The sequence below is a fragment of the Rhinopithecus roxellana genome, chromosome 1 (assembly GCF_007565055.1).
Source record: "Rhinopithecus roxellana isolate Shanxi Qingling chromosome 1, ASM756505v1, whole genome shotgun sequence".
NCBI classification, from domain to species: domain Eukaryota; kingdom Metazoa; phylum Chordata; class Mammalia; order Primates; family Cercopithecidae; genus Rhinopithecus; species Rhinopithecus roxellana.
The window spans coordinates 130,822,370-130,959,487 of record NC_044549.1 but is presented as its reverse complement, the minus strand read 5'-3'; the positions used below and the strand labels follow the sequence as shown (position 1 = coordinate 130,959,487).

At 50.1% G+C, this 137,118-nt stretch overlaps 8 protein-coding genes across 17 annotated transcripts in view; 6 read left to right on the top strand and 2 right to left on the bottom strand.

Moving 5' to 3' along the window:
- AP2M1 (adaptor related protein complex 2 subunit mu 1) overlaps positions 1-3,957 on the top strand; it is a 9,747-nt gene extending 5,790 nt beyond the window's left edge. Inside the window, exons 5-12 of one of the 2 annotated variants that reach the window (XM_010366193.2) lie at positions 206-211; positions 410-545; positions 646-787; positions 1,261-1,380; positions 1,476-1,611; positions 1,715-1,812; positions 2,289-2,400; positions 3,343-3,957. In XM_010366193.2, the coding sequence (XP_010364495.1) occupies positions 206-211; positions 410-545; positions 646-787; positions 1,261-1,380; positions 1,476-1,611; positions 1,715-1,812; positions 2,289-2,400; positions 3,343-3,477 (885 nt within the window). In that variant the 3' untranslated portion in view covers positions 3,478-3,957. The remainder of the gene's footprint in view (positions 1-205; positions 212-409; positions 546-645; positions 788-1,260; positions 1,381-1,475; positions 1,612-1,714; positions 1,813-2,288; positions 2,401-3,342) is intronic. The other variant, XM_010366194.2, reaches the window with a different exon arrangement.
- A 1,929-nt stretch (positions 3,958-5,886) lies between these two features.
- ABCF3 (ATP binding cassette subfamily F member 3) lies at positions 5,887-14,555 on the top strand. 4 transcript variants are annotated; one of them, XM_010366192.2, is made up of 21 exons: positions 5,887-6,140; positions 6,367-6,514; positions 6,654-6,733; positions 7,251-7,297; positions 7,520-7,617; positions 7,717-7,839; positions 7,996-8,262; positions 8,588-8,668; positions 8,756-8,815; positions 8,915-8,971; positions 9,082-9,104; positions 9,215-9,270; positions 9,384-9,584; positions 9,681-9,757; positions 11,154-11,198; positions 11,278-11,410; positions 12,730-12,818; positions 12,929-13,020; positions 13,203-13,335; positions 13,467-13,554; positions 13,643-14,111. In XM_010366192.2, the coding sequence occupies exons 1-21, from the start codon at positions 6,068-6,070 to the stop codon at positions 13,799-13,801; spliced, it is 2,130 nt and encodes a 709-aa protein (XP_010364494.1). In that variant the 5' UTR covers positions 5,887-6,067; the 3' UTR covers positions 13,802-14,111. The 4 variants fall into 4 exon arrangements, with proteins under 4 accessions (XP_010364494.1, XP_030787192.1, XP_030787184.1 ...); XM_030931332.1 differs by having other exon boundaries at positions 5,934-6,140; positions 7,218-7,297; positions 13,643-14,109; XM_030931324.1 differs by having other exon boundaries at positions 6,048-6,140; positions 6,367-6,733; positions 13,643-14,116.
- A 34,962-nt stretch (positions 14,556-49,517) lies between these two features.
- Positions 49,518-61,176, top strand: VWA5B2 (von Willebrand factor A domain containing 5B2). Of its 2 annotated transcripts, none has more exons than XM_030931310.1 (19): positions 49,518-49,850; positions 49,930-50,100; positions 52,357-52,575; positions 52,723-52,914; positions 53,446-53,577; positions 53,811-53,935; positions 54,328-54,483; positions 55,009-55,119; positions 55,201-55,409; positions 55,496-55,607; positions 56,085-56,270; positions 57,172-57,343; positions 57,432-57,745; positions 58,268-58,457; positions 58,560-58,907; positions 59,657-59,794; positions 59,890-59,973; positions 60,040-60,251; positions 60,337-61,176. In XM_030931310.1, exons 1-19 carry the CDS (start codon positions 49,712-49,714, stop codon positions 60,883-60,885), a joined length of 3,759 nt encoding a protein of 1,252 aa, XP_030787170.1. In that variant the 5' UTR covers positions 49,518-49,711; the 3' UTR covers positions 60,886-61,176. The 2 variants fall into 2 exon arrangements, with proteins under 2 accessions (XP_030787170.1, XP_010364490.2); XM_010366188.2 differs by having other exon boundaries at positions 52,357-52,576; positions 52,757-52,914.
- Positions 61,176-67,793, bottom strand: ALG3 (ALG3 alpha-1,3- mannosyltransferase). Of its 3 annotated transcripts, none has more exons than XM_010366190.2 (9): positions 67,548-67,793; positions 64,839-64,938; positions 64,594-64,741; positions 64,324-64,484; positions 63,733-63,853; positions 62,625-62,830; positions 62,388-62,464; positions 61,649-61,793; positions 61,176-61,518 (listed from the first exon to the last, which is right to left on the bottom strand). In XM_010366190.2, exons 1-9 carry the CDS (start codon positions 67,741-67,743, stop codon positions 61,356-61,358), a joined length of 1,317 nt encoding a protein of 438 aa, XP_010364492.1. In that variant the 5' UTR covers positions 67,744-67,793; the 3' UTR covers positions 61,176-61,355. The 3 variants fall into 3 exon arrangements, with proteins under 3 accessions (XP_010364492.1, XP_010364493.1, XP_030787178.1); XM_010366191.2 differs by having other exon boundaries at positions 67,585-67,774; XM_030931318.1 differs by lacking the exons at positions 63,733-63,853; positions 64,324-64,484 and having other exon boundaries at positions 61,649-61,791.
- Positions 67,794-68,407: 614 nt separating this feature from the next.
- On the top strand, positions 68,408-77,555 carry EEF1AKMT4 (EEF1A lysine methyltransferase 4). Its single transcript, XM_010366185.1, has 3 exons — positions 68,408-68,695; positions 76,280-76,563; positions 77,090-77,555. The coding sequence occupies exons 1-3, from the start codon at positions 68,500-68,502 to the stop codon at positions 77,375-77,377; spliced, it is 768 nt and encodes a 255-aa protein (XP_010364487.1). The 5' UTR covers positions 68,408-68,499; the 3' UTR covers positions 77,378-77,555.
- Positions 77,556-78,005: 450 nt separating this feature from the next.
- CAMK2N2 (calcium/calmodulin dependent protein kinase II inhibitor 2) lies at positions 78,006-80,342 on the bottom strand. The gene is made up of 2 exons (XM_010366186.2): positions 79,912-80,342; positions 78,006-79,016 (listed from the first exon to the last, which is right to left on the bottom strand). The coding sequence occupies exons 1-2, from the start codon at positions 80,078-80,080 to the stop codon at positions 78,946-78,948; spliced, it is 240 nt and encodes a 79-aa protein (XP_010364488.1). The 5' UTR covers positions 80,081-80,342; the 3' UTR covers positions 78,006-78,945.
- Positions 80,343-95,458: 15,116 nt separating this feature from the next.
- On the top strand, positions 95,459-112,463 carry ECE2 (endothelin converting enzyme 2). 3 transcript variants are annotated; one of them, XM_010366182.2, is made up of 19 exons: positions 95,463-95,624; positions 95,914-96,138; positions 96,325-96,460; positions 96,685-96,900; positions 97,359-97,483; positions 97,601-97,747; positions 97,926-97,991; positions 103,500-103,688; positions 104,666-104,808; positions 105,181-105,295; positions 107,474-107,584; positions 109,374-109,472; positions 109,578-109,655; positions 110,202-110,305; positions 110,509-110,619; positions 110,745-110,812; positions 110,990-111,180; positions 111,294-111,389; positions 112,041-112,463. In XM_010366182.2, the coding sequence occupies exons 1-19, from the start codon at positions 95,586-95,588 to the stop codon at positions 112,215-112,217; spliced, it is 2,436 nt and encodes an 811-aa protein (XP_010364484.1). In that variant the 5' UTR covers positions 95,463-95,585; the 3' UTR covers positions 112,218-112,463. The 3 variants fall into 3 exon arrangements, with proteins under 3 accessions (XP_010364485.1, XP_010364484.1, XP_010364486.1); XM_010366184.2 differs by having other exon boundaries at positions 95,551-95,624; positions 95,914-96,000; XM_010366183.2 differs by lacking the exon at positions 95,914-96,138 and having other exon boundaries at positions 95,459-95,624.
- A 10,792-nt stretch (positions 112,464-123,255) lies between these two features.
- PSMD2 (proteasome 26S subunit, non-ATPase 2) lies at positions 123,256-133,211 on the top strand. Its single transcript, XM_010366180.1, has 21 exons — positions 123,256-123,554; positions 124,002-124,058; positions 124,436-124,600; positions 125,715-125,836; positions 126,025-126,249; positions 126,543-126,701; positions 126,852-126,996; positions 127,179-127,239; positions 127,486-127,632; positions 127,809-127,915; positions 128,113-128,240; positions 128,470-128,557; positions 129,961-130,123; positions 130,247-130,348; positions 130,543-130,688; positions 130,943-131,026; positions 131,556-131,724; positions 131,813-131,907; positions 132,091-132,217; positions 132,614-132,732; positions 132,869-133,211. Exons 1-21 carry the CDS (start codon positions 123,420-123,422, stop codon positions 133,049-133,051), a joined length of 2,727 nt encoding a protein of 908 aa, XP_010364482.1. The 5' UTR covers positions 123,256-123,419; the 3' UTR covers positions 133,052-133,211.
- Positions 133,212-137,118: the final 3,907 nt, after the last annotated feature.

Below are 137,118 nucleotides of genomic sequence, written 5' to 3'. Positions count from 1 at the left end.
GCATCTCTGTTACCAGGAATACAGCTCAATCAGTTTCCTTTTGCACTGAGGGCTGGGGGAGGAGGCCTGGTCTTGAGGCCTGGTGTTCCTCAGGAAGAGAGAGCTTGGGCCCTCTCCTATAGGATCCAAACCTCATAGCTTTCTCCTCCTTTTCTGCCTCCCTTGCTGCTTCATGTGGGCACCTCGTTGGCCCTGCGGCCTCCAGCATCAGGTAAGCCCTTCCCTTAGCTTCTGCCCTTGCTGCTTTGCTTTGTTTCTCCAGGCCCTGCCCTTTGGGGCTTATAGGGGAAAATGGATTACAGGTGGGGACTAGAAGGGATGGGGAACGAGGGTGGAGTGGGGATAGAGACAGGATGATTAAAGGGAGAGGGGAGTGAGGCCCTTGCTGTTTGTTTCTGCTCCCATGTAGACAAAAGAAGAGCAGTCACAGATCACCAGCCAGGTGACTGGGCAGATTGGCTGGCGGCGAGAGGGTATCAAGTATCGCCGGAATGAGCTCTTCCTGGATGTGCTGGAGAGTGTGAACCTGCTCATGTCCCCACAAGGTAAGGTCCCTCTCACGACAAAGCTGGAGGGGGCCCAGGGCAGGATCCTGGGCCTGCCTGCCTGACTCTGTTGCTCCCCATTTATCTGTTCCATCACCAGGGCAGGTGCTGAGTGCCCATGTGTCGGGCCGGGTGGTGATGAAGAGCTACCTGAGTGGCATGCCTGAATGCAAGTTTGGGATGAATGACAAGATTGTTATTGAAAAGCAGGGCAAAGGCACAGCTGATGAAACAAGCAAGAGGTGCCTGAGGCAGGAGAGCTGGTGGGAAAGGGTGTCCCTTGGAGGGCTCAGTGGGGTCTAGTGAACCACAAGTTTCTTCTGGATTTCATTCCCACTGTAATTGCAAACTCTGTTCCTGACGGTAAGCCTGGCTGTTCGCTCTTGACATTAGTGCTAAGAGAGATGAGGGGATTGTCCTCAGAGCAAGCCCCTTTGTGTGGTCCCTAGGACCAAGGCCTCTTCTGTACATACTGACAGCCTCCTCTGCCCAGTGTGCCTGAAACACCCAGGTCCCGAGCAGCAGGGCCCCCAAGAGATGAGTTTACAAGGTTTTCCTCTCATCCCAAGCTCTGGGGCAGACCTCCGAGTCAGAAAGCTGCATTCTAGCAGCTTTTCATAGTCTCTGGTGCCAGCCTGGGGTGGAGTGGTCTCCTAGCATGACACCTGTCATTCTCCTGTACCAATGAGACCTCCTCTTGTGCCCCTGCTTGCAGTGGGAAGCAATCAATTGCCATTGATGACTGCACCTTCCACCAGTGTGTACGACTCAGCAAGTTTGACTCTGAACGCAGCATCAGCTTTATCCCGCCAGATGGAGAGTTTGAGCTTATGAGGTACATTGGGGTGTGAGGAGGCAGCCAGTGCTGCTGGCAGATTGGGGAGAGGAAGTGGGTCAGCTCTTTGGTAACCTTGCTTCCCATCCCATAAGGTATCGCACAACCAAGGACATCATCCTTCCCTTCCGGGTGATCCCGCTAGTGCGAGAAGTGGGACGCACCAAACTGGAGGTCAAGGTGGTCATCAAGTCCAACTTTAAACCCTCACTGCTGGCTCAGAAGATTGAGGTGAGGACAAGGGGCTCGGGGAGGAGGAAGAACTTGTCCCTAGGAATAAAGGCAGCTGATGTCACAGCTTGACAGAGCTCCCTGACAGGTGTGTCACTTCTAGGTGAGGATCCCAACCCCACTGAACACAAGTGGGGTGCAGGTGATCTGCATGAAGGGGAAGGCCAAGTACAAGGCCAGCGAGAATGCCATCGTGTGGAAGTGAGTCTTTCCTTCATTAGGCCACAGCAGGTTCAAGATCCCAGTGTACCCTCGTTTTCACCTTTGATCCTCCTGAATGAGGGGTGGGGGAGTGTGCCTGTTTGCTTTTCTAGGAGCCTCTGCTTGTACTGTCAGCCTTTATACCTCCATGTGAGTATGTACACGCCTGCATTTGGGTTCATGCACGTGCTTATTTTTTAAGATGCTTTGGCATTTCCCTGCTTGCCTCTGTAACGTATCTGTGAAGCAGACAAAGCAAAGATAGCATGCCCAAGTGTCTAGGCAGAAACTGCATCCTGTTGTCCTAAAGAAGTAGACCCAAGCTTCCATAGCAAGTGGTTAGCAGGGTCCTGATCACTTCTCCTTGTTCTGGCACCTCCTGCAAGCTCCTGGGCGTGCTCCTTTCTTAAAATGGGCAACTGCCCTTGAAACTCCTCCAAGCTACAATGGGCTGCCCGTTGTCCCTGTGTTCCTAGGATCAAGCGCATGGCAGGCATGAAGGAATCGCAGATCAGCGCAGAGATTGAGCTTCTGCCTACCAACGACAAGAAGAAATGGGCTCGACCCCCCATTTCCATGAACTTTGAGGTATGGCAGAGGAGGGGCCTAGAGTCATGCCAGGGTATGCTGGAAAAGCTCTTAGAGATCATTCCGATAAACCACTGCACCTTAGAGGTGAGGAAACAGGCCTTTAGAAAGAAGAACTGGCTTTAATTCATAGATCCATTCCTCCCCTTTCAAGCCTCTTAGTAGAAGTTACTATTCATAGTGAGGCAAATCTTTTACTTCTCTTAGCTTGTCCTAACACAGTTCTTTTTTTTTTTTTTTTTTTTTTTTTTTTTGAGACAGAGTATCACTCTGTCACCCAGGCTGGAGTGCGGTGGCCGGATCTCAGCTCACTGCAAGCTCCGCCTCCCAGGTTCACACCATTCTCCTGCCTCAGCCTCCCGAGTAGCTGGGACTACAGGCGCCTGCCACCTCGCCCGGCTAGTTTTTTTATATTTTTTAGTAGAGACGGGGTTTCACCGTGTTAGCCAGGATGGTCTTGATCTCCTGACCTCGTGATCCGCCCGTCTCGGCCTCCCAAAGTGCTGGGATTACAGGCTTGAGCCACCGCGCCCGGCCGTCCTAACACAAGTTCTTTCGAAAAACTTAGATTGTTTAAATGCCAGGTAAGACACAAAGTTTACTTACAGACAGGATAATGGGCTGACTTTGCTTTGCGCATGTTAGACATAATTTTCTCCACCTTATTTTTAAGTCCATAATATTGAGCAGGATAAGTATTATTCTAAAGCAGTTCGTTGGTTGCTGTCTCCTGCTGATGAAAGGAACTGATTCCGGGCGTCACCGGCAGGGCTTTCTTCTTCAGTCACCTCTTGGAGGGTCCCTCACCACCCCAGCTTCTTTAAGGACCCCAGCCATTCAAACACCTGTAGTAGAGATGAAGTAGGGCAGGGCAACGGGAATTCCCAGAGGAGAGCAGCTGTAAGAGGAAGGCCACATTTCTAATGAGCTGTCCTTGCCCAGGTGCCATTTGCGCCCTCTGGCCTCAAGGTGCGCTACTTGAAGGTATTTGAACCGAAGCTGAACTACAGCGACCATGATGTCATCAAATGGGTGCGCTACATTGGCCGCAGCGGCATATATGAAACTCGCTGCTAGCTGCCACTAGGCAGCTAGCCCACCTCCCCACCCACCCTCTTCCACAGGTCCAGGTGCCGCTCCCTCTCCCACCACACATCAGTGTCTCCTCCCTCCTGCTTTGCTGCCTTCCCTTTGCACCAGCCCCTGAGTCTAGGTCTGGGCCAAGCACATTGCAAGTGGGACTGGTGGAGTAGCCCCTGGGCTCCCTGGACAGGGAAGTTCTGAGGCTCCTGCTCTCCCCTCCACCTGTCTGTCCTGGCCTAGTGCCAGGCTCTGAGTTCTGTGACCAAAGCCAGGTGGGTTCCCTTTCCTTCCCACGCCTGTGGCCGCACCTCTGGAGTGGGAGGGTTGGTTGCACCCCTCACCTCAGAGCTCCCCCAAAGGCCAGTAACGGATCCCCAGCCCTCAGTCCCTACTCTGCTTTGGGATAGTGTGAGCTTCATTTTGTACACGTGTGACTTCGTCCAGTTATAAACCCAATAAACTCTGTAGAGTGGAGTTGCTGGCTAAGTGTTGATGTGGGAGCTACGTGGGGAGGGAACTGAACTGGTGTTGCTCTCTCCGCAGTTTTCTGTTCTGAATACTCTAAAGGCTCTTTCCTTGTCTTGTCCCAGTTAGGTGTCTCCTGGGCCATCCGAGCCCTTATCCTTGTGGGTTTTGGGCCCAGGTTTCCTGGCTCCTCTAAGTAAGCCTCAAGGGCAAGCAGACCCAGCGGGCCCCAGTACCCTGGGGGTAGATCTTTCCCTAGCTCCTTTTTATTCCCCCTGGTCCTCGGACTCCTAGGCTCAAGAGATCCTACCTGCCTCAGCCTCTGGAGTAGCTGGGATTACAAGCACACGCCACCACAGCACCCAGCTCTTTCTCCAATTCTTAGGCAGACATTTTCTAATTAGATTAAGTATAGATTAAGTGAAGTTTACATTTGGTCTTATAGCCATCCTAAGAAATTGACCTTTTAATTCCATCATTTACCCAGGCTTCCCAAATCTTGCTGAGTGGGTGGTAGGAGGAAAGATTTGCAAGCAGAATAATACAATGGACTGGGTGCGGTGGCTCACACTGTAACCCCAGCGCTTTGGGAGGCCGAGGTGGGTGGATCACCTGAAGTCAGGAATTCGAGACCAGCCTGACCAACATGGAGAAACCCCGTCTCGACTAAAATTACAAAAGTAGCTGGGCATGGTGGTGCATGTCTGTAATCCCAGCTGTTCGGGAGGCTGAGGCAGGAGAATGGCTTGTACCCAGGAGGTGGAGGTTGCAGTGAGCCAAGATCACGCCATTGCACTCCAGCCTGGGCAACAAGAGTGAAACTCCGTCTCAAATGAAAAAACAAAAAAAAGAATATGATGCATCTCCATGTCTCATCACCCAACTTCAACTATGATCAGTGTGTGACCTGTTCCTTAATATCACATCCAATCTGTGTTCACTAACCAGGTGTCTTACCAAATTTTTCCAGACAAGGTCCATTGTGGTTGGTTAATGCTTCTCAAATTTTAAAAATTGATGTTTCCCTTCAGGTCTTGCAATTTTGTCGAAGAAACCAGAGTTCTGTAGTTTCCCCCATCAGAATTTGCCTGTTGTCCCCAAGAAGTCACTTAACATATTCCTCTTTACCTATATTTCCTGTAAAATGGTTCAGTATCCGGATTGATTCCTCATGATGGCAGTGTTTAATCCAAAGAGGTGAATGGGTAATGTAATTTTCGGTGCCACTTTTAGAAAACCATCGGAGGAATATTTACGTTTTAAATGTAAAGCAGTAGCGTCATTTTGGAGGAAATTCCTAACTTCCTGAGGGAATCAGTGAAAGGAAATAGCCTTTTACTAGCATTTACTGAGTGCGGAGAAGTCTGCTTTGGGTGTACGTAAGGAATAATTTATACAGGCCACATTGTCCTGGTTTTCTTGCCCTTTGGCGGTGGATTTGGTCGTGCCCTGGGGTGGTGGAAGAACTGAATTGGCTTCATTCACAAAGGTCGGCTGAATTAAGTGTGAAGAGGCAGGTCGCGGCGGGGAGGCGGGTGGCGCTGGCAACCAGGCTGAGGAGCCCGTAGGGTGTGGGGACCCACGAAGCAAAGCACTGAGCAGGGGGCTTCTGAGAGGGACCGGGGTGAGTCAGCAAAGCTCTGGGCGGGCTCCAAAATGGACCTGGCTGGGTGCGCAGCAGCAGCAGCAGCAGACGCGCCTCGGGGGAGCGCATAAAACCTGGCAAAGCCAAAATACTTTATCAGCCGCTTGCCTCTTGGGAGGCTCCCATCCGCCAGACCACCGGTGCCTCGCGGCCCTGATAAACCTTGAGCTCCCACCCCACCCCTCGCTCCGAAAACTCCACCTCCCAGAAGGCAGCAAGAACCGCACATGTGGCTAATCTTTCAGCGGAAAAGGCGTCGCGCACGCGCAGAGAGAGCGGCTCCGGCGCAGACTCGGCGCCTCTCCTCAAGGCCCCGTTCGCCCCGCCCACCGGGCTCCGCGCACGCCGCTCCTTTTCTTGCGTCACCGCTACGCATGCGCCTTGCAAGGAAGGGCGAGCTTTCGGGGGCAAGGCAGGGGGCGGGCCTAGGCCGGGGTCTCACAGCGACTGCGCGGACGGGCTCCTGACTGGAACATGGCGACTTGCGCCGAAATCCTGCGGAGCGAGTTCCCCGAAATTGACGGACAAGTCTTCGACTACGTGACGGGTAAGCAGAACTGAATCGGCCGGCTGAGGAGACCGAAGTGGATGTTGGGGGAAAGTCTAAGCGAGCGTCGTGCCTGGGACTGTTGCCAGGCCTCTCCTCTGCATGACCTCTTGTCCCGGGGGCCGGTTGGGTCTGGAGCCTGGAGTGGGGCCTCTGTCTGGGGACTGAAGCTGCTTGTGTGTCCACCCTACCCGATACCTTCCTCGTTCTACCACGCCCTGCTCAGGCGTCTTGCACAGCGGCAGCGCGGACTTCGAGTCTGTGGATGACCTGGTGGAAGCTGTGGGGGAACTATTGCAAGAGGTGTCCGGGGACAGCAAGGATGACGCGGGCATCAGGGCCGTGTGCCAGCGCATGTACAACACTCTGCGCCTGTATGTGCCAGGGAGTACGGGTTGATGGGGGCGAAAGGGCGGCGAACGGTCCGGAGACAAGAGGTGGGGGAAGAAGATCTGATGGCCATAGAGCTTTTCCCTCAACTCCTAACTGCGCTTTCTATCCCTACCCACATAGGGCTGAGCCACAGAGCCAGGGAAATAGCCAGGTGCTACTGGACTCTCCCATCCAGTTGTCAAAGATAACAGAGAACTACGGTGAGAGTGAGGGGAGGTTGAACTAACTGCCCTCCTGTCCTTTTCTCCGCCCCCAACCATCTGCTCCCTGCAGCTTAGGGCTCCTACGTCTTTTCCACAGGACAGGGTTGTAGGAGCTAGTTGATGTCTTCCCAGAAGGCAAAAGACCCCATGATGGGGATGGGGAGGAGGTTGGAGGGTTCTCCCAGCTCTTGGGTGTGGTAGGAAGCATAAGAGCCTGGAGCTGGGCAGACTTGCTTTCACCCCCAATTTTGCAACTTACTAACCAGCTGCATGATCTTGTAAGAGTTACCTTCCCCAGCCTCGTCTATGCCTCTTTATCCTTTTATGTGAGTTTTTTGTTTGTTTTGTTTGTTTTTGTTTTGTTTTAGTGCAGGGAAGATAATAGCCATCTATCTGCAGGATTATAAGGCTTTATAGAAAACGTCTGTGTCTGTGCCTGGTTCATATTAGTCACTCAAAGTGTTAGTTTCCCTTCCCTCAGGGAGAAGGTGACTGCTTTTCTTATCGCTTACAGACTGTGGAACCAAACTTCCAGGACTGCTAAAGAGGGAACAGTCCTCGGTGAGGAGGAGGAAGCAAGGGAGGGGACTGTGTCTGTGATGGGGTTGGGAGTTGACTGTCTAATTGGAGTATCTTTTTGGGGGATTTCTGACTATGTCTTTCCCTGAGCCTTTGAGTCTGTTCATCATGGGTAAGTTAAGAGGGTTTACTCAAGATGTTCTCTCTTGGGGTTCCTTTCTGAGCCTACACCCTAGAGTGAAGTCAATGTGTTTGGACCCTTAGACAGTGAATGCAAAGAAGTTGGAGAAGGCCGAGGCTCGACTTAAGGCAAAGCAGGAGAAGCGCTCAGAGAAGGACACGCTCAAGACCAGCAACCCTCTGTGAGTGGGGGAAGCATGGCTCAGAAGAGAGCGGAGCAGTTTTTGCCTGGACAGAAGGTGGTGGGGAGCACTAAGAGCTGTCCATTTCTCCCTTTAAAGAGTCTTAGAAGAGGCATCAGCCAGCCAGGCAGGCAGCAGAAAAGAGAGTCGGCTGGAATCATCTGGCAAGAACAAATCCTATGATGTGCGAATTGAGAACTTTGATGTGTCTTTTGGCGATAGGTGAGGGGATAGTGGTGACGGGGTTGGCTTTCTTTTTCTAATCAGAGGAGAATTTGGAGAGATGAAACGGGGCTACAAACAATGTGAGGTTTGTCATTAAACTTGCTGTGCACCTATTTCTAGAGCATCTTTGGTCTCCTTTCTCCACTCCTGCAGAGTATTGCTGGCTGGAGCAGATGTGAACCTGGCATGGGGCCGCCGTTATGGGCTGGTGGGGCGGAATGGGTTGGGGAAGACAACGTTACTGAAGATGCTAGCCACCCGGAGTCTGCGGGTTCCAGCCCACATTTCCCTGCTGCACGTTGAGCAAGAGGTTGCTGGAGATGACACTCCTGCCCTGCAGAGTGTGCTGGAGAGTGACAGTGTGCGAGAGGATTTGCTACGGCGGGAGCGGGAGCTCAGTGCCCAGATTGCTGCTGGCAGGTGAGGGCTTCCGGCTAGGGAGCAACCAGCAGCTGCTGTCCCTCACAGAGTGCCTGCCATCCTGGAACAATCCATAATTTGCATGTCCATCCTAGTAATCAGCAGAGCTTAGAACTTGGCACTCTGGGACTGAGAAGCCCTTGTTCTTTCCACAGTGCCCATTTCCATAGTGCCCAAGGTAATGAGCACTGTGCAAATCCTTCCTGTATTCTCTTCCTCTTCCAGCCACAAGGTAGCCAATGGCCTTCTTTCCAATGGTATAGGGTGCAGGACATCCTCCTGGACTGCCCCCACTTAGGCCAATTGCTGTTTCTCCTCCCTCCAGGGCAGAGGGCTCTGAAGCTGCAGAGCTGGCAGAAATCTATGCCAAACTGGAGGAGATTGAGGCTGACAAGGCACCTGCTAGGTATTTAAAGCTCCCCCTCCTTCCTTCAGATTTCCTTTCCCTTCTGTGGACTGTTCCAACTGAGTTTTTCAATTTCTTCTCTACTAGGGCGTCAGTCATTCTCGCTGGGCTTGGCTTTACCCCTAAAATGCAGCAGCAGCCCACCCGGTGAGTGACCCTTGCCATTCTTGGCTTTGAACCCTGTTGTCTCAGCCGCTTCCTGCCCTGATGAACACCCACCCCTAATGTGGCTCCATCATTCTTTAGGGAGTTCTCAGGTGGCTGGAGGATGAGGCTGGCCCTGGCCCGGGCCCTATTTGCTAGGTGAGTCTTCTGGGCCAGTGTATGGATCCCTGTGGAAGATTGGTCTTAGCTCTTGAGAAGTGGCATGAGTTGCTGACCGAAAACCTCATGCGGTGTATTCTTTTTCATAGGCCAGATCTTCTGCTGTTAGATGGTGAGTTTGAAATGGGGTACCCTGACTTTAGGATGGACGGGGGTGGTAGCATCCACATTCCTAGTTCTCCAGCCCTTCAATCCCAAGTGTGTGCTCCCCTCCTTCTCCAGAACCTACAAACATGCTGGATGTCAGGGCCATACTGTGGCTGGAGAATTACCTGCAGGTGAGTGCCTGTGGTTGCTGGAGTGGGTTGGGAAAGGTCGGCCTCCAAGATACCTGGGGGCCTGAGAACTGACTGCCCTCCCAAACTGGGCCTGCTGTCCTGTGACCCCTCAGACATGGCCCTCCACAATCCTAGTCGTCTCCCACGACCGCAACTTCTTGAATGCCATCGCCACGGACATCATCCACCTGCACAGCCAGCGGCTAGATGGTTACCGGGGAGACTTTGAGACCTTCATCAAGAGTAAGCAGGAGCGGCTGCTCAACCAGCAGCGTGAATACGAGGCACAGCAGCAGTATCGCCAGCACATCCAGGTGTGGGGCCTGGCAGGGCTAGGGGTCCCATCCCAGGGGTTCCAGAGTGGGGGATGTTGGGGAGTTTGACCAGTGCCTGCACTCTTCCACCTGCAGGTTTTCATTGACCGGTTTCGCTACAATGCCAACAGGGCCTCTCAAGTGCAGAGTAAACTCAAGATGCTGGAGAAGCTGTGAGTACAGCATCCTTGGCCGGGCCCTGACTCCTGTTCTCTTGGTCTCCTTCCTTATTTGCAGGCCACCCTTGCCCTACCATTCCAGGTCTCCCCTTCGCTAGAAGCCACCTGTGACTTCCTCCTCTGCTGGGAGGCAGAGTATTCCACATTGTTCTTGGAAGGCTAATCTTGACTAGCACGTGGCAACCACTAATTTACTTCCTGTTTCTGCTTCTATGTATCTGCTTATTCTGGGCGTTTCATATAAATGGAATCGTACAGTATGTGACCTTTGTGCCTGGCGTCTTTCACCTGGCATCATGTGTGAGGCTCATCCATGTTGTAGTGTGCATCAGAGCTTCATTTCTTTTTTTTTTTTTTTTTTTTTTTTTTTTTCTTTTTTTGAGGCGGAGTCTCGCTCTGTCGCCCAGACTGGAGTGCAGTGGCCGGATCTCAGCTCACTGCAAGCTCCGCCTCCCGGGTTTACGCCATTCTCCTGCCTCAGCCTCCCGAGTAGCTGGGACTACAGGCGCCCGCCACCTCGCCCGGCTAGTTTTTGTATTTTTTAGTAGAGACGGGGTTTCACCGTGTTAGTCAGGATGGTCTCGATCTCCTGACCTCGTGATCCGCCCGTCTCGGCCTCCCAAAGTGCTGGGATTACAGGCTTGAGCCACCGCGCCCGGCCAGAGCTTCATTTCTTTTCGTGGCTGGATAATCTATTGTGTGAATATACAACATTTTGTTTATTGAGTCATTAGGGGACATTTGGGTTGTTTCCATTTTGGTAATTATGAGTAATGTTGCTGTGGACACTGGTGTACAAATTTTTGTGTGGTCATATGTTTTCAGCTTGCTTGGGTGCATATCTAGGCTCAGAATTGCTGGGTTACATGGCAATTCCACATTAATGTTTTGAGGAACTGTCAAACTGTTTTCTACAGCAGCAACATCATTTTGCATTCCTACCAGCAAGGAATGAGAGTTCCGATTTCTTCACGTCTTTGGCAACACTGTTATTGACTGTTTGTTTTTTTAGTTTTAGCCATCCTAGTGGCTGTGAAGTGATAGCTCATTGTGGTTTTGATTTGCATTTCCTTAATAACCAATGACAATGTGCACTGGGAGTTTAACCTTGAAGTGCCCTTTCTATAAGTGCTGGCAGGAAGCTTAAAATCATAAGGCTTAGATGTTTGCAACATGGAAACATCACAATATAGTAACTGGGGGTAAAAAGTCACAAAAAGCCTAATTCTATTTTTTAGCATGCAGTAAATGAGAACAGTGTACTCTAAAGTAATGATACCTGAGTGGTAGGAGTATAAGCCCTTTCTAAGTTTTCTCTGAACATATATTACTTGTATAGGAAGTTGTTTTTTTAAGTCATAAATCTAGTCTACCTGATCTCTTCCCCCAGGCCTGAGCTGAAGCCTGTGGACAAGGAATCAGAGGTCGTAATGAAGTAAGTGCTGGGCCAGTGGGGCTGGTGGGGAATTGCTTGCTTCCAACTGCCCCCACATCCTCACCCCTACCTCCTGCAGATTCCCTGATGGGTTTGAGAAGTTCTCGCCACCAATTCTGCAGCTAGATGAGGTGGATTTCTACTATGATCCGAAGCACGTCATCTTCAGTCGCCTATCCGTGTCTGCTGATCTCGAGTCTCGCATCTGTGTGGTATGGCTGCTGTTTCTCTGTGCTGTGAGCTGGGAGTCTCCTGTCACAGTGTGTGGTGTGGATTGGCCCAGATCCTCAAGCTGTAAAGGGATGAGGTCCATGGAACAGGAGAGAGGACCTGGGCTAAGGACTTGGCAGGACTTATACTAGCCCTGTCCTCTGGCTGCACAGCGCTGCTCTTCAGGGAGGAAGAGCCTGGTATATAGTGTTTTAAAAATACTTAAAGTAGTGCTTTACCTTATTGATCTTAGTTCTGAGTTTTCTAAATCTTGAGACATTGAGGAGACAGCATGGGCTTCAGGGTCAGACTTCGGATCTTGACTATACCATTTCCTAGCTTGGTTACCAAGCAGCTTCCTAATCCTTAAGATGGTGCTGGCATCTGCCTGGGATGGTATTGGGAGAAGTAAGTCCCCCCCAGCACTTAGCAAATACTCAAGTATTGATCCCCTTAGTACATGTATTTTTCTTTTCTTTTCTTTTTTTTTTTTTTGAGACAGAGTCCCGCCCTGTTGCCCAGGCTGGATTTCTATGGCACGATCTTGGCTCACTGCAACTTCCGCCTCCTGGGTTCAAACAATTCTCCCTCAGCCTCATGAGTAGCTGAGATTACAGGCACCCGCCACCATGCCCAACTTATTTTTTGTATTTTTAGCAGAGACAGCGTTTGACCATGTTGGCGAGGCTGGTCTCAAACTCCTGACCTCAAATGATTTGCTTGCCTAGGCCTCCCAAAGTGCTGGGATTACAGGCATGAGCCACTGCGCCCGGCTAGAGTCCTTAAAAGTATTTTTTTGGTTGTTGAAGGAGTCATTGGGACTGGGGACTGCTTGAGACCCCTTCTAATTTCCTTCCCTTCTGTGTTACACACAGCAGTGCTCTTTTTATTGATACATAATTATACATGTTTACGGGGTACAGAGTGATATTTCCATACATGTGTAATGTTTGAATCAGGATAATTAGCATATTCACCATAAACATTTATCACTTTATGTTGGGAACATTCAAAATCATCTAGCTTTTTAAAAATGTACAATCAGTCATTGTGAACTGTAGCATCCCTGCAGTGCTGTAGAACCCTTTAACTTATTCCTCCATTCCTCCTATCTAGCTACAATTTTGTTTTGGTTAACCAACCTCTCCCGATCCCTTCTCTCAACTCCCCTCCTCCCCGCTTACCCTTCCCAGCCTCTAGTAACCAGAACTCTACTCTCTACTTCTATATGCTAAACATTTTTTAGTGCCCATATATGAGTGAGAACTTACAGTATTTATTTTTCTGGCACACACTGTATGACGTTTTCACGTTTCTTAAGGTTGGAGAGAATGGGGCCGGGAAGTCTACCATGCTGAAGCTGCTTATGGGGGACCTGGCACCTGTTCGGGGCATCAGACATGCTCACAGGTCAGGCCCCCCCCCCGCCTCAATGAGCACACTTGCAGGCACCCATGCTTCCTGCGCTCCTTCATGGCTGTTGCCTTTGTCTGCTTTACCACCTCGGTTTCTGCCTTCAGGAATCTGAAGATTGGGTATTTCAGCCAGCACCACGTGGAGCAGTTGGACCTAAACGTCAGTGCTGTGGAACTGCTGGCACGCAAGTTTCCTGGTGAGTTGGGGATTTGAGTGGGGGAAAGAGGGATGAGACTGACCCCGGCAGCTAGACTTGCCTTGGGGTGAGTGCAGAGCAGCCCTCCCAAGCCTAGATGGAAGGACATGGGGACTTGGAGGTGTGGCTGGAGGGAGGGAGTTGGGCCAAGAAGCCACCTGATCTGGGGAGTCCTTTTCCAGGGCGACCTGAGGAGGAGTACCGTCACCAGCTGGGTCGGTATGGCATCTCCGGAGAACTGGCTATGCGCCCTGTTGCCAGCTTGTCTGGGGGCCAGAAGAGCCGAGTGGCCTTTGCTCAGATGACTATGCCCTGGTGAGGCCTCATTTTCTAGAGCTCTTCCCCTCCCATTTCCCCTTCTTGCCCAGTAGAAAACTGTATCAGAAGGCTTTATTTTCTCTCACCGCACCCCTTCACTGCCTACCTTCCTGGGTTCTGCCTTCCAGCCCCAACTTCTACATTCTGGATGAACCCACAAACCACCTGGACATGGAGACCATCGAGGCTCTGGGCCGTGCCCTCAACAGTTTCAGGGTGAGTGTGCCTTCACCCTGCCCACTCCTCCCCAGGCCTCGGTGCCTCTCGTGTCCCCCTCAGCACCTCCTGCTCTCCTGTCTTTCAGGGTGGCGTGATTCTGGTGTCCCACAATGAACGCTTTATCAGGCTGGTGTGCCGGGAGTTATGGGTGTGTGAAGGAGGCGGCGTCACCCGCGTGGAAGGAGGATTTGACCAGTACCGCGCCCTCCTCCAGGAACAGTTCCGCCGTGAAGGCTTCCTTTAGGGCTACCAGGCTGAGGACTCGCCCAGGACATGAACTGGTCTCTCAGACCCCTGGGCCACCACATAGGCCACCAACTCCAGGCCGTGGACTTCCCCCAACTTGGGGACAGCCTTATTCCCAAATGTCTCTCTCCTTTTGACTGGAGCATCTTCTGCACAACCTTGGGAGCCCATCCAAGGGTTGGTGAGGACTGGTCTCCCGGGGGCCGGGGGTCTGGGGGTACCCTCTGGGGTTATAGGTTTCCCCACTGCCCCAGCTCTGACTGGACCCCAAGTGGCTGCTATGTAAATTAAATGTCTCCCTGCGTCTCCTTTGCCTCATGTCTGCTGCTCCCTGGGCAGTGGTTGTCTCCTGTTGAGGGCTGTGGACTCTCGGATTGGCCTTTTCCTATGGCACTTGTTTCACTCACGTGGAGGAAGCAATGGCAGCACCAGCCTTGCCTCTAGAAGAGACATTGTCAAGCTGCTGGGGCATGGAGGTCATCAGCCTGCCTGGCCTTGGGGTGGGCTGAGCCAGTGGAATGAAGGGCAGTGTATTGGCATCACTGCGGTGCTGTTAGCCCTAGCCTGGGCTCAGCCTCAGCTGAAGGGGTCTTGGGTTCTGCCACCACAGCCCCCGCTGATGAGCAGTTGAACTGATTCTGTAACCTGGTCTCACACGTGGCTGGCTACTTTCTCCAGTGGTATCTGGCTCCGGCTTGCCCTGCTTCTCTGCTCTCTAGACTCAGCGCTGAAGAGAAACTGTCTTTGTCCTCACTTTGCTTAGGTGATTGCATGTTCTTTGTATTTCCTCTAACCATATAGGAGGGGCCTGGGAAATAGGGAATTTAGGACAGGGTCTAACAGGAAGACATAGAACGCTTTGTTTTCAAATTAAGCAATCTTTAAGAGGGGAGAGATGTTGAACAGAATATCATTTATAAATATTATTTCTTGAGGAGTTAGCCGTTGTATGTAATTATTATGCAGAGGACGTTAAAATGGAGACATTTGAGCTGAGCACAGTGGTGCACACCTGTAGTCCCAGCTATTGCTGAGGCTGAGGTGGGAGGATTGCTTGAACCCAGGAGTTTGAGGCCAGCCTGGGAAACTTAGTGAGACCACTTCTCTCAAAAGAAAAAAATTAAACGGACATACTGCTTTGCTCTCAGTGACAACAAAGGAACCAGTCAGCAGAAAGCACTTGCTGCCTTCACGCAGACTGTAGTCAAAAAGCTCAACCAGGCCAGGAGCAGTGGCTCACGCCTGTAATCCCAGCACTTCGGGAGGCCGAGGTGGGTGGGTCACCTGAGGTCAGGAGTTCAAGACCAGCTAGGCCAACATGGGGAGGCCCCATCTCTACTAAAAATACAAAAATTAGCCGGGTGTGATGGCACATACCTGACGTCCCAGCTACTTAGGAAGCTGAGGCAGGGGAATAGCTTAAATTTGGGAGACAGAGGTTGCAGTGAGCTGAGATTGTGCCATCGCACTCCAGCCTGGGTGACAGAGCGAGACTCCGTCTCAAGAAAAAAAAAAAGCTTGACCAGAGAATCTTAACTCTGAGCTGCTGAGGGTAGCATGGTGTGGGTCGCTGGGGAGAGAGCCCTGTTTCAGGGGTTAAAGCAAGATAAAGACGGCAAGGCTCTGTGGACTGGTAAAGCTGGCAGAAGGACCACTGATGTGCCTGCCTCCTTGGCATCCTTCCTCCCATGTCTGTGGCCATGGGCACCCTTAGCTCAGCACTGCAGAGAGCTTGCTCACAACCCTCATAATTCTCTTCCAACTTCAGACCCACAGGTGAGTGTATCAGGGAGCCATCCATTATAGGATCATGCCTGCCTGCTCACCAGGCTTTCAGCCTCTGAGCCCTTCACCAATGGTGAACCCCAAAGGAGTTCTCTCAACTTTTTATAGAGTCCTTGGAAATGACACCAAATCTGCTTTTGTGCTTCAAGAGCACTGGAGTTGGAGTCTAGTATCAGATCTCAGCTCTATTGCTGGTAACAGAAATAACCACAGCTGGTAGCAGAAGGTAACCACAACAAATTCCTCAACTTTTCTGAACACCTACCTGGTTTCTTTATAGGACTATTGTGAGGATTTGCTAACAACAATATATAAGCACTCAAAAAAGTGACTCTTGTGTGACCATCTGATTTGAAGGACTATCATATGGGAAAAGAAGTGATATTTCACTGAGTGACTCCAGAGACAGATCAGTTTGGGCTCAAAGGATGGAAAACTTGACTAACTCAGGCTGTCTTCTGAGAATTCCCAGTCAGTGGGACTGTTCAGCCCTGCTTTAGAGAAGGGCCCTCCCTGGGGCAGGAGGCAGCACTAGGTGGGCCTCCAGGATGGCTTCCAATTTTATGATTCCATGAAAGTTGTGTGAGCAGCCTGCATGTATGACAACGTGAGCTGGTGCTGCAGGACTTCAGAGAGGCTGGACCAAGGAACTGGAGCAGCTGAGAAAGGCCTAGCTTTTGGAGGTGAGAGGGGAATCAGCAGAAGATAGTTGTTTTGAAGGATGGAAAATGCGGTGTCAGCCAGCTCCATTTCGGAAAGCACAGGACAGAGAAGGGAGAGAGGAACCTGGCGTGGAAGAGTGGGAGCTCACTCCTGCTCACTCTGAACTGCACACCATGGCAGCCTCCTCTTCACTCGCAAACCCCACTTAGTTGGGGGGCTGTCTTTCCACAGCTGCTGACTCTGGAGCTGCTCTGCTGACATTAGGCCTCAGTGCACAGAATCATCACTGAAATCCTGGGCTCCCTGTTTCTCCTGGCCAGACCACACTCACCAACACCTTCACAGGCAACCTGTCTGATCCCCAGTAGGGCCTGGACTCCCTCAATTCCAGCCCCTCCAACTGGGCTGCTTGCACTTTGTGCTCACCCCAGTGAGCTGCGTGAGATTGCAGTTCCCACTTGGCCATGACATTCTCAAAGGCCAGACCATGGCTTACTCGTCTCTGCATCTGCTGTGCCTGTCACAGGTTGGGTGCCCTGGGAAGCAGCTTGGGGAGGCCAACATACAGGGCATTTATTGGGGTTGCTCCTGGAATCAACACCCAGGAAAGCAGGCCCAGGAGAAAGACTGGAGCAGAGAGAAGTTGAGCAGCAATGCAAGCCGTGTGCGCCTCAGCCGGCTCAGCCCTGCAGAGTTAGGACGTCCTAAGTCAGGGCAGGTGGTCAGGCTTCCATTCTGATCAGGTGCTCGGCCTTTGGGTGCCAGCTGCCCCCAGGAGCATGGCCTGGGGAGAGGACTTTTTTTGTTTGTTTTTTGAGACGGAGTCTCACTCTGTCACCCAGGCTGGAGTGCAGTGGCACAATCTCAGCTCACTGCAACCTCTGCTGGGTTCAAGCGATTCTCCTGCCTCAGCCTCCTGAGTAGCTGGGATTACAAGTGCCTGCCACCATGCCCGGCTAATTTTTGTATTTTCAGTAGAGGCAGGGTTTCACCATGTTGGCCAGGCTGGTCTCCAACTCCTGACCTCAGGTGATCTGCCTGCCTCAGCCTCCCAAAGTGCTGGGATTACAGGCATCAGCCACTGCGCCCAGCCTTAAAAGAGCCTTTTTTTGAGACAGGATCTCACTCTGTGGCCCTGGTTGGAGTGTGGTGGCAAAATTATAGCTCACTCCAGCCTCAGACTCTCCAGTAGCTGGGACCACAGGCATGCAGCATTGCGCCCTGCTAATTTTTAAATTTTTTTTGTAGGAACAGGGTCTCTATGTTGCCTAGGCTGGTCTTGAAATCCTAGCCTCCAGTGATCCACTTACCTTGGCCTCCCGTGGTGATGGAGTTACCAGTGTGAGCCACCATGCTCAGCCAGGGCCTTTTTTTTTTTTTTTTTTTTTAAACTTCCCCTTGTTTCAAGACAATGCTAAGGAACTTTAAAATCGTAACAGTTCATATTTACTGGGCTCTTACTGTGTAATGGCAGGGTTGTAATTGTGTTACGTATATTAGTCAATCCTCACAACAGCCCTATATGACTGGCATAATTATTATACCCTTGTTTTGTACCTGAGGAAATACAGGGAATTGACATACTGGATGGCAGGACTGGGACTCCAGGCCAGTCTGACTCTGGAGCACAGCTGGTTGTGTGTATGTATGTGTGTGTGTGTGTGAGAGAGAGAGAGTGACAGAGTCTCACTGTCACCCAGGCTGGAGTGCAGTAGCTCAATCTTGGCTTACTGCAACCTCCACCTCCCAGGTTCAAGGGATTCTCCTGCCTCAGCCTCCTGAGTAGCTGGGACTACAGGCATGCACCACCACGCCCAGCTAATTTTTGTATTTTTAGTAGAGATGGGGATTCACCATATTGGCCAGGCTGGTCTCGAGCTCCTGACCTCAGGTGATCCACCCGCATTGGCCTCCCAGAGTGCTGGGATTACAGGCGTGAGCCACCGCACCCGGCTGAGGAGCACAGGTCTTAACTGCCACACTATGCTGCCACCAGTACCTTAATGTGCAGAAGAGTGATGGCTTGTTAATTCCATCACTTAAAACTTGTTCTTAGTGGCAGGGACAGGGAGCTTGAACATACTTCTCTCAGGAGAGCAAGCCAGTAAGTAGGAGTTCCTGGGACAGTGGCTGACACATGCTAGGTGCTCAGTGAGTAGTTAGTTGTTAGTGAAATAAATGGGGCTGGGCACGGTGGCTCACACCTGTAATTCCAGCACTTTGGAAGGCCAACGTGGGCGGATCAGTTGAGCCCAGGAGTTCAAGACCAGCCTGGGCAACATGGCAAAACCTCGTCTCTAAAAAAGATAGAAAAATTAGCCAGGTATGAGGGTGTGTGCCTGTAGTCCCAGCTACTTGTGGGGCTGAGGTGGGAGGATCACTTTAGCCCAGGAGGTTGAGGCTGCAGTGAGCTGTGATCATGCCACTGTACTACAGTCTGGGGGACAGACCAAGACCCTGTCTCGATAAATAAATAATTAACACACAATTCGTGGAAGAGTCATGCACTGGGATTAGCCCAGCTCTACAGCTGATGATCTTAGGCAAGTGCACCTCTCCTGGAGTAAAGCATTCTAATGGGCATAACAGTTTGTCTTGCCTGCTTCTTTCGGTAAGTGGAAGGATTGAATGAGACAAGGTCCTGTGTAGACAGAATAAAAGTTTTTGTAGAGTCTTATGGATCTAAGAGGTGTTATTTCATAAGAAAAGAGTTGGCTCTGGGGTCAGCAGCCTGGAGCCTCCTTGAGACACATGCTTACACACATGCACATAAATATTCCAGGCCATCCTCAGGCCTGAATCACCCCAAGACAGCCCCCATAGCCTCCATGTCTGCTGAACCAGGCATCAGAAAGCATGCACGTAGCTGGGTGTGGTGGCACACAACTGTAGTCCTAGCTATTCAAGAGGCAGGGGCAGGAGGACCACTTGAACCCAAGGCTGCGGTGAGCTATGGTGTCAGCACCTCTTCCAACCTGGGCAACAGAACAAGTCTCCGTCTCTAAAAAATAAGGCCAGGCACAGTGGCTCACGCCTGTAATCTCAGCACTTTGGGAGGCTGAAGCAGGCAGATCACTTGAGGTTAGGAGTTCGAGACCAGCCTGGCCAACATGGTGAAACTACCATCTATCTATTAACTATTAACTATTAAAAATTAACTATTAACTGTCTATTAAAAATATAAAAAATTAGCTGGGTGTGGTGGCGGGCACCTGTAATCCCAGCTACTCAGGAGGCTGAGGCAGAAGAATTGCTTGAAACAGGAAGGCTGAGGTTGCAGTGAGGCAAGATTGTGCCACTGCACTCCAGCCTGGGTGACAGAGCGAGACTCCGTCTCAAAAAATAAAAATAAGTAAGCATACACTCTGACTGCTCAGATGTGAGGGGGGGAAAAAGCATGCACATAGGAGTGCTGTATGAGGCTCTGCCTGGCACCCACTTATTCCCATGGCATGAGGCAGAAATCACCATGCAATTGAAGCCCATTCTAATAATATGTATAGATCATGTCCTGTCAGTAATTCTAGGTTTCTTTTTTCTTTATGTTAAATAAATAGGTAGTTTGGGAATGATTTCTGTTTTACTGTATGTAGAGAAACCTGTGAAACTCTAAATTAGAATAAATATTCGTCAGCCCATACTACAGCATTTTTAACACTGGGAAATGCTTTCTCAAACCTTTTTTTTTTTGAGACAAGGTCTCATTCTGTTGCCCAGGCTGGCTGGAGTATGGTGACTCGATCTCAACTCACTGCAACCTCCATCTCCTGGGTTCAAGTGATTCTCATGCCTCAGCCTCCCAAGTAGCTGGGATTATAGGTGTGCACCACCACACCCAGCTAACTTTTTTAAATTTTTAGTGGAGATGGGGTTTCGCTATGTTGGCTAGGCTGGTCTCAAACTCCTTTGCTCAAGTGATCCACCTGCCTCAGCTTCCCAAAGTGGTGGGATTACAGGCGTGAGCCACCGTGCCTGGCCTCCGAACCTTTTCTTTTGGTCCTCTCAAAAGCCAGATGTGGCGGCAGGCACCTGTAATCTCAGCTACTTGGGAGGCTGAGGCACGAGAATCGCTTGAACCTGGGAGGCAGAGGTTTCAGTGAGCCGAGATCGCACCACTGCACTCCAGCCTGGGTGACAGAGCAAGACTCCATCTCAAAAAACAACACGAGGAGTTTGGGACAGAAAGATGTTTTCCTTGGTTTAAATACCTCTGTAGGTGCAGAGATGGGGCAGGAACCCCGGTATCTGGGTCCCAGCCTTTTTACATCCAGATCAACTGGTCTCAAATTTGTTTTGAGCCCCCTGTGGGGTTATTCATGCAATGGGTGACATTCTCATGTCCCTCATGCCTTTGAGCACACCAGGGACATGCCCTTCTATCCTTTTAAGGAAGTATTTTGAACCCAAAATGAGAGGGAGTGATAGTGAATCTGATTTAATTTGTTTTTAATTTGTCAATTAGGGAGCCCACTCTGGAGTCAGAAAGAACTGCATTTGAGTCTGGATTCTACTATGTAATAGTTGTGTGACCTTGGCAAATTAAGCCTCTCTGCATTTCAGTTTCCTGATCTATAAAGTGGGAATAATAATAGTCCCTGCATTGAAGAATTATGGTGAATATTAAATAAGACAATACAAGCAGGCCAGGCATAGTGGCTCACACCTGTAATCCCAGCACTTTGGGAGGCTGAGGCAGGCAGATTGCTTGAGCCCAGGAGTTCAGGACAAGCCTGGGCAACATAGTGAGACCCTGTTGTCTCTATTTGAAAGAAAGAAAAATAATTTTTTTAAAAAAGATAATGCAGGCAAAATTCTCATTATGGTTTCCAGCAGTTCAGTAAGTATTAGCCATTACGATGACTGTTAGTATTTGTTGAGCCCCTCACTACTCTGTTGATTTTTAGTGAGATATTGATTGTAATGCTCTGTGGCTGAGAACCACTGTAGGGTCAGACCTCCACATACATGATTTTCACATCCATGGATTCAACCAACCATGGATAGAAAAAATTCCAGAAAAAGGCTGAGCGTGGTGGCTTACACCTGTAATCCCAGCACTTTGGGAGGCCAAGGCAGGCAGATCACAAGGTCAGGAGTTCAAGACCAGACTGGCCAACATGGGGAAATCCTGTCTCTACTAAAAATACAAAAATTAGGCCGGGCGCGGTGGCTCAAGCCTGTAATCCCAGCACTTTGGGAGGCTGAGACGGGTGGTTCACGAGGTCAGGAGATCGAGACCATCCTGGCTAACCCATGAAACCCCGTCTCTACTAAAAAATACAAAAAAAACTAGCCAGGCGAGGTGGTGGGCGCCTGTAGTCCCAGCTACTCAGGAGGCTAAGGCAGGAGAATGGCGTAAACCGGAGAGGCGGAGCTTGCAGTGAGCTGAGATCTGGCCACTGCACTCCAGCCTGGGTGACAGAGCAAGACTCCATCTCAAAAAAAAAAAAAAAAATACAAAAATTAACTGGGCATGGTGGCGTGCACCTGTAATCCCAGCAACTCGGGAGGCTGAGGCAGGAGAATGGCTTGAACCCAGGAGGCGGAGGTTGCAGTGAGCCATGATCACTGTCTTCCACAATGGTTGAACTAGTTTACAGTGTAAAAGTGTTCCTATTTCTCCACATCCTCTCCAGCACCTGTTGTTTCCTACTTTTTAATGATTGCCATTCTAACTGGTGTGAGATGGTATCTCATTGTGGTTTTGATTTGCATTTCTCTGATGGCCAGTGATGATGAGCATTTTTTCATGTGTCTGTTGGCTGCATAAATGTCTTCTTTTGAGAAGTGTCTGTTCATATCCTTTGCCCACTTTTTGATGGGGTTGTTTGATTTTTTCTTGTAAATTTGTTTGAGTTCTTTGTAGATTCTGGATATTAGCCCTTTGTCAGATGAGTAGATTGCAAAAATTTTCTCCCATTCTGTAGGTTGCCTGTTCACTCTGATGGTAGTTTCTTTTGCTGTACAGAAGCTCTTTAGTTTAATTAGATCCCATTTGTCTATTTTGGCTTTTGTTGCCATTGCTTTTGTTGTTTTAGTCATGAAGTCCTTGCCCATGCCTCTGTCCTGAATGGTATTGCCTACATTTTCTTCTAGGGTTTTTATGGCTTTAGGTCTGATATTTAAGTCATTAATCCATCTTGAATTAATTTTGTATAAGGTGTAAGGAAGGGATCCAGTTTCAGCTTTCTACATATGGCTAGCCAGTTTTCCCAGCACCATTTATTAAATAGGGAATCCTTTCCCCATTTCTTGTTTTTGTCAGGTTTGTCAAAGATCAGATGGTTGTAGATGTGCAGTATTATTTCTGAGGGCTCTGTTCTGTTCCATTGGTCTGTATCTCTGTTTTGGTACGTATCATGCTATTTTGGTTCTGTAGCCTTGTTGTATAGTTTGAAGTCAGGTAGTGTGGCGCATTCACAAATTTTGATACCTGCAAGAGGTCCTGAAACCAATCCCCCATGGTTACCGAGGCATGGCCATAGTTAGTCATAGTGCCTCAGTCAAAATGAACAGATATCCTCACCTCCAACTTTGTTTCCTTGGGCCCAGAAAAAAACCCTTCTTGGTTGCCCCCACTGCACACACATGCACACACACACATACACATACTTCTGGTTCTTTCTACCTTGTTCCAGGTTGGTGACTCTCCATCAGTGTAGGGTCCAGGTGTTTCTTGACTATTAGGGACCTTGAGTGTGGTCATTCTTTTATTTTTATTTTTATTTTTTTGAGACAGTCTCACTCTGTTGCCCAGGCTGGAGTGCAGTGGCGGGATCTCAGCTCACTGCAACCTCCAACTCCCAGGTTCAAGCAATTCTCTTGCCTCAGCCTCCCAAATAGCTGGGATTATAGGTGTGCACCACCGTGACCAGCTAATTTTTGTACTTTTAGTAAAGACAGCTTTCACCATGTTGGCCAGGATGATCTCAAACTCCTGACCTCGGGTGATCCACCCATCTTGGCCTCCCAAAGTGTTGGGATTACAGGCGTGAACCACCACACCTGGCCCAAGTGTGGTCATTCTGAACCTCCTTCCCACCAAAGATCCAGTACTCTTCCTCAACCATGAACTCTGCAGTGAGAATACAAGTATGGCATACCCAGAACGTGGGAGTAGAGTTATATTAGAGTAAAACTAGTGAGAACCTACAGATAGTGGTTGAGATGTAGAAGTCATTCAAGATATTGTAAATAGTGCTTTGGTGGTGTCAGGTTGGGGGCACATTTAAGAAATATCAGGTTGGCCGGGCACAGTGGCTCACGCCTGTAATCCCAGCACTTTGGGAGGCCGAGGCAGGCGGATCACGAGGTCAGGAAATCAAGACCATCCTGGCTAACACGGTGAAACCCCATCTCTACTAAAAATACAAAAAAATTAGCTGGGCGTGGTGGCGGGAGCCTGTAGTCCCAGCTACTCGGGAGGCTGAGGCAGGAGAATGGCGTGAACCCGGGAGGTGGAGGCTGCAGTGAGCCAAGATTGCAACACTGCACCCCAGCCTGGGCGACAGAGCGAGACTCCATCTCAAAAAAAAAAGAACCATCAGGTTGACTAGTGCACAATAAGCCAAAGAAGAACACAGTGATTGGAAGAACACGTGAGGTGTGATGGGATCCTGCAATGAGGAAGGGTGTGACAGAGCGAGCTTTGGTCACGGGATCCCCAGCCCTGCCTTGGAGGAGGCAGACCCTATCTAGTGACTTGTCCCGTGAGCAAGACTGGGCAAGGCCCTGGGTGCCTCAGTCTATCAGAGCTTGACACTATCAGCCCCTGAGTTCCTTCTCCTTCCCTAACTGCATTCCACTCTCGCGTGGCTCCTTTGGCTTATGACTCGGCTTCTGGTATAACTTCCCACCCACAGAGGATGTGCTGACTTAGGAAGATGGACTTTCAGGCCATCTGTCAGCTGCGTTTCTAATGATGAATTAATAAACTGGCATGTAGCTTACATATCAGTCTCTTTCTGAGTTTCACCAGTATAAGATAGAACCCCTTAGCTTGATCCAATAATAACACAAGCACTCTGTACAAAGCATTGTTCTAAACATTTAACATGAATTAACTCATTTAATCCTTACAACAAGCCAATGAGGTACGATTTATACCCCGCCCTTTTTTTTGAGACAAAGTCTCACTTTCTCCACCAGGCTGGAGTGCAGTGGCGCAATCTTGGCTCACTGAATAGCCTTAACCTATGATTCAAGCAATCCTCCCACCTCAGCCTGCCGAGTAGCTGGGACTGCAGGCACACACCACCGTGCCTGGCTAACTTTTGTATTTTTTGAAGAGACGGGGTTTTGCCATGTTACCCAGGCTGGTTTCAAACACCTGATCTCTAGCGATCCTCCTGCCTTGGCCTCCCAAAGTGCTGGGATTACAGGCATGAGCCACCACACCTGGACTTATCCCCATTTTATAAAAGAGAAAATGGAGACCCAGAGAAGTTACATAAATGAATGTTTGCTCAGTTCTGCCCAGCTAGTAAGACTCTGAGTTGGAGCTTGAACTAAGGTCACCTTGGGCCCAAAGCTCAAGCATGTCCACTTAGCACAGCGAGACACCCCAACCACATGGACACTGGGGACATGAGGTAGAGGGACCTGGTGCTCTGTGCTGTGACCTCTGAAGGTCACGTCTGAGCAGCCTTCCTGGGGCATACTATGTTTCAAAAGATTTTATCTATGAAACAAACCTAATTTGTTAAATAACAATTATTTTCCATAAAAATTTCATCAACATAATACTAATCACGGTTTCTGATCAGCCTTAAATAATCACAGTTGTCAACTCAAGTTATCTAATACCAACTTCAAGAAAATAAATGTGGACTGGGTGCGGTGGCTCATGCCTACAGTTCCATCACTTTGGGAGGCCAAGGTGGGTGGATCACCTGAGGTCAGGAGTTTAAGACCAGCCTGGGCAACATGGTGAAGCCCTATCTCTACTAAAAATACAAAAATTAGCTGGGCATGGTGGTACACGCCTGTAACCCCAGCTGCTTGGGAGGCTGAGGCAGGAGGATCACTTGAACCTGGGAGCCGGAGGTTGCAGTGAGCCAAAATTGTGCCACTGCACTCCTGCCTGGGCGATAGAATGAGACTCTGTTAAAAAAATAAAAAAGGGGAGGGGGGCTGGGGGGAAGAAAAGAAAAGAGGCCGGGTGTGGTGGCTCACACCTGTAGTCCCAGCACCTTGGGAGACTGGGGTGGGAGAATCGCTTAAGCCCAGGAGTTCAAGGCCACCCTAGGCAACACAGTGACACTCTCATTCAAAACATTCTCATTCACACCTTTTTTTTTTTTTTTTTTTTTTTTTTTTTTTTGAGACGAAGTCTCACTCTGTCACCCAGGCTGGAGTGCAATAGCATGATCTCGGCTCCTCATTCACACTTTTTAAAAACTTTCTTGAGGCCAGATGAGGTGGCTGACAGCTGTAATCCCAGCATTTTGGGAGGTCAAGGTGGATGGATCATTTGAGGTCAGAAATTCGAGACCAGCCTGGCCAATATGGTGAAATCACATCTCTAGTAAAAATACAAAAATTAGCTGGGCGTGGTGGCACATGCCTGTAATCCCAGCTGCTGGGAAGGCTGAGGCATGAGAATTGCTTGAACTTGGGAGACGGAGGTTGCAGTGAGCCAAGATCCTGCCACTACACTCCAGCCTGGGCGACAGAGTGAGACTCTGTCTCAAAAAAGAAAACAAAAACTTTCTTGAACTTTTGCTCATTATATACAGTAGCTTTATTTTTCTACAGTGTCTTAGAAATCTTGTTTAGGGAAATTACCATGCTAGGAATTGTGAAATCATCTCTCTTTCTCCCCTCCTCGCTACCAGTCCATCTTTATCTCTATCTCTCTCTCTCTCTTTCTCTCTCTCTCTCACAGTGTTGTTTTCCCTGAAGCTTGTTAAGCACTGGAGATCCTATGTTTCTCGGACAGTGAACATACAGACAAATTTTGTGCAGCAAAATACATTCAACCCCATAGAAAAGGCAAAATTAGGATTGGCATGGTAGCTCACACCTGTAATCCCAGCACTTTGGGAGGCCAAGGTGGGAGGATTGCTTGAGGCCAGGAATTTGAGATCAGCCTGGGCAACACAGAAAGACCCCATCTCTAAAAAAATTAAAACTTGCCAAAAAAGAAACCCCTTCCTCCTGAGTAGTCTCTCCCCCTCCTCCTCTGACTTCCCATGGCACTTTGGTTCCACCACCCTCGGTGAACTGGTCACCTGTGGCCTTAAAGGAGCATCCTCTGCATACAAGTTGTAAGACAAAAGGCCCTGTCTGATTCATCTTTGAATCCCTTGTGGGGCCAGCATGGAGCCAGGAACACAATGGCAATACTCAAAAGTATGTGGAAAGGAATATTCTTAGGTCTCCATAGCTGCATTTCTCTGGCCTTATGGGTCTATATACCGGCAAGTCCATAGAAGTACTTGTACAATTAATGGTGCTGTGTGTGGTTCTTTGCGTTGGAACAGCTGGTGCAGCTCCTTTGGAAGAAAGACTATGGCAAGTACTTGTTTTGCATCCTCTCTCCCTCCTTCTCTCTCTCTCTCTCCCTCTCAAGTCTCTCAGATTGCTGTCACCCAGGTTGCCACTGAATATATTAGTTGTGTATTTCTGCTACTGGCTAATTTCCGGTAAGGTTTTCTCCTGATTTTGTTTTTGTTTTGTTTTTTATAAAAGCCATTAGCACACTGGTTGGATTTTTGAAAATTAAAAAAGGTCCACTTTTTCTTCTTCATTTTTCCCCTCCATTCCTGAGTAATTCAGTCCTGACTCCATTAGGTGGAGAAGAATGGGGTTAGGTGTCTGCACGAGGATTGGGGGCTCCCTTGGTATTTCAGAGCAGGATGTCCAGCCCTGAGGAGGGCATTTCTGTAGGAAGGTTACCCAGTGTGAGTGTCAGAGCCTGAGCAAGGTGAAGACATCCATGTATGGCCTGGTACCAGGGCATCAGAGACTCAGCAGCATGAACCTGCAGCAATGGGGTGGGGGTGATGCCCGGTGTGGAGAGTCACAGCCCAGGAAGGGCTCAAGGAGGGCATTGCTGAGAAAGGAAGGGCCAGGGCAGGGTGTTTGGCAAGGCTGGGATGCAGAGGGCATTCATCATTTATTGTAGGTGGCAGGGAAAGCAACCCAAGACTGAACAAAGTGAGGAGGGCACTGAGTGTGGAAGCGTGAGCAGTGACAGGAGACTGATCTAGAAGTAAACGAATGAAGGAACATGAGAGCCAAGATTCTCATGGGTGGAGAAAAAATTACAAATATAGAACGAAGAAAACTAGAATGAATTCTGTGGTGCTGGATCAAAAATGGAGACACTGGTGTGAACTGATGATTTTCAACACAAAGAGGTACATATAGAAATAAATACAGATTTAGGTGTATGTGTAAGCTCTGTCCCAGCTCTGTCCATTGAGAGGGTCTTGGAGAAGTAACACCTACGCCCCTCTCAATGAGCACACCCAGCATCCAGATCTTGGGTTCTTTTTTTTTTTTGAGACAAAGTCTCACTCAGTCACCCAGGCTGGAGTGCAGTGGCACTGTGTCAGCTCACTGCAACATCTGTCTCCTGGGTTCAAGCAATTCACCTGCTTCAGCCTTCCGAGTAGCTGAGATTACAGGCGCCCACCACCATGCCCAGCTAATTTTTTGTATTTTTAGTAGAGATGGGGTTTCACCATTTGTCTGGGCTGGTCTTGAACTCCTGACCTTGTGATCTGCCCGCCTCAGCCTCCCAAAGTGCTGGGATTACAGGCATGAGCCACAGCGCCCAGCCCCAGATCTTGGCTTCTAAATACCATTCTCTACCATAAGGTATCAAGGCTCCCTGGTGGAAAGCCTGAGAGATACATTACAGGATGAGCCTAGGACTCTTATTACAGGCGAGAGATATAATGCCCAGCCAGGACTTTTTATTTTTATTTTATTTATTTATTTATTTATTTATTTGGATACAGAGTCTTGCCTGTCACCCAGGCTGAGGTGCGATGGGAGATCTCGGCTCACTGCAACCTCCACCTCCCAGGTTCAAGCACCACCACACTCAGCTAATTTTTTCATTTTTAGTAGAGACAGGGTTTCACCATGTTGGCCTGGTCTTGAACTCCTGACCTCAGGTGATCCGCCAGCCTTGGCCCTCTCAAAGTGTTGGGATTACAGGAGTAAGCCACCACTCCCAGCCAATTTTTTTTGTTGTTGTTGTTGAGACCGAGTCTCGTTCTGTCACCAGGCTAAAGTGGAGTGGTGGGATCTCAGCTCACTGCAAACTCCAACTCCCAGGTTTAAGCTATTCACCTGCCTCAGCCTCCCTAGTAGCTCGACTACAGGCACACGCCACCATGCCCAGCTAATTTTTGTATTTTTAGTAGGGACGGGGTTTCACCATGTTGGCCAGGATGATCTCGATCTCTTGACCTCGTGATCTGCCCGCCTCAGCCTCCCAAAGTGCTAGAATTACAGGCATGAGCCACTGCACCCAGCCAATTTTTTTTTCAATTTAACTTAATTTATTGAGATACTAAACAAAACTGGAGTGAGGTTTGAGGATTAGATGGTAGAGATATATCTAGGTTAATGTCTTGATTTTGATGGTTGTGCTGTGGCTATGTAGGAGAATGTTTGCAGGAAATATACTGAAGCATTCAAGAGTGATAGAGCATGCGATTGGCTACTTACTTGTAAATGGTTCGTGGGGTAAAAAAGTTATTTGTTCTGTATTTCCATTTTTCTGTATGCTCAATATTGATTATAGCTCATTGCAATCTTGAACTTCTGGACTCAAGCAATCCTCCCATCTCAGCCTCTCAAAGTGCTGGGATTATAGGCATGAGCCACTGTATCCAGCCCAATTTTCTTTATAGAAAAATATAAACGGCTGGGCGCAGTGGCTCATGCTGTAATCCCAGCACTTCAGGAGGCCGAGGCAGGCGGATCATCTGAGATCAGGAGTTTGAGACCAGCCTGGCCAACATGGTGAAACTCCGTCTCTACTAAAAATACAAAAATTAGCTGGGCGTGGTGGCACACGCCTATAATCCTAGCTACTCGGGAGGCAGAAGCAGGAGAATCACTTGAATCGGGAAGGCGGAGGTTGCAGTGAGCCGAGATCCGGCCGCTGCACTGGGGCCTAGAGGGTAGAATAAGCCTGGAGCCTGGGGGATAGAATGAGACTCTTATTTAAAACAAACAAACAAAAAAACAATGTTTTATTGGTTCAGGATCCAATTCAGGATCCTATATTGCATTTAGTTGTTACATCTATTTAGACGTCATTTTATTTGGAACAATTCTTTAGTTTTTCTTTATCTTTCATGACCTGGACATTTTGGAAGAGTACAGGGCATTTATTAATTTGGGCTAGTCTGGTGTTTTCTCATGATTAGATTGGGGCTATGAATTTTTGTCAGGAACACCACGGAAATGACGCTGTTCCTTCTCAGTGCATCTTATCAGGAGGCATGTGATGCCAATTTGTCCCATTACTGCTGATGTTAACTTCGATTACTTGGTTAAGGTGGTGTCTGCCAGGTTTTTACCCTGTAAATTACTATTTTTCCCTTTGTAATTAACACGTTTCCTGTAGAGAAGAAATACATAATTTTTATCTAATACAAATTATCGATGTTTTGCAAGAATAATTTGTTCCTTTGAAGCTTTGAGTCCTTCCCCACCCCAGGTGACAGAGATTTTCTACACCATTGTTTTATATTAATAGTATCATTTCATTTTTATTGAGGTCTTTAATCCATCCAGAATTCACCCTGTAGGCACTGCTGTATAGGAACATGGTTTTCATTTTTCTCCATATAATGAGCCAGTTTTTCCAGCATTACCTATGAAACAATCTGTCCTCTCTTCAGTGATGGTGATGCCACATTTGCGCACATGATGTTCTCATTTGTACTACATTGTGCGTCAGGTTCTCCTTTGGTTTCTTTGTTCTTACACCCATACCATACTGTTTTGATTACTGTAGATTAGAACTTTTTTTTTTTTTTGAGATGGAGTCTCACTCTGTTGCCCAGCCTGGAGTGCAGTGGCACAATCTCGGCTCACTACAAGCTCCGCCTCCCGGGTTCATGCCATTCTTCTGCCTCAGCCTCCCCAGTAGCTGGGACTACAGGCTCCCGCCACCATGCCGGTTATTTTTTGTATTTTTAGTAGAGACGGGGTTTCACCATGTTAGCCAGGATGGTCTCGATCTCCTGACCTCGTGATCTGCCCGCCTTGGCCTCCCAAAGTGTTGGGATTACAGGCGTGAGCCACCACGTCCGCCCCCCTCTTTTTTTTTTAAGACAGAGTTTCACTCGTCTCCCAGGCTGGAGTGCAGTGACACAATCTCAGCTCACAGCAACCTCTGCCTCCCAGGTTCAAGCAATTCTCCTGTCTCAGACTCCTGAGTAGCTGGGATACAGGCGAGCGTCACCACACTTGGCTAAATTATTTTGTATTTTTAGTAGAGCTAGGGTTTCACTATGTTGGCTAGGCTGGTCTGGAACTCCTGACCTCAAGCAATTCGCCCACCTCGGCCTCCCAAAGTGCTGGGATTACAGGGGTGAGCCACCGCGCCTGGTCTGTAGTCTTTAGTCTTGTAGTATGTCTTGATATCTGGTAGAACAAGCCTCATTCTTTTTTTCTTTTTTTTTTTTTTTTCCTTTTTTTTTTTGAGACGGAGTCTCGCTCTGTCGCCCAGGCTGGAGTGCAGTGGCCGGATCTCAGCTCATTGCAAGCTCCGCCTCCTGGGTTTATGCCATTCTCCTGCCTCAGCCTCCCGAGTAGCTGGGACTACAGGCGCCCGCCACCTCGCCCAGCTAGTTTTTTTCTATTTTTTAGTAGAGACGGGGTTTCACCATGTTAGCCAGGATGGTCTCGATCTCCTGACCTCGTGATCCGCCCGTCTCGGCCTCCCAAAGTGCCGGGATTACAGGATTGAGCCACCGCGCCCGGCCACCTCATTCTTTTTTTTTTTTGGAGATGGAGTCTTACTCTGTTGCCCAGGCTGCAGTGCAGAGGCACAATCTCAGCTCACTGCAACCTCTGCCTCCCAGATTCAAGTGATCCCCCTGCCTCAGCCTCCTGAATAGCTGAGACTACAGGCACGTGCTGCCTGTGCCACCGCGCTCGGCTAACTTTTTGTATTTTTAGTAGAGATGGGGTTTCACCATGTTGACTAGGCTGATCTTGAACTCCTGACCTCAGGTGATCCACCCATCTTGGCCTCCCAAAGTGCTGGGATTACAGGTGTGAGCCATCGCACCCTGCCCAAGCCCCACTCTTTATTCTTCTTTTTATATATTGACTTTGCTAATTTTGAAAATGTACTTCCGCATATAAATACTAGAGCAAGTTTAAGTTTTTCAGAAAATTCCCATGGATTTTAGTTGGAATTGCATTGAATATACACATTAACTGGAGAGAACACTAACAAAATTTGTTATTATGCCATTCTGTCCAAGATAATGAAATATCTCTCTATTTTATTTGGATCATCTTCTGTGCTCTTTGAGTTTTTTTCCCCCAAAACACTTCTATTGGACTTTGAGTTTTAATGTTTTCTTCAGAGTTTGTTGTGTTTTGTTTTGTTTGAGATGGAGTCTCGCTCTGTTGCCCAGGCTGGAGTGCAGTGGTGTGTTCTCGGCTCACTGCAGCCTCTGCCTCCCGGGTTCAAGCAATTCTCCTGTCTCAACCTCACAAGTAGCTGGGATTACAGGCACCACCATTGCATCTGGCTGATTTTTGTAGCTTTTAGTAGAGACAGGGTTTCACCATGTTGGTCAGGCTGGTTTCGAACTCCTAACCTCAGGTGATCCACCGCCTTGGCCTCCCGAAGTGCTGGGATTACAGACATGAGCCACCACACCTGACTATAGAGGTCTTATATATTGTTAATTAAGTTCCTATATACTTTATAGTTTTTGTCATTATTGTGAATGGCTTCTTTGATTGTCATTTTCTAGTTGGTTACACCTGGTATAGAGACATGCTATTGAGGCTGGGCGCAATGGCTCACGCCTGTAATCCCAGCACTTTGGGATTACCTGACCTCATGATCTGCCCCGCCTTGGCCTCCCGAAGTGCTGGGATTACAGGCATGAGCCGCTGCGCCAGGCCTATGCTCTCATTCTAACAGCAAAAACCTGCCTCCCTCCCGGCTGGGCATGGTGGCTCACACCTGTAATCTCAGCACTTTAAGAGGCCAAGGTGAGCAGATCACTTGAGGTCAGGAGTTCGAGGCCAGCTTAGCCAACATGGTGAAACCCCATTTCTACTAAAAATACAAAAAGTAAGCTGGGCGTGGTGGCAGGTGCCTATAATTCCAGCTACTCAGGAGGCTGAGGCAGGAGAATCACTTGAACCTGGGAGGTGGAGGTTGCAATGAGCTGAGACCACACCACTGTACTCCAGCCTGGGCGACACAGCGAGATTCTGTCTCAAAAAAACAAAACAAAACAAAGAACTACCTCCCACCATGCACCATTGGAACTTAATTGTTCAAATCTGGGATACACATTGAGTGATCTCAACATTGTTAAGCTACCCCAAGGAAACACCGTTATCAACAAGAGTACAGTACCTTCAGTCTTACAGACTCTACACATTTCCAAAGTAACTTAGGTCAGCACCATTCTCCCCACGACTCCTCTTCAGTGAAGTTATTTCATATGTTTGTAATACAGGTAGATTCTTTTATTCCATTCTTCACTCCATCCTGGGATCGCTCAATCTCCTAAATGATTTTTTAAAATTTGCATGGTCATGTTTTACTATTTAAGCTGTAAGGATCTATGGGTTTTGACAAACGCATAGTATCATGTATCTACAATTACAGTATCATACAGAAAAGCTTCAATGCCCTCCCCCATATCTCCTGTGTTTCCTCATTTAACCGTCACTGCACCCTCCCTCCCAAACCCTGGCAACCCCTAATTTGTTTATTATTTCTATAGTTTTGCCTATTCCAGAGTGTCATATAAGTGAAATTATACACTCGGTAGACTTTTCAGACTGACTTCTTTCGCTTAGCACTGTGCATTGAAAATTCATCTATGTATTTGTGTGGTTTGATAGCTCATTGCTTTTTATTGCTGAATAGTATTTCATTGTAGGGATGTATCACAGTTTACCCATTCACCTACTGAAGGATATTTTGGTTGCTACTTTTCAACAATTTTGAATAAACATGCCATAAACATTTATGTGCTAGATTGCTAGTTTTTGTGTGAACACAAGTTTTCTTATCAGCTGGGTAAATACCTAAGAGTGTGATTGCTGGATTGTGGGGTAAAACTATGTTCAGTAAAACTATGTTCGGCTTTGTAAGAAACTGCCAAACTATCTTCCAAAGTGGCTGTATCGGGCCAGGTGCAGTGGCTGACACCTATAATCCCAGCACTTTGGGAGGCCAAGGCAGGCAGATCGCCTGAGGCCAGGAGTTCAAGACCAGCCTGACCAACATGGCAAAACGCTGTCTCTACTAAAAATACAAAAATTAGCCAGGCGTGGTGGTGGGCGCCTGTAATCCCAACTACTTGGGAGGCTGAGGCAGGAGAATTGCTTGAACCTGGGAGACGGAGGTTGCAGGGAGCCAAGATAGCGCCATTGCACTCCAACCTGGGCGACAGAGCAAGACTATCTCAAAAACAACAACAACAACAAAAGCCAAAGTGGTTGTATCATTTTACATTCCTGCCAGCAATGAATGAGCATTCCTGTGTCTTCACCTCCTTGTCAGCAACTGGTATTGTTCGTTTTCTGGATTTTAGCCATTCTAAAATGTGTGCAGTGGTTATTTATGGTATTTTTAAAGTGTTCTTTTTGTTATTTATTTTTAGTTGTAATGCATAATGGATAGGGAACATAGTCTATGTGATATTGATGTGAATCTAATGGTGGAATCAATTTTGGTCTTTCTTTGTGACCCAATGCATGGCTTATTTTTGTAAATCTTCTGAGTGTACATGAAAAGAGGATTCCCTGTTTGTGCAATCTGGCAGAACACAGGAGTTCAGAGCATAAGCTTTGGAGTCAGCCTGCATAGTTTCCCGTCCTGCTCTAAGGTTAGTAACAATATGAGCTCAGGCAAGCTTTATTCCCTATGCCTCAGATTCTTTAATAAATGGAAATAATAACAATAGTATCTACCTTTTAGAGTTATTGTAAGGATTAAAACAGCTACTATTTGTAAAGTACCTAGAACTGTGCCTAGCACTGTAGTAAGCATGATATAAATGTTTGTAAAATAAAGTGATGTATCTAAACTTATTGTATATTTAAAGTCTTTTACTATTTTCTTTCTTTTTATTTTGTTTATTTTTATTTATTTATTTTTTGAGACAGAGTCTCACTCTGTCACCCAGGCTGGAGTGCAGTGGCACGATCTCAGCTCACTGCATCTTCCGCCTCCCAGGTTCAAGCGATTCTTTTGCCTCAGCCTCCCAAGTAGCTGGGATTGCCACCACGCCCGGCCCATTTTTGTATTTTTAGTAGAGGTGGGGTTTCACCATGTTGGCCAGTTGGTCTCGAACTCCTGACCTCAAGTGATCTGCCTGCCTTGGCCTCCCAAAGTGCTGGGATTACAGGTGTGAGCCACCGTGCCCAGACTCTATTTTTTTAGAGATAGGGTCTCAGTCTGTCACCCAGGCTTGAGTTTAGTGGCACCATCATAGCTCACTGCAGCCTCGAACCCCTGGGCCCAAGTCATCCTCCCGCCTCAGCCTCCTGAGTAGCTTAGACTACAGGCATGCACCACCACATCCAGCAACTTTTTATTTATTCATTTTATTTCTTACTGACAAGGGTCTTGCTATGTTGCCTAAGCTAGTCTCAACTGCCTGGCCTCAAGTGATCCTCCTGTCTCAGCCTCCCAAAGTGCATGAATTACAGGTGTGAGCCACTTCACCTGGCCTGTTTTTCATTTTTACTTTTTTTTTTTTTTTGAGACGGAGTTTCGATCTTGTCACTCAGGCTGGAGTGCAAGGGCACAATCTCGGTTCACTGTAACCTCAGCCTCCCAGGTTCAAGCAATTCCCTTGCCTCAGCCTTCCCAGCAGCTGGGATTACAGGCGTGCGCCACCATGCCCATCTAATTTTTTGTATTTTTAGTAGAGACGGGGTTTCACCATGTTGGCCAGGCTGGTCTTGAACTCCTAACCTCAAGTGACCTGCCCACCTTGGCCTCCCAAAGTGCTGGGACTACAGGCATGGGCAACTACGCCCGGACTTAATTGTAGTTTTCATACATAAGAGGTCCACAATCATTTACTGAAAATCCATGGGGCCGGGCCCAGTGGTTCATGCCTGTAATCCCAGCACCTTGGGAGGCCAAGGCGGGTGGATCACCTGAGATCAGGAGCTCGAGACCAGCCTGGCCAACATGGTGCAACCCCATCTTTACGGGAAAAAAAAAAAATACAAAACTTAGTTGGGTGTGGTGGCATGCGCCTGTAATCCCAGCTACTCGGAGGCTGAGGCAGGAGAATTGCTTGAGCTCCGGAGGTGAAGGTTGCAGTGAGCTGATATCGCGCTATTGCACTCCAGCCTAAGCGACAGAGCGAGACTCCATAAAAAAAAAAAAAAAAAAAAAAAAAAAAAGAAAGGAAAAGAAAAGAAAAATCCATGAGGAATCCATGAGGACACATATTTTTCAGAATTCAGAATATTTCAAATTTTAGAAAGTTCATACAATAATACTTTAACACAGGAGTCCCCAACCCCTGGGCTGCACATCAGTACCAGTCAGTCGCCTACTAGGAACCCACCGAACAGCAGGAGGTAAGCCACGGGCCAGGGAGCATTATCACCTGAGCTCAGATCAGCCCCGCATTAGATTCTCATAGGAGCGCAAACCCTGTTGTGAATTGTGTATGCGAGGGATCTCAGTTGCCTGCGCCTTATGAGAATCTAACTAATGCCTGATAATCTGAGGTGGAGCAGTTTCAACCGGAAACAGTTCCCTGAATCTGTGGAAAAACTGTCTTCCACAAAACTGGTCCCTGGCACCAAATAGGTTGGGGACCACTGTCTAATGCAATACTGCCTGTTAGGTAACATTCCCAGTGGGGTCTGGAACAGTACTCTGTAATCAGACACATTCATACTTCTAAAGCAAAACATATGAATATTCACTCAGAATGGGATAACTACTATTATTATATAAACAGCCCCTTGTTGGTTCAGATTTTGCTACCCAATGAGTATTGTCCTCAAAATTATTATTGCTACTACTATTATTATTATTATTATTTTGAGATGGAGTCTCACTTTGTTGCCCAGGCTGGAGTGCAATGGTGTGATCTCGGTTCACTGCAACCTCTGCCTGCCAGGTTCGAGCAATTCTCCCGCCTCAGCCTCCCGAGTAGCTGGGATTACAGGCATGCACCACCACGCCCAGCTAATTTTGTATTTTTAGTAGAGATGGGGTTTCTCCATGTTGAGGCTAGTCTTGAACTCCTGACCTCAGGTGATCGGCCTGCCTCGGCCTCCCAAAGTGCTGGGATTACAGGTGTAAGCCACCGCGCCCAGCCATTTTTGCATTTTTAGTAGAGACAGGGTTTCACCATGTTGGCCAGGCTGGTCTCAAATTCCTGTCCTTAAGTGATCCGCCTGCCTCAGCCTCCCAAAATTCTGGGATTACAGGCATGAACCACCATGCCCGATTAATAATACTTCACTTTAGAATGTACATGTTGTTTGGTTTGTTGTCCTTCATCTGGACTCCCTAGGTGTCTGATGATTTTGGCCTGGGAGCTTATATTCCGCTGTGGGGTCTCAGCCATTCCATGTGGTAGAGGATGTTGGGAAAGCTCTGAGGCTGTGTCACCCAGTCTATGGTAGTCCTGTGAGTTCCAGGAAAGAACCCTAAGGCAGAGAGCAGCACATCACACGACTAATCACTCCCATTTGCTGCCACCCGCCAAGACATTGAAGCCCTTTAAACTCATAGGGAGAAGCAGGTGGGGAGGAGGTAATTTCCCAGCCCTGGGGTTTTGGAAAGAGGAAATGGCAGAGTGGTGCCAAGGTGATTCAGTCCCCTTCTGTTCTCATCAGATCCTCTCCTGGCAAGACTTCTGCACTCTCCTGATATTAGAGGTAGTGGTAATTATTTGTTTTTATAAAATAGGTCATAAAAGTGATAAAAGTAATCTAGAAGACATTTGCAATGATTTGTTTTTATAAAAATGGAATCATATGGCTGGGTGCTGTGGCTCACGCCTGTAATCCCAGCACTTGGGGAGGCCGAGGTGGGCGGATCATGAGGTCAGGAGATTGAGACCATCCTGGCTAATATGGTGAAACCCTGTCTCTACTAAAAATACAAAAAATTAGCCAGGCGTGGTGGCAGGTGCCTGTAGTCCCAGTTCCTTGGGAGGCTGAGGCAGGAGAATGGCATGAACCCAGGAGGCAGAGCTTGCAGTGAGCCAAGATCGTGCCACTGCACTCCAGCCTGGGAGACAGAGCAAGACTCCGTCTCAAAAAAAAAAAAATGGAATCATACTATAACATCATTCTGCACCCAGCTTTTTTTTTGTCTTATCAATATACATAAATAGAACTCATTATTTTTTTTTTTCTTTTTTTTTTGAGATGGAGTCTTGCACTGTTGCCCGGGCTGGGTGCGATGGTGCTATCTCGGCTCACTGCAACCTCCGCCTCCCGGGTTCAAGCGATTCTCCTGCCTCAGCCTCCTGAGTAGCTGGGATTACAGGTGCCCACCACTACACCCGGCTTTTTTTTTTTTTTTTTTTTTTAGTGAGATGGGGTTTAACTATGTTTGCCAGGCTGGTCTCGAACTTCTGACCTGGTGATCCACCCGCCTCAGTCTCCCAAAGTGCTGGGATTACAGGCATGGGCAATCACGCCCGGCCAGAACCCATTCTTTTTTTTTTTTTTTTTTTTTTTTTTGAGACAGAGTCTCGCTCTGTCACCCAGGCTGGAGCCTCCCGGGTTCACACCATTCTCCTGCCTCAGCCTCCCGGGTAGCTGGGACTACAGGCGCCGCCACCTCGCCCGGCTAGTTTTTTGTAGTTTTTAGTAGAGACGGGGTTTCACCGTGTTAACCAGGATGGTCTCAATCTCCTGACCTCGTGATCCGCCCGTCTCGGCCTCCCAAAGTGCTGGGATTACAGGCTTGAGCCACCGCACCCGGCATGAACCCATTCTTTTTAACAGCAGCACGAAACTGCACAGTATTTTCTGGTATGGATGCACCATCATTTATTCAATGGTTCTCTCTTTGGTGAACATTCAAGTTGTTGCCCTCTTTTTTAGCCCCTTCAGACAGGTTTGTATCTGGGACTATATTCCCTTACACATTAGTGTGCTCATTTCTGTAAGACAGCTTCCCCAGTGCATTATGGAAGTATACGTAAGAGATACCATTAACACTAATTACTTCTAGGAAGGGGACAGAGAAGGGAAAGGGGGGTACTTTTTACTTTCCACTGAATACCCATTAAGACTTTATATCTGGAATGTGAACTAATTTTATAATATTAAAAATAATTAAAGCACAACAATGTGAATGTACTTGGTGCCACAGAAGTGTGTACTTAAAAATGGTTAGAAGAGTAAATTTTATGTTATGTATATTTTACCATTTAAAAATATAAATATGGCCAGGTGCAGTGGCTTATGCCTGTAGTCCCTACACTTTGGGAGGCTGAGGTGGGTGGACCACTTGAGTCCAGGAGTTCAAGACCAGCCTAGGCAACATGGCAAAACCAAAAAAAAAAAAAAAAAAGAAAAGAAAAGAAATACAAGAAAGTTAGCTGGGCATGGTGGCGCACACCTGTAGTCTCAGTTACTCAGGAGACTGAGGCAGGAGGATGTCTTAAGCCCTCGAGGTTGAGGCTACAGCAAGCAGAGATCATGCCACTGCACTCTAGCCTGGGCAGCAGAGCAAGACTCTGTCTCAAAAAAAAAAAAACCACATATATATATATATATGGTGCGATCTCGGCTCACCTCAACCTCTGCCTCCTGGGTTCAAGGGATTCTCCTGCCTCAGCCTCCCAAGTAGCTGGGATTACAGGCATGCGCCACCACACCCGGCTAATTTTTTTGTATTTTTATTAGACAGGGTTTCTCCATGTTGGTCAGGCTGGTCTGGAACTCCCGACCTCAGGTGATCCACCCGTCTCAGCCTCCCAAAGTGCCGGGATGACAGGCAAGAGCCACCGCGCCCTTGTCTTTTCAACAAGTGGTGCTGGAGCTACTGGATATCCATAGATAAAACTAATAAACAAAAAACTTGACCTAAACCTCATACTTTATACAAAAGTGATTTCGAATGGGTCAAAGATTTAAATGTAAAACTATAAAACTTTTATAAGCTAACTGGAAGAAAATATCTGGGATATAGGGCTTAGTGAAAAGCTATTAGACATGATACCAAAAGTATGATCTATAAAAGAAAAAAACAATAAACCGAGATTTTGGCTGGGTGCGGTGGCTCACACCTGCAATCGCAGCATTTTGGAAGGCTGAGGCAGGCGGATCACCTGAGGTTGGGAGTTCAAGACCAGCCTGGCCAACATAGTGAAACCCTGTCTCTATCAAAAATACAAAATTAGCCAAGTGTGGTGATCCTGTAATCCCAGCTCCTCGGGAGGCTGAGGCAGGAGAATCACTTGAACCCAGGAGGCAGAGGTTGCAGTGAGCTGAGATCTCGCCATTGCACTCCAGCCTGGGCAAAAAGAATGAAACTCCATCTCAAATAAATAAATAAATAAATAAACTGAGGTTTGGATTTGTGTTGGTGAGGCTGTGAGGAAATAGAAACCCTTACACATTGCTGATGGAAATGTAAAATTGTCCAACTGGTGTGGAAAACTTCAACAAGTTAAACACAAAATTATTCTCTGAGCTAGCAATTCTGTTCCTGGGTGTGCACCCGAAAGAACTGAAAACAGTTGTTCAAACAAAAACTTACACACCAGTGTTCATAGCAGCATTATTCACAATAGCCAAAAGGTGGAAACAACCCAAATTTCTATTTACAGATAAATAAAATGTGGAATAGCCATACAATGGAATATTATTTGGCCATAAAAAGGAATGAACTGGCAGGGCACAGTGGCTCACATCTGTCATTCCAGCAATTTGGGAGGCCAAAGTGGGCGGATCACCTGAGGTTGGGAGTTTGAGACCAGCCTGACCAACATGGAGAAACCCATCTCTACTAAAAATACAAAAAAATTAGCCAGGTGTGGTGGCGCATGCCTGTAATCCCAGCTACTCGGGAGGCTGAGGTAGGCGAATCGCTTGAACCTGGGAGGCAGAGGTTGCGGTGAGCCGAGATCGTGCCACTGCACTCCAGTCTGGGCAACAAGAACGAAACTCTGTCTCAAAAAGAAAAAAGGAATAAACTGATTCATACTACAATGTGGATGAATGTTGAAAACATTATACTAAATGAAAGAAACCAGAAACAAAAAGTCATATATTATAGGATTCCATTTATATGAAATATACAGACTAGGCAAAGCTACAGCGACAGCCATATTAGTGGTTTTTAGGAACTGGGAAGAGGGGAAACAGGGAGTGACTGCTTAATGGATACAAGGCTTCCTTTCAGGGTGATGAAAATGTTCTGGAGCTAGACAGTGGTGAATAATTGCACAATATTGTGAATGGGGCCAGGCGTGGTGGCTCACGCCTGTAATCCCAGCACTTCGGGAGGCCAAAGCAGGCAGGTCACCTGAGCTCAGGAGTTCGAGACCAGCCTGGCTAACATGGTGAAACTCCATTTCTAATAAAAATATAAAATTACCCACGTGTGGTGGCGGGTGCCTGTAATCCCAGCTACTTGGGAGGCTGAGGCAGAAGAATTGCTTGAACCCAGGAGCCTGAGGTTGCAGTGAACCCAGATGGCTCCATTGCACTCCAGCCTGGGTGACAGAGTGAGACTCCATTTAAAAAAAAAAAAATTAATCAATCAGTCACTATTGCGAATGTGCTAAATATCACTAATGGCAAATTTTACGTTATGCATATTTTACCACAATAAAAAATAGTGCATTTTACTACATGTAAATTATACCTCAATAAAACTGATGTAAAATATTATTTAGGTAATTAATGGATGCTAAAACTGGTGGGTGAAATTTTGATGAAGATTAGGATAGTTACATACAATCAAATTGTCTCCCTACAAATGTACTTATTTAATTATAAAAAAAAGTAGTAGCATTATAGTGGAGAAATCTGGCAAGCAACAACCATGATGGTTAATTTTATGTGTCAACTTGGAGTGTTTTTGAATGAGATTAACACTGAAATTGGTGAATTTTGAGTAAAGCACATCGTCCTCCAGAATGTGGGTGGGTATATAAGTCACAATTCTCCAGAGAGACAGAACCAATAGGAGATAGATGATGGATGGATGGATGGATGGATGGACAGATAAATAGATAAATGGATGAGAGAGGATTTATTAGACAACTTAGCTCACATGACTATGGAAGCTGAGAAATCCCACAGCCAGCCCTCTGCAAGCTGGAGACCCGGCGATGTGGCAGTCCAAGTCCAAGTCCAAGTCTGAAGGCCTAGAGCCAGGGAAGCCAATGCTGTAAGTCTCAGTTTGAGGCCATCGACAACCTGAGAACCTGGGAGGCCTCTGGTGTAAGTCCCAAGGCCAGAGAGCCTAGAGTTCTGATGTCTAAGGGCAGGAAAAGGAGTGTCCCAGCTCCAGGAGAGGGAGACAGAGAAAATTCTTTTCTCTCCTTTTTTCTTCTATCTGGGCCACCAGCAGATTGGATGGTACCCTGCCACATTGAGGGCAGATCTTCCCTACTCAGTCTACTTACTCACATGCCAATCTCTTCTAGAAACACCCTCACAGATGCACCCAGAAGGAACGCTTTACCACTTCTCTAGTCTTCTTTTTTCAGACTATAGTCAGCCTTCTTTATTTTTTTTTTTTTGAGATGGAGTCTCATTCTGTCACCCAGGCTGGAGTGCAGTGGCATGATCTCGGCTCATGGCAACCTCCACCTCCTGGACTCAAGCAATTCTCTCACTTCAGCTGGGATTACAGGCGTGACCACCACACCCGTTAATTTTTGTATTTTTAGTAGAGACGGGGTTTCGCCATGTTTGCCAGGCTGGTCTCAAACTCCTGACCTCAGGTGATCTGCCCACCTCAGCCTCTCAAAGTGTTGGGATTACGGGCGTGAGCCACTGTGCCCAGCCCCAGCTTCTGAATAGGTCTTCCTTAATTTAGTCAAGCTAAGACCCAGAGTTAACCCTCACAATGTTCCTCATCCTATCACTTGAGGGCCTGAACAGAACAAAAAGATAGACCTCCATGAGAAAGAGGAAATTCTCCAGCAGGCTGCCTCCAAATTTCATCTGCACCATCCAGTCTCCTGGGCCTTCAGCCTGCACTGGACTTGCCTATACAAGCACACGAGCTAATTCCTTATTTTATATATATATGTGTGTTCTCTCTCTCTCTCTCTTTCTCTCTCTCTCTCTCTCTCTGTTGGTTCTGTTTTCTCTGGAGAACCCTAACACACCACCTTATTGAAAGGATCAAAGTTAAAATTGCCAGTAACAGTAACTGACATGTACATCCTCCCAATGAGATATAGTGAGAAGGATACAACGTCACTTATGTGGTGTTCCTACTGAAAGTGCATATCCTGAATCTAATTAAGAGGAAACAACAGACAAACTCAAACTGAGGGACATTCTACAAAACAACTGGCAAGTAAAATGTGTCAGTATCACAAAAGACAAAAAGGAGAAATAAATAGACTCTTAAAGGCTAGGAGTGGTGGCTCACACCTATAATCCCAACACTTTGGGAGGCTGAGGTTGGCAGACTACTTGAGGTCAGGAGTTTGAGACCAGCCTGACCAACTTGGTGAAACCCCGTCTCTACTAAAAATACAAAAATTAAGCAGGCATGGTGGTAGGCGTCTGTAATCCCAGCTACTCAGGAGGCTGAGGCAGGAGGATCGCTTGAACCTGGGAGGCAGAGGTTGCAGTGAGCTGAGATTATGCCACTGTACTCCAGCCTGGGCAACAAAGCTAGACTTTGTCTAAAAAAAAAAAAAAAAAAAAAAAAAAAAGCCAGTTGTGGTGGCTCACACCTGTAATCCCAGCACTTTGGGAGTCTAAGGTGGGTGGATCACCTGAGGTCAGGAGTTTGAGACCAGCCTGACAGCCAACATGACAAAACCCTGTCTCTGCTAAAAATACAAAAATTAGCTGGACATGGTGAGGTGCCTGTAATCCCAGCTACTTGGGAGGCTGAGGCAGGAGAATCACTTGAACCCAGGAGGCAGAGTGTGCAATAAGCCAAGATTGTGCCACTGCAATCCAGCCTGGGCAACAAGAGCAAAATTCCGTCTCAAAAAACAAACAAATAAAAGACTCTAAAGCAAACTATCAACTAAATGCAACCTGTGATCCTGGATTGAATGGGAAAGGGGAGTATCTATAAAGAATATTTTGCAACAATTAGTAAAATGGGAATATTGACTGTAGTTTAGATAACAGTATTGTTTCAAAGTTAAATCTGTTATGTAAGAGTATGTCCCTGTTCTTAAGAAACACAAACTGGGCCAGGCACTGTGGCTCACAAACTGGGCTAGGCATGGTGGCTCACACCTATGAAAAGGTGGCTACTGCCTGGACCTTTGTAATCTCAGAACTTTGGGAGACTGAGGCAGGTGGATCACCTGAGATCAGGAGTTTGAGACCAGTCTGGGTGACATGGTGAAACCCTGTCTCTACTAAAAATACAAAAATTAGCCAGGCCTGGTAGTGGGCGCCTGTATTCTCAGCTAGTCAGGAGGCTGAGGCAGGAGAATCACTTGAACCAGGAGGCGAGATCACAGGGAGCTGAGATTGCCCACGCTCCAATGTACTCCAGCCCGGGCGATGGAGTGAGATTCCATCTCAAAAAAAAGTAGGCCAGGCGCAGTGGCTCATGCCTGTAATCCCAGCACTTTGGGAGGCCGAGGTGGGTGGATCACGAGGTCAGGAGATTGAGACCATCCTGGCTAACAGGGTGAAACTTCATCTCTACTAAAAATACAAAAAAAAATAGCCAGGTGTGGTGGTGGGCACCTGTAGCCCTAGCTACTTGGGAGGCTGAGGTAGGAGAATGGCGTGAACCCAGGAGGCGGAGCTTATGGTGAGCCAACATTGCACCACTGCACTCCAGCCTGGGCAACAGAGCGAGACTCCATTTCAAATAAATAAATAAATAAAAGTAAAAATAAATAAAAATAAGAATAAAAAATTAGCCAGGCATGCTGGCGTGCAAGTGTAGTCCCAGCTGCTCCGGAAGTTGAGGCATGAGACTCACTTGAACCCGAGAGGTGGAGGTTGCAGTGAGCTGAGATTGAGCCACTGCACTCCAGCGTGGGCGAAACAGTGAGACTGTGTCTCAAAAAAAAAACTACACACGCACACACACAAACTGGCTGGGCATGGTGGCTCACAGCTGTAACCCCAGCACTTTGGGAAGCCAAGGGGAAAGGACCCTTCAAGCCCAAGAGTTCAAGACTGCAGTGAGCTATGATTGTGCCACTCCACTCCAGCCTGGGTGACAGAGTGAGACCCTGTCTCTGGAAAAAAACAAAAAAGAAAGAAAGAAAATAAAAGACAACCGAAGTGTTTAGGGGTAAACAGGTATGATGTGTAAAACTTACTTTGAAATCATTTAGAAAAAAAATGCTTTCTTTGCAACTTTTGTAGAAGTTTTGAAGTTATTTTCAAATACAAAGTTTAAAAATTGTTGAATTGTTTGATGTCTTTCGTGAAGGGAGGGACCTGCTACTGTCTTGTTTTCTGCTGTAGTTCCAGCTGTAGCACGTCATAGGCTGCAACAAGAAATATTTCTTGAGTTAACGAATGAATGAATGAACTAAACCATCTTCCAATTTGGGTTTCAGGCAGAGGCTGGGATTTTGGAAGTCAAGCTTTAGACAGCAAGAGGCAAAATTCCTCTATTTCTTTAGGTATATCTCTTCTGGAGCTCCAATCTGAGAGGGTAGATCATCTGAAGTTTGGGGAAGCAAGACCTCTGCCCTCCCAGGGCAGACAGGCAGCCCACAAGCAGGAGATAATTGAGTTGTACTTTGCAACAAGAAGACCTGGCTGAGTGCCATTTTCTAAGTTGGTGCCCTCAGGTTCACCCTATTCCCCACATCACTACCACCCTTGGTTAAGATTTTTTTTTTTTTAATTGTTATGGAGACAGGGTCTCCCTATGTTGTCCAGGCTGGTCTTGAACTCCTGGGCTCAAGGGATCCTCCTTCCTTGGCCTCCCAAAGTGCTAGGATTACAGGCATGAGCCACCACACCAGGCCAGTTAAGATTTATTGATATGTTCTATCCCCAGTCTGGGCAGTGGTATCCTGGGGGCCGAGTTTAAATCTTCCCTCTTGGGCCAGATCAGAGGAAAAGCAGCACTCTGCAGGCCAGCACGGTGGTGGCTGAGGTGAGCAGATGCCTGGATAGGGACCCTGGTGGCCACAATACGTTATAAATATATACAATATTTGTCAATTTAAAAATTAAAAAGCAATGCACGGTGGCTCACGTCTGCAATCCCAAAATTTGGCAGGCTGAGGTGGGCAGACCACCTGAGGTCAGGAGTTCAAGACTAGCCTGACCAACATGGTGAAACCCTGTATCTACTAAAAATACAAAATTAGCCAGGCGTGGTGGCAGATGCCTGTAATCCCAGCTACTTGGGAGGCTGAGGCAGCAGAATAGCTTAAACCTGGGAGGTGGAGTTTGCAATGAGCCGAGATCACATTCCAGCCTGGGCAACAAGAGCGAGACTCTGTCTCAGAAATAATAATAATAATAAATGTTAAAAAAATTTAGGCCGGGCGCGGTGGCTCAAGCCTGTAATCCCAGCACTTTGGGAGGCCGAGATGGGCGGATCACGAGGTCAGGAGATCGAGACCATCCTGGCTAACCCGGTGAAACCCCGTCTCTACTAAAAAATACAAAAAACTAGCCGGGCGAGGTGGCGGGCGCCTGTAGTCCCAGCTACTCGGGAGGCTGAGGCAGGAGAATGGCGTAAACCCAGGAGGCGGAGCTTGCAGTGAGCTGAGATCCAGCCACTGCACTCCAGCCTGGACGACAGAGCGAGACTCCGTCTCAAAAAAAAAAAAAAAAAAAATTTTTAGATCAGGCACGGTGGCTCACGCCTGTAATCCCAGCACTTTTGGAGGCCAAGGTGGGCAGATCACGAGGTCAGGAGATCGAGACCATACTGGCTAGCATGGTGAAACCCCGTATCTACTAAAAATACAAAAAAAAAAAAAAAAAATTAGCCGGGCGTGGTGGTGGGCGCCTGTAGTCCCAGCTACTCGGGAGGCTGAGGCAGTAGAATGGCATGAACCCGGGAGGCAGCGGAGGTTGCAGTGAGCCGAGATTGTGCCACTGCACTCCAGCCTGGGCGACAGGGCAAGACCCCATCTGAAAAAAAAAAAAATTTAAACATCTTTTTTTTTTTTTTTCAGACAGGGTCTTGCTCTGTCATTCAGGCTGGAGTGCAGTGGCTGAGTCACAGGTCACGGCAGCCTCAACTTCCTGGGCTCAATCAGTCCTCCCACCTCAGCCTCCCAAGGCATGTGCCACCACACGCGGCTAATTTTTAAATTTTTGGTAGAGATGGGATTTTGCCATGTTTCCCAGGCTGGTCTTGAACTCCTGGGCTCAAGTGATTCTCCTGCCTCAGGCTCCCAAGGTGTTGGGATTATAGGCATGAGCCACTATTCCAAGCCTCAATTAATTTTTTTAGTGACAGAGTCTGACTTTGTTGCCCAGGCTGGAGTGAAACGAAGTACAATCATATAGGTAATTGTAATCTTGAACTCCTAAACTCAAGGGATCCTCTTGTCCCAGCCTCCCAAGTAGCTAAGACTACAGGCACACACCACCACATCTGGCTAATTTTTTAATTAATTAATTAATTAATTAATTAGAGATGGGGATCTCACTATGTTGCCTGGGCTGGTCTTGAACTCCTGGTCTCAAGGGATTCTCCTGCCTTAGGCTCCCGAAGTGCTGAGATTACAGGTGTGAGCCACCGCCAACCAGTTAAAAGCTTTGATAACCATCACTGGAACCATGGCCCAGGCAGTATGGAAAGAGGGCTAGGACCCGGCTGGAGCTCCCTGTGTGTTGGGTCCATGTGACTGTGTCTGTGCTCCCTATATCGTTCCTGTGCACCTTCCACCCATGAAATTCCCTGGGAAAAGGTCGAGTTCTCTCCACCATGCTAAGTGGGGTGAGCAAAAGGAGATGGTTGGGGTTGAGGACTCAGATGCTCAAGGAGGCAGGGATCCCCCCAGGGGATGATCATTGGTGATAGTGGTTGAAATCAGAAGGACAGAATTAATGCGGAAGAGTGAGAACCATGGGCCCCACTTGAAAGTCCACTTCCTACTGGCTGTCCTCCACCCCCAGCTCTCCTCAAGCTCTCTCTGCAGAATCTCAGTGTAGCATCTGCCAAAAAGCTTACATGGATGACCCCCAAACATGGTCATCTCCCCTCCCTTCCCCAGGGCTCTCAGACTCTCCCTCGGGGGTCCTGGGAGAGGTTTACCGGACCTTCCTACTTTTTGACAGTATAACACTGTCAAGCACATGCAAAGTCTGCCAATAACAAGGGGCCCTTCTAACAAGCAGAAATGTTTTCTCTTCAGGCGCTGCAGTGATGGGTAGGGGTCACTGCTATGAAGGGGTGGTCTGCAGCCATGAGAAGGCTCTTCAGGCTGGAAGGCTTCACTCCCAAGACCTGCACAACTGAAGAGACCAAGGGGTTACAGGCTGACGGAGCTATCGTGCACACCCTCCCACGCCAGCAGAAGTGGGTAGTTGGCACTGCAGAGATGCCAAGGCCGGTTGTTTGGGGGTGGGAGAAAGTCGCTGCAGTGATGAAGAATCCCTGCTTGGAGTGAGTGGTCACTGAAGTGGCTGCATGAACTAAAAGTACCTGCAGGGATGGGGGAGGTTTTCTGCAGTGATGAAGAGCACTTTGCAAAGGAAAGGGGCTGGCTTCTTGAGGAAAGAGTCCTGCGGTGACGGTGATAGGGGGCTGGGGTTCGCTGCAGTCAGGAGGGAGGGTCTCTGCAGCGATGGGAAGCCACCCAGGGCAGGGGGTGGGGTGGGCTAGGGAATGGGATGCCGTCGTGGTAATGGGATAGCTGGGGTCGCGGCAGTGCGGGTGGCACTTGCAGGACGCCTTATTCCTGAAGAACGGAAAGGGTGGGGTCTCTGAGGCCTCGGTCCCGCAGTGACGGGGATCCGTGCGGCGGCGGGGACGCGGTCCCTGCACTGCGGTGCCCAGTCTGGCTCGGGCTGCCGCGGCTGACGCGGAGGCGGTACCTCGCCCGAGGGAGGGGGGGGCGCCAGCCCCGCCGCAGCAGCAGCAGGCGGGGCTACGGCAGGCTGGAGGGGCTGCCTCTAGGAACGGGGGCGGGACCACCGCCGGCAGGGCCCGCGCCCCTGCGGGGACTCAGAGCCGCTGCAGCCAGAGTCGCTAGCTGGCGGCCGGCAGGTGCCGGGACCCAGGGCCACCCGGGACGCAGAGGCGGCACCAACCACACGGATCCCGTGGGCGCCTAGAAATCCGCGGAGGACGGGACGGTGAGGCTGAGGCTGCCACTGGGAGGGGGGCGATCCCCAGAGCCAGCCCGCGGCATCCCCTGCGCGGGCCGCGGCGACTGCAGGTGCCCCCTCCTCCGACATCAGCTCTGCCGGGGTGGGAAGCGATGCCCTGGCGGCTCCCATGGACTCTCCCCTGTCCCGACACCTCTCCCGGGCTTGCCTCCCGAAGACCCCCTCTTTTCGCTTTCCCAGCTCGTTCTTCCCACCCTTAACCCCTCCACTCCAGCCAGCACCGCGGTCTGATGAGGCACGAGGGAGAGAAAGACCTAGGCCCTTTCGGCGCCCCCTCCATCCTGCCCCGCCGTCCCTCGCCGGGCCGGAGGCCTCGGGGAGGGGGGGGGGGGAATTCGGGCCCTTTAAACCTCCGCCCTCCCGGAGCATCTTCCATCTCCACCCGCGCCGCTTCCGACAGCTGGCGGCCGCGGGGAGCCCCGGGGGGCCGGCAGGTACGGGGGTGGCTGCGAGGTTGGGAGCGGGCGGTGGAACAGCTGTGACCGCCCCCACCCCCGGGGGAGCCTCGGCGGGACTGCTGGGCGCCCGAGCGCGCGTTAATCATTAACCCTCCGCGGCCCGGCTGCCCAGGTAACGCGTGAGGATGCCCCCCTCGCCTCCACGCCCTCCGCCCCCTTATCTCCCCAGCCACCTGTCGCCCACAGGAGCCCCCGCTCGGCCTCGCGTCCCGGCAGGCCCCGTCTGGGCGCTGGAGTGAGACTCTCGCGCTGGCCTCTGGAGCGCGGGGTGGGCGCCCTGTCACCTTGCGCCCAGCTCCCCGGGCCGGTTCACGTAGGGCCGGCCTCCCGGCGCCATGCCCGGCCTGTACTGCCCCTCCAGCTGGACGCCGCTGCCGCTCACGGACTCCTGGGTCCGGGCCTGCGCCAACGGCCCCTGCCTCAGCGTGCGGGCCCGGCTCACCTACCGCAACCCGCAGCCGCAGCCGGTGGACGGTGAGGCCCGGGTGGGGCGCGGGCGGGGCTGGGGGTGCGCCGGGCGGGGTCCGACGCCGCCTCCCGCCGCCCTCCGTAGGCGTGTTCGTGTACCCGCTGGCCGAGGCCGAGGTGGTGTCCGGCTTTGAGGCCGAGGCCGCTGGACGGCGCGTCTCCTTCCAGCTGCAGAGCCGGCGCCGCTCGCAGGCCGCCTGCTGCCGCGCTCTGGGCCCCGGGTTGGGGACCCCGACGCCCCGCCGCTGCGCGCAGGGTGAGTCCGACGCTCCCGCACCTGCGCTCCTGAAGGCCCGGCGCAGCTCAGGCTCCCGCACCCGCTCAGCCTACGCCCGTCCCCCGCCTTCCTCCAGGCGCTGCCTTGTGCATTCATTGGCTCATCCTCGTATTCAACAGTCGTGGGCTGGACACCTGACCTGTGCCAGGTGCTGGGAGAACATGACCCTGAGGTTCACAGCCAGGGAGACAGACACAGCAGGCAGCACAGGGCTTGCGGGGGCGCCAGCAGCCCTTACAGCCCAGGAGAAGGGTCTCTCTAGGGGGCTGCAAAGGGAGCCTTCTCCCCAGGTGGTCCCCTCTGTCCCCTTACTTTTTTAGGCTGCACGCCTCAGCCAGGTCCCGCGTGAGCCAGTGGATCAAGTGTAGACTCCTGTGCCTAGCAGCCAAGGCCCTCAGTCTCACCCCATTCCATCCCTCTCCCCGCGACCCCACACACCAGGTACCACCGCCACTGGCCACACTGACTGACAGGTCCCTTCCCACCTCTCTGCTCTGTCTTTCCATCTTCTATTGAGCAAATTCCTACTTGTCCTTTAAGATCCACTAAACGTCACTCCTTGGGAAACCCTCCCTGACTCCCCCACAAATAATTAGCTGCACTGTTTCCTGGCTCCCCAGCCTTTTGTGCCCTCCATTATGGCACTTACAGGGGGAGTCATTGTCACAGATCTGCCTGTCTGTCTCCCCGCTGGAGCATCTCCAAATCCCAGCACCTCACACAGAACCTGGCACTATGAGACCCAGCGAGTGCCCGGGGAAGGGGCAGAAGCCCAGCCCTGTGCTGTGTGCTGTGTTTGCACCTGGTTCTTTCATTGATTCATTCATACATGCCTTTGATTCCTGCCCATGGGATTTACAATCCAGGTAAGAAGAGGAACAGAATCTGGTGGTGTTGAGAGCTGGCATAAGCCCAGCAGGTTGGGAGGCTCATGGTTAGAGGCTAGAGTGAGCTCTGGGGTGAGGCCCCAGGAATGTTCCAGAAGGAGGTAAAGCCAGCATTTGTCTGCAAGAAAGGGTAGGACTCAGTTAGGTGGAAGGTAGGGGCAACAGTATAAGCAAATGCTTATAAGTAGGTTATAGTGGGTAATGACAATAAAATGCCTAATGTTTACAGTGATTTACAGTTTACAATCGCTAGTATCACCTCATTTGAATCCTGAGTAGTGGGTAATACTGGCTTCTTCCTGTTATGAGGGATGGAAGGGCGATAATCCCCCTCCCTCCTGTTATGGGGGTTGAAAGTCATAGCTGGTGTCACTGACTTATATGTTGGGTGCTTTGCATACATTGCCTCATTTGTTGCTCCCCACAATCACAGAGTTATTATGATCCCCACTTTATGGATGAGGAAACAGGCTCCTCAGAACAAGACAGTTGCCAAAGGACTCAATTAGAGGTCACAGAGCTGATATTTAAAACCTGATGCTGTGCTCTCTCCACTGTGTCAATTGGCTGGAATGGAAGCCCCTTTCTTTCTCTTTCCATCTTTTTCTTCCCTTCAGTTATTCAGCAAGTATTTATTGAAAGGATGAACAATTGGTCATTGTGAGGAAGTGAGGTACAGTAGGGCTGTGAAGGTGGGCTGGGGCCAGACCACGTCGGTGGTGTACACAGCTGCCACTGTACATAGCTGATCATTATTCCTTTAGCAGCCCCACGAGTCCCCAGATAAACCTAGGCGCTAAATAAAACAGTGTGCAGTGTGCAAATGGAGCTTTATGTCCTCTAGCCTGCTTCCTGCTTCTCTGTTCCTCCTGCCCGGGAGGAGTAGAGAATTCTGGAGCCACCTTAGTGGGCAATGGGGGAGCTCCTGATGGTTCATGAGCAGGAGATTTATGAGCAGAGTGGGGTCCCAGGCTACAGGGAGATGTCTATCCACAAGGGATGGTGGCCAAGGGTTGAATGGAAACAGGCAGGCAGGGGTAGAGGGGCAGAGGGTGTGGGTGTTCCCAGGGCCTTGAGAGTGGACATGGCCCCTTCTCTTCAGCCTTCCATTAGCAAGGATGTCACTGCGCTCTTGCCTGATGACAGCCAGATCTTTCCACAGTTAGTCTGCCTCTCCTGCTATCATTCATCTCATGCCTCCATCCTGCGTCACCAATGCATTAGCCTAGTGCCAACACGCAAAGTCCCCTTTGCCCAGGCTCCCTGACCCGATGCCTGCTCCCACCTCTGACTTCCTCCCTCTCCTCTGCTCCCAGCGTGCTCTGACCCCATTTCTCACCCATCATAGGTCATCTTGTCTTGGATCTGGCCCAGGCCCGGTCCACGTTGGTGCTGCCCACAGGCCTTATCGCCGCGGCTGGCACCATGACGGTGACCCTGCACAGCAGCCGGGAGCTGCCCTCAAGGCCTGACGGGGTGCTGCATGTGGCCTTGCCCACTGTGCTCACCCCGCTGGCCCCGCCAGGCCCACCGGGGCACCCCAGGCCTCCGGGGCTCTGTGACGACAGGTTGGGCCTATGGTGATTCTCTTCGTCCCTCCCTCGGCTTCTCTGGGTCTAGTGCGGGTGAGGGGGCATTGGCAGGGTACCCCAGGGGATGGGAAGGGTGAGGAAGGGCTGGGGCCAGTCAGCCGGAGGGGTTATTGGCCTTCACGGTGGCCCAGTGACCCTCCTCGTGCTCCCTTCCAGCCCTACCAGCTGCTTCGGGGTGGGCAGCCCTCAGGAGGAAGGGCTGGCATGGGAGGAGCCAGCTGCCCCTCAGGACGTGTTCTCAGGCCCTGCCCGCTGCCCTGCCCCATATACCTTCTCCTTCGAGATGCTGGTGACTGGGCCATGCCTGCTTGCAGGTGGGTGCATCTGGCTGGCCTGCCTTCTTTTCAGATGCACACTCCTCCCAGTGTAGTGACTGGAAAGGAAATAAGGCTCAGGGATAGGAGGGAAACAGGACAAAAAGACAGGGACCCAAGCCTCAGGAACATCTGGGTTAGCGGTGGGAGCACCCCTGGTCACCTCTACCCAACACACACACCCCTAATTTTATCAAGGTAATTTATTTATATCTCATCTCACCCACCAGTGGGAAGAAAGATACTGCAATGGGACCAGTACCCATGAGGAAGTAGGTTTTCCTTATGCAGAAGGTGGGGGGTGGATGCTAAATCAGCACCTGGCTGATGCATGACTCTTCAACCAGCCAGAAACCCAGCTGGAATCTACTTCCCTGCCCATGAAAGCAGGCACATCCTCACTCGTCCATCTGACCCCCTATAGATCAGACTCTGAGAGCTGACTGAATCAGCCATGACCCCTGCCAACAGCTGCTGTCCCTGGGAAGGTGTGATGGCTGCATCTCCCCTTCCTGCCTCTGTGTCCCTCAGGCCTGGAAAGCCCCTCTCATGCCCTGCGGGCAGATGCCCCCCCTCATGCCAGCTCTGCAGCCACCATCTGTGTCACACTGGCAGAGGGCCACCACTGTGACCGGGCCTTGGAGATCCTGCTACACCCCAGTGGTGAGAGACTGGGACACACCGTGGGTCACCTCTGACTTGCTTCTGTATGAATGGGGGTAGCATTTCTCAAGTACAGGTTTCTGGGCCCCAGCCAGATGGACTGAGTCATCTGTGAGGGCGGAGCCTGTGGTGTAGGAAGGCTGGACTTGCAGGCTTCTCCCGGACAGTGAAATTGGGCACTTAGGGTCCAGAGGCAGGGACTTCCTTGACAGAATTGTGTCCTCTCCTCTCAGAGCCCCATCAGCCACACCTGATGTTGGAGGGCGGCAGCCTGAGCTCAGCAGAATATGAGGCCCGGGTAAGGGCCCGCCGAGATTTCCAGAGGCTACAGCGAAGGGACAGTGATGGGGACCGGCAGGTACTGCCATAGGAGCCTAGCCTGGCCCCTGGCCTTGGCTGCATTTGTGCACAAGGAGCAGGCAAGCAGGCTTACATTGGGATGGGCACGGGGAGGCCTCTTAGCAAGATCTCTCCACAGCTGCCACGCCCCATCACAGAGGGCAGATGAGTACTGTCACTGGAGGGCCGACGTGAATCTTTCTGGGGTGTGTCTCAGAGGATGGAGGCTAGGTCTGATATAAACAGAGGACAGCCACCAGCCTTTGCCCCTGCCTTTATTGTAATTACTACAAAAAGATGTCTCCTCTGGGTGGATCAGACAGAAAAAGGCCCCAGAGCCAGTCCCACTGCCCAGCCTCAACAAAGTAGCACTAAGCCTTGCCCAGGCTGACTTGGGACTCCCCTGCTCAGGTGTGGTTCCTGCAGCGACGCTTCCACAAGGACATCCTGCTGAACCCTGTGCTGGTGCTGAGCTTCTGCCCGGACCTGAGCTCCAAGCCCGGACACCTGGGGACAGCTACTCGGGAACTACTCTTCCTGTTGGATGGCAGCAGTGTGGCACACAAGGCCCGTGGGGGTGTGGTGTGGGCAGACCTGGGGGTGGGGTGGGGCAGTAGGTCTGTGGTGGGCCGGGGGCAGCCTCTTGAAGCCAGGAGTTACCTTGTTGCTTCAAACACCATCTTCCAAAGAGGAAGCAGATGGCAACTCCTCAGGGGATTCCCATAGAGAGCAGCCTTGCTGCAACCGCCAAACAGACACTGTCATGCTCTCTTGCTCATATTCATGCACACACATGTCTCTCCAGGATTCCAAGAGCCTCTCATACGTAGACTCGCACTCAGTCACAGGGAGTCACTCCAATCACGGGGAGACTCAAGTTTCATGTATACCTCCAGAGTCCCACACACAGTCTCTCACACACACTCGGGGGCTCACTGGCACAGAGTCTTTCCCTAACATCCAGGACCTCTCCCAGGTTACCACAGCCTCTCACTTGAATCACAGCCTGGATAAGTCAGCGATCTGGCTTCCCTTGCTCTCTATCAGGGCCCATGGGGCCAGCCTCATGCCGCCCTCCCTGGCCCTCCACAGGATGCCATTGTTTTGGCTGTGAAGTCCCTCCCGCCTCAGACGCTTATCAACCTGGCCGTGTTTGGGACGTTGGTGCAGCCACTCTTCCGAGAGAGCCGGCCTTGCAGTGATGTGAGTGTGGTCCAGGGATTCTGGGAATCTTACATAGAGGTTTCAGCCCAGTGTGTCCCAGCCTGTGCCTTCTCTCTCCAGGACGCTGTGCAGCTGATCTGCGAGAGCATTGAGACCCTGAAGATTCCGAGTGGGCCTCCAGACGTGCTGGCTGCTCTTGACTGGGCCATGGGGCAGCCCCAGCACAGGGCCTACCCTCGGCAGCTGTTCCTGCTCACTGCTGCCTCACCCATGGCCACCACTACCCACCGAACCCTGGAGCTCATGAGGTGGCACAGGGGGACAGCCAGGTATGGGATGGGCGGAGCCAGATGCCTAAGATTGAGCCCCCGCAAGGGGCTCCTGAAGATCACAGCTGCTTCCTTTCCCTCATCAGATGCTTCTCCTTTGGGCTGGGGCCCACCTGCCACCAGCTGCTCCAGGGTTTATCTGCCCTCAGCAGGGGCCAGGCCTACTTCCTGAGGCCTGGGCAGAGGCTGCAGCCCATGGTGAGCTTGAGCCTGGGCCCTGTTCCCTACACCTGAAAGTTTTTCTTCCAAGTTACAAATTCAAGTTCAAGTCTGAAACAGAACTCAGGCAGGCCATGGGGGCTCCTGGTGCCCTCACCAGGCCTTCTCCCCACTCCACCAGGGGAAGAGCTGTCGGTGCTGTGAAGGCCAAAGGTGTCGGGACACTGTCTCTGACCACCCTCTGAATCTCAGTCCTGGAACTGAGTCTCATCTTCACAGTCCTGCCCCATCCATGTGGCAAAGCTTAGGCCAGGAGACAGACCAAATCCTGAGGACTGAGCACTCAGCCCCCCTGCTTGCTCCTACCCTCATTCCTTCTCCTGACTCCAGCCTGAACCTGTGCCCCATCAGCTCAGGGGCTGGGCAGATGGCATCAAGGGAAGGGCAGCCTTCCTGCTCTGTCTGGCCATATGACACCTCTTTCCATCCCATGTCCTCCCTCTGGCCACCCCACAGCTGGTGCAGGCTCTGCGGAAGGCACTGGAGCCTGCCCTGAGTGACATCTCTGTGGACTGGTTTGTGCCCGACACCGTGGAGGCACTGCTGACCCCCCGGGAGATCCCAGCACTCTACCCTGGGGACCAGCTGCTCGGTTACTGCTCACTCTTCAGGGTGGATGGTTTCCGGCCCCGCCCACCAGGGGTAGGCCTGGGCTGGGGTGTGGTAGCGGGGCTAGGGTGTGGTAGGGGGGCCTGGGATGGCTGAAGTCCCCGCATCTCTTCCAAACCCTTTTTCCATTCTCTGTGCCTCTCTCTACCAAGCTCCTCTACTATCCCCTAGGGCTCCACAGAGATCACACTGGGTCCCCCAAGATGACCACACCCTGCCGCCTTCATGAGGTCTTCCACTGAGTTGTCCTGCAAAGTATTGCCCCTGATTTTTTACCCAAGGTCACTAAAGCACACAGCCACAGAAAACAGCACCTGCATTTGCTGTGAGGTTCTGTCAAGGCTTGCTCAAGGTTCCCTATAGAAAGCACCAGCCAATGTATTTTCTGGGACACGCAGTGATGGATGAGCATAACCTAGGCGCAATCTCTAATCCCAGCTCGGTCACTTACCAGCCATTTGATTTGAGCAAGTCACTTCACCTCACTGACCCATTTCCTCATATAGAAATGATGTTGTTCACAGGTGGCTGTCATCAGGGGTCATAAAGTGAGTAGTCTTGGCAGGACACTTGACACAGTAGGAGCTGGAGACATGGTAGTTATTTTTTAATGAAAAGCCTTATCTCTTTAGAAGAACTATGCATGCTTCCTCCTTTTTGATCATGAGAGCTGTATAATAGACTTTTTTTTTTTTTTTTTTTTTTTTTTGCCTGGCTGCCAGGGAGCTCAGAGCCAAACTTAAAGCTCAGCTTCCCAGCAGCTCTATTAAGCCTTACGGTGAACATGTTGTTTGCTTCCTCCTTCTTTAGTACTGGTTTTTTGTTTCTGGTTTATTAGCTTTGTTGCCTCTTGCTATGAGCCATCTAAAAATCCTGTTTGGAAAGAGGTAGCATATAACTGCAGCTAATTTTTTCCCAATAATATTCTCTCTAGGGCCAAGAGCCTGGCTGGCAGAGCTTGGGTGGGTCCGTGTTTCCATCCCCAGAAGAGGCCCCATCTGCTGCCAGCCCTGGCACTGAGCCCACTGGCACCTCGGAGCCACTGGGAACAGGCACTGTGTCAGCAGAACTGTCCAACCCATGGGCTGCCGGGGACTCGGAGCGGAGTGAGTGCCCAGGTGTATGTGTGTGGCTATGTTGGAGAGGGCACTGGGAGGGGTCAGGGCTGGGGTCCATTCTACTGCCTCCCATCAGGTACTGATGCTCTGACAGACCCAGTCACGGATCCTGGACCCAACCCCTCCTCTGACACAACCATATGGCGCCGCATCTTCCAGTCCTCGTACATTCGGGAGCAGTATGTGCTCACCCACTGCTCTGCCAGCCCCGAGCCAGGCCCAGGCTCCACAGGCAGCAGTGAGTCCCCAGGCTCCCAGGGCCCTGGCTCCCCCGAAGGTAGTGCTCCCCTGGAGCCCCCTTCTCAGCAAGGTTGCCGCAGTCTGGCCTGGGGAGAACCTGCAGGCTCCCGCTCCTGTCCCCTGCCTGCACCCACACCGGCTCCATTCAAGGTACGATCCAACCCACAATCATTCGCCTTGTATCCAGCAAATATTTATTTACCACCTGCTGTGTGCCAGACATTATGTGGAGCTTACTATTAAGTCTAGCTAGAGAGAAAGGTGGGTAAATCCCCAACGATAATACCATGTAACAACCAGTAACGAGCACAAGGACATGTATTATGGGGGCTTAAAGTCAGGGTGACTAACTCCGCCTGAGGGAGTCAGGAAAGTCAGAGCCATATCTGGAAGAATAAGCACAAGGTAGTCATGCAGAGAGGCAGAAGACATAAACGAAAACAGAGACAAGCAACAACCACAAGTGGGAAATAGGAAGTGGAATGGGATGACGCTGGGAAGGGGCCAAGGCCAGAGGTCATTGTAGGCCATAAGGAACTTGGCCTTTCTCCTCAAGGTAGTGAGTGGCCACCCAGGGTTTCAGACAAAGGGCATGAGCCAGCTGTGCACCCATGTATGATGGTCAGGGGTTCTGCATTCCTTGACCAGTGGCCCCCATATCTCACATTGCAGGTAGGGGCCTTGAGTACTGAGATGCTGGGCCGTCAGCACAGAGCGGCTCTGGCTGGCCGAAGCCTCTCTTCACCTCCAGGCCGGGCAAACCAAGTCCCCAGCCGACCTCGGAAACCCTCTTTGGGTGCAATACTAGATGGCCCAAGTCCTGAGCCAGGCCAACAACTGGGACAAGGCCTGGATGACTCAGGTAAGTGTTGTATGGGGAGCTGGTTTCTCTGACACCAAGGAGGCCTTGGGGAGGTAAATCCCAGAGCACCACTCTGCTCATGCCCCTGTCTTGCCTTCCCAGGAAACCTGCTCTCCCCAGCCCCCATGGACTGGGACATGCTGATGGAACCACCCTTCTTATTCACGGCTGTGCCTCCCAGTGGGGAGTCGGCCCCTCCGGCAGTGCCTCCCCAGGCTCCACACTGCCATGTGGTGATCCGGGGCCTGTGTGGGGAGCAGCCTGTGTGCTGGGAGGTGGGTGTTGGGCTGGAGACACTGTGGGGACCTGGAGATGGCTCACAGCCTCCCTCACCTCCTGTAAGAGAAGCTGCTTGGGACCAAGCACTCCATCGGCTGACAGCAGCCTCTGTGGTCCGGGACAATGAGCAGCTGGCCCTCCGAGGAGGGGCCGAGACCACAGCAGACCGGGGTGAGTGGCTCATGGGTCCAGTCAGGGCCCAAAGGCATGGGCTAAAAGCAGCAAAGGTAGAGGTCTGTGTGTTTGGTCACTCTCCATACCTCACTTTCATCACAAAGGATTTCAGGCTCATGACAGACAAGATAAAAAATTAAGCAGGGCAATGGGAAAAAGTAAAAATAAAAGGAAACTGAGAATGAGGTTATATTATATTAAAGGTGCATGCTGTGTGGTGATACACTCTTGCAAGGATCGGATCCAGGACTGACAAGCTTCCTAGCAGCCAGCTCAGAGGGCAATGTGATCCTGTAATGATTCAGAGCACTCACACATAAAAACAAATCTTTGTAATTTAGGAAAATACTTAAGAGTTCATTTCCTCAGTTGTACTAGCCACAGCTGAAGTACTCAATAGTCTTATGTGACTAGTGGCTACCACACTGGATCATGAAGAGAGAGAATATTTCCAAGTTCTGTTAGTGCAGAAATAGGGGAAGAAAAGGTGCTTCCTCTGGGTGGTGTCCAGAGTGCTGAATTCTGGGCAGCCAGGGGGCCCTTGCTCTGCTATGGGTTGAAGGTTCAGCCTGACCACTTCTTGTTAAAGTCGGGGAGTCTGAGCTGGTTCTGGGCCTAGCAAGGTAATCTACTCTGTTAAAAAGTCGATAGAGGGAGAAGCTGGGGAGAACACTGCAATTTTTTCTATGAGCCCTCTGTAGAGGGTGGGTGGTGAGGGTTCCACAGACCGCTCCTTGGTTCCACAGGCCATGCCCGGAGGTGCTGGCTTCGAGCCCTTCAGACAAGTAAGGTCAGCTCTGCCCCTTCCTGCTTCACTTGCCCTGTAGCTGTGGATGCTACCACTAGGGAGGTCCTGCCTGGGGTCCTGCAGGTGTGCAGCTCAGGTAGGGGCCTCTTCTGGTGACCTCTCAGGTGCAGCTCTCACCTCACTGGCCACTCTCCTGGACAAACCTGACTCCTGTCCCCTGTGCCCCTGCAGAGCCAGCTGAGCCCCCAGGAACCCCTCCTGCCGCTCACAGTCGTCTAGATGCAGCTCCTCTGCCTACTGTTGTCTACTCTAAAGGTAGGGAAAGGGTAGGGGCACTTGGACTTAGAGACCACCCGCTGGCACTGATGATCCCCACTGCAGGACTTCAGGGAGGCTCTCCAGCAGGCGCCTGGGACTCGGACCAAAATGGCAACTCCAAGTGTGCCTTGGGGGACCCTGCCAAGGAAGGTCCTCGCCGCCCACCTCCCCGTCCTCCCTCTCGGCTCAGCCTGGGCCGCCGTCACAAACTCTGTAGCCCTGACCTGGGCCAGGCCAACAACAGTGAAGGCAGCGACCATGACTACCTGCCCCTGGTGAGGACTCGGGAGGTGGAGGGTGGCGCCGCCGGGGCCAGGCGCTGTCTAAGCTCGCTTCTCCCCCCACCTCCTCTCTCCTCAGGTGCGGCTGCAGGAGGCAACAGGCTCCTTCCGCCTGGACGCGCCCTTCTGCGCCGCTGTGCGCATCTCGCAGGAGCGCCTCTGCCGCGCCTCGCCCTTTGCTGTGCACCGTGCTAGCCTCAGCCCTACCTCGGCCTCATTGCCCTGGGCACTTCTGGGCCCTGGTGTTGGTCAGGGTGACAGTGCCACAGCCTCCTGCAGCCCGTCCCCCAGCTCGGGCTCCGAGGGCCCAGGCCAGGTGGACAGTGGGCGGGGCTCAGACACCGAGGCCTCCGAGGGGGCGGAAGGGCTGGGCGGCACCGACCTGCGGGGCCGGACCTGGGCCACTGCCGTGGCGCTCGCCTGGCTGGAGCACCGATGCGCCGCTGCTTTTGGCGAGTGGGAACTGACAGCAGCCAAGGCTGATTGCTGGCTGCGGGCCCAGCACTTGCCTGACGGCCTTGACCTGGCCGCCCTCAAGGCCGCAGCCCGGGGGCTCTTCCTGCTGCTGCGCCACTGGGACCAGAACCTGCAGCTACACCTGCTGTGCTACAGCCCAGCAAACGTGTGAAGGCTGCCCGCTGCTGCTTGGGTTGGCGCCCCACCCAACACACTCAAGATACTGCCGCCCAGGACTGGCCTCTTGGTGCTGGGAAGGTGTAGGCTGGTGCCAGCCTGTCCCCCACTGCTTCTTACTCCCTCCCTAGAGCCCTCTTGCCCCCACAAGAAGTGCCTGCCTGTGCTCTCTCCCGCTCCTCCCACCCCACTCACCCTCCCCTCCATCCTCTGAGCTCCCTGCAACACAGTGGAAGGGGAGAGAGCCACAGTCCCCAAATCCGATGCAATAAAGTGCCTCTTAGGACTGCTTGAGTGAATTCTTTATCTGTCCCACACATGTCCCTCACAGCCTGGACCAGGCATCAGCTGCCCCTACCTCCAAGTAGGTTGCACAGAGGTGGACTTAGCAAGGTTTATTTGGAAGGGCACAAAGTCCATCCCACCCCAGGTCCTGAGAGTGGACTGGAGGGAAAGGGGTGGATTTCAGTGAGCTTTCTTGCTGTGTTGGCTGCTCTTGGGGAAAGGCTGCAGGCCCAGCCAGAGCTGCAGCAGGATGACAGCATGGCATACATGCAGGGCAGCAGAGCTGCAGGATGTAGAGGGGTATGTGTTCCAGGAGAGCTCGATGAGCCCCAGCACCAACAACCTGGAGATGAGAAACAGGCTCCACGTTTCATCCAGTTTCAAGGCCTGCAGACCAGCAGCATGCCCTAGACATAAACCCCCAACAGGAACTCCCTAGCCCTTCCCACTCCCCAGGTTGTCCCAGCTGGTACCTGAGCAGGTGTGTGAGCCAGCGTGCAGGCGTGGCCCACAGGAGGTAGGGCAGTGTGTGGAAATACCAGACATAGAACTGGTAGTGGAGGGAGCGGCTGAAGCAGATGCCAATGAAGTTGGAGGTGAAGAGGGTAGAAACAATCTGTATGCGGCGGTCAAGGCCAAGGGCAGGAGTGTGTGAGTGGGGGGCTATCCCAAAACAGAGGGGCAATAGTTTTTAGGTCATATAGCCCCCCGGCTCTGCCATTCCTTGATGCATGCCTTTCGACAAGTTTATTAACCTCTCTGGATCTGCTCCTCAACCGAGTATGGAATATGGAGAGTAATACCTAGGGCCATAAGGCCTTGTAGGTTTGAACCCCTAACGTACTGCTGTGTGACCTTGGTAAGTTACTTAACCTCATGAAGTCTTATTTTTTCCATCTGTAAAAAGGAAAATAGTAAATGTAAGTGTACCTCCCTATCTCGGGGTCTCTTGTGAGCTTTAAATGTTAGAACATATGTGAATCTCTTATGATAGTACCAGGGAGAGGTACTTATAAGAGTAGCTCGTATTTAGAATTAAGAATCAAATATACCTCAATATGTGCAGTGCTCAGCACAGTGGTGCAGAATAGGACTTCTATGATTGGGGTCCCCTTTCCTCACCCAGGTCACCAGTTGTCAGGGGATACCTGACCAGGACTCTGTCAGCACCTAGAGAGGGCAAGACTTACCTTCCCACAATTTAAAGGATATGGTTAGGTGTAAGGGGCTGGGGTGGAACCTTCCTTTTGGAGGGATCCCTCAGGAGCGACATGATACTTTCTCCTGTCCTGGGGAAAAGCCATTCAGACAGTTATCAAGCCTCTATTGTGAGTCAAACTCTAGACTCACCCCATGAGTTTAACTGACACTTCCCCCAAGCAGCCCCTAAGGCTTAGGCCCTTCACTCCTTCCCCCAACTCTGCCCACGGCACTACCACCTTTTCTCACCTGTGCCACCTGCAGAGGGCAAACAGCAGGAGCAGGGTGAGGTGGGCAGCCAACAGGGCCAGGTGGAAGGCTCGATGCAGGAAGAGAGCCTCCGGGAGGAAGCGCCAGTTCACTGTCCAGCGGAACAGAAACTGACGGCCAAGGTCAAAGGAGCGGGACAGGTAGCCGATGGGGTTCTCCAGTAGGAAGGGCAGTCCCAGCACCACCTGAGGGTTGGTGTGATGTCAGCAGAGCTGCCAAGGCCCATTCCCAATGACCAGCCTTCACGCTACTCATTGAGGGGTGTGGGACTGGGACGTACGCCTCAGAGGTTCCCCAATTCCCACCAGAAATAGCAGGAAAACCACATCCCCCGCCCCCACCTCAGGCCAGTGCCTGACGCCAAAGAAGCTCAGGAGGGAGGTCATAACAACGCTTTAAGGTGTGGATTCACCAAGTCATAAATGGGCACAGCAAGGAAAGCTCTCAGAAGCCAGGCAGGGTGGCTCATGCCCGTAATCCCAGCACTTTGGGAGGCCAAGGCAGGAGGATTGCTTGAACCCAGGAGTTTGAGACCAGCCTGGGCAACCCAGCAAGAGCCCATCTCAAAACTTAAAATTACAGGCGTGAGCCAGCACTTTGGGAGGCCGAGGCGGGCGGATCACGAGGTCAGGAGTTTGAGACCATCCTGGCGAACACAGTGAAACCCTGACTCTACTGAAAATACAAAAAAATTAGCCAGGCGCGGTGGCGGGCGCCTGTAGTCCCAGCTGCTAGGGAGGCTGAGGCAGGAGAATGGCGTGAACCCGGGAGGCGGCGGAGCTTGCAGTGAGTGGAGATTGCGCCACTGCACTCCAGCCTGGGTGACAGAGCGAGACTCCGCCTCAAAAACACACACACACACACAAAAACTTAAAATTAAAAAAATAAAAAGGCTCTGAGAGATCATCAAATGTAATACCCTATTTTACAGCCATGGAAACTATAGCCTAGAGATGGTAGCTTCCTAGCTCAGGATCAACTCCAAAACCCTGTCTCTTGGCTTTGAGGGAGTCTCAAGGATAGATCCCCTCAATCAAGACAAGTGGCTTCTCCTTGATTAGAAAGAGGAAGGGTGAGGTGGGGATACCTGAAGGCCAGCACAGATGCCCAGCTTGGGGAGGGCCCCACGGAAGCCAAACTGTGTGAGGAGAAGAAACAGTAACCCAGGGGCGAAGAGGAGCACATTCATCTTCACAGAGACTGCCAGGCTGAGGTGAGCAGGGGAGGAAGGGTGGAGATCAGCTCCAGGGCTGTGCACACAACACCCAAAGACATACCTCCCACCATCACCACAGCAACCTCCTCCTGCCGCCACACCAGCAAACTCCAGGATGGGACCTACACTCACAACTGTTGAAGGGAAGAGCCTGGAGTAGGCAGGGGGCAGATACATAGTCTCTATGCCTACTATATGCAAATAAGCATAAACTATTCAGAATGTGAAGGACTAATTCCAACAATGAATGCTGTCTGGGAGGAAGACAGGATGGAAAGAGGGCATGTGTGTATGTGGGGGGATGGCAGGGCAGAAACTTTCTATAGATCCTGGACTCGCTTTGTAGAGCCCTGAGTGGCCCACACTGTCTTGGCTACTCCTTTACTCCCTCTGCTGCAGGAAACTGGGAAGAAACGGAAATGCAGAAAATGAGAGAGGGGGCTAGAAGGAAGAGGTGTTGACCTGAAAAAGCAGCAGCCCCAGCCCCAGTGTTGGGCCAACAGGAGGTTGATACTGAGGAAGAGCAGCACCATAGCCACTGGGTCATTGAAGAGCCGCAGCACAAAGATGGAGTGGACACGGTAAGAGGCGCAGCACATGAAGAAAAAGACGAAAGGAGGTACCTAAAGGGTGAACACAGTAAGGAACAAGGTCAGCTCAGCAAGCCTGAGCCATCCCCACCACCCAGCCTTCCCAGGCTGGGGCCCTCTAGCCCTGGTAGCATGGATTCACCTTGCAGGTCTGGTGATAGATCAAGAAAACAAGCAGCAAGGTGGCCAGGTAGAGCACAGCAAAGATGTTCTGGGCCATGCGGATGTCAGTGCCTCGGCCAGTGGCATAGTACAGCCCCATGAAGATGTACACGAAACCAGCTGGGTACCTGGAAGATGAGAGAAAATGTGAGCCTGGGTCAGGCCACACAGACTAGTACCTACCCAGCCCCTCACATCCTCCCTGAACTTCCTGTCCCCACTCACACAAGTGGTCCGGTGTCACCCTGCAGTTGGGTATAGTCATAGGTACCATTGATGACGCCTTCTACCTGGGCCATGTACGCCTTCCAGTCAATCTCTGTGTCTGGAAGAAGACAAGATGATCTGGTTACTTCTGAGTCCAGAACTTGTCTGCCACCCTCCCCATGCCTCCAGACCATCAAAACACAGACTTTCAGCCAATTCCCAGGGCTTCACTACCTCTTAATCTAACTCTTTATCTGACATTCCCTGGGTGAGCCCAGGCATCTCAAACACAACATTTCTGTAAGTGAACTCGTGATCTTTCCTCCCACTCCAATCTACTCCCCTTCCTGGGTTCCACAGATGGCACCACTGACCTCTTAGCTACCAGGTCACGAACTTGAGTAACATCTTTGATACTCCCTCCTCTCTCATTTCCAACCCTTCGTCACCAAGTTCTGCCTGCTCCTCACCATAAATATCTCTATCTCATCCTTCTCTGCTACTACATACTTGGAGCCTAAAGTAATCTCTAGCCCCAGTGATTATATAATAGCCTGCTAATTAGGCCCCTGACTTCTACTTTCACCCTACTACAATGTATTTTCCACCTTGTACACCAAAGAGCTCTTCCTGAAATACAAATCGTAACAGGCCTCTGCTTAAAACCTCTCAATGATTTCCCAAGACCCTTAAGATAAAGAAAACTCTGTATTATTCCTTTTAGACAGGGAGCTTAAGAATTAATTAGGTTAAGTGACTGGCTTAAGATAATTGAGCTAGGATGGTGGAGTTGGGATTGAAGCTTGCAGGGTCCTAGGTTCTTAATTATCATGCTATCTTCTTAACAAAGCTTTCCAATTTCTTCATGATCTGGTCTCAGTTTCTGCATTCCCATCTCTTACTACTCTCTTCACTTGATTTCTACACTCCAGCTCTAAAAAAATTATTTCAGTTCCTCAAAGGGACCAGGCTGTCTTTTTTTTTTTTTTTTTTTTGAGACAGAGTCTCACTCTGTCACCCAGGCTGGAGTGCAGTGGCACGACCTCAGCTCACTGCAACCTTCGCCTCCCGGGTTCAAGTGATTCTCCTGCCTCGGTCTCCTGAGTAGCTGGGACTACAGGTGTGTGCCACCATGCCTGGCTAATTTTTTAAGTTTTGTATTTTTAGTAGAGATGCAGTTTCACCATGTTGGCCAGACTGGTTTCTGTTGTTGTTGTTTGTTTTCTTTTGAGACAGAGTCTCGCTCAGCCACCCAGGCTGCAGTGCAGTGGTGCGATCTCAGCTCACTGCAACCACCATCTCCCCGGTTCAAGCAATTCTCCCGTCTCAGCCTCCCAAGTAGCTGGGATTACAGACACCTGCCATCATGCCCAGCTAATTTTTCTATTTTAGTAGACACGGGGTTTCACCATGTTGGCCAGGCTGGTTTTGAACTCCTGACCTCAGGTAATCCGCCCGCCTCAGGCTCCCAAAGTGCTAGGATTACAGGCGTAAACCACCGTGCCCAGCCAGGCTGGTCTTTAACTCCTGGCCCCAAGTGATCCGCCCACCTCAGCCTCCTAAAGTGCTGGGATTACAGGCATGAGCCACCGTGCCCACTCTAACTGGAGATTTTTTTTTTTTTTTTTTTTTGACATGGAGTCTCACTCTGTCACCCAGGCTGGAGTACAGTGGCAGAATCTCGGCTCATTGCAACCTCCGCCTCCCGGGTTCAAGAGATTCTCCTGTCTCAGCCTCTGAAGTAGCTGGGATTACAGGCATGTGCCACCACCCCCGGCTAATTTTTGTATTTTTAGTAGAGATGGAGTTTCATCATGTTGGCCAGGCTGGTCTCAAACTCCTGACCTCAGGAGATCCACTCACCTAGGCCTACCAAAGTGCTGGGATTACAGGCCTGTGCTCCCACGCCCAGCCTAACTGGAGATTTTTAATAGAGGATGCTCTGCCCAGAGCACTCCTTCCCCTCACCTTTTCCTTCTTTCCTTAACTAGCTAGTTCCTACCTTCCTTCAAGGGTGGCTCTATGAAGCCTTTGCTGACTCCTCCAATCTGGTTTAAGTGACTTCCTATGCCCTTTATGGCATTCTGTCTTACTACCATGATGAATATGATGCATTATCATTGCCTGCTAACTTATTGTCCAGACCGGAGTTAGAAATGCATCTCTTATTCACCACTGTACCTCTCTCTGGTAATATAATAAGCACTAAATAAATATTTGTTGAATTAAAGAGTCTTTAGCAAGAAAGTCAAGTGCCTTAAGCCTAGAGTATAGTTTCAGCCTGGAAAGGAGTAGCCAATAATGCCTAATGGACTCAAGTGGTCACAAAATGCCATCATTGAGAAGGCACGTTCAAAGATCACAGAACTGAATACATGGAAAAAGCTGAGATTCAGGAGGAGACCTGAGGTGTTCAAAGCCACAGAGAAAAGCAGCAAGAGCAGCAATACAACAATTTTGGCTCAAATGTGACTTCTAAGCTAGTTCGCAGGCTGTAAGTTCAGTGCAGAAGGCCAATCTCTCGAGTATCCACCTCTGCCATGCGGGCGGATTAAGATCAGGTTTTCTGTACAGCAGGCTTGGCGCTCAGGTAAGGGATATGTATGGGTTTGCAAATGATGAGTGAGTGGATACAGAGTCTGGTTTTGAGTTCCAGGTCTGAGATCCAGTTTGGGTCGCGGGTTCAGGTCTCCCTCCCTCCCCTCCCCTCCCCCTCGGCGCACTCACATGCCACCCTGTGAATGACCCAGAAGGTGATGCCCACCTCCGCCAGGCAGAGGCAGGCGGCCACCAGCAGCGTGTAGCGCGGCTCCCGCAGCAGCAGGCGCCGCTCTTGCCAGGCGCGCTGCAGCCATTGCTTGCAGAGTCCCGCTGCCTGGGCCGCGGAACCGGACCGGCCGCGTTTCCGCAGCCCAGCCGCCATCTTAACGGTGCACCGCTTGTGTGGGCCCACCACCCGCGGAAACCCGAACCTTCGACACTTAAGTTCCGCTTCCCGCGCCTGGCGTCCCACCAGGCTAAGCGCCGATCCGGGTAGCCAGTCTTCATTTACTCCACTAAAATGTAATTTTTCCTCTACATTTGTCTCCTCTGATGCACTCCACGCTCCATAGGAGCAGGAACAATGTCTTACTCCTTAGTTTATACCCAGCCCTAGGTACACAGGCGCTAATTTAGAACTAATGTCCAGAAAAGCAACATTCCTGCCTACCTTCCCTACAGTCCCTGAAGCCAACATTCTACTTCGCCTACGCTGGGAACATCTGTGTTCATGCTGTCTCTCCAGGAGGGCAAAGCCCCTGTTCGCGCCCCTACTGCCTCCGCTTAGAGCCTTCCGGATGCTGAGAAAAATGAACCTTTCACTAATTTTCAGACTTCCTAATAGAAGTAATTCACATTGAAAATATGAGAGGACGCAGTGATGAGCCCACGTGAGTCTGACACCATGAGTGCGGCTCTAGGAAGAGTTGGCAGTACAGCCGGAGGATTCAGGGTCTGGACGATGGTTTTCCCAGCCGGAGGATTCTTCAAAGAGCGCTTAGTAAAGGACGGAAGTTCCACGTGTTTGTGTTGAGCAACTGCAGATGGTGGGCGGAGACACCAGGGCCCAGCCTTCTGCATCCTGCCTTCCGTATTGGCTGAAGGGCCGGCGGCTCTGGCGGTCCCCGCGGTTGAGAGCATGGCTTCTCCAGGGGCCGGTAGAGCGCCGCCGGAGTTACCGGAGCGGAACTGCGGGTACCGCGAAGTCCAGTACTGGGATCAGCGCTACCAAGGCGCAGCCGATTCTGCCCCCTACGATTGGTTCGGGGACTTCTCCTCCTTCCGTGCCCTCCTAGAGCCGGAGCTGCGGCCCGAGGACCGTATCCTTGTGTTAGGTGGGTAATCCTGGCGCGACCCCGCCAGATAGAGCTGGCAGGACCGGCGCCGCGCGGGCTTGGCCCGGTCCGCTTTCCTCCCGCCTGTCTACCCTCTTGGAGGACGCCTGAGTTGGGACGCGAGATCCAGCTCCTTCAGAGTCCCGGCTGTATTTAGTCAAGGCAAACAGGAGTAAGAGATTGTCGGTCCCGGGGCCCTCGGGAGGAAGACAGCCTCTCAGGGTTTGAGCGTGGGGGGTACCCAAGAAGACCTTGTCCGGACCCTCGGGAGGCAGACAGTCTTGGGGACCGAATTGCTCAGAGGACCTAGTTCAAGTCCTAGCGCTCATTGACTTGTGTAACTTAAGACAAGTCATGAACCGGTTCTGAGCTTTAGATGCAGTTCTAGAAATGAGACTGCGAGTTCACATCGGAGGCGGCACGCACAGGCACCTCGAGAATAATGCCCAGGGCTTTTCTTTTTGCCCCAGGGCACTGGGAGCCAGAGTCCCCTAGAGAGAGTCCTATCTGAAACTTGGTCCTATGCCTTAGAGAGTGAGAACAGCACCCTCTAAGGGTGGAGGGGAGATTGCCGCCCAGGGTGTTGCGATTCCCCAAAGGGAAGACGTGCTGGAGGAAAGGTAGGGCTCTGGGGTGTTCGGCTGTCCTCTTGAGGTTCTCTCCTACTGTCAACCTTGGAGGCGCTAGTAAAGTTTGAATGAGCAACAGGTTTTCTTCCAATTGTCGTTTTTACTTTGCTCTTTGTAAAAGCCTTTTTGTATGTTTAAGTGACATCTTTAATAAATAAAAGATATATGTAATATAGTACATATGTAAGGTATAAATAACAAATCTAATGTGTGTGTCTATTCCACTCAGTTTGAGAAATAGAACATTACTAGGGATAGAAAAAAAGTATAATTTAGTGGTTAAGAACTTGACTGGGCGCGGTGGCTCACGCCAGTAATCCCAGCACTTTGGGAGGCCGAGGCGGGCGGATCACCTGAGGTCGGGAGTTCGAGATCAGTCTGACCAACATAGAGAAATCCCATCTCTACTAAAAATACAACAAATTAGTTGGGTGTGGTGGCGCATGCCTGTAATCCCAGCTACTGGGGAGGCTAAGGCAGGAGAATCGCTTAAACCTGGGAGGTGGCGGTTGTGGTGAGCCAAGATCGTGCCATTGTACTCCAGCCTGGGCAAGAACAGCAAAACTCCATCTCAAAAACAAAATAAAATAAACAAAAAAAAAGGACCTGGACTGTGGGCTGGGCTCATGGTTCACGGTCCTAATCCCAGCACTTTGGGAGGCCAAGGTGGAAGGATCACTTGAGTGCAGGAGCTCAAGATCAGCCTGGGCAACATAGTGAGATCCCATCTCTACAAAAAATTTAGGCCAGAGTGGTGGCTTATGCTTGTAATCACAACACTTTGGGAGACCAAGGCGGGTGGATCATTTGAGGTCAGGAGTTCAAGACTAGCCTGGCCAACATGGTGAAACCCTGTCTCTACTAAAAATACAAAATTCAGCCAGGTGTGGTGGCACGGGCCTGTAATCCCAGGTACTTGGAAGGCTGAGGCAGGAGAATTGCTTGAGCCCAGGAGGTGAAGGTTGCGGTGAGCCAAGATTGCACCACTCCACTGCAGCCTGGGCAACAGAGTGAGACCCTGTCTCAAAAAAAAAAAAAAATTAAAAATTAGCTGGGCATGGTGGCCCGTGCCTATAGTCCCAGCTACTCAAGAGGCTGAGGCAGGAGGATCCAGGCTGCAGTGAACTGTGATGGCTCCACTGGGCTCCAGCCTAGGTGACAGAATGAGACCCTGTCTCAAAACAAAGCAAAACAAAAAACAAACAAAAAACCATCTTGGACTCTAGAGGCAGTGAATGATGTTTGAATCTTGGCTCAGCTTATACTGGTTGTGTAATCCTGGATAAAATACTTGAATTTCTGTGCTTCCATTTTCTCAACCTTAAAAACATAAGCGTATTTATTAATTGGGCTTTAAGATGATTAAATGAGCATGAAGTATACCTGAAACAATGCCTGGCAAAATGAAAAGTATATTCAAGGTTCTCTGTGTGGTCCTCCTAAAACCCCTTCTCCCCACAAGTAAACACTTTCTTGAATCTGTGATTTTAAACCATTGCACTTATTTATTGATTTACCATGGATCTATGTTTTCTCAAGCTTTAGTGTGTATCAAAATTGCCTGGAGAGCTAGACTGCACTGTGAGATTCTAATTCCAGGGATGGTCTAATGTGGGTCTCAGGAATCTGTATGTTCAACAAGCTTCACAGCAGATTCTTATGCTGGTGATTGGCAGAGTAACACTGCCTTAAAATCTACTTGACTGGTTTTTCACCAAACTGATGCTTTAAAAAAAATCTGCTTGACTGGGAACTATCGTTTTCTGGATAGGAAGGGCAAAAAGTCTAAAAACTAAAAGGGGAATTTCTAGAATCGCCAAGATGTAAGAACAGGACCCACAACTTGGGGAATACTCTACATTACATTCCACCTCAACAAACTTAAGTTGAATGCCTGATAAGAGCCAGAGAACGTGCTGGGCCCTTTCTAACTTACTTAATCCTTATGACAATCCCTAAAGGCAAGTCAAAAGTATTAAGAGACTTACTCCAGGTTAGGGGTCCGTAAACTTTTTTTGAAAATGGCCAAACAAGTAAATAATTTAGGCTTTGCAGGCTACACAGTCTCTTTTACAATGACTCGGTTCTGCTGTTGTAGTGGAGAAGCAGCCACAGATAATACAAAAGTGAATGAAGGCCGGGCGGGATGGCTCACGCCTATAATTCCACCACTTTGGGAGGCTGAGGCGGGTGGATCACCTGGGTCAGGAGTTCCAGAGCAGTCTGCCCACCATGGTGAAACCCTGTCTCTACTAAAAATATAAAAATCAGCTGGGTATGGTGGCAGGCACCCGTATTCCCAGCTACTGCGGAGGCTGAGGCAAGAGAATTGCTTGAACCAGGGAGTCAGAGGTTGCAGTGAGCTGAGATTGTGCCACTGCACTCCAGCCTGGGTGACAGATTGAAACTCCATCTCAAAAAAAAAAAAAAAAAAAAAAAAAGTGAATGAGAATAGCCATGTATCAATATAACTTTACAAAAACAGGTGGGAAGCTACATTTGGCAACCCCTGCCACTCACTGTCTTAGACTGAGTTCCCCAGAAGCAAATCCTGAGATGAGGATTCATGTCCAAGTTACTTGTTAGGAATATGCTCCCAGGAGAATTGGTAAGAGCTAGAGGGAACAGGGAAAGGAAAGAAGCGAAGTTTCCCTGAAGGTTGTTTCAGGCTGAAGAGTCACAGATGTACACCATTAGAAGCAAACACACACCAAAACCTAGGGATATAAAAATTAAAATGGGTAAAAAGACTCCCAGGGCATCTAGTCAGAACACTGACAGTGTCCACTACTGTCATGCAGCAAGTAAGTGGTGAAGCAAGTGTGCTTTGTGACACCACACAGATGGGTGTAGGGAGGCACTTAGAACTCTTAAAACTGGTAAAATGACTGCATTGTGAATTATAGCCTTATGGTTATATTGACATAGCTAACAATGGGATGTCACAACTGAAGGTGAGTGGGCCTCTTGAAAACTGGGAGGCAGTTGAACACAGTGGTTTCAGAGCTCTGGCTCCAGAGCAATAGAGACCTGTGTCCAAATTCTGGCTCTTCCACTGACTATGTGACCTTGAGAAAGTTTCTTACCACTTTCCTCAATTTTCCCATGCAGAAAATGGGAATGGTAATAATACTATCTTTTTTTTTTTTTTGGACAGAGTCTCGTTCTGTTGCCTAGACTGGAGTGCAGTGGTGCAATCTTGGCTTACTGCAACCTCCGCTCCTGGGTTCAAGCGATTCTCCTGCCTCAGTCTCTCAAGTAGCTGGGATTACAGATGCCCACCACCACGCCTGGCTAATTTTTGTAATTTTAGTAGATGGGGTTTCACCATGTTGGTCAGGCTGGTCTGCAACTTCTGACCTCAAGTGATCTACCCGCCTTGGCCTCCCAAAGTGGTGGGATTACAGGCATGAGCCACCGTGCCCAGCCAATAGTATCCTTTATATGGCTCTACTGTGAAAGTAAACTGAAATAATTCTTATAAATGCTTAACATAGTACCTGGTGTTCCATGACTGTTAGCTATTATTATTTTTATTGAAAATGGGAATCAGAGAAGCAGTTTATCCAGGACTCTTCAGAGAACAGAGTACCCTGTTGGAAGACTCGTGTGTCTGGTCCCTATGGCTAAAATATCCTCATAGCAAATGAATATATATGAATGGCTGGCCCCACTTGGCTGTTATTGTGCTTCTCTGATTTGCTGTGCTTGCTTGACTTCATGCTCTGTAGGAATCTTCTTCTTGTTTTTTTTAGAGACAGGGTATTGCTCTGTCCCCAGGCTGGAGTGCAGTGGTGTGATCTTGGCCCACTGCAGCCTCTTGAACTCCTATGCTTAAGCGATCCTTTGGAATCTTTTGATCATAATCAAAAATTAATTTGGAAGCGGCCAGGCGTGGTGGCTCACGCCTGTAATCTCAGCACTTTGAGAGACCGAGGTGGGCAGATCACAAGGTCAGGAGATGGAGACCATCCTGGGTAACACGGTGAAACCCCGTCTCTACTACAAAAAATACAAAAGAAATTAGCCAAGCACCTGTAGCCCCAGCTAACCGGGTGGCTGAGGCAGGAGAATGGAGTGAACCTGGGTGGCGGAGCCTGCAGTGAGCCGAGATCGGGCCACTGGACTCCATCCTGGGCGACAGAGTGAGACTCCGTCTTAAAAAAAAAAAAAAAAAAATTAATTTGGAATCAATTTGACTTCCAATTTAGATTTCCTATAAAGAGAAAAGGGACTGGCCAGAGGATTCAACTCCAGTCTCCATGATGGCTATTTTGCTTGTTATAAGTTAGTAAATTGGCATTCTGGCTTATATTTCAGTCTCTTGGTGTTGAGTTAGGATCCACACAGTTCTGGGCCCTCATGTGATGTATTCTTGGATATGGATCAATTCTCCAAGGCTCTACTTCCCTCAGGCCCCACTTTGGAAGGCAGTGGCTTTCCCAAGCCCCTTCTTACTTGCTGGCCCCAAATCTCTGAGTCAACAGAATCAAAAGTCATTGCTTGTAAGCATGACTGCCCCAGTGGCCAGCTTTTGTTCCCCCTTCACCTTTGGTAAAGTTCTCTTGGAAGATGCCATCCTGTGCTAAGGAGAACAAAGGAAGGAAATCTGGGTTTGTCCACAGTTTGGCAGAGCTCTACAGGTATATGAGGTCAGGTTTGGGGGTAATGAAGGGATTGTGGGTCAGCAAACCCAGTGGGATTTCAACCTGCAACTAAGTCGGGTTCTGCCACCCTTACCCCCATCCCATGTGCTGTATCTACCAGGGCTTTTTGTGGCTTCAACTTTGGGAAGCACGTGTTGGGTTCTCCTAGGCAAGATAGTTTTCCTTGAGCCCCAGGGCTTGAAGAGGAACATGGGAAGGGGCAGCAGGGGAGCAGCCAGTTGCTTCTGGGTATGTTGTCTGGGTGCCAAACCCTGATAGATTAGGGCTATTCCAACTGCTGATCCTGTGATCCTCTTAGGGAGGCAAATGGGGATTAAAGGAAACCTAATCCCAAGAGCTGATGATCCCCAGCCTGGGGCTGTCAAGAACTGTCACTCAGCCCCATTCTCAAGCTGGGACTGGCCATAGGAAGGCCTGGAAGAGGCCACTGGATCTTCTAAGGAAGTCATGCCCTTTGGACTATAGATCCACATCCACTCCTCTCACCTCTATCCCTTCTCCATCCTGACCCTACCCACTTTGGGACTGCTTTCCAGGCACTTCCTACCAGAGTGTTGGGAAGTTGTCAAGACTCTGTTTTTCAAGACTTTGCTTGGTTGTCAGCTCCCTGGAAACTCTTGGCTGACTCGCCTGAGGTGAGGTCCAGACACTCCTGTGTGCTCTCACAGCCTGTCCCTATTGAAACACTCATCATGTTTTGCAGCAACTGTCTGATTACATATTTGTTCCTCCTACTGGAGCAGGAGCTCCTTAGGACAGGGACTTTTATTCATTGGCAGAGCCTAATATGTAGTGCTCAATACATATGTTAAGAATTGCAGCAAGGTGTGGCGGCTCATGCCTATAATTCCAGCACTTTGGGAGGCCGAGGCAGGTGGATCACCTGAGGTCAGGACCAGCCTGACCAACATGGTGAAACACTGTCTCTACTAAAAATACAAAATTACCTGGGCGTGGTGGTGCGTGCCTGTAATCCCAGCGACTCAGGAGGTTGAGGCAGGAGAATTGCTTGAACCCCGGATGCAGAGAGCCAAGATTGCGCCACTGCGCTCCAGCCTGGGCAACAAGAGTGAAACTCCCTCTCAAAAAACAAAACAAAACAAACAAACAATAACAACAAAAAAAATTGCAAGGAAGTAATTGGCTCCACTGTGTGTCCCCAGCTAGTTTCCCCTTCACTTGTTAATTCTGTTTTGGAAAACAAAGTAGAATAACCCCTAACATGAAGCCTTCCCAGGGTTGATACCTTCTAAGGTTTTCTAAGAGGCTGGGGATTAGGATAATGCTAACTTATATCATTATTATGCTACCAATGATGTTGCAGTTAATGATACCAGTATTATCCCCACTTTGAATTTGAGGAAACTGAGGCTCAAAGAGTTGAATGATTTGCCGTGGCTGTGTGACTAGGAATATCAGAACCCTGATCTCTGAACTCCTAACTTTAGAGCTCCTTCAGCTACTCTACAGCTCTTAGTTCTTTTCTTTTCTTTTCTTTTCGAGACGGAGTTTCGCTCTTGTCACCCAGGCTAGAGTGCAATGGCATGATTTTGGCTCACTGCAACCTCCGCCTCCTGGGTTCAAGCGATTCTCCTGCCTCAGCCTCCTCAGCTGGGATTACAGGCATGTGCCACCAAGCCTGGCTAATTTTGTATTTTTAGTAGAGATGGGGTTTCTCCATGTTGGTCAGGCTGGTCTTGAACTCCTGACCTCAGATGAACGCCCTCCTCAGCCTCCCAAAGTGCTGGGATTATAGGCATGAGCCACCGCGCCTGGCCCCTAGTTCTTAGTTCTTAAGTTTAATGCATCACATCTTGCATATGGCCTAGGTATTATTATCTTCATTTTTCTGAATAGGATATCCAAGTTTTAGCCAGGCGTGATGGCACGTGCCTGTAATCCCAGCTCCTCGGAAGGCTGGGGCAGGAGAATCACTTGAACCCAGGAGGCGGAGGTTGCAGTGAGCCAAGATTGTGCCTCTGTACTCCAGCCTGGGTGACATCTCAAAAAAAAAAAAAAAAAAAAAAAAAAAAAAAAAAAAAAAAATCCATGTTTCTAGTATTTAAACAACTTGTCCCAGCCCACACAGCTAGGAGTGAGAGAGCCAGGGTTTGCACCCAGGCCTGTGCGATTCCAAGGCTTGTGCTTTTTCTGCACTCTACCACCTCCTCTCAGTACTGGAGGGTTTGGACTGAGATGAAACGGGGCCAAGAGTGGATAGATATTCAGGGGGAGGTGAGAACCAAAACTAACGTAGCTCTTTCGCCACCCATCCCCTCCCACCCCAGGTTGCGGGAACAGTGCCCTGAGCTACGAGCTGTTCCTCGGAGGCTTCCCTGATGTGACCAGTGTGGACTACTCATCAGTCGTGGTGGCCGCCATGCAGGCTCGCTATGCCCATGTGCCGCAGCTGCACTGGGAGACCATGGATGTGCGGAAGCTGGACTTCCCCAGTGCTTCTTTTGATGTGGTGCTCGAGAAGGGCACGCTGGATGCCCTACTATCTGGGGAACAAGATCCCTGGACCGTGTCCTCTGAAGGTGTCCATACTGTGGACCAAGTGTTGAGTGAGGTGAGGGAGCAACAAGAGAGAAAGGCAGATCAATAGGTGGGGCTGTGGGGTTGAGGTTTCCTGGGACTGGAAGAAATCAGAAGCCAGAAGCATGTTTTGGAGCAAGTAGTGGGTTGCCCTCAGGAGTGTGGCTCTCTGAAGGAAGGGAAGGGTTAAGCGGGGTCGAGATTATAGAGGCGACTGGAATAGCCAGGCTCACAAAGGCTGATGTGTGGCTACCGGGTTGCCATAGGGATGTGGTAGCCAGGTTCCTGATGGGTGACAGAGACTGCCAAGGTGAGCAGTTATAGGAAAGTGGTGCCCCTATACCTGATATCACTCCTATACCCCTCCCTGAATAGAATATAGCCCTAATCCCAAGGAATGGCTGGGGCAGAGAAAGTGGCTCACCCTTTGCCATGGAAAGCCTGAGCTACAGATGTGGGGTGGTTCCTGAGGTTTGACTGGGAGGGCATCTGGAGCAGTACTGACCTTTGAGAACCTGAAGATCCACTTCTCACCAATGGCTTCTGTGTCTGCCTTGCAGGTGAGCCGCGTGCTGGTCCCTGGAGGCCGGTTCATCTCAATGACTTCCGCTGCCCCCCACTTTCGGACCAGACACTATGCCCAAGCCTGTTATGGCTGGTCCCTGAGGCATGCTACCTATGGTAGCGGTTTCCACTTCCATCTCTACCTCATGCACAAGGGCGGGGAGCTCAGTGTGGCCCAGCTGGCTCTGGGGGCCCAAATCCTCTCACCCCCCAGACCTCCCACCTCACCCTGCTTCCTTCAGGATTCAGATCATGAGGACTTCCTTAGTGCCATTCAGCTATGAGGCCAGAGCATGGTCCACCCTTCCTGCCATTCTGCCCTGGGCTCCTCAGGTAGTTGGAATTCCTGACTCAGGACTTGGGGTTGGGTCCAAGGTGCTTACATCCCAGGGGCCTCATGCCTAAGATAGAGGGTGGGAGCGAACCCACATGAACCAATACAGCCCATCTCCAACTAGATCCCAGATTTCTTGCTTCTTTCTTGGGTTCCTCAGTTCTCTCCTGGGTTCCCCAACATCCTCCGCCACCACACCAAGCCAGCAGTGATGCATCCCCTGGGGCAAAGCTCAGTATAACCCCTCTGCACACCAGCCAGCCTGGAGACCTTTCTCCCTGGGGCCTGTTACTGATCCTAATCTAGCCTTGATTTTTCCACAGGAGACTGCAGACTTTGAACCTTGATTGCTTTATGTTTCTCACCCCAGCTCCATCCCCAACACTGGTGACCAGTCCCACCTGGGTTGTATCTGTACCCAAGGAGGCCACATCATAATGATGTTCCCAGGCCAGGCTGGCCTGCCTGTCTTACCTAACAACCATCCCTCACCAGCAACATGCACCTGAGATTCCCAAGTACCTGCCCCCTCTCCCATTTTGGCCTGGCTCCTGAGACCTAAGCAGTGGCCACACACACACAGGGAGGTCTGTGTTTATTCACACACTCCTGGTACAGTGAGGATGGAGGAGCATTTACAAAGGGCACCCCTGGGTTGAGAACATCTCCGGGGCCACAGATGTCATCCAGAGGTGCAGAGCAGTCCCCAGTTGGGTTCCCAGGGGCAAGACGCAGGGGTCCAAGGTAAAATCGGATCTAGGCCCTTGGAAGGTGATACCTTGGGGAGAAGGGGTCTGCCAGAGAGCCTCCTGGGGTCAGGCCTGGGCAGACTGGCCATGTGGTTGGTAACCGTGTTGGGGGGCTTGTCTCACCCCAGCCTCAACACCCATCCTATCTGCCAGGCGCAGAAGAGCGTGGCCGAGACTGAGGGGAGGGCAGGAACCATGAGCAGAGCCAGTAAACAAAGAGTCGGATATAAAAATACAAATGTGCTGAGGAAGTCCCTTAGAAAGAGGCTGAGGCTGGGGTCACGCCAGACAGGGGTGAGGGTGAGGAACGGCCCGGAGGACTGGGCTCAGGTGGGTAGAAAGCTCATGCAAGTACGCAGCCAAACATCCCTGGCCGCTCGCGGTCCGACACCGGCGGCCGCCCGGTCTGCATACCAGACTGGCCTGAGGGGGGCGGGGCAGGGGAGCCGTGCGGGAGGGGGCGGGCAGGGGGCTGGGGGCCGCGGGTCTCCGTGTCCGTTCCGGTGTGCGGGGTGGGGCTGCGGCCCGAGGTTTTAAAGTGCATGAGCGCGGCGGCGGGTTCCGGGCGGGTCCGCGCCGCCGCTACCGCGGCCGCCGTGGTGCTGAAGCGGACAGCTCCGGAGTGCCTGGCGGCGGCGGCCGCACGGCCCTGCAGCCCCCGCCCGCGGGCGCCTGGGCCGGGGCGGGGGGCGCCGGCAGCCGCATCGCCGGCCCGCGCTCCTGGCCGCTGTGAGGCTGGGCCCGGAGCCCGCCGCCCGAGCCGGCACGTCTACACTCCGGACGGCGGCTTCTCCCCCATCCCCTTCAGCACGTCGTCTATCCGGTCATCCTCGATCACCACTGCGCAGGGAGAAAGCGCGTCAGCCGCGCGGCCTCGGGGGGCGGCGGCGAGAATGAGCCCCGCGTCCTAGCGTCCCGCGCAGCTACTGCCCGTGGCCCAGCGACGCCCCTCGGAACCCTGCGCTGCGGTGTCTTCCCCGTCCGAACTCTCCTGGAGACCCAACCCGCCGCCAAGCCTGGGTCCCACAGACCCCCCTCCCCTCCCGATGGCGGAACGCCCCTCTTCCAAAGGCTCCAGCTATTCTTCCTCCCAGTGCGAGCCCTCCTGCCACCTGAGCCTTCCTCCCTCTGAGTTGATCAGAAACCTCTTGCTCATGGAATCCCCCTCTTCAACCCGAACTTCAACAGATCCCCCTCCTCAAATGGGTCTCAAACCGAGTATCCAGCTGGTCCAGCCCTCTCCTCAACCTGAGCCCTCTCGCCGCTGGAACCCCTCTTCCGATCCTGGCACCAACAGAGCTCCCCTCCCCATGCAAACAACCAAGACAAGCGGACCCTCCGCCTCCTCCCCTCTCTTGTTAGACGCCCCTCTCGACCCGAAGGTTCTTCGTATTGTCCACCGACTCAGTATTTGATCCCAAAGAATCAGCCCGTTACCCCGTGTTCCCACTTCCAAGCAGCCCCAAATGCCCCGACCGGCCCCTCCCCCTCGCCCGGGTGCCAGGGCTCTGCTTCCAGAGGTGGCGAGCATCGAATCCGGGGCACCGTGTTCCCGGGAGAATGGAAGAGGGGGACACACACTGCAGCGGGACCCCCCCCTCCAGCCCGGGCCGGAGAGCGGCTGGTGCGCTGGTCTGCGGCAAGAGCTGCGGGCACTTGGCGGGGAACGGCAGCCGGGGGGCGCCCGGCGGAGGGTTTCTGGGTCAGGCGGCGACTCCGGGCCCGGGCCGCGTACCTCGCTTGGCTCGGCCGATCTGGCCCAGCTTGGGGGGTCGCTTGGCCTGGTTGCCCGCGAAGAAGGAGTTGGTGTCCTGCAGGCGGCAGCTGAAGGAGAGGTCGGAGCCCTCGGGGTCTGCGCCGAAGCGGCCCATCTTGTCTTCGCTGTAGGGCAGGATCTCGGACATGGCGGGCGCGGGGTGGGCGCGGGGCGGGAGTGGGACTGCGGCGGGGCGCGGGCGGCGGGCTTGCTGCCGGACCGGCCCTAGCTCAGCAGGGGAGCCGGCGGAAGGATGAAGTCATGCAGCATCCGGGGCTGAGGAGCCAAGCGGGGCCTCCTCCCCCGCGCCTCCGCCTCCCGGGCCGCTGGGCAGGCGGCGGCGGCGGCGGTGGCGGGGACCGGGCGGGGGCGGGGGGCGGGGGTGGCGGCGGCGGCGGCGAGAGCGGAATGACGATGAGCGCCCGACTGCGGCAGAGCACGGCGGGCGGGGCGCGGTAGAGGCGGGGCGGGCACTGGCCAGGGGAAAGAGGCGGGGCCGGGGGCAGGAGCGCACCCAGCTACCCCGGGAGCCGAGGCAGCTGGAGTGGGAGGTTCCCGCACTGTGGCGGGGAATGGCCGGCACGTGGGTCTTGGGGAATAGTACCAGCCAACCCGGCCAGGACCTCGCGGGGAGAGGCGGGACCGGAGGGGGGTGGGATCGAGCCTGGTACTGGAGGAGCTTGGGGGAGGGTCTGACCCCTAGGCTGGAAGAGGCGTGCAAGGGGGACTGGGAGCCGGGGGGCAAAAGCTGACCACGCGCGTTGGGGCGGGAAGGCGGCCGCAGGGCTGGCAATGGAAAACAGGGAGCGGGAAACGCGTGGGGAGGAGACTCGGGCACAGGGTGACTGGGGAAGGCACGAACCCACAGCGCGGGAAGAGCTCGGGCCAGTGGATGGTGCCCTCGCCGCTGGCGCGCTCTTGTACTAGTTGCTCTGCTGGTCTTAAGTAGATATTCAGGGTCTGTGCGTCTCTGACTGCCCGTCTGTGTCTCTGTCTCCGCCTTTGTATGTGTCAGTCCATCTCTAAGTGTCTGTATCTCGGTCTCTGTGCCCCGTATCTCTTTCGCTGTGTTATGGCCTTTGTCTATGCCTGTCCCTTAAGTGTCTTTGCCTTTCTCTATCTATCTCCATTCTTGGCTCCTGTATCTATGTGCCACAGTGTCTCTGTCTCCTGAATCTGGGTATTTCAGTCTCTCCTGGGAGGGGTCTATAGTAACTGGGCCGACGCAGCGCGCACCAGGGCCGACACCCCCAGCCCTAGCCATGTGGCTGGCGCCGAAATGCGGACTCGAAGAGCCCGCCGCGCCCTGCGGCTCTCCCGGCTCCGGAGTGGTGCGCTCGCAGTGTAGGAGGAATGAATGGCGGCGTCGCGGGGGGCGCCCTGGCTGCGGGTGACGCGGGGAAGCTCGGAGCACCTGAGGACGCGGAGCGCGCCAGTGTGTGCCCTGAGGGAGTGCGGTAGAGATGGAGGGTGCCCCCCGCCCTCGTTGCTTGGGACCACGGGTGAGTTCTCGCCTCACCGACGGGAACATGCCCTCTTCTCCTCTTGCCTCCCGCCCCCACAACCCCCGCCCTGGCTGGCCGTCACCCGCGGCGTCACCTGCTTGCCAGCGCGCAGGAGCTCTGGCGCAATCACTGGCCTTGGGGAAGAGGGGGTGTCTTACATGCGGCGACAGTGACGGCAGCGCTGATAAGGGTAATAATCACTCTGTACGTTCATTCCACACTCCAGGCGGACGCGCTTTTCTTCCTTAATCTGGCCAAATCACCAAATCACACAGCTGGTGAGGCTGCCTTGTAGTGGGTCTCCTTCCAACACTTCCTTGCCAGGTGTTAATACCAGGGACACAGGGACAAAGGCAATGGTGGTTGCCCAGGGAACTGGATGGGGAGGGGTATGCCACAGGATGCCTTGATGCCAGCCTCACTCAAGGCCCCAGGCCTGGGGGCCCATCACTGTGAAGCCCTCCTCTGCTCTGTCCTAGTCTCTGGGATGAGGGCCACAGCAGAGGTGGAGGCCCAGCCTGGAGTGAGAGGAGCCCTGAAACTGGAAGGACAATAAAGGCGGAAGATTGGGGTCACTGAAAGAGAATCCAGAAAATTCCACATCTGCTGGAAGTTGTCCAGTAATGGGTTCCAATCCTGACTCCCACTTTCTCAGTGACCTTGAACTGAAGGACCCATAATCATGGTTTTAAAAAATTAATTCGTTTGTACTTAAAACATTTTAGGAGGCCACGTGCAGTGGCTCACGCCTGTAATCCCAGCACTTTGGGAGGCTGAGGTGGGTGGATCACCTGAAGTCAGGAATTAGAGACCAGCCTGACCAACATGGCAAACTCCTTCTCTACTAAAAATAAAAAGTAAAAAGTAAAATTAAAAAAAAAAAAGCCAGGTGTGGCACACACCTGCAGTCCCAGCTACTTGGGAGGCTGAGGCACAAGAATCGCTTGACCTAGGGTGGCAAAGGTGGCAGTTAGTGGAGACTGGGCCCTTGCACTCCAGCCTGGGTGACAGAGTGAGACTCCATCTCAATAAAAGAAAGAAAGAGAGAAAAAGAGAGAGAGAGAGAAAGGAAGGAAAAAATTTGGGGGAAAATTAAGAAAATCACATAACATCTTTTTATTATTATTATTTATTTATTTTTTTAGATGGAGTCTTGCTCCGTTGCGCAGGCTGGAGTGCAATGGCGTGATCTCGGGTCACCATAACCTCTACCTCCAAGGTTCAAGTGATTCTCCTGCCTCAGCCTCCCGAGTAGCTGGGACTACAGGCACACATCACCATGCCCAGCTATTTTTTTTTGAGATGGAGTCTCACTCTGTCACCAGGCTGGAGTACAGTGGCACGATCTTGGCTCACTGCAACCTCCACCTCCCGGGTTCAAGCGATTCTCCTGCCTCAGCCTCCTGGGTAGCTGGGATTACAGGTGGTGTCACCACGCCCAGCTAATTTTTGTATCTTTGGTAGAGACAGTTTCACCATGTTGGCCAGGATGGTCTCGATCTCTTGACCTCGTGATCCACCTACCTTGGTCTCCCAAAGTGTTGGAATTACAGGTGTGAGCTACTGTGCCCTGCCAATCTTTGTATTTTTAGTAGAGACAGTTTCACTATGTTGGCCAGGCTGGTCTCGAACTCCTGACCTCGTGATCCACCCGCCTCGGCCTCCCAAAGTGCTGGGATTATAGGCATGAGCCACTGCACCTGACCTTATAACATCATATATATATATATATCCTTCTAGTGTTTTCACCATGTATCTGCATGATATGATATCTCTCTAAGCCCCATGTTCTAGTCTGAAGCATGGGGGTGATAAAACCTACTTCTTAAGGAAAGTTTTGCTGGGCACCATGGCTCACACCTATGAATTCCGCAACTCAGAAGACTGAGGCAGAAGGATCGCTTGAAGCCAGGAGTTGGAGATCAGGCTGGACAACATAACTAGGCCCCATCTCTAAATAAATAAGCAAGCTGGGCATGGTGGTACACACCTGTGGTCCTAGCTACTTGCAAGGCTGTCGTAGAAGGATTACTTGAGCACAGGAGTTTGAGGCTGCAGTGAGCCATAATGGTGCCACTGCACCCCAGCTTGGGTGACAGAGCAAGACCCTGACTCAAAAAAGAAAGAAAAGAACAGTTTTGTAGATGAAACTGTCCTGGGGTAAAGTGGGTTGTCTCAGGAGGTAGTGAGCTGCCCCTCACCTAAAGGGCCAAAGAAGAGGCATGAGGGTTCTTGCCGAGGATGAGATAAGAGCATTGTGTGAAGTATTGAAACAATTCTCTTTTCTCTCTGCACAGTGAGGGAGATTGGAAAAATGACAGTTTAATCCAGAATTCACTTGGTTACAGCCTTCTTAAATAATTATATTTCCGTCCCTGCTGGATCACAGTTAAAACAAAAGTCCTAAGTACAAACCTGTGTACTATTACAATATATAAGCTTCACCTATGTTGTAAAAATGTGGGAATTTCTTTAAATTCTGCTCCTCTCTTTGAAATTCTGATATTCTGCATCCTTCCCATGAGAGGAAAATACATTGTCACACTAAAATGAAATAAAGCTTGTATGAAGTTGTGCGACAGTGCGTTGAGTCTCTCAATTGGAAGTCCCTCAAACCTAGTATACTTGCTCCACATGCTCCAAACAGAATAACATGCCTTTTGACAATTGAGTATTAATGACACTTTTAGTCAAGTGGAAACTGTAGACCCCTGTAGTGGATTGAATAGGGGCTCCCACAACAATTCAGTGTTCACCTGTAACCTCAGAGTGTGACCCAGGGCCAGGTGCAGTGGCTCATGCCTGTAATCCCAGCACTTTGGGAGGCCAAGGCCAGGGGATGACTTGAGCCTAGGAGTTCAAAACCAGCCTGGGCAATATAGTGAGATGCCATCTCTACTAAAAAAAAAAAAAAAAAAAAAAAAATTAGTTAGGCATGGTGGTGGCATGCCTGTAGTCCCAGATACTTGAGAGGCTGAGGTAGGAGGATAACTTGAGCATAGGAGCTAGTTTACAGTGAGCTATGATTGCACCACACAGAACTCTAGCCTGGGTGACAAAGCAACACCCTGTCTAAAAAATAAATAAATAAATAAATAAATAAATAAATAAATAAATAAATGAAGTGTGACCTTTTTTGGAAATAGGGCTTTTGCAGATACAATTAGTTAAGATAAGGTATAGTCAGTCTAGGTGGCTCATGCCTATAATCCCAGCACTTTGGGAGGATGAGATGGGCAGATTGCTTGAGCCCAGGAGTTTGAGGCCAGCCTGGGCAACATGGTAAAGCCCCATCTCTACAAAAAAAAAAAAAAAAAAAACAAGGCCGGGCTTGGTGGCTCATGCCTGTAATCCCAGCACTTTGGGAGGCCCACGCGGGTGGATCATCTGAGGTCAGGAGTTCAAGACCAGCCTGGCCAAGATGGAGAAACCCCGTCTCTACTAAAAATAACAAAAAATTCGCTGGGCGTGGTGACGGACGCCTATAATTCCAGCTACTCCAGAGGCTGAGGCAGGAGAATCGTTTGAACCCGGGAAGTAGAGGTTGCAGTGAGCCAAGATCATGCCATTGCACTCCAGTGTAGACGACAAGAGCAAAACTCAGTCTCAATAAATAGGTACATACATACATACATACATACATACATACATAGCCAGGTATGGTAGTTTGCGCCTGTAGTGCCAGCTACTAGGAAGGCTAAGGTGGGAGAATCGCTTGAACCTGGGAGGCAAAGGTTGCAGTGAACCCAGATTGTGCCACTGCACTCCACCTCTTTGACAGAGTGAGATCCTGTCTCAAAAAATAAAATAAAATAAAATATAGGCTGGGTATGGTGGCTCATGCCTGTAATCCTAGCACTTTGGAAGGCCAAGGCAGGAAGATCCCATGAACTCAGGAGTTGGAGACCAGCCTGGGCAATATAGGGAGATGCTGTCTTATATAGAAAGAAAAAAATAAAAATAAAAAATAAATTAAGATGAGGTTATACTAGATTATGGTATGCCCTAAATCCAATCACTTATATGTTTATAAGAAGAGGACAGACCCACAGGGAAAAAGGCCACACGAAAGACACAGAGATAGGAGTGAGGAGTAAGGGAACTACAAGGTAAGGAACACCAAGAATTGTTGGGAGCCACCGGCAGCTGGAAGAGGCAAGGAAGAATTCTTCCCTAGAGTCTTCCAAAGGAGCTTGACCCTACCAACACCTTGATTTTGGAATTCTGGCCTCCAGCACTGTGAGAGAATAAGTTTCTGTTGTTTTAAGCCCCCAGTTTGTGGTAGTTTGTTACAGCAGCCCTAAGAAACAAATACAAGCTGTTAGAAATATTTTGGGGTAAGCTGGGTGTGGTAGCTCATACCTGTAATCCCAGCACTCTGGGAGGCCGAGGGGGGTGGATTACCTGAGGACAGGAGTTCGAGACCAGCCTGGCCAACATGGCGAAACCCCGTCTCTACTAAAAGTACACGAATTAGCTGGGCATGGTGGTGGGTGCCTGTAATCCCAGCTACTGGGGAGACTGAGGCAGGAGAATTGCTTGAACCCAGGAAGCAGTGAGCCAAGATTGGCCACTGTACTGCAGCCTGGGTGGCAGAACAAGACTCCATCTCAAAAAATATAGGCCAGGTGTGGTGGCTCACACCTGTAATCCCAGCACTTTGGGAGGCTGAGGTGGGCGGATCACGAGGTCAGGAGATCAAGACCATCCTGGCTAACATGGTGAAACCCCATCTCTACTAAAAATACAAAAAATTAGCCAGGCATGGTGGCAGGCGCCTGTAGTCCCAGCTACTCAGGAGGCTGAGGCAGGAGAATGGTGTGAACTCAGGAGGCAGAGCTTGCCGTGAGCCGAGATTGTGTCACTGCACTCCAGTCTGGATGACAGAGTGAGACTCTGTCTCAAAAAAAAAAGTGTATATTTTTTGGGGGGGGTAGTATTTTTACTATTATTTCTCATGATCATGTTTCTCCTTCCTTAGATTCTTTCTGGGCCTTTTGGTCCCACCCTATCCACCTGATGGAAGCCCATACCATGAGGGTATTTCTGGGATTCATTCTATTTAAAAAAAACTGATAAATTACTGTATCAGTCTGTTTTCACACTGCTGATAAGTACATACCTGAGACTGGGTAATTTATACAGGAAAAATAGTTTAATGGACTTACAGTTCCACATGGCTTGGGAGGCCTCACGATCAAGACAGAGGGCAAGGAGGAGCAAGTTATGTCTTACATGAATGGCAGCAGGCAAAGTGAGAGAGCTTGTGCAGGGAAACTTTATCTTATAGAGCCATCAAATCTCACGAGACCCACCCATTATCACGAGAACAGCACAGGAAAGACCTGACCCCATGATTCAATCAATTCCCACCAGGTCCCTCCCACGACACATGGGAATTCAAGATAAGGTATAAGATTCAGGACACTGCCAAACTATATCAATTACCAAAAAAAGAATGAGAAAGATCTATGTGAACAGGCATGGTAAAATCCTCAAGACCTGCCAAAATGTCACCAAAAAACAAGTTTAGAGTAGAATTTTACATATGTGGGAAAAGTACACATACACACATATGTATACACACCTACATTCACATATGTACATATAGTATAGGTAGGAACATAAATGCACGTAAAAGAAAGATCTGGGCAGGCGCAGTAGCTCACACCTTTAATCCCAGCAGTTGGGAGGCTGAGGCAGGCGGATTGCTTGGGCTAAGGAGTTTGAGACCAGCCTGGGCAACATGGCAAAACCCCATCTTTATTAAAAATATAAAAATTTGCCAGGCATGGTGGTGAGCACATATGCTTGGATTGCTTAAGCCCAGGAGGTAGAGGTTGCAGTGAGCTGAGATTGCGCCACTGCACTCTAGCTTAGGTGACAGAGTGAGAACTTGTTCAAAAAAAGAAAGAAAGAGAGAGAGAGAGAGAAAGAAAAAGAAAGAAAGAAAGAAAGAAAGAAAGAAAGAAAGAAAGAAAGAAAGAAAGAAAGAAAGAAAGAAAGAAAGAAAGAAAGAAAGAAAGAAAGAAAAGACTGATTTGGAAAGATACATACCTAACTGCAAATGATAATTATCTCTGAGGATGCTACCAGGATCCCAACAGAATGAATTTCATCTTTTATTCAGTGTAATTCTAGAGTATATTACATTTGCAATAAAAGGTTTAAATATATTTTAAATTTTATTATTTTATTTTCTTTATTAATATTACTATTTTTGAGACAGGGTCTCAGTTCCATCACCCAAGTTGGAGTGCAGTAGCATGATCTTGGTTCACCGCAGCCTCAACTTCTATGGTTTAGGGACTCCTCCACCACACCTGGCTAATCTTTGTGTATTTTTAGTAGAGACGTGGTTTCACCATGTTGCCCAGGCTGGTCCTAAACTCCTGGGCTCAAGCAAACCTCTAGTCTTGGCCTCCCAAAGTGCTGGGATTACAGGCATGAGCCACTGAGCCCAGCCTTAATATATATTTTTAAAGGCTTAAAACCAGTGATATAGCACATTTATCAAACATTATACTCTAGCCCCAGACAAATTAGCTGCCTTTGAAAGGAAAATAGTGGGCCGGGTGCAGTGGTTCACGCCTATAATCCTAGCACTTTGGGAGGTAGAGGCTGGTGGATCACCTGAGGTCAGGAGTTCAAGACCAGCCTGGCCAACACGGTGAAACCCCATCTCTACTAAAAATACAAAAATTAGCCAGGTGTGGCGGCAGACACTTGTAATCTCAGCTACTCTGGAGGCTGAGGCAGAAGAATCGCTTGAGCCTAGACGAGGCGGAGGTTGCAATGAGCCAAGATTGTGCCGTTGCACTCCAGCCTGGGCAACAAGTCTCAAAAAAAAAAAAAAAAAAAAAAAAAGGAAAATAGTGTAGCAGTTAGTTAAGAACACGAAGTTTAGATTCAAATCAAGGCTCTACCCTCTACCTGCCTGTAACTTTGAACAAGTTATTAAGCTTCTCTGTGTCTTAGGTTCCTTATCTCTAAAATATGGACAATGATATTGGTAGAACCCATCTTAGAGGCTATTGCAAGGATTAAATAAGTTAACATATATACAAATTGTTTAGGTAAATGTTGGACTATAGAAATGTTATTATACAGAAAAACATAAAGAAAAATAATGCCATCACTAGATATATTTATTATTAACATTTTGTTGTATGTATTCTTAATCTTGTTTGCTTTTTTTGTTTGGTTGGTTTTTTTTTTTTTTTTTTTTTTTTTTTTTTTTCCGCTCTGTCACCCAGGCTGGAGTGCAGTGGTGTGATCTTGGCTCACTGCAACCTCTGCCTTCCGGGTTCCCACCATTCTCCTGCCTCAGTCTTCTGAGTAGCTAGGATTACAGGCACCCGCCACCACACCCAGCTAATTTTTTGTATTTTTTTTTTTTTGTTTTTTTTTTTTTTTTTTTTTTTTGAGACAGAGTCTAGCTCTGTCGCCCAGGCTGGAGTGCAGGAGTGCAGTGGCACGATCTTGGCTCACTGCAAGCTCCGCCTCCCGGGTTCATGCCATTCTCCTGCCTCAGCCTCCCAAGTAGCTGGGACTAGAGGTGCCCACCACCATGCCCGGCTAATTTTGTTTTTGTATTTTTAGTAGAGATGGGTTTCACTGTGTTAGCCAGGATGGTCTCAATCTCCTGACCTTGTGATCCGCCCACCTCGGCCTCCCAAAATGCTGGGATTACAGGCATGAGCCACCGCGCCCAGCCTATATTTTGTAGTTTTAGTAGAGATGGGGTTTCACTGCATTGGCCAGGCTGGTCTCGAGCTCCTGACCTCGTGATCCGCCCGCCTCGGCTTCCTAAAGTGCTGAGATTACAGGCATGAGCCACTGCACCCGGCCTTGTTTGTTTGAGATAGGGTCTCACTCTGTCATCCCTTCTGGAGTGCAGTGGCACAATCAAAGCTCACTGCACCCTCAATTTTCCAGGCTAAAGCGACCCTCTCTCCCCAGCCCCCTGAGTAGCTGGGACTACAGGTGCATGCCACCATGTCCGGCTAATTTTTTACAAATTTTTAATAGAGATGAGGTCTCACTACGTTGCCCAGGTCTCAAGCTCCTGAGCTCAAGCAATCCTCCTGCCTTGGCCTCCCAAAGTGCTGGTATTACAGGCATGAGCCACTGTGCCTGGCAATTCCAATTTTTCTTTTTAACCTATGCTTTTATACCTTCTGCTTAACAAAAATGAGATATTGTAACCCTTTTTCTCCTCCACTTAACTGTATGTGGGGAACATTTTCCTACAGCATAAACTCTTCTTGTCTGTCATTTGTAAACGTTGCATAGCATCTCACTGTATGGATGTTTGATTCAACAAGCCCTCTACTCTTGAACATTGAATTCCCTCCTAATTTTTTTGTTTGTTATTATAAATAGTGCTGTGATTAGCAAATGTCATAGGAAAAAATGGCCACATTATTTTGTACCTCCTCCAATCAAGAAGTAGCATCTATTTCTCCAACCCTGAATGGGCTTGATCATGTGACTTGCTTTGCCCAGTGTGGACGTTGGTAAATGTGTTGCAAGCAGAAGCTTGAAAAAAGTGTTTATGACCAGGCATGTTGGCTCATGCCTGTAATCCCAGTACTTTAGGAGGCCAAGGCGGGTGGATCACCTGAGGTCAGGAGTTCGAGGCCAGCCTGGCCAACATGGACAAACCGTCTCTACTAAAAATACAAAATTAGGCATGGTAGCACATGCCTGTAATCCCAGCTACTTGGGAGGCTGAGGCAGGAGAATCGCTTGAACCCAGGACGCGGAGGTTGCAGTGAGCCAAGATCGCACCATTACACTCCAACCTGGGCAACAAGAGAGAAACTCCGTCTCAAAAAAAAAGTGTTTATGTACTGGGGCTTGCCCCTTCTTTGTTGCTGAGAATCCTAAGGCCACCATATGAAGAAGCCTGGGCAAGTCTACTGGAAGAGAAGATAATACACAGAGACACTGTTTAGACATCCCAGCTGAAGCCCCAAAATGGAAATGAAGCCATACTAGACCGTGCTAAACCATCCAGCTCCTGCTGAGCTGGCCAATCCCAAAGCATCACAGAACATGAGAAATAATCAATATTTGTTATTTTAATCCAGTTTGAGATGATTTGTTACACAACAAAAGCTAATTGATATAAATATCCCATGGATAATGATTATTTCCTGGAACAATTTCCTAGAAGTACATTTTCTGGGTCAAAGAGTGTGCACACTTTTATGCCTTTTGGTTCATATTGCCAAAAAGGTTGTATCAACTTCTAAGCTACCAGCAATGTATGAGTGTTCACATCTTCCATCTTTATCTATACTGGACATTGATGTTTCTTTTGTTTTTGAGATGGAGTGTTGCTCTATCGCCCAGGCTGCGGTGCAGTGGCACCATCTTAGCTCAGTGCAACCTCCATCTCCCAGATTCAAGCAATTCTCCTGCCTCAGCCTCCGCGTAGCTGGGATTACAGGCACCCACCACCACACCCGGCTAATTTTTGTATTTTTAGTAGAGGCTGGGTTTCACCATGTTGGCCAGGCTGGTCTCGAACTCTTGACTTCAGGTGACCCGCTCAGCTTAGCCTCCCAAAGTGCTGGGATTACAGGCATGAGCCACCACACCAGGCCTCGTTGATGTTTCTTGTAATCTTCATGACTATATTGTGTTTGTAAATTTAACACACAAGCCATTGTCCATTCCCTCTCAATTCACAATCAATTTAGACAAAAAATGAGATTATCCCTGTAGGAAAAAAGACCAAAAAGGTTATTTAGTAGGAAAAAAAGATCAAAAAAAGATTATCCATGTAGGAAAGGAAGAGTAGAAGAGAGAGAAAATAGGAGAATAAGAGAGAAACAGAGTCAAAGATGATAAATACAGAGAAAGAAAATAGAAATATAAAATAGAGCAACTTCCAAGACTCTTATACATAGGGTATTTAACATGTAGTCAGAAATGGTTATGGGGGGCTGGGCATGGTGGCTCAGGCCTACAGCACTTTGGGAGGCCAAGGCAGGAGGATTACTTGAGCTCAGGAGTTTGAGACCAACCTGGGCAACATAGTGAGACCTCATCTGTATGAAAAAAAAAAAAAGGCCAGGTGTGATGGCATGCACTTGTAGTCCCACCTACTTGGGAGGCTGAGGTGGAAGAATCGCTTGAGCATAGGAGGTTGAGGCTGCAGGGAGCTCTGATAATGCCAGCCTGGGTGATAGAGCAGACCCTGTCTCTAAAAATTTGAAGGAAGGAAAGAAGGAAGGGAGGGAGGGAGGGAGGGAGGGAGAGAGGGAGAGGAGGGATGGTTATGGGTCTAAAAATAATTTAGGTCATGAAAGAGACTTGAAAAGAAAATGTCCATTTAGGCCAAGCCTAGTGCATCTGAGAGCACTGTAAAAATAGGTAACAGGCTCTATCATATGTGGTTGCATTTAATTCTCACAGCAACTCTCTAAGACAGGGGTGATTGTTCCCATTTTATAGATGAGAAAAATTAACAGAGCTTTCAAATAACTTGATAAAGATGATACAGCTGATAAAGAATTGAATCCAGATTTGAGCCCAAGTCTGCCTGTCTTGGAAATTTATGTATTTCCACTTATTCTTCCTAGAAGGGATGTAGCAAAACACTAGCAACTAATGCAGGGAGGAAGTGTAGCCTCCTTTTGATTCATATTGTTAAACTGCTCTCCAGAAAGGAACCATACTCCCTGGGTTTGAATCCCAGCTCTGCCACTTACAAGCCATATAACTCTTAGTGTTTCTATGCCTCAGTTTCCTCATCTGTAGAATAGCTTCATAAGTGTCATGAGTGCATAAGATGTAAACCACTTAGCGTAGTGGCTGCCACATAGTAAAGTGCTGTCTAAACTTGCTGTTGCAGTGACCCTGGGAATATTTCTAATGATCCTGTTGCCAGGTGGCCCATACACAGTAGCTTTCATTATGCAATCATGCACCACATAACAAACTTTATGTCAATGATGGACTGCATGTATAATAACAGTGGTCTCATAAGATTATAATGCTGTAAGCCAGGCACAGTGGCTCACATCTGTAATCCCAGCACTTTGGGAGGCCAAGGCGAGCAGATCACTTGAGGTCAGGTGTTCAAGACCAGCCTGGCCAACATGGTGAAATCCCGTCTCTACTGAAAATACAGAAATTAGCTGGGTATGGTGGTGCATGCCTGTAGTCCCCACTACTTGGGAAGCTGAGGCAGGAGAATTGCTTGACCCCAGGAGGTGGAGGTTGCAGTGAGCCAAAATTGCGCCACTGCACTCCAGCTTGGCAACAGAGCAAGACTCCGTCTCAAACACACACACACACACACACACACACACACACACACACACACACACACACACACAATGAGTGCCCATTATGTGCCATGCACTGTCCCATATACTTTACAAGTACTATTTCATTTAATTCTCACAACTAGCCTTTGAAGTAGGTATTAGTCTTTTTTTTTTTTTTTTTTGAGACAGAGTTTTGCTCTTGTTGCCCAGATTGGAGTGCAGTGGCACGATCTCAGCTCACTGCAACCTCCACCTCCTGGGTTCAAGCGATTCTCCTGTCTCAGTCTCCCGAGTAGCTGGGATTACAGGCATGTGCCACCACACCCGGCTAATTTTTTGTATTTTTGGTAGAGACAGGGTTTCATCATGTTGACCTGGCTGATCTTGACCTCCTGACCTCAGGTGATCCACCTGCCCTGAGGTGATCCACCTGCCTCGGCCTCCCAAAGTGCTAGATTACAGGCATGAGCCACCGTGTGTGGCCTGAAGTAGGTATTCTCATTTCCATTTTACAAATGAGGAAACTGAATCTGGATCCAGAATCCTTTATCCTTACCGTGACACTGTACTGTCTCCAGTTTGAGAACTATGCAATTTTGGGGTGAAAATGCCAACAAAAGCAATGTAACACTTCTCAGCCTGCTTCATTCATCATCCACTCTTTCTTAGCTGCAAGAACATTCTGTATTAGATCCACTGCAGCAAGTTGTCTGAGAACTGAGGTGAGATCAATAAATGGATTATGGGCCAGGCATGGTGACTCATGCCTGTAATCCCAGCATATTGGGAGGCCAAGGTGGGAGGATTGCTTAAGGCCTGGAGTTCAAGACCAGCCTGGGCAAGATGATGAGACCCTGTTTCTACAAAAAAAGTTTTAAAAATTAACCAGGCACAGTGGCACCTGTCTGTAGTCCCAGCTACTAGGGAGGCTCAGGTGGGAGGATTGCTTGAGCCCAGGAATTTGAGGCTGCAGTGAGTTATGATCATGTCACTGCACTCCAGCCTGAGCCACAAAGTGAGACACCCTTCTCTTATTTTATTTATTTTTTTGAGACCAAGTTTCACTCTTGCCCAGGCTGGAGTGCAGTGGCACAATCTCAGCTCACTGCAACCTCCACCCCCCCCCCCAGGTTCAAGCGATTCTCCTGTCTCAGCCTCCCAAGTAGCTGGGATTACAGGCGTCCGCCACCATGCCTGGCTAATTTTTGTATTTTTAGTAGAGATGGGTGAAACCATGTTAGCTAGGCTGGTCTTGAACTCCTGACCTCGTGATCCCCCCGCCTTGGCCTCCCCAAGTGCTGAAATTACAGGTGTGAGCCACTGTGCCCGGTTGACACCCTTCCTGAGAGAAAGATGAGAAAGAGAGAGAGAGAGAAAGAGAGAAAGAGAGAAAGGAAGGAAAGAAAGAAAGAAGGAAGAAAGAAAGAAAGAAAGAAAGAAAGAAAGAAAGAAAGAAAGAAAGAAAGAAAGAAAAGGAAGAAAAGGAAGAAAAAGAAAGAAAGAAAGAAAGAAAGAAAGAAAGAAAGAGAAAGAAAGAAGAGAGAGAGAGAGGGAGGGAGGGAGGAAGGAAGGAAGGAAATGGATTATGTGTTTGCTACCCATTCAAGCCTTCTCGGGTCAAATTCTTGTACTCTCTCAGTGGGGGTGGGGGTGGAGGATGGGAAGAAGAAGATGAAGCGCACTCTCTTTTCCTTTTTTTTTTTTTGAGTTGTAAAACACTAGGCACTTTTCAGTGCAGCAGACTGCAATAACACCAGGCCTGATTAAGGAATGACAATATGGAAGGCAGATGGCAGATGCATGGGTGCCACACTATTGCTTTTCAGTTAAATATTGCTTGGTGTTAGTTTTTTTTCTCCTTGTAAATCTCCCAAATAAAACGGTTTGCTTTCCCCAAGTTAGAAGTGTTAGCACGTCTTTTCTTTAAATATCTGTGCATGGCTGTTTTTTTCCCTGCCAATTTGTCACCATCTGTAACCCTCCCTTTATGAGATGATCTGATGACAGCAGTTATCTTGGAGAGTAGAAGTGCGGTCTTGAAGCGCCATGGAAGAGTGGAGTCAGTGTGGGCTGTGTGTGTGTGGAGTGTATTCTCCCCCTGCACTTGGTGTGTGTACGTACAGAAACAGTGTGTGTGTGTGTGTTGGCTCTGGGTGTGTTGTGCGTGTGTACACTGTGTGTGAGTATGCAGAGTGTGTACATTCTGTGGGCATTTCATGTGCGCGTGGACTGTGTGCTGGGCATCGTGCCTGCCCGTGTCCTTGGAGTCTATGTGCTCTCCGCACATAGGTAGGTACCAAAGGTAGGTACCACGTGCACACCCTGAATGTGGGTGAACTGCCTGTGTGCTCTGTATTCGCCAGCTGAAGAGGGGCTGTGTGGACTACTGTGGGAAGACGTTCCTCAGGAGGGCATAATTTCTCTAAAGTGCTTAAAGGGGACGGAGACAGCCTGAAATTTGGGGGAAGTAGGCCAAGGAATATTAGCAACCTCTGGGACTGGTTGCATTTCATTGCTTTTCCTAGGAAAGTAAATTATGAGTGGCTGGAAGGAGGGTGCTGCTGAGATGGGGGGCGGACCATGAAGCGTGGAGGGGTCTCTGGTGTTGCCGGAGGGCAGCTGGAGCCTGCGGAGAGCCTCGGCGCGCTCCTCCCTCTCCCTCACGCTCCCCCCACCCCGGGCGGGGCGCCGCGTGGGGCGGGGGACTCCGGCGGGCGGGGGCGGCCGCGGCCCGCACGGGGGTGCTGCGCGGCGGCCGGCAGTGATGGCTGGTGGCGGCGGGGCCGGGAAGGGGACCGGGGCCGCGGCCCGGGAGAGGGCCAGCTGCCGGGAGCCCTGAATCACCGCCTGGCCCGACTCCACCATGAACGTCGCGCTGCAGGAGCTGGGAGCTGGCAACAACGTGAGTGGGGGCCCCTGGGCTCCAGGGGAGGGGACCGGGTGGAGAGGGACGAGGCAGAGGGGTCGGCAGCAGAGGGGCAGGCGATGCCCGGCTCGCGGATGTAGGGCTGTGTCCCGGGCCTGGTGGAGCGGTGATAGAGAGACCCCAGGCCCGACAGCGTGGCAGGTGGGAAGAGAAGGGCCCTCTTAGCAGGGGGGAGGGGTCCGCGAGGCAGGGGGCACTGGGGCAGGGTCGTGGGCAAAAAGCCCTCTCTGCCTGACCTCGGTTGGCAACCCCGACTGTCTGGCAGATGGTGGAGTACAAACGGGCCACGCTTCGGGATGAAGACGCAACCGAGACCCCGGTAGAGGGCGGGGCCTCCCCGGACGCCATGGAGGTGGGCAAGGGGGCTTCCCCTTTCTCACCAGGCCCCAGCCCTGGCATGACGCCTGGCACACCCAGGAGCTCTGGGCTGTTCTGGAGGGTCACCTGCCCCCACCTCCGCTCCATCTCTGGCCTCTGCTCTAGGACTATGGTGAGGCGATGCTAAGCCATGACGTTGCACAAAACAGACTCAGGGCTCAACTCACCCGCTGGCCTCATTGCCCCCGGGCCCAAAGTTAACCCTGTGACTCTGAAAACTGCCTGTGGCTTCACCCCCTGGTGATCTTGGACCTCTGCCCTGCAGCTCAGTTGCTCTTTGTCCCCCTGTGTTCCCCAGGTGGGATTCCAGAAGGGGACAAGAGAGCTGTTAGGCTCACGCACGCAGCTGGAGCTGGTCTTGGCAGGTGTCTCTCTACTGCTGGCTGCACTGCTTCTGGGCTGCCTTGTGGCCCTGGGGGTCCAGTACCACAGAGGTAGGTGGGCCCACACTCTTCATCAGCATTCATAACTAGGGGTTCTGGAGGCCAAAGGGCCTCTAAGATTTTCACTTGTGGGGGCCAAGCCTTCCCTGAAAAAAAGCCCTGGCTTTGCTTTCTCTTCTCAACCTTCCTGCTGTCATGGCCCTTGCAAAGAGTTTGCCTCTTCCAGACGGACAGACTGACAGTCTCCTACCCTCCCACCGTGCCCCCTACCACAGACCCATCCCACAGCACCTGCCTTACAGAGGCCTGCATTCGAGTGGCTGGAAAAATCCTGGAGTCCCTGGACCGAGGGGTGAGCCCCTGTGAGGACTTTTACCAGTTCTCCTGTGGGGGTTGGATTCGGAGGAACCCCCTGCCCGATGGGCGTTCTCGCTGGAACACCTTCAACAGCCTCTGGGACCAAAACCAGGCCATACTGAAGCACCTGCTTGGTGAGTGGGGCTGTTATGGAGGCCTTGGGCCACCTATGTGCCTTGTGCCTAGCACAGGGCCTGACACTTAGCAGATAGTCAATGTCCATGAATGAGGAAGTGGATGGCTCTGTGAACACTCCAGAGGGTGGGGAGGCAGAGAGCAGGGGACTCTTGAGAAGTGGGGATGGGTTTGACGGGGACAGAACTCTGGGTATAATGGAGGACCGCTTCTCTGCACCCTGTTTGGAGCACTGTCGTGGTGTAGTAGATACCAGGGAGCCTGTACTGCCTAGATATCCTAGGGTCTCCATGGACAGGGAGAGGAAGCCACGGCTTGCTGTTTCAGACACTCTTCCTGGGTCTGCGTTAGGAGGACTGCTCATTGACAAGGCAAGGAGAGGAACCGAGCAAGGGCCAGGGACTCCCTCTCAGCAGTTAACGTAATTGCCACCTGGATCCTATGTTCTGCCCCGCAGAAAACACCACCTTCAACTCTAGCAGTGAAGCTGAGCGGAAGACACAGCGCTTCTACCTATCTTGCCTACAGGTGGAGCGCATTGAGGAGCTGGGAGCCCAGCCACTGAGAGACCTCATTGACAAGGTGGGGCCACTGAGCCGGCTGAGGGCAGGGGAGCAGGAGGGGCCTTGAGAGAGGAGATGGCCCAGGAACACTTTGGGAGCTCCTGTGCTAATCATTCCACTTATGGTCTCTACACAGATTGGTGGTTGGAACATTACAGGGCCCTGGGACCAGGATAACTTTATGGAGGTGTTGAAGGCAGTAGCAGGGACCTACAGGGCCACCCCATTCTTCACCGTCTACGTCAGTGCCGACTCTAAGAGTTCCAACAGCAATGTTATCCAGGTGATGAGCTGGGAAAGGGTGAGGAGAGACTTAGGGACCCTTTGCTGAGCCCAGACTTCCCTCTCCTGTGACAGGCAGGCTGGGCTGACTCCCGGCCCCCACCCCAACCCCTGCTGGGGAATTCAGGTTCCCATGGTGGGGAAAACGAGGGGCTCACCTCCTTTCCTTGCCGTTGCAGGTGGACCAGTCTGGGCTCTTTCTGCCCTCTCGGGATTACTACTTAAACAGAACTGCCAATGAGAAAGTAAGGAACATCTTCCGAATCCCCATCCCTACCCCTTGCTGAGCTGGGCTGATCCCTGCTGACTTTTCCCTTTGCCAAGGGTCAGAGCAGGGAAGGTGAGCCTATCCTGTCACCTAGTGAACCAACTGCCCCTCCTTTATTCCTTCTTTTCTTCCTCCCTCCCTCCCTTTCTTGCCCCCTCCCTCCCTTTCTTCCCCTTTTCCTTCTTTCCTTTCTCTTATTCTTCTAGTAGGTTTCATAGACACCTACTGTGTGCCAGGTCCAGTGGGGGAATTCTGAGATATAAGTTTCCAAGCCATTGTCACAGGAAGCGTTCAGTGTCAATGGGTTCATGAACCTAGATAGCTGAGAACAAAGTTCACAAGAGGGTCCTGAGGATTCAGGAGAGACTTAGGGAGCCAGCGAAGTCTTCCTGAAGAGATTGCATTTGATCCAGGCCCTGTAGAATACGTGGGAGTGCATGAGGGCATGCTGGGTAGAAAGAAGTTTAGACCAGGTGCGGTGGCTGACGTCTGTAGTCCCAGCACTTTGGGAGGCCAAGGTGGGTGGATCACCTGAGGTCAGGAGTTCAAGACCAACCTGACCAACAAGGTGAAACCCCGTCTCTACTAAATATATAAAAATTAGCCAGTCATGGTAGCAGGCGCCTGTAGTCCCAGCTACTCAGGAGGCTGAGGCAGGAGAATTGCCTGAACCCGGAAGGCAGAGGTTGCAGTGAGCCAAGATCGCGCCACTGCACTCCAACCTGGGTGACAGAGCGAGACTCCAACTAAAAAAAAAAAAAAGAAAAGAAAGAAAGAACAGTTTGCCGGGTGCAGTGGCTCACACCTGTAATCCCAGCACTTTGGGAGGCCGAGACAGGTGGATCATGAGGTCAGGAGTTCGAGACCAGCCTGGCCAAGATGGTGGAACCCTGTCTCTACTAAAAATACAAAAATTAGCTGGGCGTGGTGGCACATGCCTGTAGTCCAGCTACTTTGGAGGCTGAGGCAGGAGAATCACTTGAACTCAGGAGTTGGAGGTTGCAGTGAGCCGAGATCATGCCATTGCACTCCAGCCTGAGCGGCAAGAGTGAAACTCCATCTAAAAAAAAAAAAGAAAGAACAGTTTAAACAAAAGTGTTGATGAGGCCGAGCACAGTGGCTCACACCTGTAATCCCCGCACTTTGGGAGGCTGTGCGGATCACTTGAGGTTAGGAGTTCGAGACCAGGCTAGCCTACATGGTGAAAACCCGTCTCTACTAAAAATACAAAAAGTAGCCAGGCATGGTGGCAGGCACCTGTAATCTCAGCTACTTGGGAGGCTGAGGCAAAGAGAATCGCTTGAATCCAGGAGGCAAAGGTTGCAGTGAGCCGAGATGGCGCCACTGCACTCCAGCCTGGGCAACAGAGCCAGACTCTGTCTTACAAAAAAAAAAAAAAGTGTTGAAGAGGGAAAGGCTAGGTGTGTTTGGACCATGGCGAGGGGTCCACTATGGTAAAATACAGAACTCAAGGCAGATGAGAGGCTGGAGAGGTGGGCAGGAATGGGTTATGGAGGGGACCTTGAATAGCACACTACGGAGTTTATTCTGTAGCTCCCGGAGAGCCACTGCATGCTCCAAAGTAGGGAGGGAGCGCAGTGCTTTGGGAAGTCAGTTTGTTTTGGGTGTGAAAAGTAGATGTGAGAAAGAAAGCCTGGAGATGAATTAAGAGTGTCTGCGGTACTCTGTGCTCTGAGTCAGGAAGGTCCCAAATGAAAGAGGTGGCAGAAGGAATGGTAGGAAGAGGAGGATGTAAGAGATATCATCAAATCAGAATCATGAGTTCTTGGTGCCTGGATGTTAGAGGAGGGAAGAGGTGAAGATGGCTAAAGCTGTTCACTTTCGTGATGGTGGAATGGAGGGGTGCCTTGGTAATTAGGGATGTCTGTAGGAAGAACCAGCTTAGGGTACATTGAGAAAGAGGAGACAGTGCAATGTCACAGGACTAGGAGAGACTTTGGAGTCAGACCTGGATTTCAGTCTCAGCTCTGCTGCTTGGTGCAAGTTGATTAATCTTTCTGATGCTGTTCCCTCATCCGTAAACAGGGGATCATAGCATCAACCTCATATGGTGTTGGGAGTAGTTTAGGGGTACAAACTTATGCTCCTGCATATGGAAGATGCTCAGGGTGTGGGAGCTGCTCCTTTTAGACATGTGAGTTTGCTGGGACCTGGGCACCTTACATACAGAGAGGCCAGCAGGCAGCTGGGAAAGCCGTGTGGAGTCCTGAAGAGAGAATAACCCTGAAAGGACCCAGAGGCTTGAGAGGTATCTCCTTAGAAACCCAACCAGGCCAGGTGGGGTGGCTGTAATCCAAACACTTTGGGAGGCTGAGGCGGCCTGATTACTTGAGGACAGGAGTTTGAGACCAGCTGGCCAACATGGTGAAACCCCATCTCTACTAAAAATACAAAAATTGGGCCGGGCGTGGTGGCTCTTGCCTGTAATCCCAGCACTTTGGGAGGCCGAGGCAGGTGGATCACTTGAGGTCAGGAGTTTGAAACCAGCCTGACCAACATGGTGAAACCCCGTCTCTACTAAAAATACAAAAATTAGCCCGACGTGGTGGCGGGTGCCTATAATCCCAGCTACTTGGAAGGCTGAGGCAGGAGAATTGCTTGAACCCAGGAGGTGGAAGTTGCAGTGAGCTGAGATGGCGCCACTGCACTCTAGCCTGGATGACAGAGCAAGACTCTGTCTCAAAAAAAAAAAAAAAAAGAAAAGAAAAAAGAAACCTAAACAAAGGCTTTGGAAGAGGTGAGACAGGAGGAGGACAGAGAAAGGACAGAAGGAGATCCTTGTATTTTAAGGGCAGTGGGAGAAAAATAGCAAAAGAGATTGCTGTGGAATAGGACAATCATTTGTCCTTCTGTCATTCATTCAGAAACATCTGCTGAGCATCCCTTGGCCAGACCCTCCTCTAGGCATATGGTGAACAAGACACTTCTACTACCCTCTGAGTGGGGAAGAAGGCATACAACAGTTTGCTACACAGTTGTCCTGTTTCCAGTTGTTGGGACTATTATAGAGAAAAAGCATAGGGTTCTGAGAGCAAGTGCAAACAGGAACCTGCCTAGTTCCAGGGTGCCGACAGGCTGCAATGAAGGGAGAGGGCTCTGCAAAGGCAATAGTTTATGCAAAGGCTCCAAGGTGGGAAGGCATATGGCCCACTGGCCATTCTCAGTGGGAGAGGGAGCAGGAGGGGCATGCAGGCCAAGGCCTTCTGGACAAGTCCATAGGCTCACACTATGCAGGAGCGTTGTGGGCCAAATTTAGGATTCATCCCAAAAGAAATGGAAGGGGAAACTTAAAAGTGATGTGAACAGATGTGTGATTTTGACATCATCTGAGCAGGGGAGGAGATAATTTTTACGATTTGGGAGAGAACCACATCCTTCAACCCTTTGATAGGGGCAAGAGGAAAGACTTGGGTTTGACTGTCAGCGTGTCACTGGTTGCCTTCAGGAAGCCTCCTGTGCTGGGATCTAGAGAAAGATGCAACGCAAAAGGTTGCGATAGGATGAAAACTAAGAGTAGGCTGGGTGCAGTGGCTCACGCCTATGGCCCCAGCACTTTGGGAGGCCGAAGTGGGCAGATTACCTGAGGTCAGGAGTTCGAGACCAGCTTGGCCAACATGGCGAAACCCTGTCTCTACTAAAAATACAAAAATTAGCCAGGCGTGGTGGCCTGCGCCTGTAATCCCAGCCACTGGGGAGGCGGAGGCAGGAGAATCGCTTGAACCTGGGAGGTGGAGGTTGCAGTGAGCTGCGATCACACCACTGCACTCCAGCCTGGGTGACAGAGGGAGACGCCATTTCAAACAAACAAACAACAACAACAACAACAAAAAACTAAGAGTAAAGCAGGGTTCAAGAGAGTCTCAAAAGTAAGCACTAAGCTGAAGGTGAGGAGGTAGGGAGAAGGGGTAAGGTGAGATCACTGGTTTAGCTAACCATCCCCCTCAGGAGCTGGGATGACTGGGATTGGTACTCAAACCTCTTCCTCTGATGCCAGCAGCAAGTAAGAGGAGAGGTGAGGGACAGGAGGAATTTGAAATACACAGAATGGATATTAAGGGATCTAAAACTTCTCCGTAAGTAGAAGAGGAGATGGACTTTGGTGATTTGGGGAGCCCAGGTGGGCCTTCAGGTTGAGTGGAAAGCAGTTTCTGGGAGGAGGGTTAAGGGAATTGGCACAGAGCAGTGTTGAGTGTCTGTCTGCAGGTTTTCGTCCTGTTATTCAACAGACATTTATTGAGCACCTACTATGTGGCAGACAGTTGCGCTTGGGCCTGAAATTACAGTGGTGAACAAAGCAAACACAGCCCTGCCTTCATGGAGCCTCAGGGCCAGCAGGGGTGAGGCCGCATGAGTTTGTACTGGACCTGGGCAGGGCCAGGGCCGCCATGGCCCTGGGGTCATCGGGCCTGGGCCACATTCTCACTCTGCCATCCGCTAGTTTGTGATGGAAGTCAAGCCGTGTCATCTTCCTAAGTTTGTCCCCTGGGGTGTGAAATGGGACTCATCTTCACTTCATGAAGTTGCTGTGCAGGGAGGAAAAGATACACTGTATGGAAAGCCTCTAATAGAGAGTCTGATGCATGTCCACAGAAGTGGTCACTAAATGTTTCTTTTCCATGCTTTTCTCTCCCTTGGAGACCAGCGGGTAGTGGAGAAAGCAGCAAGCTTGAGGCCTGGCAGGATGGGAGGTAATAGAGGCCTGAGGACACCATGGCCCGGATCCCCTGTGAGGTCCAGTCAGCTGTTCAGTGAAGGCACATGGTCACTGATGGACTGGGACAACTAGCAGGGATCTAGGAACCAAGAAGGCAAAGCAGTATGGGAAGCAGGCCCATCTGCTGGACAGACACTTGCAGAGCATTTACTCTGTTCTAGTCCCTAGAGACAGTAGTGAGTAAGCTGCTGTAACTTGGAACAATGCTCTGCTGGAACTCACCTTTTCCTTGGGGAAATAGATGTAAACAAGTACAGAAGTAAGTAAACAAGGCCAGGCATGGTGGCTGACGCCTGTAATCCCAGCACTTTGCGAGGCCAAGGCGGGCAGATCACCTGAGGTCAGGAGTTTGAGACCAGCCTGGCTAACACGGTGAAACCCCATCTCTACTAAAAATACAAAAAATTAGCCAGGCGTGGTGGGGGGTGCCTGTACTCCCAGCTACTTGGGAGGCTGCAGCAGGACAACTGCTTGAACCCGGGAGGTGGAGGTTGCAATAAGCCGAGATCGTACCACTGCACTCCAGCCTGGGCAACAGAATGAGACTTAATCTCAAAAAATAAAATAAAAGAAGTAAACAATACTTAGCTGATGGCGGTAAGCGGTGTGTCAGAAATGAAACAGGTCATCCAAGAAGGCTTCCAGAATCAAGCAGAAGAGATAGTGAGCAGAGGTGGTGGTAAGAATAGATCTTCTCAGCCTTGGGCAGGACTTGTTGCTGGGCTCTGAGGGTCACCTGGGCCTTGACAGGTGCTCACTGCCTATCTGGACTACATGGAGGAGCTGGGGATGCTGCTGGGTGGGCGGCCCACCTCCACGAGGGAGCAGATGCAGCAGGTTCTGGAGTTGGAGACACAACTGGCCAACATCACAGTGCCCCAGGACCAGCGGCGCGACGAGGAGAAAATCTATCACAAGATGAGCATTTCGGAGCTGCAGGTGGGGCAGGCAGGGGACTGGAGACATCTGAGAGGGGCCAGCCCTGGAACACACCACTCAGCTTCCCTCCATGCCATCTCCCCAAGGCAGCCAGTCCTTTCCTCATTCCCTTGCATTTCTGTGCTTTCCAGTTGCACTGGGAAAAACATGGTGTCCATTTAGGGCCACCTCTCACTGGGCCATCCTTTGGTCCCTTTCTTGTTGCCTGGGGATGCACGGAGGGATTGTGTTAAAAATGTATAACAGTTTGTATGAGATGTCCACAAAACAATCAGAATAGGCTGGACATGGTGGCTGACACCTGTAATCCCAGCACTTTGGGAGGCCGAGATGGGTGGATCACCTGAGGTCAGGAGTTCAAGACCAGCCTGGCCAACATGGTGAAACTCCATCTCTACTAAAAATAAAAAATTAGCCAGACTTGGTGGCACATGCCTGTAATCCCAGCTACTCGGGAGGCTGAGGCAGGAGAATCGCTTGAACCTGGGAGGCGGAGGTTGCAGTGAGCTGAGATCGTGCCATTGCACTGCAGCTTGGGTGACAAGAGCGAAACTCAATCTCAAAAAAAAAAGAGATAGAAGTGGAAGTTTTTACGGGAGGACCTGTACTGTACCAGGCCATTAACACTTTAGATGTTGGATTATGGAAAAGTTGGGGTGGGATGTGGTTCTGGAGGAGAAGCCAGTATGTGTGGGGTGTCAGGGGAGGGGTATTTTATCAATTGTTAGGAAAATATTTGAATATCTAGGCCCCAGCTGAATGTCACAAGTAGTGGTTATCCTTGTATAATAAGTGCCTGGGCTCCCAGATTGGAGGTGCCCAGACCTGGAAAAGAGTATATTACAGGAAGGAGTCGCCATGAAGCCAGTAGTTGTTGCTATGGCAATGGGAAGGGCTCCCAGGCTCCAGCATACAGTGGGGGAGGGTTCTGCTGGAAGCGAGTTGGGAAGGCAAGGTCTGAGATTTTTTTCTCTCAGGCTCTGGCGCCCTCCATGGACTGGCTTGAGTTCCTGTCTTTCTTGCTGTCACCATTGGAGTTGAGTGACTCTGAGCCTGTGGTGGTGTATGGGATGGATTATTTGCAGCAGGTGTCAGAGCTCATCAACCGCACAGAACCAAGGTGTGGGGGGATCCCAAGGTGAGGGTGGGTTCCGTGGAGGTCTCCAGCAAGGCTGGGCATAGTGGACTGGTCCAGCCACACAGAACAACATTTGATAATGCCATGAGCCTTCCAAACATCAAATCAGAATGCCTATGGGCTTTTCATCTGTGCTAGGGTTTCAGGGTGCTCCCTGTGATCTCTGTTCCCACACCTCTCTCCAACCTGACCTCTACAGGCAGGTATGTGGCCCCGGGGCCAAAGAGGAACTCTGGGACAGCTTCCACATATGCCTCTCAGGACTCCTGCAGCCTGCATGTTCCTAGGGGCTGGTTTGGGGGGTGGAAAGGGCATCCCACCTGCCCTTTTCTTATTTTCTGGTCTGGTTGTCAGCATCCTGAACAATTACCTGATCTGGAACCTAGTGCAAAAGACAACCTCAAGCCTGGACCGACGCTTTGAGTCTGCACAAGAGAAGCTGCTGGAGACCCTCTATGGCACTAAGAAGGTGGGCTCTCTGACTTTGCCTCCACGTTCTGATCCAGTCTAGCTGATGCTGCATGCCTTCAGTGTATCAGGCACCACGTGCCTCATGGTGCACAGGTGCATACTATGGAGCGCAGAATTTGGAAGCAAGCCGACTTGGGTTCCAACCCCAACTTATTCATTTTCTAGCCTGTAGGACCTTGGGCATGTCACCTCTGAAAGTGCTGGGATTACAGGTATGAGCCACTGTGCCCGGCCCACAACTAATTTTATATCTAGTCAATTGCCCATGCAAGAAACATGATAGTCACTCCAGTGACTCTCAGGACACTCTCAGTGACACTATCCATTTTCTGCTCTGTAAAGCAGGAATAACTTGGAGGGTTGTCAAGAAGAGTATTAGCTGAGTTAACGTAAGTGAAGCATCTACACAATATATGGTATGTATAGACACTCAGCTTCGATGAGGAGGATGGAGAGGATATAATAAATAATGCAGTATTTAGTTTCAAGATGCCCCATTAAGTGGGGGGAGTGGACATGTAAACAAATACATTATATTTTGTGGTGATAAGTGCTCACACTGAGTGAAAGACTTTTGTGCTATAGGACAGAGGTGGGACAGCACATTTCACCTGGGGGGTTGGTGGGGAAGGGCATCAGAGAAGCGTTTTCTGAGAGGTGCCATGTGATGGAAAAGTTCACCAAGAAAGCTGGGGAGAAGGGCATTCCAGGGACAAGGAATGGCATGTGCAAATTCCTAGAGGCCAAAAGGAGCATGGTGGCTTTACACATATTCTGGCATGAGCTTGAGAAGAGGGCAACTGAGAGGCAGGGTTTGGTAAGGTGGGCATGGGGCACTCGGGAAGGGACCTGAATATTGTGTCGAGAAGTCCGGCCTTGATTCTTTCACAGATGGGGCTCCATGGGAGTAGCCATGGAGAGGAGAAACACAATTGGGTTATGTATGAGATGATATTTCTGGTGGCTAAATGGAAGATGGAGGGGAGCAGCAGGGACACGGGGATGAGAATGGAGTCAGGGTGTCCAGTTAAGAGGCAATTGCAGGCTGGGCAGGGTGGCTCATGCCTGTAATCTCAGCACTTTGGGAGGCCAAGGTGGGCAGATCACTTGAAGTCAGGAGTTCAAGACCATCCTGGCTAACACGGTGAAACCCCATCTCTACCAAAAATACAAAAAATTTAGCCGGGCATGGTGGCGGGTGCCTTTAGTCCCAGGTACTCGGGAGGCTGAGGCAGGAGAATGGCGTGAACCTGGGAGGTGGAGCTTGCAGTGAGCTGAGACTGCGCCACAGCACTCCAGCCTGGGTAACAGAGTGAGACTCCGTCTCAAAAAAAAAAAAAAAGTCAAGGCTGGGTGAGGTGGCTCAAGCCTGTAATCCCAGCACTTTGGGAGGCCGAGATGGGCGGATCACGAGGTCAGGAGATTGAGACCATCCTGGCTAACACGGCGAAACCCCGTCTCTACTAAAAAAAGAAAAAAAAAACGAGCCGGGCGAGGTGGCGGGCGCCTGTAGTCCCAGCTACTCGGGAGGCTGAGGCAGGAGAACGGCGTAAACCTGGGAGGCGGAGCTTGCAGTGTGCTGAGATTCAGCCACTGCACTCCAGCCTCGGCAACAGAGGGAGACTCTGTCTCAAAAAAATAAAAAAAGTCAATGTAGTTGAATGTGGGGGTTAGGGAGATGGAGGAAGCTGGAGTGACTCTCAGGTTTCTTGCATGGGAGACGGACTGGATATAAAATTAGTTGTGGGCCGGGCATGGTGGCTCATGCCTGTAATTCCAGCACTTTGGGAGGTCAAAGCGGGCAGATCGCTTGAGCTCAGGAGTTCAAGACCAGCCTGGGAAACATGGTGAGACCCCGTCTCTACTAAAAATACAAAAGAAAATAGCCTGGCATGGTGGCATGTGCCTGGGGTCCCAGCTACTCACAAGGCTGAGGTGGGAGGATCACTTGAGCCCGGGGGACAGAGGTTGCAGTGAGCAGTGATTGCACCACTATACTCCAGCTTGGGGGATAGAGTGAGACCTTGTCTCAAAAAAAAGACAGATGTGGCACTGAGCAAACCCAGGACTCTGTTGTCCAGAGCTGAGAAGGGCTGCTAGCCCCAGTGACAGAGAAAGGCCCTCTGACTGGAGGACATAGCCATCTCTGGGGGCCTGGCTCTTTGTCCCTTAACAGTCCTGTGTGCCGAGGTGGCAGACCTGCATCTCCAACACAGATGACGCCCTTGGCTTCGCTTTGGGCTCCCTCTTCGTGAAGGCCACATTTGACCGGCAAAGCAAACAAATTGTGAGTCTACAAGATTCTTTCAACGCTATGCCCTCAAAATTGACTGTTCATGTATGTGCAGACATATAGAAAAACAACAGGGGCCAGGTGTGGTGGCTCACGCTTGTAATTCCAACACTTTGGGGTCCAAGGCAGATGAATTACGAGGTCAGAAGTTCGAGACCAGCCTGGCCAACATGGTGAAACCCCGTCTCTCTAAAAATACAAAAAATTAGCCGGGCATGGTGGCGGGTGTCTGTAATCCCAGCTACCTGGGAGGCTGAGGCAGGAGAATCACTTGAAGCCAGGAGGCGGAGGTTGCAGTGAGGCGAGATCGTGCCAGGGCACTCCAGCCTTAGTCGACAGAGTGAGACTCCGTCTTAAAAAAAAAAAAAAAAAACAAGGCTGGGCGCGGTGGCTCACGCCTGTAATCCCAGCACTTTGGGAGGCCGAGGCAGGCGGATCACGAGGTCAGGAGATGGAGACCATCCTGGCTAACATGGTAAAACCCCGTCTCTACTAAAAAAGACAAAAAAATTAGCCAGGTGTGGTGGCGGGCGCCTGTAGTCCCAGCTACTCGGGAGGCTGAGGCAGGAGAATGGCGTGAACCCAGGAAGCAGAGCTTGCAGTGAGCCAAGATCACGCCACTGCACTACAGCCTGGGCAACAGAGCGAGACTCTGTCTCAAAAAAATAAAAATAAAAAAACCAAAGAAAAACAACTGGATGTAAATTCATGAACAAATGAAGTGCTGCTTTGGGCAGTGGGATTATAAGCGTCCTTTAAAGTTGTCTATGTGTTTATGTTTAACTATATAACTAGAAGAAATATTTATTTATTAGGATATTATAATGGATATGCTTAAAGTATTACCTGTAAGGATGTTTATGGTTTTTATGGCAATGTTGTTTATCATAGCAGAAAATAAGAACTGGTTAAATGTTCAACTATAGGGTAAAGGAAAAATAAATTGTAGTTAGGATGGGTTGTGAGGATCCTTAAACAGCTGATATATCTTTCAGTGAAAAAAGTAGTTTACAAAAAATATATACCTAATACAACATAATTCCATATTTTATGTGCATATCAGGGGAGGGAAAAACTCTAGAAGTGGGTAATCAAAATGTTGAAAGAACTTACTTATGAATGAGTGATTTATAACTGGTCTGTTTTCTTTTTCAATTCTCAGTTTTCCAAATTTTCTGTGAATGCCCTCTTTTCATAATCAGATAAAAATCATTGCACTAGGCTGGGCACGATGGCTCACGCCTGTAATCCCAACAATTTGGGAGGCTGAGGTGGGTGGATCACGTGGTCAGGAGTTCAAGACCAACCTGACCAAGATGGTGAAACCCCGTCTCTAGTAAAAATACAAAAATTAGCCGGGCATGGTGGCGGGTGCCTGTAATTCTAGCTACTTGGGAGGCTGAGGCAGGAGAATTGCTTGAACCCGGGAGGTGGAGGTTGCAGTGAGCTGAGATCACGCCACTGCACTCCATCCTGGGTGACATAGCCAGACTCTGTCTCAAAAAAAAAAAAATCATTGCACTATATTAAATTATGATATTAATTTGATGAACTTATTGTCAATTAAAATGTTTATTTAATTAAGAAAAAAGCCAGCCACAATCCCAGTACCTTTACAAATGGTGTTTCCTTCTTGTCCTCTCCAGATGCTCAGCTGTATTTCATTAGTCTAGGCGTTCCCATTTCCCCTGGGGGGACAGGGATGGGGCACCAGGGTGGGTGGGGGGCAGGGCAGGGATGCATTCAGTGCAGAGGGAGGCTGACTTTGCCTCCTCCCTCCCAGGCAGAGGGGATGATCAGCGAAATCCGGACTGCATTTGAGGAGGCCCTAGGACAGCTGGTTTGGATGGATGAGAAGACCCGCCAGGCAGCCAAGGAGAAAGTGAGTGGTGGCTAGAGTTGGGGCGCCATCTTGAGGTGGGGTTCAAGGATACAGTTTTGCTAGGAACCTGGGGAAGGAAACAAACCCTTAACCTGGTCTCTTCAGGCAGACGCCATCTATGATATGATTGGTTTCCCAGACTTTATCCTGGAGCCCAAAGAGCTGGATGATGTTTATGATGGGGTGAGTACCTGAGATCATCAGTGCTGAACTTCAGCCCTGTAGAGGACACTGTTCTCTGGGCTTGGTAACTGGGGCTCAAGCACTGGGAAAGAGGTGTTCGTTGGTTTCTTTTAGAGGCAGATGGAGGTAACCAGCATTGTTAAAGTGTTGGCTCTGTGTCAGGCTGCAGGCCAAACAGCAGTGAAATATAGTGTTAACGAGCCAAGATTTGGAGTCAAGCCTAATCATATTCTGTTTCTACCCCTAACTTGTTAACCTTAACAAAACCTCTCTAGGCCTTGGTTTCATTTTCTGTAAAATGGGGGTCCTACTAGTGCCTACCTCATAGGGTTGTTGTGAGATAAATGAGTGCAGTATGTAAAAAAAAAAAAAAAAAAAAATAGCACCCGTAACATAAATGCCCTTTAAATATTGCCGATTATGGTTTACTAGATATTTTACAGTTGAGAAACTGAGGTTTGGAGAGATACTGAGTAGCCAAACTGGGGCTATTATCTTCTCCAATGGATTCTCTTGCTCTCTTTCTACTTTCCACCTTTCCCATAGTACGAAGTTTCTGAAGATTCTTTCTTCCAAAACATGTTGAATTTGTACAACTTCTCTGCCAAGGTGATGGCTGACCAGCTCCGCAAGTCACCCAGCCGAGACCAGTGAGAATGAGGGGGCGGACATAGACACTAGGGGCGGCGGGAGAGGTGGGGAAATGTTTCCTGGGATGGGGGAAAAGGGTGGCAAGATTGCTCCCAGATCAGAGGCCCCAAGCCCTTGCAGGAGGTAGGTAGGGCAGGGCTGCTGGGAGGGGAACAGTGTCAGGAGAGTCGGGAGCCTCAGCCTCTCCCTCTTCCTCCTCCAGGTGGAGCATGACCCCCCAGACAGTGAATGCCTACTACCTTCCAACTAAGAATGAGATCGTCTTCCCCGCTGGCATCCTGCAGGCCCCTTTCTATGCTCGCAACCACCCCAAGTGTGTCTGAAGCAGGAGGGGCTGGGTGCTGGGGCCTGGGCCTGTGGCTGAGCTGGGAGCAGGGCTGGAGGTGGGATTCAGAAGTACCCCCACCATGTCCTCACTTGCCATTCCTCACCTACCAGGGCCCTGAACTTTGGTGGTATCGGTGTGGTCATGGGCCACGAGTTGACACATGCCTTTGATGACCAAGGTAGGGGCCCATGGAGTCGTCCCCTGGAGCCTAGAATTCCCAGTGGCTCCTGCAGGGCCTTGGGACATTGATGTAGCCCCAAGGGACCTGGAGTCTATGGACCAGGGCTGGTGGGGGCACTGCTGTCCCCGAGATGAGCTCTGGTTTTGGTGGGGTGCAAAGGTGAGTTCTCCTTAGGGCGCGAGTATGACAAAGAAGGGAACCTGCGGCCTTGGTGGCAGAATGAGTCACTGGCAGCCTTCCGGAACCACACAGCCTGCATGGAGGAACAGTACAATCAATACCAGGTCAATGGGGAGAGGCTCAACGGCCGCCAGACGCTGGGGGAGAACATTGCCGACAACGGGGGTCTGAAGGCTGCCTACAATGTGAGTGGCCTGACCAGCCCTCCAGCAGCTGAGGCCTGCTGGCCTGGGGTGAAAGGTGCTGGGTGGATGGGGGCAGGCCTGGATGGGCTTGCTGCCCACTGTTCTGTCCCTAGGCTTACAAAGCATGGCTGAGAAAGCATGGGGAGGAGCAGCAGCTGCCAGCAGTGGGGCTCACTAACCATCAGCTCTTCTTCGTGGGATTTGCCCAGGTATCACCCTCCAGGAAGGCCTGGGGTCTGCCCCTTTGTCCTGCTCCCTCCTGAGTATGTCATTAGGAGAAGTCTGGGACATGTGTCAAAGGGGCTGGGGAATGGGGCTGAGGCTGGGGCGTGAAAGGTGGGCTGGGAAGGCCTGTGCCCAGAGCCTCTCAGCCAGTCAGGGCCCACAAAGGCAGCCTGAAGAGGCCTGAGCAGGAGAACGCCTCGGTAGGATTTTACATAGCTCAAAGGGCAGGGTTGCGTGCTTGAGGGGCACAGGGTGGGGCAAAGGGTGGCAAAGGGGGCAAACATTGATCCTCATGCTGTTCCTGTGAGGAAGGCACGCAGGAAACTAAAGCTCGGGACACGGAGTGGCCTGTCCGGGGCTGCCCAGGAATAGAGTAAGTGGCAGAGCAAGGACTCAGGCAGAGCCTCCACTGGGCAGCCACAGCAGGCAGCTTCTGGGGCTCCGCTTTTTCCCCTCGTCATGTCCATGCTGGGCAGCCCGATGTCCAGGAACTCGGACATCGGAACTCAGTTTTGGAAGGAACTCGGGAGGGGCTGCAGTGGTGGTGGTTTGTGTCTCTGGGACGGCTGAAGCCGACTCTAAGGCCCGGCTCCACACTAGACACCATATGCCCCCATGTCTGTCCTGACCCGCAGGTGTGGTGCTCGGTCCGCACACCAGAGAGCTCTCACGAGGGGCTGGTGACCGACCCCCACAGCCCTGCCCGCTTCCGCGTGCTGGGCACTCTCTCCAACTCCCGTGACTTCCTGCGGCACTTCGGCTGCCCTGTCGGCTCCCCCATGAACCCGGGGCAGCTGTGTGAGGTGTGGTAGACCTGGATCAGGGGAGAAACGGCCGGCTGTCACCAGACCTGGGGCAGCTCTCCCGACAAAGCTGTTTGCTCTTAGGTTGGGAGGAAGCAGATACAAGCTGGGCTGGGTCTAGTCCCTCCCCACCACAGGCGACACGAGTACAGTCCCTCACTCCCCACCACAGGTGACACAAGTACAGTCCCTCCTCAATCACCACATTGTGCCTCTGCTTTGGGGGTGCCCCTGCCTCCAGCAGAGCCCCCACCATTCACTGTGACATCTTTCCATGTCACCCTGCCTGGAAGAGGTCTGGGCAGGGAGGCCAGTTCCCACAGGAAGGAGTCTGCCTCTTCTGGCCCCAAGCTTACTCAGCCTGGCGGCCATGGGGCCTGCCATGCCTGCCCCACTCTGACCCGCAGGCCTGGGTGTACCTTCTGGACTTCTCCCCAGGCTCACTCAGTGCGCACTTAAGGGTGGACTCAGCTCTGTCTGGCTCACCCTCAGGGGCTACCCCCACCTCACCCTGTGCTCCTTGTGCCACTGCTCCCAATGCTGCTGCTGACCCTCACTGACAGCTCCTAGTGGAAGCCCAAGGGCCTCTGAAAGCCTCCTGCTGCCCACCGTTTCCCTGGGCTGAGAGGGGAAGTGCATATGTGTAGCAGGTACTGGTTCCTGTGTCTTAGGGCACAAGCCTTAGCAGGTAATTGATTCTCCCTAGACCAAGCAGGAAAGCAGATAGAGCAGGGAAAAGGAAGAACAGAGTTTATTTTTACAGAAAAGAGGGTGGGAGGGTGTGGTCTTGGCCCTTATAGGACCCTGTGCCAATAAATAGACATGCATCCGTCAGCCTGTCTCTTCCTTCAGTCCTGTTTTCATGGATCCATTCACTCATTCCACCAGTGTCTACAGAGCAACTACTGTATGCCAGCCACTCTCCTCAATGCTCATTTACTCACTCAGCAGATACAGGGGACTGAGATTTGAAGCCCAGAGAAGACAGAGAAAGAGAGGCAGGATGGAGGAATGGAAGGAAGTTGAGTCTGGCTGGGCAGAATACATTGTCTGCTAACTGGTGGCCATAGCCCCATCCCCAGCTGTTCTACAGCTGGAAGGATTTGCTGCTTCCCTCCACTGGTGCGTGCAGCCGGGCCTGACACTGAGTCTGGGTAACTACTTGGCCAGGGTCAGCTTGGAAGATGGGCGGCCCTTACCCTGCAGTGGTGGGAAGTCCTGGGCAAGGTAGCATATCACTCCCTGAGCTCCCAGAGCTCAAAGCCCTGGCCTCCACTTATAGCTGAAAAGACAAACATTTCCTTCTAACCTCAAAGGCTCAGAGCTCCTGAGAGTCACTCATTCCACCTACACGCACTCATTAGGCCTACCAAGTGCCAGGCACAGAGACTGCGCATATGGACTCTACCCTCCAGAGTGAGGGAGGGAAAAGGAACATTGACTGAATACCTCCTGTGTTCCAGGCACCTGTGCTAGGTGGCTCATTTTTTTTTTTTTTTTTTTTTTTTGAGACGGAGTCTCGCTCTGTCGCCCAGGCTGGAGTGCAGTGGCCGGATCTCAGCTCACTGCAAGCTCCGTAGGTGGCTCATTTCTTTATTCATTCATGCATTTATTAATTTATACATTCATAGGCTTATTTTCAAAAAATATATTGATTTATCAACAATGTGTCAGGCACTGGTGATATAAAAATGAATAGGATAGGTGAGGTGGTGCACCTGTAGTCCCAACTACTCAGGAGGCTGAGGTGGGAGGATTGCTGGAGCTCAAGAGTTCAAATCCAGCGTGGGCAACATAGCAAGACTTCATCTCTTAGAAAACAAAACAAAACAAAACAAAAAAACTGATGAATGAGAAGTTTCTTCTTCCCTTAGGTGACTCTTCTTCTGTTGGCACTTCCACCTTCATGAGCTCACCTAATCCTTGCAGCAACAGCTCTTTACAAATACTCTAGTCTCCATTTTACAAATCTAACCCTAACTACTTCACTGCAGTCAAAGAGAGCTGGGCTGCAATGGAAGCTCTGATAGTTTTGTGAGCTTCACCCATTCCCTAACCTCCATGAGCCTCAGTTTCTTCACCTATGAAATGAGAACTACAGCAAAACAGTGGAAAGAGTCCAATCTCAATTATCTTTATTTTTTATTTTTGAGATGGAGTCTCGCTCTGTCACCCAGGCTGGAGTGCAGTGGTGCAACCTCCGCCTCCTGGGTTCAAGTGATTCTCCTCCCTCAGCCTCCCAAGTAGCTGGGATTACTGGCATGAGCCACCACACCTAGCTAATTTTTGTATTTTTAGTAGAGATGGGGTTTCACCATGTTGGCCAGGCTGATCTCAAACTCCTGACCTCAAACTCCTGACTCCCCCTGCCTCAGCCTCCCAAAGTGCTGGGATTACAGGCGTGAGCCATAGCACCCGGCCTCAATCTCAATTCTCTTTAAAACTCAGTGCTCTAGGCGGGGCGCGGTGGCTCATGCCTATAATCCCAGCACTTTGGGAGGCCGAGGCAGGTGGATCACAAGGTCTGGTGTTTGAGACCAGCCTGGCCAACATGGTGAAACCCCATCTCTACTAAAAATACAAAAATTAGCTGGGCGTGGTGGCGCATGCCTGTAATCCCAGCTACTTGGGAGGCTGAGACAGGAGAGATTGCTTGAACTGGGACCTGGGAGGTAGAGGTTGTAGTGAGCCGAGATTGCACCACTGCACTCCAGGCTGGGCTACAGATCGAGACTACGTCTCAAAAACAAACAAACAAAAACACAAAAAAAACCTTAGTGCTCTCCAAGGTGCAAGTAGGGATGAGTTTGTTCAGTCTGGAAGGGGAGGAGTGAAGCTCTGGTTATGATTGCTGCTGGTCCTTGGCCCCTTGGTGAATGGCACTAGTATGTGTCCCACAATCTCTCCATAAAGAGCTGTATGTGGATCTCTGTCATGTGACCTCAAAGTGCTGGCTGCCCATGAAAGGAAGAAAGTAGCCGACTGCTGAGAAAGGAGGAAGGTGTTCTGAGGAACTCCATGACCCAGGGAAAGCACAGCCTGAGTCTCTAAGAGCATGACTCCAGGGTAAATGACTGCATGTATTGGAAAGAGGAGGGCCATCACATCTGCAGGCCTGGTCTAGCTCCAGCTCTGCCATCCTTGAGCTGTATGACATTAGGCCTTCAGGTCTCAGTATCTTCTGCAGTCTGTAAAACAAGTGAATTGGATGAGATGATCTCTGAGGAGCATTTCTGCTTTAATGCTCTAAAAAGTGAATCCATGGGCTTAGCAAATTCCAGCACCCAAAGAGATAGTAATAAATGACTTGTGACATTCAGATGAGATTTATAATGTCAGACAGCATAATGACAGAGGAGAGACGCTTGGCAGATAAAGTCTTAGCCTTTCCCTGACACTTAATTTCAGAGGCCAGTTTACGATTCTGACAGGCTGGTCAGTGGGGTATTAAAACCTCATATTGCAAAAAGGTCAAAGTGTCAAATGATGATGATGATGGCTAACCTTAATTTACTGAGTCCCTATTTTGCTTAAGCTTGTGCTAAACACTTTAAACATACCTTCTCATGAAATGCACACAACGATTCGCAAGGAGGTTCTATCATTGTCTCTATTTTACAAATGGAGAAACTAAGGAAAAAGATCACGTAACTTCCAATGTCAGACAAGACAGATTGCTTTGAAGTTAGATTTGGAACTCAGATCCCCTTAATCACCACCAGTCAGTCTTCCGGCACAACAGAATTTAGACTCAAACACAGACATCTGTCTTCTGGGCAACTTCACCATACTTCTGAGTGGGACCATCAGCAGCAGATGCATTTCCATGCAACCCAGATCCCCTGGGCAAGGCACATGTGACAACCAGACAGCTTCAGGAAACCTAAGCACACATTGAGCTGAAATCAAGCCAGGGAACACCTGTTTGTTGAACACTGCAGGTGCTTGGTTCCAGAGGCAAGGCAAGGTGAACATCAGGTAAGAGATGTAACCTTTACCCTTAGTAGCCCTGTCAGGCTGAGTATGCACATGTAATACGCTCTGGTGTGTCAAGGCAGAAGGGGAAATAAAGGATGGTGCTCCTCAGTGGATACAGGAAAGCAATTATTGGTAAAGTGCTGGGCCATCCCTTATGCAGTCCCATTGGTAAGTCTAATTAATTCCCATCCACAATAAGCTAACATATGCCAAGAAGTATGATTTCACACACCTGACAGCACTTTGGAAATGTCCGGGTGAAAGAGAGTCCCTCATAAAACTAAGCACAGTTTTCTGCAGTATTGGAGGTCCTATTTTTTCTTTTTTAATTAAAAAAAGCAGGCCAGGCGCAGTGGCTCATGCCTGTAATCCCAGCACTTTGGGAGGCCAAGGCAGGTGGATCACCACGTCAGGAGTTCGAGACCAGCCTGACCAACATGGTGAAACCCTGTCTCTACTGAAAATACAAAAATTAGCCAGGCGTGGTGGTACGTGACTGTAATCCCAGCTACTCAGGAGGCTGAGGCAGGAGAATCGCTTGAACCCAGTGAGCCGAGATCGCGCCACTGCACTCCAGCCTGGGCGACAGAGGGAGACTCCATCTCAAAAAAAAAAAAGTAGTTTTAGTAGGTCTGTCATGATTCACAAATGGAGAAACCTGATGATTTTCCAATGCCTAGTTCTGGCCTCCAAAGACAGCCCCCAGTGGGTCATTATTATACACAAAGATGGCCTGAAGATGAATGCAAAGCCATTCATTCATTCATTCATTCACGCATGCATGTATTCTGCAAACATTTATCAAGGCCTACCACAAGCCAGGCACTAGGCTGGAGGCTAGGAGCATAAAGATGAATAAGACACAGTTCCAGGCCAGGCACAGTGGCTCATGCCTGTAATTCCAGCACTTTGGGAGGCCGAGGCAGGCAGATAACTTGAGGTCAGGAGTTCGAGACCAGCCTGGCCAACACAGTGAAACCCTGTCTCTACTAAAAACTATAAAAATTAGCGGGGTGTGCTGGTGCATGCCTGTAGTCCCAGTTACTTGGGAGGCTGAAGCAGGAAAATCACCTGAACCCGGGAGGCAGAGGTTGCAGCAAGCTGAGATCTTGCCACTGCACTCCAGCTTGGGCGACAGAGCACAGTTCCTGTCCTCCAAGGGCTCAGAGTCTAGGGAGGGAGAGGTATGTGCCAAGCATGATGAGAGCACAAGGAAGAAACGAATAACCTAAAGGTAGGGTAGGAAAAGCTCCCTGGACTGGTGACATGGAGCTGGAGCTCAGAGGATGGGAGAATTTACTAGCTGACAAACAGTGAAAGGTGTTTCATACAGAAGGAACAACAATGTGAAATGGCCAATCAACTGAAGGGGCAAGGCCTGTTCAGAAATGGTGAAGTGTTTAGAATGATCAAAAGGGGATAAGTGAAAGGGACATAATAACGGATTATGAGTCCGTAGAAGGGTGGTAGTAATAGTAGGTATGAAAAGAGAGAATTTTAAAATCTTCTGTGGGACTAGGTATGAAAGGGAGAAAAGGCCGGGCACAGTGGCTCACACCTGTAATCCCAACATTTTGGGAGGCCGAGGCTGGTGGATCACTTAAGGTCAGGAGTTTGAGACCAGCCTGGCTAACATGGTAAAACCCCGTTTCTACTAAATATACAAAAAATTAGGCCGGGCGTGGTGGCTCATGCCTGTAATCCCAGCACTTTGGGAGGCCAAGGCAGGCAGATCACGAGGTCAGGAGATCGAGACCATCCTGGCTAACACGGTGAAACCCCGTCTCTACTAAAAATACAAAAAATTAGCTGGGCGTGGTGGCGGGCGCCTGTGGTCCCAGCTACTCGGGAGGCTGAAGCAGGAGAATCGCTTGAACCTGGGAGGTGGAGCTTGCAGTGAGCTGAGATGGTGCCACTGCACTCCAGCCTGGGTGACAGAGCAAGACTTCATCTCAAAAAAAAAAAAAAAAAAAAATTAGCCAGGTGTGGCGGCACATGCCTGTAATCCCGGCTACTTGGGAGGCTGAGGTAGGAGAATCACTTGAACCTGGGAGGCGGAGGTTGCAGTGAGCCGAGATTGTGCCACTGCACTCCAGCCTGGGCAACAAGAGGGAAACTCTGTCTCAAAAAAGAAAAAATAAAATAAAAAAATACAATTCGCTGTCAGTCCCAGGAATTAAGAGTAAGAAGGGCCACAGCACAATCTGGCTGTTTGAAGAATATCTCACAAAGAAAGAAGCAAGCCAGTGGAGACAGTGCAATGCTAAGTGCTGCCAGGAGCATGCCTGCTGTTATGTAAGTGATGGCTTTGGGTTGAACAGTTCTCTGATGTGTGAGCTATCCATAAGATACTATAGCTCTACGGCTTAGGCCGTGTTTGGGGGGCAGCATGGCAGGCTTCCAGATGTAATGTAAGGAAGGAGGACGGTAGGGTCAGGTAATGGGTTGGCCCCGATTGGAGAGCAGTTTGGCCACGAGGCTGGGAGTTTGGTGATATGGTAGGAAGGAGTGCTCCTAGAAAAATACTTTGGATGAAATGAAGTGTGAAGCAGGACATCAGTGTTATCAAGGGGCCTTGAAAAAATGGCCACAGCTGGGCACAGTGACTCACACCTGTAATCCCGGCACTTTGAGAGGCCAAGGTGGGTGGATCACTTGAGATCAGGATTTTGAGATCAGCCTGCCCAACGTGGCAAAACCCCGTCTCTACTAACAATACAAAAATTAGCGCCGGGCACGGTGGCTCAAGCCTGTAATCCCAGCACTTTGGGAGGCCGAGACGGGTGGATCACGGGGTCAGGAGATCGAGACCATCCTGGCTAACATGGTGAAACCCCGTCTCTACTAAAAATACAAAAAAGATTAGCTAGGCGTGGTGGCGGGCGCCTGTAGTCCCAGCTACTCGGGAGGCTGAGGCAGGAGAATGGCGTGAACCTGGGAGGTGGAGCTTGCAGTGAGCTGAGATCGTGCCACTGCACTCCAGTCTGGGCGACTGAGCAAGACTCCGTCTCAAAAAAAAAAATTAGCCAGCATGGTGGTGGGCACCTGTAATCCCTACTACTCAGGAGGCTAAGGCAGGAGAATCGCTTGAACCCAGGAGGTGGAGGTTGCAGTGAACTGAGATTGCGCCACTGCACTCCAGCCTAGTGACAGAGTGAGACTCCGTCTCCAAAAGAAAAACAAAAGAATGGCCAGACATTTGCATTTGGCAAGAGAAACTTGGAAGCTTGAGGGCTTGGAGGTGGGGAGTAGGGGACAAGAATATTTAACTCACCCTGTAGATTTGAGGTAATTGGAAAATAAAATGACAACTGCCTGCTTTCTAGTTGCCAGGCATCTACCTGGGCACTTTAAATACCTCAGCTCTTTTCTTTTTTTTTTTGAGATTGAGTCTCACTCTGTTGCCCAGGCTGGAGTGCAGTGGTGCAATCCTGGCTCACCACAACCTTCGCCTCCCAGGTTCACACCATTCTCCTGCCTCAGCCTCCCAAGTAGCTGGGACTACAGGCGCATGCCACCATATTCAGCTAATTTTTGTATTTTTAGTAGAGACAGAGTTTCACTATGTTGGCCAGACTGATCTCGAACTCCTGACCTCATGATCCACCCGCCTTGGCCTCCCAAAGTGCTGGGATTACAGGCGTGAGCCACCGCTCCCAGCCTCATTTCTTCATAACAACTTACAAGAGAAATACTTTATGATTCACATTTTACAGAAGCAGAAACCAGGCTGAGAGAGATTAGGTAGCTTGCCCAAGCTTCGCGGCTGGTGAATGGCAGAATTTGGTTGTAAATATCAGATCTACCTCTAAAACTTGTGTTCTCCTATGTGTAAAACCCTCAATGTTTTATTTCAAAACATTTCAAACCTACAAAAATGTTGAAACATACTACAACACCTATTCATTTACTCTTCATCTGCAGTCACCTGAGCTTTATTAAAGCCACATCACCTTACCTCCTCTAAGGTACTGGCTGGGGTGTGACTGGTATGTGGCACAAAATCTGTGATCTGATAGAAGTCATGGGGCTGGGCACGGTGGCTCACACCTGTAATTCCAACACTTTGGGAGGCTGAGATGGGCGGATCACCTGAGGTCAGGAGTTCAAGACCAGCCTGGCCAACATGGTGAAACCCCGTCTCCACCAAAAATACAAATATTAGCTGGGCAAGTTGGCGCGTGCCTATAATCCCAGCTACTCGGGAGGCTGAGGCAGGAGAATCACTTGAACCCAGGAGGCGGAGGTTGCAGTGAGCCGAGATCGCGCCATTACACTCCAGCTTGGGCAACAGAGTAAGACTCCGTCTCAAAAAACAAAAGAAAGAAAAAAAGAAAGAAAAGAAAAAAAAGAAGTCATGGATAAAGAGGAGATTTAGAAAAAATCCCTCTACAGATGACTGAAGAAAGCGTGAAAATGTATGGACACCGTGAAGCCAGAGATAGAATAGGCAGAACAGTTATGGACTGTTGAATTTTTGTCTGCAGACCAGCGCTGGGGGAGTCATTGGTAATGGCAATGGAAGTTTATGCCTAGAATCCAAACACTGAGTGGAAAAGAGCAACAGGTATTTAAAATGGATTCAGACCTTTACTTCTGTATCTACACGAACATTTAGCCAACATTCATTCAGTGCTATGTTGTACTAGGTGTCTTTTACTCTTCAATGTGTCAGAACCCATAAAATAAGATTCCTAGAAGACTCCTGAGTGTTCCCACTAGGTGAAAGGGAGAAGAGTTACTTCCTTTTTTCTCACCTTACACACACACACACACACACACACACACAGCTGAAGAAGAAACTCTGAGCTGGGCGCAGTGGCTCAGGCCTGTAATCCCAGCACGCTTTGGGAGGCCAAGACGGGCGGATCACGAGGTCACGAGATCGAGACCATCCCGGCTAACACGGTGAAACCCCGTCTCTACTAAAAATACAAAAAATTAGTCGGGCGTGGTGGCGGGCACCTGTAGTCCCAGCTACTGGAAAGGCTGAGGCAGGAGAATGGCGTGAACCCGGGAGGCGGAGCTTGCAGTGAGCCGAGATCGCGCCACTGCACTCTGGCCTGGGCAACAAAGCGAGACTCCCTCTCAAAAAAAGAAAAAAGAAGAAACTTTGGGGTTTGCCTAAAACAGTCGAGGGCTTTGAAGACTGGAAGACTGAGCTTTAAATCCTGATTCGGCCGGGCGCGGTGGCTCACGCTCGTAATCCCAGCACTTTGGGAGGCTGAGGCGGGCGGATCATCTGTGTTCGGGAGTTGGAGACCAGACTGACCAACAGGGCGAAACCCCGTCTCTACTAAAAATACAAAAAGTAGCTGGGCGTGGTGGCACATGTGTAATCCCCAACTACTTGGGAAGCTGAGGCAGGAGAATCGCTTGAACCCGGGAGGCGGAGGTTGTGGTGAGCCGAGATTTCGCCATTGCACTCCAGCCTGGGCAACAGGAGAGAAACACTTTCTCAAAATAAATAAATAAATAAAATAAAAAATAAATCCTCATTCTACTACCTGATATGATCTCCTCTGTAAAATGGACCTAACCCTACCAATCTCAAAAGGTTGTAAGAAGTGCATGGATTCACTCAAAAGCAGTCCTGACATAAGCGCGTCAGTCACACTCCTCTAAGACTTCACAGGGAAAGACGAGAAGACAGCGGAGGAAGACCTTGTCTTGTTCTGCTTTTAACTCCAGAACTTGGCGGGAAGCACAGGGCTTTATTGATCCATTTCGACTCCACCTCGCTCCCCAAAGTATTTAAAATGGTAGCCACGGGAATAGCAGAGTATTCTCTTTCAACTGCGGAAGAATATCAAATGAGGTTAATAGGCGTTGCGCAGTGGCTCACGCCTGTAATCCCAACAGTTTGGGAGGCCAAGGCAGGCGGATCACCACGTCAGGAGTTCCAGACCGGCCTGACAAACACGGTGAAACCTGTCTCTACTAAAAATACAAAAATTAGCCAGGCGTGGTGGTACGTGACTGTAATCCCCAGCTACTTGAGAGGCTGAGGCAGAAGAATCGCTTGAACCTGGGAGGCGGAGGTTGCAGTGAGCCGAGATCGCGCCACTGCACTCCAGCCTGGGTGACAGAGAGAGACTCCATCTCAAAAAAAAAAAAAAAAAAAAAAAAAAAAAAGTGTTAGTGGGTCTGTCATGATTCACAAATAGAGAAACCTGATGATTTTCCAATGCCTAGTTCTGGCCTCCAAAGACAGCCCCCAGTGGGTCATTATTATACACAAAGATGGCCTGAAGATGAATGCAAAGCCATTCATTCATTCATTCATTCACGCATGCATGCACTCTGCAAATATTTATCAAGGCCTACCACAAGCCAGGCACTAGGCTGGAGGCTAGGAGCATAAAGATGAATAAGACACAGTTCCAGGCCAGGCACAGTGGCTCATGCCTGTAATTCCAGCACTTTGGGAGGCCGAGGCAGGCAGATAACTTGAGGTCAGGAGTTCGAGACCAGCCTGGCCAACATAGTGAAATCCCCATCTCTACTAAAAAATACAAAAATTAGCTGGGCTTGGTGGCGGGCGCCTGTAATCCCAGCTATTGGGCTGAGGCACGAGAATCGCCTGAACTCGGTATGGGGAGGTTGCAGTGAGCTGAGATCGCGCCACTGCACTCCAGCCTGGGCGAGAGAGCGAGTCTCCTCAAAAGCAACAACAATAACAAAGCCAAATGAAGTTAATATTTCACAGTGGTGTGGGGCTAGACACAGTTACACAGACTTTATACAGGCGGCAATCAAGCGTCCTGGACTTCAAGAAATCTAGTTTGTCTGTCGCGCCACGCAGCCAACTGGAGTGTCACTGTGGGTCCCATTTACACCGTTATGAGAAAAACCTATGGCCAAGGAAAACTCGGTATCTCGGGTCGCAAACCGACCATCTACGGCAGCGGGCAGCGAGCGTACCCAAACGCCACACGGCGAAGTCCCGCTGGTTGCAGGAAACTCCGAAGACGTCGGGGGCCCGGAGTGCCTATGGCGCGGGGGAGGCTGGGAATTGTAGTCTCCGCCTGCCTCCGAGGGCGGGGTCAGGGGCGGGGCTCTCAGGCTGTGTGGGTGGATGGGTCGCCGAGCGTCCCCGGCTCGCCCCGGCGTTTCCGGTCGCGGGTGGCCTCTGGAGGAGGAGGGGCGCTGCGGCCGACGCGCGCGAGGCGGTGTGGGAAAAAGGGCGGTGCGAGCGGGTGCGCGCGCAGCGGGCCGGCAGTGGCGGCGGAGATGGAGGAGGGAGGCCGGGACAAGGCGCCGGTGCAGCCCCAGCAGCCCCCAGCGGCGGCCCCCGGCGGCACGGACGAGAAGCCGAGCGGCAAGGAGCGGCGGGATGCTGGGGACAAGGACAAAGAACAGGAGCTGGTGAGGCGCGACCCCGAGAGCCGGCGGAGGAGGCCGCGGGGCTGAGTCACGGCGGCCCCGCAGGCCTCAGGCCCGACACCCAACGACCCTACCGCACCAGGGAGAGGGCGGTTGGGGCGACCCTCAGGACTCCCGGCACCCTGCCTCTCTGCTCCTCATTCTCCGTTCCGCGCTGTCACCTCCGCCGTCCCCACCAACCCTCACCACCGCCGCGTGAGGTGGACTCGGGCGGGTCATTGTCACCTCCGTTTCCTAGAGTGGCTTTCAAGTAGAGCCTGGTTCAGAACCTAGGCTGATTTCCCACCAGGGCTTCCTATTCCCACTGTTTCCTTGTCCACCTGGCCCCTCCTAAGAAGGCAGGCTTATTCTCCACCTGCCCCGGGTAAGTGGGAGGAGGACGTCTTTGGGATTCATTCTCTTCATGAGCTGCTTCTCCCAACCCTCCAGTCTGAGGAGGACAAACAGCTTCAAGATGAACTGGAGATGCTCGTGGAACGACTGGGGGTGAGTCACGATGTTAACATGATTCGGTGCATGTTTGGATCTTTCCCACTTGTTCGTTTTATTCTGTTTTGAGGCAACTGCTGTGTACGGTGGACTGTATTTTAGGGTCAGTGTTATGATGATGTTGGAAGGCAGGAGAGTTACAAAGGGTATTCGTACAGTTTTGCAGCTTTCTCTTGTGGGAGAAGCAGAGTTCTTAACTCTTAACTTGGGTCATTTGTTTTTGTGCCAGGCAGGGTGCAGGGAGTTGAGGAATCACAGATGAATGAATAAGACACAGCTATTTCCTTGGAGGAGTTGTTAAGTTAAATATCTTTGTATTATGATTTGAAGGGGTGTGACTCCTTTTTTTCTGAGCCCTGTCTTCTCTTGATCAGGAGAAGGATACATCCCTGTATCGACCAGCGCTGGAGGAATTGCGAAGGCAAATTCGTTCTTCTACAACTTCCATGACTTCAGTGCCCAAGCCTCTCAAATTTCTGCGTCCACACTATGGCAAACTGAAGGAAATCTATGAGAACATGGCCCCTGGGGAGAATAAGGTAAAACAGTTTCAAACCTGGTGGAGGCCTAGTTTAGGAATTCCTTTTTACCCAGACCATGGGGGGACTCATTGTGAGTCACAGGCAGCCTGATAGACCTAAGCCCTGATCTATTTGAGCAGAGTTCATCACAGTCAAAATATCCACAAAAGAGCTGAAAGTAAGATCAACTTCTCAGAAGACACCGTTTCTGTTATTTGTATTGAACTTTGGGGTTTCATTATAATGGTTAATTTTTAACTTATGTTTAACCTTGATTTTTCTCTTTCCTTCTATCCCATGCACATTCATTTATCTCTAAGATATGTTCCACATTCAGTCACTTCTGTGCTTGCTGGTACAACCCTCATCCTGGAAATGTTCAGTTTTTGCATGGGCTATTGCAGCACCTCTTGACTGATGTTGCTTTTGTCCTTTGTTCCTACACAGTCTGTCTCTTATGTAGCAGCTATTGTGATCTTTCTCAGTTATGGGTCTTTTCTGCTTAAAACCTTTTAATTGTTTATAATTGCCATTAAAGTAAAATTGAGAGCCTCCATTTTTCTCCACATTATCCCTTCTTTATCACCCTTCAGCTGTGTTAGTTTAAAAGGAAGATAGTGGCTGGGTGTGGTGGCTCACACCTGTAACCCTAGCACTTTGGGAGGCCGAGGGGGTGGATCACCTGAGGTCAGGAGTTTGAGACCAGCCTGGCCAACATGGTGAAACCCTGTCTCTACTAAAAATACAAAAAAAAAAAAAAAAAAAAAATTTAACTGAGTGTGGTGGTGGGCGCCTGTAATCCCGGCTACTCAGGAGGCTGAGGCAGGAGAATTGCTTGAACCCTGGAGGCAGAGGTTGCAGTGAGCCGAGTGCACCATTGCACTCCAGCACTCCATCACTCCATCCTGAGAGCGAAACTGCATCTCAAAAAAAATAAATAAATAAAATGGAGATAGCAACACCAACCTTGGTTTTTGTGAGGTTTAGCTTAGATAACGTGTTAAATTTCTAGTACAGAGATTGGTATATAGTTAATAGTTAAATTTTGGAGATAACGATCTTGATTCCACAATGCATGTTCCCTTTATGCTGGACTGTTGGGTTTGACTTCAAAGGACTGTTTTCTTTATAGCGTTTTGCTGCTGACATCATCTCTGTTTTGGCCATGACCATGAGTGGGGAGCGCGAGTGCCTCAAGTATCGGCTAGTGGGCTCCCAGGAGGAATTGGCATCATGGGGTCATGAGTATGTCAGGTAAGATCTTTCTTCTTGGGAATCTGAAGGGAGCTTTGAGGCTCTGAGATAATTCAGAATTCTCTTGTGGAGTACCATCTGTCTTGGAGTATCAGTGTATTGAATTTCCCAGACACTGGATTCCTTGACCCGCAGAGAAGTGCTTCCCCTGAAGCTGTGCTCCCTTAATCGTCTGGGTGTATCTGTAGGCATCTGGCAGGAGAAGTGGCTAAGGAGTGGCAGGAGCTGGATGACGCGGAGAAGGTCCAGCGGGAGCCACTGCTCACTCTGGTGAAGGAAATTGTCCCCTACAACATGGCCCACAATGCAGAGCATGAGGCCTGTGACCTGCTTATGGAAATTGAGCAGGTGGACATGCTCGAGAAGGACATTGATGAGAATGCATATGCAAAGGTCTGCCTTTATCTTACCAGGTGAGTGAACATGATAGGGATGGGTGGCAGGCATGCCCTCCTCAGCACCTCTCTCAATTGTGCCTCCTCTATTTTCCCAGAGCATTTGCTCAAGCATAACATCACGCTGTAGTTAATCTGTTGATGTCTGTGAGTTTCTTGAGGACAGAGACTTTGTGTCTTCTTAGTACTAACATCTAGCACAGTGCCTGGTGTGTAGTAGGTATTCATTATTTATTTTGGGTAAGTGAATTCAATGGGGGAAAATGAGTGCCTGGCACTTTCTGAATTCTTTGTTACTTTTACTTTTGTAGTTGTGTGAATTACGTGCCTGAGCCTGAGAACTCAGCCCTACTGCGTTGTGCCCTGGGTGTGTTCCGAAAGTTTAGCCGGTTCCCTGAAGCTCTGAGATTGGCATTGATGCTCAATGACATGGAGTTGGTAGAAGACATCTTTACCTCCTGCAAGGATGTGTATGTAGGGAAGAAGCTGGCAAAGAGATAAGCTCACCAATAGGACATTTGCATAAAGAGCTGGGACTTGTAGTTTCTGGTTAGGGCTTGAGGGGTTTTCCTGTGCCCTTAGTGGGCAGTGGTGAGCAGATGTACGGACTCTCTCCACAGGGTAGTACAGAAACAGATGGCATTCATGCTAGGCCGGCATGGGGTGTTCCTGGAGCTGAGTGAAGACGTTGAGGAGTATGAGGACCTGACAGAGATCATGTCCAATGTACAGCTCAACAGCAACTTCTTGGCCTTAGCTCGGGAGGTGAGACTGCTCTTTTTTCATCAAGGCCTTTTTTTTTATCATAATTCTACCTGCCATTTCACCTCGCCGACTATACCTCTGACTAGACTTTCCTTGATTAGAATTGCCATTCAGTGGGATAGCAGAAGGGACAGCTGGGGGAGTTCTAGGGGAGCAGTTGTGACCCTCTGACTTCTCTTCAGCTGGACATCATGGAGCCCAAGGTGCCTGATGACATCTACAAAACCCACCTAGAGAACAACAGTGAGTAGCCCTCTCTGTGTATGGGAGTTGGGGGATTGTAGTTACGCCCCTTGTATTGGGAGTGATGGCTTGGCCAACATGCTTATCCTACTGAGTTCAGAATCCCCATGAACTTTTTTTCAGGTCACTGCTTGGGGGTATAGGTAGAGGATACTAAAGGACTAGTTCAGAACCAGAAACCAGCTGCCATGCTGTGTTTCTTTCCTGTCCTAGCTGAAACCTTCTTTCCTCTCCCTCCTGTTACAGGGTTTGGGGGCAGTGGCTCTCAGGTGGACTCTGCCCGCATGAACCTGGCCTCCTCTTTTGTGAATGGCTTTGTGAATGCAGCTTTTGGCCAAGACAAGCTGCTAACAGATGATGGCAACAAATGGCTTTACAAGAACAAGGACCATGGTATAATTCCGTTCCTGCTTTATCTTTTGTTTTGCTTTGATCACTTCTTTTGTCCTCTTGGAGTCATAAATTATCTGACAAGGGATCCACCGTGCAGTTCTTTGGAGAGCTCTTTATAATAACAGGATCCTCAGGATAGGACCATTTTAAGACTAATAGATTCTTCTCTGGTATAGGAATGTTGAGTGCAGCTGCATCTCTTGGGATGATTCTGCTGTGGGATGTGGATGGTGGCCTCACCCAGATTGACAAGTACCTGTACTCCTCTGAGGACTACATTAAGGTTCGTCTGCATACAGCCTGCTTATGGGGACTTCCCCCTTCCATATTCTAGTGCCTAGCAGTGCCTCTCTTGCACTGGTGAGGTCTGCCCAGTTTTTAACTCCAGTTAAGGTGGGTGCTGCAGTGAGGCCCATGTAGCATCCTTTGTGGTGAGGAAGGTAGAGTATCCTGAGTGAAGAATCTGTTTACTCTTTGTAGTCAGGAGCTCTTCTTGCCTGTGGCATAGTGAACTCTGGGGTCCGGAATGAGTGTGACCCTGCTCTGGCACTGCTCTCAGACTATGTTCTCCACAACAGCAACACCATGAGACTTGGTTCCATCTTTGGGTAAGGTTCCTCACTTTTCTTTCTGGTAGTGCTCAGCCTGTACACTCTGGAGAACAGGAACTGGGCCCTTTTCACCTATATTGCCAAGGGCTACCACTATGCCTACTGGGTATCTGACTCTTGGTGAATGTTTGTTGAAATGGTGAATGAATGACTGATTCTCTTTTTGTTCTTTTCTTGCTGCATCCTTGGGTATGTGTTGGGGACCGCCTCCCCATGGCTTTTGCAGGCTAGGCTTGGCCTATGCTGGCTCAAATCGTGAAGATGTCCTAACACTGCTGCTGCCTGTGATGGGAGATTCAAAGTCCAGTATGGAGGTAAGTAGAGGCTATTGAGCATTTAGAGTAAGTAGGGAAGGTGCTTTGAGTCCTACTTTCTGTGATAAATAATGAAAAAGAAGTAAGTGTGTGCATGTGTGCATACGTATACATGCCTCTTTGTGTGTATTGAGGGGTGTCACCTCAGTGAAACCCCTTGATGTGGGATTCTAAGCCTCTGGTGGTTTTAAGGCTAAAGAGTTAACATTTTAGGCCTGGTGCAGTGGCTCGTGCCTATAATCCCAGCACTTTGGGAGGCTGAAGTGGGCAGATCACTTGAGTCCAGCAGTTTGAGACCAATCTGGGCAAGACTGTGAAACCCCATCTCTACCAAAAATACACAGAAAAATTAGCTGGGTGTGGTGGCACTCGCCGATAGTCCCAGCTACTAGGGAGGCTGAGGTGGGAGAATTGCTTGAACCTGGAGGTGGAGGTTGCAGTGAGCTAAGATTGTGCCACTGCACTCCAGCCTGGGTGACAGAGTGAGACCCTGTCTTTAAAAAAAAAAAACAACAAAAGTTAACATTTTAGTATTGCGTTCTGTCCCTTGGAATGTCTGAGAAACTACTTGGACTAGAGTGAAGTGTAACTTAACACAGCCTGGGGTTGATGATTCTCCTTAGTATTGTAGACATTGGTCAGCCTTAAATGTTCATACTTGTGCAGCATCATTAATGGATAAATATAGCATGGTGGCTAGTGGTATAGGTTTTAGAGTCAGAAAGACTTGAGTTCAAATCTTGCCACCTCTGCTTATAAGCAGTATGATCTTGAACAAGTAATTCAGTCTCTTCAGGCCATATTTTTCTCATCCATAAACGGGGATAACGGCCAGGTGCGGTGGCTCAAGCCTGTAATCCCAGCACTTTGGGAGGCTGAGGCGGGCGGATCACAAAGTCAAGAGATCAAGACCATCCTGTCTAACAAGGTGAAACCCCGTCTCTACTAAATACAAAAATTAGCTGGGCATGGTGGCACGCATCTGTAGTCCCAGCTACTCAGGAGGCTGAGGCAGGAGAATCACTTGAACCCAGGAGGTAGAGGTTGCGGTGAGCCGAGATTGCGCCACTGCACTCCAGCCTGGCGATAGAGTGAGACTCTGTCTCAAAAAAAAAAAAAAAAAAGGCAGTGCAGGGGATAACCTCAGGACCTGTGATCCTGGGGTTGTCATGAGGGTTAAATGTCGATAGTACGCAAAACAGTTGGCCTAGTGGCTGGCATATAGTATATATTCAATGAGTCATGGCTACTATTGTTATTTTGATCTGCCATCAAAAAGGGATTATAAACTAATGTAATTAGAGAGAATATCTTGCAGTGGACTGTAGGAATAGGCTATCTTGAATCAAGACATAAATGTTTTAATAACTTACTGTGTGTAATACTGATTTTCCTACCTCTAGGTGGCAGGTGTGACAGCTCTAGCCTGTGGAATGATAGCAGTGGGGTCCTGCAATGGAGATGTAACTTCCACTATCCTTCAGACCATCATGGAGAAGTCAGAGACTGAGCTCAAGGACACTTATGCTCGTTGGCTTCCTCTTGGACTGGGTCTCAACCACCTGGGTGAGGGGATGTTTCTATTTGGGCAAAGAGCTGACAGTAACTGGATACAACAGGGAGGGTTTATGTGTCAGGCTGTGCTGGATGGAGGCAACTATCCTCTGACCCCTTGAATCTGTCCTGTAGGGAAGGGTGAGGCTATTGAGGCAATCCTGGCTGCACTGGAGGTTGTGTCAGAGCCATTCCGCAGTTTTGCCAACACACTAGTGGATGTGTGTGCATATGCAGGTCTGTGTCTTTATGAGTCTGTCTTGTGCTTCCCCAGTGACTCCTCACTTCTTTCTTGGTCCTTATTTTCAGGTTGTTTCTCCTTTCTCCTTCATTGTGACCTGCTCTAGATTCTTTAGACTTCTACTGTTTTCCAAAGCATTTCCTTGGTAACTTCTCATTTCTGTCCGTTCTCCCTCACCACCCTAATGCAGGCTCTGGGAATGTGCTGAAGGTGCAGCAGCTGCTCCACATTTGTAGTGAACACTTTGACTCCAAAGAGAAGGAGGAAGACAAAGACAAGAAAGAAAAGAAGGACAAGGACAAAAAGGAAGCCCCTGCAGACATGGGAGCACATCAGGTTATATGGGCAGCTGGGCACTTTCAGAGAGGCTCTGAGAAGAGATAAGCATACAGGGAAGCTAGGTTTGGTTTTTGCTTTAGCGCCCCTCTGGGTATTGCCACGTATTGAAATAGCGTGAGACTGGGTTCTGTACGTAAGGGGTAAGGGTGTTCCCCACAGGATGGCTTTTTATTTTCAGATGGGACTTGTGGCAAGGGTGACTGTTTTTTATTCCTTGAGCTTAGTGGGTTCTGGTGTCTCTTCAATTGCAGGGAGTGGCTGTTCTGGGGATTGCCCTTATTGCTATGGGGGAGGAGATTGGTGCAGAGATGGCACTACGAACCTTTGGCCACTTGGTGAGTATAGCGTGAAGAAAATTGGAATATATTGGTTTTGATGACCTGGGGTTCCCCAGCGAAGTTTTCTGATGGGTTTTCTTGGTGGACAGGTGATCTTTTTGCTGTGCCTTTTCTTTTTTTTCTTTTTTTTTGAAACGGAGTTTCGCTGTTATTGCTCAGGTTAGAGTGCAATGGCACGGTCTTGGCTCACTGCAACCTCTGCCTCCTGGGTTCAAGTGATACTCCTGCCTCAGCCTCCCAAGTAGCTGGGACTGCAGGCACACACCACCATGCCCAGCTAATTTTTGTATTTTTAGTAAAGACAGGGTTTCACCATGTTGGCCAGGATGGTCTCAATCTCTTGACCTTGTGATCCAACCGCCTCGGCCTCCCAAAGTGCTGGGATTACAGGTGTGAGCCACCGTGCCTGGCCTGCTGTGCCTTTTCTACAGAAGTTAAGACCCCCTTTTACCCATCAGTCCACTCCTGTAATGGAACTTGTTTTTACTGCATTCCCCTTTATTGTTGTATTTTCTTGGATCATCAGCTGAGATACGGGGAGCCTACACTCCGGAGGGCTGTACCTTTAGCATTGGCCCTGATCTCTGTTTCAAATCCACGACTCAACATCCTGGATACCCTAAGCAAATTCTCTCATGATGCTGATCCAGAAGTTTCCTATAACTCCATTTTTGCCATGGGCATGGTGGGCAGTGGTGAGTATCGGGCAGAAGAAGATTATAAACAGATTGGGGGAAGATTTCAGGCCCCTTTTTTCACTTCTGTAATGCTTAACATTTCCAGGTACCAATAATGCCCGTCTGGCTGCAATGCTGCGCCAGTTAGCTCAATATCATGCCAAGGACCCAAACAACCTCTTCATGGTGCGCTTGGCACAGGTAAAGAATAGAACTCTTCTCCACAGAGCATGCTGGGGAAGTATCTGTGGTGATGGAAGGAGGAACATGGAGTGCTGGCCCAGGAGGAAAGATGTGACCACGTGGGAGAGTTCTGTTTGGCTGGGTTAGGCAATGTCTCCTCAGTGGTGACTCTTTACCTCTACTTCCCTCTGTTTTTTTCAGGGCCTAACACATTTAGGGAAGGGTACCCTTACCCTCTGCCCCTACCACAGTGACCGGCAGCTTATGAGTCAAGTGGCCGTGGCTGGGCTGCTTACTGTGCTTGTCTCTTTCCTGGATGTTCGAAACAGTGAGTTCCTGTCAGAAAGTGCTCTGACTCCACCCTTCCCAGGACCACTTGGATAATTTAAGTTCAAGACCCTAAGTTAGCTCTGTATCACTCTAAGTTCCTGAGAGTCTTTGGGCCTTTCATCACCCACACTTTCGATCTGGCCCGAAGAGGCTTGAGGGTGGTGTGCCCAGCATCTGCTCCTAAGTCACGGGAAGTGCGATTTTCAAGTCTAAGGGCTGTAAGCAAAGTGAGGTGGGGGTATCTCTGGGTTAGTAGTAGGTTATATGAGGGGAGGAGTATGGATTCAGTCGTATGACTGAGGGGTTAAAGGGTCAGGGCTGAGGTGGGCTCTAGTGTTTCTGGCCAGGCCTGCCCTTTTGTCTCCCAGCTTTTTGTCCTGTCTGCTTCCCTCAGTTATTCTAGGCAAATCACACTATGTATTGTATGGGCTGGTGGCTGCCATGCAGCCCCGAATGCTGGTTACGTTTGATGAGGAACTGCGGCCATTGCCAGTGTCTGTCCGTGTGGGTCAGGTGAGAGGTTGAGTAGAGGGGAGGGCTCAGGCTGTATTCCCAAACTGGAGAATGTACATATACTTGCTTTGCTGAAACTGACGTGGGCAGTGGGTTGTTGCTACTTTTCCATCTTTTCCATTTTCTTACCCTACAGGCAGTGGATGTGGTGGGCCAGGCTGGCAAGCCGAAGACCATCACAGGGTTCCAGACACATACAACCCCAGTGTTGTTGGCCCACGGGGAACGGGCAGAATTGGCCACTGAGGAGTTTCTTCCTGTTACCCCCATTCTGGAAGGTTTTGTTATCCTTCGGAAGAACCCCAATTATGATATCTAAGTGACCACCAGGGGCTCTAAACTGTAGCTGATGTATCAGCAGCCATGCATCCTACTGTCAAGGGTGGACACGGCTGCAGACTTCTGGGGGAATTGTTGCCTCCTGCTCTTTTGTTACTGAGTGAGATAAGGTTGTTCAATAAAGACCTTTATCCCCAAGGCCTCTCTCTGGCTGTTTTCGGGGCTGGAGTCGAAACTAGGGTAAGGAGTGGAAGTGAGAGGACATTGTTTGGAGCAACTCTGAGTCTAGGTTAGCAGTGGGGCTGCCCTGGATGGAAAGAACTGAGCCCCTCCCCTGGGTGGAAAAAACTAAGCCCCTCCTTTCTAACCATCTTCTGTTTGCATTTTCTTAGAACCCTTGAAAAGCCAGTAAATGTAATGGATCTTCTTTTTGTTTTGTTTTGTTTGTGACAGAGTCTCGCTGTGTCCCCAAGGGCGTCATGCAGTGGGGCAATCTCGGCTCACTGCAACCCCCGCCTCCCTGGTTCATGCCCTTCTCCTGCCTCGGCCTCCCGAGTAGCTGGGACTATAGGCGCCCGCCACCATACCTGTCTAATTTTTGTATTTTTAATAGAAACAGGGTTTCACCATGTTGGCCAGGATGGTCTCGAACTCCTGACCTCAGGTGATCCACCTGCCTCGGCCTCCCAAAATGCTGGGATTACAGGTGTAAGCCACCATGCCCAGCCAGTGGATCTTCTTCCTAGGAGATACAAACACAAATTTTTACACAAACTCTTCCAAATAACTTTTTAGGGGGCTTGTGGATCCTGTAAATAACCCCCCCATCCTCACCCTCCATCACCAATACACCCTCTTCAAGCCTATCATCTCCTGACCTTGGGCTAAGGATGCCCAAGAGTGGGCAGCCTCATACTTTTCTAACTTGACTTCTGTGCTACTGAATGAAGGGGACATCTTTACCTCCCGCAATCCTCTGTCTCTCTTGGAAGGCTGCTATTTGAGGGATCTGATCATGTTAACATCTTCTAGGATGTCCTTGTAGAAAGTGGATTCAAGAAGGCTTGACCCTCAGTCTCCCAAGTAGGTAAGGTAGGGCTACAGGTGTGTACCTCCACATCTGGCTTGTTTTGTTTTCTGTTTTTTTTTTTTTTAGAAATAGTCTCACTCTTATCACTCAGTCTGGAGTGCAGTGGCACAGTCATAGTTCACTGTAGCCTCAAACTCCTGGATTCAAGTGATCCTCCTGACTCAGCCTCCCATGTAGTAACTAGGACTATAGGCATGAGCCACCACACCTGGCCTATTTTTATTTTTGTAGAGGTGGGGGTTTTGCTATGTTGCCCACTCTGGTCTCAATCTCTTGGCTTCAAGGGATCCTTCCGCCTCAGCCTCCCAAAGTGTTGGGATCACAGACATGAGCCAGTGTGCCTGGCCAGTTATTTATTTATTTATTTTTTGAGACAGAGTCTCGCTCTGTCGCCCAGGCTGGAGTGCAGTGGTGCGATCTCAGCTCACTGCAGCCTTGGTGTCTGGGATTCAAGTGACTGCCCTGCCTTGGCCTCCTGAGTAGTTGGGACTATAGGCATGCGCCACCATGCCCTGCTAATTTTTGTATTTTTAGTAGAGACGGGGTTTCATCATGTTTGTCAGGGTGGTCTCGATCTGACCTTGTGATCTACTTGCCTTGGCCTCACAAAGTGCTGGGATTACAGGCGTAAGCCACCGTGCCTGGCCCAGTTATTTTATTACTAAAGTTTTTTAGAGACAAAGTTTAACTTTGTGGCCCAGGCTGGAGTGCAGTGGCATGATCAGAGCTCACTGCAGCCTTGAACTTCTAGGCTCAAGTGATCCTCCCACATCAGCCTCTCAGGTAGCTGGGATTACAGGCATGAGACATCAGCAATTTTGGATTGAGTCATCTTGGCAGCCTGTATAAAAAGGTTGAAACAGGACTAAGGAATCCCTGTTGAGCCTCTTTATTGTTCCTGCCATAATCTTCAAGTTAGCATGTGTGATGTGATGAGCCTCTGTTACTATATAATGTGGATACAGTAGTTGCCTTACCTGATTTCCAGTGGTGGTGATGTTAAAATAAATTAAAAAGTGATTTGTAAACCGAAAAGAATAATTCTCTCCCAAATTGTGATTTAGGTGATTGTGCATTAGAATAAGATAGTTTCATAGTGGCTTTTAACCTTTCACCTTTAGTTCTTCATTCAGCAGTGAATAGCAAGGGAGCCTTACTCTGCATCAGACATTAGTCTATGGGGATGCAAATAGAGAAAAAAAAAATCTATGCTCAAAAAGTTTAATGCAATGATGAAAACAATTGTGATCGATACTTAACCAGGGTGTGAACAAGGTACCCTGGGATCACTGAGATGGAGCCTAAGTGCCTGGGGCGGTCAGGGGTGACTTTGAGGAAGCTTATATGCTTAGAGGAAGATAAGTTTGTACAGAGGAAAAGAGGGCAGAATATAGCTAAGGGAGTAGCAAAGGCAAGAAGGAGGAAAAGCTATCTTCAGAAACTTACCAATAATTTCATTTGGCTAAATGTATAGGGGCCAGGGAAAAGTGTGGCAGGAGATACAGCTAGAAATTCAGGCTCAGACCAGGTTTACAAGAGCTTTGTTGTGCTAAGAATTTGACAGTATCTTTCAATGGGGCCCATTGAATGCAAGCAGAAAAGTGATGTGATCAGCTAGCTGGGTGAGAAAGCTAACCCTGGAGGGCAGGAGAGCAGGCAAGGAAAATGAATGCTTGAACTAAGGCAGCTGAAATGGGGACATAGGGAAGGGTAGAATAGTTATTTTTTAAAAGATAAAATCAATAAGACTTGATTTTGATCCAAATACCAATAGGACCTGGTGTCTGATTAGATGTAGTGTGTGGATGGAGAAGGAATATAGGATGAATCCCAGATTTTCAGGTTAGGCACTATCCATTATGTAAGCAACAATATATTTGGGGGACTTGACTGAGTAAGGAAAGTTAATAAATTCTGGCCATAAGTATCAGAGTTTGGATGAAAACCCAAGCTATCTGACCTGTGGATTTGGCTCTAGATGATGGTCCCCGGCCTCTGTCAGTGTTTTTTTTTTTTTTTTTTTTTTTTTGAGACAGCATTTCACTCTTGTTGCCCAGGCTGGAGTACAATGGCAGGATCTCGGCTCACTGCAACCTCCGCCTCCCGGGTTCAAGCAATTCTCCTGTCTCAGCCTCCTGAGTAGCTGGGATTACAGGCATGTGCAACCACGCCCAGCTAATTTTTGTATTTTTAGTAGAGACGGGGTTTCTCCATGTTGGTCAGGTTGGTCTCAAACTCCCGACCTCAGGTGATCTGCCTGCCTTAGCCTCCCAAAATGCTGGCATTACAGGCGTGAGCCACCGCCCCTGGCCGGCTGTCAGTTTTAGGATTACTTCTCTTCCGTCCTTATTCTTCCATCCTTATGCTTTTTGCCCCTCTGTGGGAGTGTCTGCTCTTTTTATATTTTATTTTATTTATTTATTTATTTGAAACAGAGTCTCACTCTGTCACTCAGGCTGGAGTGCAGTCGCGATCTCAGGTCACTGCAGCCTCCAACTCCCAGGTTCAAGTGATTCTCCTGCCTTAGCTTCTCCACTAGCGGGGACTATAGGTGCTTGCCACCACATCAGGCTGATTTTTCTATTTATTGTAGAGATGAGGTTTCACCATGTTGGCAAGGGTGGTCCCGAACTCCAGACTTCAGGTGATCTGCCCACCTTGGCCTCCCAAAGTGCTGAAATTACAGGCGTGAGCCACCGTGCCTGGCCTTATTTTTTATTTTTATTTTTTGAGACAGAGTCTCACTGTCATCCAGGCTGGAGCGCAATGGCGCAATCTTGGTTCAGGGCAACCTCCCTTTCCCGGGTTCAAGCAGTTCTCTGCCTCCCGAGTGGCTAGGACTACAGGCGCGTACCACCAGGCCCGGCTAATTTTTTGTATTTTAGTAGAGACGGGGGTTTCACCATGTTGGCCAGGATGGTCTAGATCTCCTGACCTCGTGATCCGCCCACCCCGGCCTCCCAAAGTGCTGGGATTACAGGCGTGAACCACCGCGCCCGGCCCATGATCTTTTTAAA

Coding starts and splice junctions, on each gene's coding strand:
- ABCF3 (XM_030931324.1), top strand. CDS start 6,406: ATGACCTGGTGGAAGCTGTGGGGGAACTATTGCAAGAGGTGTCCGGGG. Junction 8,816..8,914: donor ATGCAGCAGCAGCCCACCCG/GTGAGTGACCCT, acceptor ATCATTCTTTAG/GGAGTTCTCAGGTGGCTGGA. Junction 9,105..9,214: donor AGATCTTCTGCTGTTAGATG/GTGAGTTTGAAA, acceptor CTCCTTCTCCAG/AACCTACAAACATGCTGGAT.
- VWA5B2 (XM_030931310.1), top strand. CDS start 49,712: ATGCCCGGCCTGTACTGCCCCTCCAGCTGGACGCCGCTGCCGCTCACG. Junction 55,410..55,495: donor TGGCACAGGGGGACAGCCAG/GTATGGGATGGG, acceptor TTCCCTCATCAG/ATGCTTCTCCTTTGGGCTGG. Junction 56,271..57,171: donor TCCGGCCCCGCCCACCAGGG/GTAGGCCTGGGC, acceptor TATTCTCTCTAG/GGCCAAGAGCCTGGCTGGCA.
- ALG3 (XM_010366190.2), bottom strand. CDS start 67,743: ATGGCGGCTGGGCTGCGGAAACGCGGCCGGTCCGGTTCCGCGGCCCAG. Junction 64,939..67,547: donor GGTCATTCACAGGGTGGCAT/GTGAGTGCGCCG, acceptor GTCTTCTTCCAG/ACACAGAGATTGACTGGAAG. Junction 64,485..64,593: donor TCTATCACCAGACCTGCAAG/GTGAATCCATGC, acceptor TTCACCCTTTAG/GTACCTCCTTTCGTCTTTTT.
- EEF1AKMT4 (XM_010366185.1), top strand. CDS start 68,500: ATGGCTTCTCCAGGGGCCGGTAGAGCGCCGCCGGAGTTACCGGAGCGG. Junction 68,696..76,279: donor GGACCGTATCCTTGTGTTAG/GTGGGTAATCCT, acceptor CTCCCACCCCAG/GTTGCGGGAACAGTGCCCTG. Junction 76,564..77,089: donor TGGACCAAGTGTTGAGTGAG/GTGAGGGAGCAA, acceptor TCTGCCTTGCAG/GTGAGCCGCGTGCTGGTCCC.
- CAMK2N2 (XM_010366186.2), bottom strand. CDS start 80,080: ATGTCCGAGATCCTGCCCTACAGCGAAGACAAGATGGGCCGCTTCGGC. Junction 79,017..79,911: donor GATCGGCCGAGCCAAGCGAG/GTACGCGGCCCG, acceptor CTCCCTGCGCAG/TGGTGATCGAGGATGACCGG.
- ECE2 (XM_010366182.2), top strand. CDS start 95,586: ATGAACGTCGCGCTGCAGGAGCTGGGAGCTGGCAACAAC. Junction 97,748..97,925: donor CCAACAGCAATGTTATCCAG/GTGATGAGCTGG, acceptor TTGCCGTTGCAG/GTGGACCAGTCTGGGCTCTT. Junction 110,620..110,744: donor TATGCTCGCAACCACCCCAA/GTGTGTCTGAAG, acceptor CTCACCTACCAG/GGCCCTGAACTTTGGTGGTA.
- PSMD2 (XM_010366180.1), top strand. CDS start 123,420: ATGGAGGAGGGAGGCCGGGACAAGGCGCCGGTGCAGCCCCAGCAGCCC. Junction 124,601..125,714: donor TGGCCCCTGGGGAGAATAAG/GTAAAACAGTTT, acceptor TTTTCTTTATAG/CGTTTTGCTGCTGACATCAT. Junction 126,250..126,542: donor GTCTGCCTTTATCTTACCAG/GTGAGTGAACAT, acceptor TTACTTTTGTAG/TTGTGTGAATTACGTGCCTG.